At 45.7% G+C, this 144,179-nt stretch overlaps 2 protein-coding genes across 2 annotated transcripts; both read left to right on the forward strand.

The window, feature by feature from the left end:
* The first annotated feature begins 18,862 nt into the window (after window positions 1-18,862).
* LOC124663297 (zinc finger BED domain-containing protein RICESLEEPER 2-like) lies at window positions 18,863-89,841 on the forward strand. The gene is made up of 3 exons (XM_047201021.1): window positions 18,863-19,264; window positions 19,362-19,504; window positions 89,618-89,841. The coding sequence occupies exons 1-3, from the start codon at window positions 18,864-18,866 to the stop codon at window positions 89,839-89,841; spliced, it is 768 nt and encodes a 255-aa protein (XP_047056977.1). The 5' UTR covers window position 18,863.
* Window positions 89,842-102,097: 12,256 nt separating this feature from the next.
* On the forward strand, window positions 102,098-103,649 carry LOC124663298 (mitogen-activated protein kinase kinase kinase 18-like). The gene has a single exon (XM_047201022.1). The coding sequence runs from the start codon at window positions 102,264-102,266 to the stop codon at window positions 103,647-103,649; it is 1,386 nt and encodes a 461-aa protein (XP_047056978.1). The 5' UTR covers window positions 102,098-102,263.
* The last annotated feature ends 40,530 nt before the right edge of the window (window positions 103,650-144,179 follow it).

Raw genomic sequence — 144,179 nt, forward strand, 5'->3', positions numbered from 1 at the left:
GGCGCTTCGGCATCTCGTTAATAGGTTAGTGCCGGAAAATGCATATAAATGATGTAAAGTGTGTATAAAACATGTGAGTATTGTCATAAAACTAGCATGGAACATAAAAAATTATGGATACGTTTGAGACGTATCATCCACCATGGGGCCCACGACCTAGGAGGGCTAGCATGGGCCAAGGGGATGCCCCTGGCCTAATGGGCCGGGGGCACATGCCCCCCAAGGCCCAGGCCGGCCAACCCCTAGGGTTTCCCTAGGGGGGGATCAACTTGGGGGAGGGGAAATCCCTCTCCCCCCTTTGGCCGCCGCCCCCTAACCCTAGATGGGATGGGGGGGCCACCCCACCGACCTGGCCCCCTATATAAAGAGGGGAGGTGGTGGCCGGCCACCCTACCCATCATTGCCGCTCCTCTGGCCGCCTCTCTCCTCCACCATACGCTGCTCCGGCTTAGGCGAAGCCCTGCAGTTTTTCTTCCTCCACTACCACCACCATGCCGTCGTGCTGCTGGAACTTGGAGGAGATCTACCACACCTCCGCTACCCGCTGGAACGGGAGAGGAAGGAGCTTCATCGACACCGTACGCGCGACCGAGTACGGAAGTGCTACCGGATTGCAGCACTGGGGACGATCGTGTACACCAACAACGAGATTAATCTCGTAGGCTTTGGAATCTCCGAGGGTTAGTCTCATCTCCATCTCGTTGCTTCGATCTTGTAGATTAGATCTTGGGTGTTCCATAGATTAGATCTATTGGTTTTATTCGTCTTGCGGTAGAATTTTTTTTGTTTTCTATGCAACGAACCCCGTCACCTCCCCCATCGACAACATCTGCTCCAGAATGGTCCCTCCACGACGCACCGGCTGGCGCGGCATCGTAGCTACGAAACTAATTCATATATGTACTAATATAAATAAAAAATTCTAACTAATAAAATTTATCTAACAAATATTACTTTATATTCTAACATGTTAATATTTCTAACATATATATTAACTATATTTACTAACATATATAGTAACCACTATTTCTAAAAAATAGAGTTCTAACTAACATAGAGTTCTAACTAACATTATTTCTAACATATATATTAACTATTTTTACTAACATATACATATATTAACCACTATTTCTAAAAAAATAGAGTTCTAACTAGCATTATTTTTATTAATATAGAGTTGTAAACTAACAATTTTTACTAATAATTCTAACTAACAATTTTTACTAACATTATTACAAATATATTATTTCTAACTAACAAATTATTTCTAACTATTTCTAACTAACAATTTCTAACAAATATTTCTAGCTAACTGATACGTCTCAAACGTATCTATAATTTTTTATGTTTCATGCTAGTTTTATGACAATACCAACATGTTTTGTTCACACTTTATGTCATTATTATGCATTTTCCGGAACTAACATATTGACGAGATGCCGAAGTGCCAGTTCCTGTTTTCTGCTGTTTTTGGTTTCAGAAATCCTAGTAAGGAAATATTCTTGGAATTGGACGAAATCAACGCCCAGCATCTTATAATTGCACGAAGCTTACAGAACATCGGAGAGGCACCAGAGGGGAGCCACAGGCCCACCACACAAGGTGGCAGCGCGGCCCAAGGGGGGGCGCGCCCCCCTACTGTGTGGGTCCCTCGTCAGCCCTCCGAATCCGACTCTTCTCCTATAAGAAGCTCCCTGACCTAAATCTTCGAAACGAAAAAGCCACGGTACGAGAAACCTTCCAGAGCCGCCGCCATCGCGAAGCCAAGATTCGGGGGACAGAAGTCTCTGTTCCGGCACGCCGCCGGGACGGGGAAGTGCCCCCGGAAGGCTTCTCCATCGACACCACCGCCATCTTCATCACCGCTGCTGTCTCGCATGAGGAGGGAGTAGTTCTCCATCGAGGCTAAGGGCTGTACCGGTAGCTATGTGGTTAATCTCTCTCCTATGTACTTCAATACAATGATCTCATGAGCTGCCTTATATGATTGAGATTCATATGAGCTTTATATCACTATTCATCTATGTGTTACTCTGGTGATGTTATTAAAGTACTCTATTCCTCCTTCATGATGTAATGGTGACAGTGTGTGCATCATGTAGTACTTGGCGTAGGTTATGATTGTAATCTCTTGTAGATTATGAAGTTAACTATTACTATGATAGTATTGATATGATCTATTCCTCCTTTCATAGTGTGATGGTGACAGTGTGCATGCTATATTAGTACTTGGTATAATTGCAATGATCTATTATGCACTCTAAGGTTATTTAAATATGAACGTCGAATGTTGTGGAGTTTGTTAACTCCGGCATTGAGGTGCTCTTGTAGCCCTACACAATGAATGGTGTTCATCATTCAACAAGAGAGTGTAGAGTGGTTTTATTATGTGATCAATGTTGAGAGTGTCCACTAGTGAAAGTATGATCCCTAGGCCTTGTTTGCAAGCACTGAAACTCCGTTTATTTACTGTTCTGTTGCATGTTTACTCGCTGCCATATTTTATTCAGATTGCTATTACCACTCATATACATCCATACTACTTGTATTTCACTATCTCTTCGCCGAACTAGTGCACCTATACATCTGACAAGTGTATTAGGTGTATTGGGGACACAAGAGACTTCTTGTATCGTGATTGCAGGGTTGCTTGAGAGGGATATGTTTGACCTCTTCCTCCATGAGTTCGATAAACCTTGGGTGATCCACTTAAGGGAAACTTGCTGATGTTCTACAAACCTCTGCTCTTGGAGGCCCAACACTGTCTACAAGAATAGAAGCACACGTAGACATCACTAACTATTTCTAACATATAATTTCACTACTTTTTTACTAACAATTATTTCTAACTAATAAACTTATCTAACAAATATATAGTTTATAATTTCTAACATATAAATATTTCAAACACAAATTTCTTCACTAACACTAACTATTTATCTAACATATAATTTTTTCTAACTACTCTAATTAACTATACTAACAAATATACTAACAAATATACTAACAATATACAAATTTAACAAATATAAATAACAACAATAAAAATGAAAAAAAAGGGAGCGGCCGGGGCTCACGTACCTCGGCGCAGAGGAGGCGGCCGACGCGGGCGGCGGCGGCGGGCGAGGAGGAGGCGGCCGACGCGGGCGGCGGCGGCAGGCGAGGGAAGCGCGCGGCGCGGCGGTGGAGGAGGAGGCGGCGCGGCAGCGGGCGGAGATCGAGGGACGAGCGCGCGCGCGCGGCTGTGCGGCGGCGTCGTCGGGGAGAGTGGGAGGAGAGAGGGGTGGCTGGGGCGCGGTGGGCGGCGACGGCGCGGTGGGAGGCGCGGTGGGCGGCGGTGGGCGACGGCGCGGTGGGCGGCGAATTTGGCAGCCTGACGGCGTCTGTGAGCTCTCTCCGCGCGATTGATCTCCGCGCGGAGACGAAGCGAACAGTTATAACCCCCCCCCCTTTGGTCCCGGTTCGTGGCATGAACCGGGCCTAAAGGCCCCCCTTTGGGCCCGGTGCATGCCACCAACCGGGCCTGAATGCCGATTTTCGCCCCTTTTTTGCTGCGCGCACAAAATAGGCCTTCAGGCCCGGTTGATGGCACAAACCGGGCCCAAAGGCAAAATTTTTAAATTTTTTTCGTTCCCGCCTTATTTCAAATCAAAAAAAGGGCTATGATATATCAAAATGTTCAGAAAAAAGGTCTGTCCAATAAAAGTGTAATTTACATATGAATTTAAATATAAGTTGACATAATTTATGAATTTGAATTTGAAGCCGTGCCACACGTGTCCCTTCCCCGTGCCACGTGTCGCCGCCGCTTCCACGTGCCTCACCCGACGCCGTCGGCGTGCGACGTGTAGACGCTGCTTCCACGTGCCATGCCCCACCGCTTCCCCGCGCCACCTGTCGCCAAACTTGCCGCGTCGCTTCTCGTGCTATAAAGCGCCGCGTGTGCGAGCAACCACACGTCGTTGTCGCCTCCGCTCATTCATCTCCGGGATGCCGCCGCGCCGTCGCGGCTCGTCCGGTTTCCATGGCGTCCGAGCGCGTCCGAACGGTAGGTTCTACGCCGAGTTCCGACATTTGGACCGAGACAACCTCCGACGACGAGTAGATCGACTAGACTAGTTGTTTATCTATTTTGATTGTATTTTCAATAAAGTACAGAGCACCCCTTTTATCCCAGAGCTGGTGGCTTCATTGTGGCTCACGCTGATGATGCAAATTTTATTACGATTGAACTGAAATTAAAGTACAGATCGAGCTCAACTGAAAATTAAGATACATGGTCAGATTCGACTGTTGGAGTCATTCAGTCGTACTCGTGTCTAGCCCTATATTATTCGCCATTGTAGTCGTCGTAGTCACCATCATCATCGTCGCTGGCATCGGGGTCGCGGTAGTCGAACTTCGGTGGGTGAGCACGCGAGCTGGAACTGAGGGTAGCGCAGGCGGGGGCCACGGTAGGCCATGACGCCCTGGAGAGTCCGGCCGCGCCACCACAGCCGACGGCCGGCCTCGTTGAAGTTCGAACGAGGCGGGCCGTCCTCCTCGTGCCTGGCAAGCGCACTCTCACGCCGATTGATGAAGAAGCTTTCCCAAGTCGGGCTGTAGTCGGGATGCCACTGGGGATTCCTCCGCTGCTCTGGCGTGAGCTCGAAGTAGTCGTGGTTTGTGATGGCCATCTCGCGTGCCACACCTAGAGGGACAGGAGGGACCGGTACGCCTCCGACGCTCAGGAACCAGCCGGTCGGGACGCGGTAGCCCGGCGGGCTGAGGTAGTTCGAGGCGCAGAGCGCCTCCGCCTCCTGGGGGGTTAGAGATACGATGGAAGCCATGTGACAGAGTGATGAGGTTTGCAGATATGAGTCTAGATGTGATATATAAATGGAGGCCAAACCTACATATATATAGTGAAAAAATGGCGGGAAGACGGAGGCGGGAAGCAGTGGATAGCGCGAGAAAAAAAATAGGCGGGAACGCCCTACGGCATCGGAAACTTTCATCCCGGGTGGGGGCTCAAACCGGGACAATAGATGGGAGGCTTCTTCTGGAGGAGGCTTATCTGGTTTCTGCATTATCTGGGGAGGATTAGTCAGACAAACATTAGTCCCGGCTGGTGGGTACAACCGGGATTAAAGATCTTTTTTTGTCATCTAATAAAACTGTCGGTGGGATAAGGACGTGTAGGTAACCTTTAGTCCCGGCTGGTGGGTGCAACCGGGACTAAAGATCCTTTTTTTGTCATCTAATAAAACTGTCGGTGGGATAAGGACGTGTAGGTAACCTTTAGTCCCGGCTGGTGGGTGCAACCGGGACTAAAGATGTCGGCAGGATAAGAACGCATGGGTGGACGCACTGCTCGATGAGATAAAGCATGTAGCACACGACTCCCTATCGAAGGAACAAGACAAAGTAGAAGCGGTGCTGTGCCTATAAAAGGAGCATCGATACGGCTTGCCAAGCAGATCAACAAGCCAAGCAGAGTTTCATTCCCATGGATGGGAAAATCTCCCGTGGCGCAGCTTCTCGAAGATGTTGTTGGTGCACACACCCTACGGCATCTTCAGAAGCTGCGCCTCGGAATTTTTTCCCTGCAAGCCCGTGAACGACTACATCTCCTCTAACAGTGTTGGGAAAAGGATTGGGAAATCTCCCGTGGCGCAACTTCTCGAAGATGTCGTTGGTGCACACGCCCTACGACATCTTCGGAAGTTGCTCCTCGGAATTTTTTCCTGCAAGCCCCTGAACGACTATATCTCCTCTAATAGTGTTGGGGAAAGGGTTGGGAAATCTCCCGTGGCGTAGTTTCTCGAAGATGTTGTTGGTGCACACGCCCTACGGCATCTTCGGAAAATGCGCCTCGGAAATTTTTTCCCTGCAAGCCCGCGAACGACTACATCTCCTCTATATATATGGTACAAAAAGCCAACCACATCTCCACTTTTAATATCTTGCATACAGTTACATGATTACACAAAAATAAATGAGAAATTGATTGCCATGATGAGATACTCATTTGTGCCATGAACATTCTTCAATTAACTTGATGATGGAGCATCTTCATCATTTAACCTTCTCCGGTCGTAACCATGGAGCATCTTCATCATTTAACTTGATGCTTGGATCAATGTTCACTCTGAAGGGTGGAATTTCATCAAACTTATTATAATCTTCAGACATGTCTGTCTTGTCCTCCACTCCCACGATGTTTCTTTTTCCGTAAAGAACTATGTGGCGCTTTGGCTCATCGTTTGTTCGTATTCGTTTCCTTATGTTTCCTTTTTCTTGGTTTGCTAGACATATCCTTCACATAGAAAACCTCGGGCCACATCCTTGGCTAGGACGAATGGTTCGTCTCTATACCCAAGATTGTTGAGATCCACCGTTGTCATTCCATACAACTTGTCTACCCGAACCCCGCCTCCTCGTTTTCTTGACCCATTTGCACCTAAACAAAGGGACCTTAAAAGAAGGTCCATAGTCAAGTTCCCATATATCCTCTATGTAACCATAATATGTGTCATTTGGGCCTTCATTGTTTATTGCATCAAATCGGACACCACTGTTTTGGTTGGTGCTCTTTTTATCTTGGGCGATCGTGTAAAATGTATTCCCATTTATCTCGTACCCTTGGAAAGTCACTACAGTCGAAGATGGTGTCTGGGCCAACAAGTACAGCTGATCTTCAACCTCGTTGTTATTCAGAAGATGTTTTTGCAACCAACCACCGAAAGTCGACATGTGTTCACGTCTAATACAATCGTTCGACTGCCCCGGGTTCTGGGAGCGTACAATGTTCTTGTGGTCACCTATATACGGAGCCACCAAGGTGGAACTTTGTAGAACTGCGTAGTGTGCTTGAGTGAAAGAAATCCCGTCCCTACATATCATTAATTTCCTTCCTAGCGTGCCTTTTCCACTTAGTGTCCCCTCATGCCGCGATTCAGGAACACCAATCGGCTTAAGGTCAGGAATAAAGTCAACACAGAACTCAATGACCTCCTCTGTTCCATAGCCCTTAGAGATGCTTCCTTCTGGCCTAGCACGGTTATGAACATATTTCTTTAAGACTCCCATGAACCTCTCGAAGGGGAACATATTGTGTAGAAACACAGGACCGAGAATGGAAATCTCATCGACCAGGTGAACGAGGAGATGTGTCATAATATTGAAGAAGGATGGTGGGAACACCAGCTCAAAACTAACGAGACATTGGACCACATCATTCTGCAACCTCGGTAGAATTTCTGGATCTATTACCTTCTGAGAAATTGCATTGAGGAATGCACATAGCTTCACAATGGGCAGTCGAACATTTTGCGGTAGAAGCCCCCTCAATGCAATCGGAAGCAACTGTGTCATTATCACGTGGCAGTCATGAGACTTCAGGTTCTGGAATGTTTTCTTCTCCATATTTATAATTCCCTTTATATTGGAGGAGAAGCCAGACGGGACCTTGATACTGCTCAGACATTCAAAAAATATTTCCCTCTCTGCTTTTGTAAGAGCGTAGCTGGAGTAATGACGTCCTTTATCTGTCTCATGCAGTTTTTTGGGGTCTTTCCTACGTTGCTGGTCCTCCCGTGCTTCTGGTGTATCTTTTGTCTTCCCGTACACGCCCAGAAAGCCTAGCAGGTTCACGCAAAGATTCTTCGTCACGTGCATCACATCGATTGAAGAGCGGACCTCTAAGACTTTCCAATATTCTAGCTCCCAAAAAATAGATTTCTTCTTCCACATGGGCGCGTGTCCGGCGGCGTCATTCGGAACAGACCGTCCGCCAGGACCCTTTCCAAATATTACATCTAGATCCTTGACCATACCAAATATATCAACACCATCACGATGGGGAGGCTTCCTCCGGTGATCAGCCTCACCGTTGTAATGCTTGCCTTTCTTTCTGACGGGATGGGTAAGCCTAAGAAATCGACGATGCCCCAGGTACACGACCTTCTTACATTTTTCCAAATAATCACCTTCGAGCTCATGTAAAGAGTGTGTGCATGCATTATATCCCTTGTTTGACTGTCCTGAAATGTTACCAAGAGCAGGCCAGTCATTGATGGTTACGAAAAGCAGCGCTCTTAGGTCAAATTCCTCTTGCTTGTGCTCGTTTCACACACGTACACCTGCTAGGGACCACAGCTGTAGAAGTTCTTCGACTAATGACTTCAGGTACACATCAATGTCGTTCCCGGGTTGCTTCGGGCCTTGTATGAGCACTGGCATCATAATGAACTTCCGCTTCATGCACAACCAAGGAGGAAGGTTATATATACAAAGAGTCACGAGCCAGGTGCTATGGCTGCAGCTCGCTCTCCAAAAGGATTCATGCCATCCGTACTTAGACCAAACCTTAAGTTCCTTGCATCATGTGCAAAGTTTGGGAACTCTCTATCGATTTTTCTCCATTGGGATCCATCAGCTAGGGTGCCTCAACATCACGTCTTTCTTACGGTCTTCTTCGTGCCATCGCAACAACCTAGCGTGCTCTTTATTTCCGAACAAGCGTTTCAGCCGTGGTATTATAGGAGCATACCACATAACCTTGGCAGGAACCCTCTTCTCGGGGCGCTCGCCCTCAACATCACCGAGGGTCATCTCGTCCGATCTTATACCGCAATGCGAGTGCACACCGGACATGCATCCAAATTCTCGTACTCACCGCGGTAGAGGATGCGATCATTAATGCATGCATGTATCTTTTGCACATCTAATCCTAGAGGGCAGACAATCTTCTTCGCTTCGTACGTACTAGCGGGCAATTGTTACCCCTTGGAAGCTTCCTCTTAATTATTGTCAGCAACTTTCCAAATCCCGAGTCAGTGACACCGTTCTCTGCCTTCCATTGCAACAATTCCAGTGTGCTGCCTAGCTTTTTATGGCCATCTTCGCAAGTTGGGTATAACAATTTGTTGTGATCTTCTATCATCTTGTCGAAGGCCAACCTTTCCTTTTCAGTTTCACATTCTCTCCTTGCATCTGCAATGGCCCGACCAAGATCATCATCAGCAGGCTCATCTGGTGCCTCTTCATCTTCTGCTTCATTGTCTTCATTGCCTTCTGCGGTATCATCGTATTCAGGGAAATTGGGATAACCATCATCATCCTCTTTCTCTTCTTCATTCTCTTCCATCATAACCCCTCTTTCTTCGTGCTTGGTCCAACAATAGTAACTGGGTATGAAACCGTTCCGCGGAAGGTGGCCGTGAATGGTACTCGAGTGAGCGTAATTTACGATATTCATGCAGTCAACACATGGACAATACATGAAGCCACCATGTTTGTTTGCCTCAGCCACGGCCATAAAATTACTCAGGCCCGAAGTGAACTCGTCAAAGCGTCGGTCAATGTACATCCATTGCCTATTCATATGCATGATATAATTAAGCTTATCAAAAACCATCAGAACATCACGATGTATATATATATACACATATGCATTTTATCAATTACAGATGAAAGGATAAAAGTTGTTAAGAAAAAAGCAAGTTAAGTGTGGCTTGATTTGTGTAAACTCAAGTGGCAAATCCTCTTAAGGATTTCATCGAACACCTCTTGTGCATGTAAAGAAGAGAGCAAAGCAATACACCCCTCTTGTGAAGAAAGTGAAAAAATGGCTAAGTGTGGCAAACACTTGGGCAGGGGCAAGGTTATATAGGCAGATTGAGTGGGCCTTTGGACCCGGTTTGTACTACAAACCGGGACTAAAGGGGTGACACGGCCTGCCGCGCCCTGCCACTGACCCTTTAGGTCCGGTTTGTAGTACAAACCGGGTCCAAAGGCCACTAACGGACAGACGCGCGCGAGTGGGGTCTCCCGCAGCGAAACGAACCGGGACCAATGCTACCTTTTAGTCCCAGTTTGGTTCAGAAAGGGGATATTTGCTCCCAGGGGCTTGGGACCAGAGGCCTCTTCTCCACTAGTGTTAAGCACGCCGTGAAGAGCAGAGGAGGTACGGCGACAGCGTCGTCTCTTGCGTGTGAAACCACGACAGAAGGAAAAGAACCCAGGTAATGACCGTTTCATGGCGCAGAATATTAATAACCAGAGATTGGACGACGATGCGTGTGGTTTATTCCGTTCCAAAGAATTGGAATGCAGGTCGACTCGACACGGATGGCGTCGTCCAGGAAAAAGGCGAGGAGGTGGCCGGGTCGACACGGGCGGCGTCGGCGTCAGCGTGCACGGTGCACCGTCTCGAGCGTACTAAATGAATCGCGCGGCAATATCAATGTGCCTCGGTCCAGAGTGGGAACGCCGGCGACTCCGCGGGCGTACCTACGTCAGCTAGCTCAGTCGAAAGAAAAAGAAGCCGTACGTACGTCCGTCGGGAATATATATGTGCTGTCGCCGCCGGCCCGGGCGAAACCTGTACCGACCAGCGGCGCATCGCCATGCGCGCGTGATGTCATGCGCGGCTGACGTAGGATCATCGGTTCCATCATGCCGCACTATTTCGGCCTCACCATTACGTGTTCCGCCTACACATGCATATGGTGGTCACTACTTCTGCTACGGCTGGCGGCGGGGCTGCCGTCCGTCCTAGCTTCCCTGATTGTCCGGCCGATGCGTACGTGTCGACCAGGACGCCGCATAGGGCCTGGGGCGAACTTCGTCTGAGGGCATCTCCAGCGGCGCGACAGCGTCTGTTTGCGTCCGCTTTGATTGAAAATGCGTCTTGCACCCTCTCCAGCAGCGCGACCGAAAATGTGTCCGCTCGCTTCCCCACCGGTCCCGCCTGGCAGCGAGTCTGCATCGAGGACATCGATTCAGGCGGTCAGCGTTTTCGCGTCTGCGCCGCAGCCTTCGCCATCAATGGCGCGGCTGCCTGTTCTGCACGCGCACTGGCGGGCGGCGGCTGGGCTTCTGCGGCGCCTTCAATGGCATCGTATCCCGCGCGCGGCCGCCCTGAAAAGTCCACCGGCCGCGTCGCTCCTTCGCCCACACCTCCACTCGCACCACCACCGCCGCAACGCCATGGGGAAAAAGAATGACTTCGAGGCCTCCGGCAGCGGCAGCAAGAAGATCCCGCTCCCCGTCTCGGTGGGGAGGCTTATGCACGGCAAATGGATGCCGTGCGACGACGCCTGGTCCGGCGTGCAGCTGCCTGGCGGCTGGCGGCTCAGCTGCCGCCGGGTATCCATCCCTCCAGTACCTGCGCGCGAGCCTGATCGGACCGCGGAGATCCGGCGCAGGAGGCGGTATCTGCCGGCGGACCTCCGCGCCGATCCGGCGTACGCCATCGACTCGGAGCTTTGGCATATGTACCTGACCACGGAGACGGACAGGAGACGAAGGGCTGGCTTCATGGGCGACAGGGATTATCCCTTCGGCCCTGCACCGCCGGCTTGTCGTCAGCAGGCGCTGACACGTCATCAGCAGGCGTCGACGCGACGTCAGCAGACGCAACACAACGAAGCCAACGACCGCGAGGACGACGACGAAGCCTATGCCGCGTTCGACGACGACTACATAGAGGCGCTCGCGTACCATAGCGAGGAGGTGAAGGACGACAGTCGCTGTCGTCTTCCACGAATGGCAGCAGGCCAAGGCGGAGGGCCGGAACTTCGAGTTCCCGGAGAACATGACGGACGACGAGATGGCGAAGGTCGCCGTCCCCGTTTCCGAGTACGACGCGCCTGTACAGCCGCCGCTGCCCCGCTACGCCACCGCCGTCATGCCGCCGGGCCTGTCGGCGGATGAAGCACTTCGACAGGCGCTCCTGGAGTCGGCTGCGCCTCCTCCACCGCCGCCACTGCCGCCACAGTCTTATCCCTGGGCGCCTCCTCCACCGCCGCCACAACCTTATGTCTGGGCGCCTCCACCGCCGCCACAGCCGCAGCCCTGGGCGCCTCAACCGCCGCCACAACCTCCTCAACCTCGAGCACCGGCGGCGCGCCCGGCGTACGCTCCCCCGGATGGCTACTGGCCGTGGCTCATACCGAAGCTCATCGTGCTCGACAGCGACGAGGAGCACCAGCACAGCGACGATGAGCAACAGTAGGCGTTTAGTTTTTTTTATGTTTTAAGTATGTAAATTATGTTTCATGCTAAAAAAAAGTATTCGTCCTAAAAAATGCGTCATGCCGCTGGAGCCACCCCGACGCAAACGGACGCGCGGTCGATTTCGACCAAAAGGGCCGACGCAAATGGACGCGCGCAGACGCTAAAATGCGTCGCGCCGCTGGAGATGTCCTGAATGCGTGGATTGAGAATCATCAGGCCATCTCAAAGAAGGCAACGCAAAATTCGTCTGCATCCAGATCCAATGGCCCAACGCATAGTGATCGGACTATCCGTGGAGACGCAAACTTGACTCAAATATACGCTTCGGATGTGTCTTTGCGGACGCTACGCGGTAGCGCCGAGTGTCTGTTAGCTCTAGTCTTGATTTGTATATGCATTTGTATTTTCCTTTGCATGTAATTTATCTAGCTAGTGAGCTGTCGGCTGGTGGAGCTTTAGCTGAGCGCGCAAATGGCGAGATGCCAAACTGCCGTGCAATGCGGTCGGTAAGGTGTGATGCAGCGAGGTCGTGTGAATCGACTTATGCGCGAAGGTGTCGAGCTGATGGCTGATGTCTACGCACGCTTTTATTCCTGTAGACAGTGTTGGGCCTCCAAGAGCAGAGGTTTGTAGAACAGCAACAAGTTTCCCTTAAGTGAATCACCCAAGGTTTATCGAACTCAGGGAGGTAGAGGTCAAAGATATCCCTCTCAAGCAACCCTGCAATTAAGATACAAGAAGTCTCTTGTGTCCCCAACACACCTAATACACTTGTCGGATGTATAGGTGCACTAGTTCGGCGAAGAGATAGTGAAATACAAGTAATATGGATGATTATAAGTAGTAATTGCAATCTGAAATAAAAATGGCAGCAAGCGAACATGTAGCAGAACTTGTTGGAAACGGTGTTTCAATGCTTAGAAACAAGGCCTAGGGATCATACTTTCACTAGTGGACACTCTCAACAATGATCACATAATTGAATAAATAAATGCTACTCTCAAACACTCTCTTGTTGGATAACAAACACCATTCATTGTGTAGGGCTGCAAAAGCACACCTCAAGCCGGAGTAAACAAGCTCCACAACGTCATAAAGGAATCACACACGATGCGGACACTGTCACCATCACACCGTGGAGAGTGACTCCGGAGTTCATATTAAAGTAACCTCTAGAGTGCATAATAGACAAGAGTAACATCTACATATTCAACTAGATTACAAAGCTCATGATCACATAAAGATCACACCATGGGAGAGAGAGATGAACCACATAGCTACCGGTAGAGCCCTCAGCCTCGGGGGAGAACTACTCCCTCCTCATCATGGGAGACAGCAACGGCGATGAAGATGGCGATGGAGTCGATGGAGATGGCTCAGGGGGCAATTCCCCGTCCCGGCGGCATGCCGGAACAGAGATTCTGTCCCCCGAAACTTGTCGTCGATGGCGGCGGCGCTGCGGAACCCTTGGTGGAATATGACTGGATATTTTAGGGTTTTCGCGACGGGGAGAATATATAGGCGGAGGGGCGGCCTCGGAGGAGCCAGGGGGTGGCCTCCCCATAGGCTGGCGCGCCTGGGGGCCTGGCCGCGCCGCCCTGTGGTGTGGGCCCCCTGCTGGCCGCCTCCGACTCTCCTTCGATGTTCTAGAACCCTCCGTGGAAAATAGGGCCGTGGGCTTTTGTTTCGTCCAATTCCGAGAATGTTTCCTGCGTAAGATTTCTGAAACCAAAAACAGCAAAAAACAGGAACTGGCGCTTCGGCATCTTGTTAATAGGTTAGTCCCGGAAAATGCATCAAAATGATATAAAGTGTATGTAAAACATGTGAGTTGCTGGCGTGCAATTGACACACGTCCGTTGGGAACCCCAAGAGGAAGGTGTGATGCGTACAGCAGCGAGTTTTCCCTCAGTATGAAACCAAGGTTATCGAACCAGTAGGAGTCAAGGAACACGTGAAGGTTGTTGGTGACGGAGTGTAGTGCGGCGCAACACCAGGGATTCCGGCGCCAACGTGGAACCTGCACAACACAATCAAAGTACTTTGCCGCAACGTAACAGTGAGGTTGTCAATCTCACCGGCTTGCTGTAAACAAAGGATTAAACGTATGGTGTGGAAAATGATGTTTGTTCGCGAAGAACAGTAAAGAACATAGTTTGCAGTAGATTGTATTTCAGATGTAAAAGAATGGACCGGGGTCCACAGTTCACTAGTGGTGTCTCTCCCATAAGATAAATAGCATGTTGGGTGAACAAATTACAGTTGGGCAATTGACAAATAGAGAGGGCATAACAATGCACATACATATCACGATGACTACTATGAGATTTAATCGGGGCATTACGACAAAGTACATAGACCGCTATCCAGCATGCATCTATGCCTAAAAAGTCCACCTTCAGGTTAGCATCCGCACCCCTTCCAGTATTAAGTTGCAAACAACAGACAATTGCATTAAGTATGGTGCGTAATGTAATCAACACAAATATCCTTAGACAAAGCATTGATGTTTTATCCCTAGTGGCAACAACACATCCACAAGCTTAGAACTTTCTGTCACTGTCCCAGATTCAATGGAGGCATGAACCCACTATCGAGCATAAATACTCCCTCTTGGAGTTACAAGTATCAACTTGGCCAGAGCCTCTACTAGCAACGGAGAGCATGCAAGAACATAAACAACATATATATGATAGATTGATAATCAACTTGACATAGTATTCCATATTCATCGGATCCCAACAAACACAACATGTAGCATTACAAATAGATGATCTTGATCATGATAGACAGCTCACAAGATCTAACATGATAGCACAATGAGGAGAAGACAACCATCTAGCTACTGCTATGGACCCATAGTCCAGGGGTGAACTACTCACACATCAATCCGGAGGCGATCATGGTGATGAAGAGTCCTCCGGGAGATGATTCCCCTCTCCGGCAGGGTGCCGGAGGCGATCTCCTGAATCCCCCGAGATGGGATTGGCGGCGGCGGCGTCTCTGGAAGGTTTTCCGTATCGTGGCTCGATCTCGGTACAGGGGTTTTCGCGACGAAGGCTATAAGTAGGCGGAAGGGTAGGGTTGGAGGCGGCGCGGGATCCCCACACCATAGGCTGGCGCGGGCCCCATGCTGGCCGCGCCGCCCTATGGGTACGGGCCCTCATGGCCCCACTTCGTATACTCTTCGGTCTTCTGGAAGCTTCGTGGAAAAATAAGACCCTGGGCGTTGATTTCGTCCAATTCCGAGAATATTTCCTTTGTAGGATTTACGAAACCAAAAACAGCAGAAAACAAAGAATCGGCTCTTCGGCATCTCGTCAATAGGTTAGTGCCGAAAAATGCATAATAATGACATAAAGTGTGTATAAAACATGTGAGTATCATCATAAAAGTAGCACGGAACATAAGAAATTGTAGATACGTTTGAGACGTATCAAGCATCCCCAAGCTTAGTTCCTACTCGCCCTCGAGTAGGTAAACGATAACAAGGATAATTTCTGAAGTGACATGCTATCATAATCTTGATCAATACTATTGTAAAGCATATGAGATGAATGTAGTGGTTCGAAGCAATGGTAAAGACAATGATTAAACAACTGAATCATATAGCAAAGACTTTTCATGAATAGTACTTTCAAGACAAGCATCAATAAGACTTGCATAAGAGTTAACTCATAAAGCAATAAATTCTTAATAGAAAGCTTTGAAGCAACACAAAGGAAGATATAAGTTTCAGCGGTTGCTTTCAACTTCAACATGTATATCTCATGGATAATTGTCAACATAAAGCAATATAACAAGTGCAATAGGTAAACATGTAAGAATCAATGCACACAGTTGACACAAGTGTTTGCTTCTAAGATAGAAAGAAGTAGGTAAACTGACTCAACATAAATTAAAAAAATGGCCCTTCGCAGAGGGAAGCATGGATTACTATTTTTGTGCTAGAGCTTTTTATTTTGAAAACATAGAAACAATTTTGTCAACGGTAGTAATAAATCATATGTGTTATGTATAAGACATCCTATAAGTTGCAAGCCTCATGCATAGAATACCAATAGTGCTCGCACCTTGTTCTAATTAGTTTAGGTTAACACGGATTATCATTGCATAACATATGTTTCAACCAAGTGTCACAAAGGGGTACCTCTATGCCGCCTGTACAAAGGTCCAAGGCAAGGATGGCAATGGGTAGGGTATGGGCAGGGTAGAGCAATACCATACCCATACCCATATAGTCCACGGGTAGAAAATTCTACCCATACCCGTACCCGCGGGTATGAAATTTTACCACACCCATACCCGGCGGGTACCCGTACCCATTGGGTACCCGGCGGGTATATTCAAAAACATAATTTTTCCATAACTTTACTAGAGATTTGACAAACAAAAATCAATATCCTAAATCAATAATAGTTAGCTCATGCCACATATCAAATTTGGAAATGACGATGTCATATAAGCCTTAATCTCATAGTAGTAAATCAAAAGTGACATGATAATTTGACAATTGACACAGATGGTTGACACCACGACTTAACATAGTTCAGAGCATAATAGCCAGAAAGTAACAAATAACAATAGAAAGGTAAATTTCATAGTCTCAGCGACTGAAAAGCCAACATCTAGCACTAGCATCAGCCAACGGAAATAGCTACAGTAGCTAGCGGACAACACAACGACAAGTGATTGGTTCTTTGGGCCATCAACACCAGCTACTAGACCAGCACAAACATCAGCTTGCTGGACAGCATCTAGAGAGCACAAACACCAGCCGTCAACCGCCAACCCAACAGAGATAGAAGCAGTGCCGCATCTTCACTCTTGAGTGATGATTGAAGTAGACTCATCCTACAGACGCAACAAATGATAAAAAAAACATTAGTAAACTATGCACATCTAATTTTATATCAACGCATTTTAGTAATTTACCATATCTTCTTCATCATCCTCAAGAACACTCTGAAATGTAGCAAAGAGAGTAGAATCCCATCCACCTGATGAAATAACCAACATTAGTAAATGGCAAGTTATCTGCAAAGTAGAGAAACAAATGCAAGTGCAAAACCATATTACCTAACATATCAGCACGAGACCAAGCTTGCATGCACATGAGAGCTTCAGCCACATTCGGAGTAAGTCTACTACGATGCGCACTTAGTACTCTTCCGCTAGTACTAAATGCACATTCGGAAGCCACGAGATGTTATGGGAATAGGCAATATATCACGAGCAAGTTTTTGCAAGGTAGGAAACCTCGAGCCGCTAACCTTCCACCAAGTGATGATATCCAGTTCTTGTGTTCTAGGAAGACAAGCTTCTTCCAAATACAAGTCCAATTCTGTATGGATTGATGAAGAAGGTACAGTGGAACCAAGGTTGGCAATTTTACCCAAGGGTACGGGTACCCGCGGGTACCCTGCCCGTATGGGGAGGGTATGGGCACATTTTTGTACCCATGGGTGGTACCCATACCCTGCCTGTCAAGTTGTGGGTAGGGCATGGGTATGACTCCGTACCCGCGGGTATACCCATACCCTGCCCGTAATACCTGACATGTGGACCCAAGATCGGTAACCAAACAATTAAGAAGGGCACAGTAGCCAAGCAACCAAATCCAGACCCCGACGCCCAAATTAATTCCTAGTTGCCTCGTCTCCCGAATCGGCCCAATCCCATCGTTCTCGTCAATCGCCGCTGCTCCCCGATGCTCGTCTTAATCGCCGTCGATACCCTCATGGCCTCACTCCCTCCCCGTCCCTCACCAGCTCCCCAATCCCCATCGCTCCGCCATGGACACCATGGAGTCGGCGAGAACTCTAGCCGGAATCAATTTGATCTCCGCTCGGCGGTCCCCAAATTTCCTTCACGCCGGCAATCGCGGCAGGCTGTGGCCCTAGCGAGAATCAATTAATCCGATCTCCGCCCAGCCCTCCCCAAATTTCCTTCAAGCTAGCAATGGCGGCAGTCGTGGTGCGATCAATACCGGATTAGCACGGCAAATCAGCAACGGCCGACCAAGCCCAATGGCTCCAACTCTCCGCTCCAAGTACTAGCAATCCCGGCCGGTAAGACATGTGACTCCTCGTAAATTAGTGATTTCTTTTTCAGTCAGGCCATCTAGAGAATCTTTGAATCACGTAGTCAACTACAGCTTCTCCTCCAACGCTGTAAATGAGCGAAATAAATTTTCAGTCAGGCCATGTATAGAAGCTTTTTTTTTTTTTGCGGGGGATGTATAGAAGCTTTGAATCATCTAAAATATCCTTGTCTAGAGGAAAACGTAAAATAGTCTGATGTGTACTAGTCTTAATATATTGTAGATTCTCCAACGATGTAGGTTGAACCCTTTACCAGATGAATAAGTATTAGCTATCCTTGCACCATATAATATTAACTTTGCCCAAAATTGTGTTATGCTATTTTCGGATAGGACTGTCATATTTTTTTTGCAATTCAGAAACTTATTTGCTAATTGCTCTGTATGATGCATAGATCATTGGATTCTCAAGATGGAGCAGAAGGTTCAGCTGTTGCTGGTTCAGGGAATGGAAACTCTGTCGATCCTTTAGTGTCTCAACATGCTACTCCAACATCGCAAGTTGCTACTCCGATATCTCAAGCTGCTACTCCGACATCTGAAGCTGCTACTCCGACATCTCAGGTTACATCTGGTAGAGCTGGTTCTAAGAGGAAGCTAACATCCGACAGTATGGAATGAGATGGAATCAAAATTAGAAAATGGAGAATGGAAAGTCGAGTGCAATTATTGTCACAAAAAATTTGCTTCGGGACCTAGAGCTGGCACCACTCACTTGCGTTCGCATTTGGATTCTTGTCCCGCTAGGCATGCACCTATGGGCCCAAAGCAACAAAAATTAAGGTTGACAAAAGGTGAAGGTGGCAAAGTGAATGTAGAAAATATCATTTTTGACCAAGAGAAGGCTAGGAAAGATCTTGCATTGATGATATGTGAACATGAGTACCCTTTATCTATTGTAGATCATAGTGGGTTTCACAGATTTTGTTCTTCTTTGCAGCCATTGTTTAAGATGGTGTGCAGAAATACTATTAGGAATGATATTGTGGCTATGCATTCTGCTCAAAGGGAGAAGATGGTGAATTTCTTTGCAACTTTCAAACACCGAGTGGCTATCACTACAGATTTGTGGACATCAGGCTATCAAAAGAGAGGTTACATGGCTGTTACTCCACACTATATAGATGATTCTTGGAACCTCAAGAGCTTTCTTATGAGGTAAAATCTGAACAGAGCACACTAATAACTATTAACAAGTACCAATCCATGTTTATGTTGTACTAATGGTTTGTTTATGTTTTATTGTGTTAAATAGGTTTGCTTATGTGCCATGTCCACATTCAGCTGAAGTTATATGTGAAGCCTTGTATGAATGTCTCGTTGAGTGGCACCTTGAGAGGAAGATCTCCACCATCACTTTGGACAACTGCACATCAAATGACAAGGCTATGGATATATGTCAACACCCGGATTTTTATGTCCGGATGCCTATTATGTCATACATCGCAATCCCAGGAAAATTGTTGTTGCGAGGCATAATAGTTAAGTATCACAGTCATCATTCATTACAAACCATAATGTCTTACAACTTGGAATCACATGATCCATATTACACAAATAGTTGATCTAATGATCAACGAACAAACACCAGTTCATAGCGGAAGCGTAAGATACAAGGACTCTCTAGTCCACGAGCCAACGCTTGACGTTAGAAGCTCCTAGTTGTGGTAGACGTCCTGCTGATCGTCCTCCTCGTACTGCGGCTCGGCTTCATAGTCTGGCCATTTGAATAGCCAGGGACAAAGCCGTGAGTACTTTATGTACTCGCAATCTAGTACTAGTGTAAGTACTAACATTACTATAGAAAGTGTTCTAAGCTCTAAGTTTATTTGCATAAAGCCAAATTTTATTTCATAAACACTTTTGTAAACAACTCCTCAAGTGCTAACTAACTCAAGTGGGAACATTAGTGTCATTCCCACAACTCAGTTGTGATTCAAAGTCAAAGTCACCTTTCAGGTTCAAGTTCAAAAACACCAGTTACATAAATTCTGATGACGGAAACAGAATGGCCTTTCCAATTGTCCATATCCGCGGACGCGGCTATTCGAATAGTTCTACACTCTGCAGAGGTCGCACACTTGTGCCACAACATTTGATTACATCCGTCAGGGGTAAAACCCCGAATAATCGTAACTCGATACGCGGATCATCAACCATTAACCTTTCACTTACACACCCTAGTATAGGCACCTCTCCCCATGAGCTTGGCCTCCCGGTGAAAACCAACTGTTAACCCGGGAACTGCACAGGGCTTGGCCGTACAATTCACCTTCAATTCACATCACTTCTCAACAACGGAGGCAGCCTCAAGCATAACCCCTATGATGTGTGTTCAGAGGGAACCCATACTAAGATACATAAATTTCCAGCTAAGCCCTACCCATAATCAGGTATTGTGGGGGTACTCAAAAATTGGAATGGTATCGCATCCAATCAATCATCAGTTTTTTAGCCCAAGTCACCAAGTCAACTTCAGTGTCATATTCACCTTCAAAATCTTTCAATGGAAATGACTAATCATTCCAAGGTTTTCACCATCATCATTTCATCAACACAATGTTCCCATCTAGAGTAGTCATCTTAAATTTAGCACTAGCCCCTATGTGTGAGGGGTGCTAAGTATTGGCTTTGCTTCTAGGCTAAGTTTGATGCTCTTGTACTAACTCCATACTAAACTAGTAAATCGTAAATCAACAAGTACTTTGATAAAACAAAAGTAAATAAAGCTTGTAAAGTAAAACTGGGAAATAGGGTTATAAGCATAAAGTAAAATGGGGTAATGCCTTGCTCATGGTGAGCTTTGCACTTTGCAAGAGTATTATCTTGCCTTGGTTGGGAAACTGGTCAAAGTGGTCTTCTTCTTCCTGGAAGTAGACCTCCTCCTCCTCCTGGTACTCCTCGGTACTAGCGTCTAAAATACGAATACGGGGTACACAATCATCACACCAAACTAATCTACTAAACTATGCACAAACATGGTTCACACACTTAAACTAGCATCACATATTACTATTAAGTTGGTGGATGGGTTCTTCTTATTAATTAAGAAAAATAATTTCCTCTCACACTAATATTAAAGGTTACTTTGAATTATTCAGAGAAATAATTTCCTCTCATTCTCTTATTAAGATTTAATTTCTCTCATGCATAATATGTGACCTAGGTTGACCCAAGTCAACCTCTTCACACTTATCATTTGGAGAAAAAGATTTAAATGAGGTGAGCACCTCATACCATTTAATTCTAGCATAACCAAGATTTAATATCACCAACAATTCCTATGGGACCTAAATAACCAGAGTCTCCACTTCATTTGGAAATTGTGGTGACAAGATTTAAATGAGGGAAAATCCCACATAAGATTTATTAATAGTTTTGGGACAATATCTTTGACTAGAAAAATAGCCATAAAGGCATTTAAAACAACTAAACCATGATCATTCAAAGTAAGCATAGCATATTCTTGTAGAAACAATTAGTATAAGTGAAAAGTGAATTATTGGAGGTGGAATTAAGCTGAAAAGCATTTATGGTTGATTTTTAAGAATTATTACAAGGCAGAAAAGTCCCTGCTTTGTTTATTTTGCCACTTTAATTCTACACAAGATCTAGGGTTCTATCCAGTGGCAAAGTGTAGATAATTTCATAAGGTTTCCAGAAATATAAAGTTTGTAAAATTTGGCTGAGTAGATTTGTCACAAATGAATTTCAAAGTTTGCTTCAGATTGTGTATTTTATCTAATTTCCAAATTTGAATTCAAATAGGTGGGCTTGCGCGGGAAACGAACTTGGGCCGGCCCAGTACTGCGTCTAGCGCAGCGGGCCGTCTGACCGCGTGGGGGCCACGCGTCAGTGAGTATTACTCACCGAACCGGTACGGGGAAGTGAGGAGCGTTGGATCAGGCGATGATCCAACGGCTGGAGGTTGTCGTCGTCGACGGCGAGAGGCAGTGGCGAGCGCGGCGGCAGCAGGGGGTCGGAGCCGTCGTCGGAGCTCCGACGGTCGTCGGAAGGGTGCGCCGCGTCGTTGTCGATGATGGGGAGGCGCCTGGAAGCAGCGGCGCGTCCCGGGGCGGCTTCCTTCTCCGGCGAGCTTCGGCTACGGGCGGCGGCAACGAGCTAGCAATTGCGGCGGTGTGGTGGCTATCTGGTGAAATTGGGGCGGCGAGGAGAACTCTGGTGAGGTGGGGAAGAGATTGGCGTGCTTAGTTTGGGGCGCGGAGTGCTCCTTTTATAGCGGCGAGAGGAGGTTGTGGCGCCCGGCTAGGTTCGCCATGGTCGCCGTCGGTCCAGGGCCGCGAAGAGCCAAGTGATGGGCGCGGAGTGTTGGCGACGTCCATGCGGTGCTGACGCGCTTGATTGTGGGGAAAACGAGGCACTACAGCGGAGGTGAGCTTGACGGGAGCTCGCGGGCAGTGGCGGATGGACGTCGACGCGTTCGTCACCTGCGGCGTTCCCGCGGGCCAGCGAGCGTGTCCGGGCGTGTCACGGTGAGGTGAGGCGTCGGCCGGCGGTGAGCGTGAGGGCTGAGGTGATGCGAGGACGCGGGGCGTCGTCACGCTCTGAGCGTCCAGGGTGCTCGCCATGCGCGCTCTGGCGCGGCATGGGCGTTGCCTGGGCGTCACTGGGCGCGCTGTTTCCGGCGTGTGCGTGCGTCGTGTTGACCATGGGATGGTACGGGCGTGTCCAGGAGAGTGAGGGGAGGCTAGTGGACACGGTGGTTCAGGCTGGAGATGACCAGGTGAGGAGATGGCATGGTGAGGCCATGCCATGCCACGGCATGGCATGTTTGAGGTGATTTAATCCAAACCTGGCCAGTGCAAGTGGTGAGGTTGATGTGGTGAGGTGAGAGGGAGACTCCAGGGTGCAGAGAGGTCAAAGTTGGACTAAGTCCAAGTTGAAAATGAGGTATGGGCTCAAATTGATACCCTGCCTGCCAAGTGTTTGTGGAAATGCCCGAAAGAAAATTATTTTCGAATTTTGAAATTCTTTTTGGTGGGTTGTATTCATATATTGAAAGGAGCATTTTGGTGGTGGTGGTGGTCAAAAAGGAGTTGAGATACAAAATCACATTTTGCATATGATCTTGTTTATGTGAGAAAGTTCCAACTTTGCTTGCTTCCCATTTGAAAATGGTGAAGAATTTGGGGTGGTGGTTTTGGGCAAAGTTGTAGTGCTTGAGTTTGTCTTGGATGAGATGAAAAGGTTTGACAAAGTTTAGAAGTGGAAAGAAGAGAACCAGGGGCTCAAAGTGGCCATCAGACTAAAAATGGCATAAGTGACCATATTGCATGTGACTTGGAATTTGAGTTTGATTTTGGTTTGAATTGAGTTGGCTTGATTTCAAAGGTGTTAATAAGTGTTTAGTAACCATTTACAAGTAATGGTGCAAACCAAATTGGCCTAGATTAAGTATTTGCAAAAATGGCATAGGCCTTATGTGAGAGTGAAATGGATTTTTGGGATTTCTTTTATATTTCAATTTTAATTGGCTAAGGGTGATCAAGTGATCATTGTTAGGGTTTTAGAGTGAGAGAGAACACATAAGCAAACATCATGGCAATTGCACACTCAAAATAATTAATAAGGTGATCTATATGCATAAACCTATATGAGGAGAAAAAGTTTTTGTTAACCCTGATTTTTGGATTCTTGAATTCTCTCTTGTTCATTTTATTGAAACTTGGGATGTTACAAACCCTTCCCCCTTACAAAAGATCTCGTCCCGAGATCTAGAGAAAACTAGGTACTAAAGAGATTTGGGTATTCCTTCTTCATATCTTCCTCGCGTTCCCAAGTTGCTTCTTCTTCGGTGTGATTACTCCATTGTACTTTCAGGAACTTGATACTTCTGGTGCGGGTGGTCCTGAATGCTTCTTCCAGTATGCGAATAGGCACTTCGCGGTAGGTTAGGTCCTTGTTGATATCAATGGCTCTGTGGTCGATGTTCTTGAATACTTCGGTCTTCTCAGGCACTTCTAGGCACTTCCGAAGCAGTGAGATGTGAAACACATTGTGTACGGCGGACATCTCTTCCGGTAGTTCCAACTGATATGAGACTTCTCCTCGGCGATCTAGAATCTTGAATGGTCCGACATATCTGGGGGCGAGCTTTCCTTTGAGTTGGAATCTCCGCATTCCTTTGAGGGGTGAGACTTTGAGATACACAAAGTCTCCGATCTCGAACGTCATCTCTCGGCGTCTCTTGTCGGCGTAGCTCTTCTGTCTGGACTGAGCGGTCTTGAGGTACTCACGGATCTTGTGCACCTTTTCTTCGGCTTCTCGGAGAACATCGGGGCCGAAAACTTGACTATCTCCGACTTCCGACCAGTTCAGAGGGGTACGGCATTTCCTTCCGTACAGGGCTTCAAAGGGGGCCATCTGTAAGCTGGCTTGATAGCTATTGTTGTAGGAGAATTCTGCATATGGTAAGCAGTCTTCCCATTTGGATCCGTACTCTAGCACACGAGCTCTCAAGCATATCTTCTAGTATCTGGTTGACTCTCTCGATCCGTCCGTCGATCCGTGGGTGGTATGCTGTGCTGAAATTCAGACGGGTTCCTAGTCCTTCATGTACTTTCTGCCAGAATCTTGAGGTGAATTGTGATCCTCTATCTGACACAATTGACTTAGGGGTTCCGTGCAGGCTGACTATTCTGGATATGTATAACTCAGCTAGCTTTGGGCCTTGGTATGTGGTCTTGACAGGGATGAAATGTGCAACCTTGGTCAACCTATCAATGACTACCCAAATGGAGTCATTTCCTCGGCTAGATTTGGGCAATCCTGTGATAAAGTCCATACCGACAGAATCCCATTTCCACTCCGGAATCTGTAAGGGTTGCAACAGTCCTGCGGGTCGTTGATGTTCTGCTTTGACTTGCTGACAGATATCACACTTGGCGATGTAACTTCCTATCTCTCGCTTCATTCCGTGCCACCAGAATTGTTCCTTCAGGTCTTGGTACATCTTGGTACCTCCGGGGTGGATTGAATAAAGGGTGTCATGAGCTTCTTGCAGAATGATTTGTTTTAGTTCAGAGTCCGAGGGTACGCAGAGACGTTCTTTGTACCAAAGAACTCCGGCTTCGTCTATGGTGAATCCTGGTGCCTTTCCTGCAGCTATCTGACTCTTTATTCCGTCAATGCTAGCATTTCCCTTCTGGGCTTCTTTTATCTGGCTCATCAAGGTGGGTTGGAGTTCAATGCTGGCGAGGAATCCTTCGCTCACTAGCTCTAGTCTGAATTGTTCAAACTCTTGGTACAGGCTTGGTTGCTCTATTGCGATCATGGAGTTTAACTGACACGGCAGTCTGCTCAAGGCATCCGCTACCACATTGGCCTTGCCGGGGTGGTAGTGAATTTCCATGTCGTGTTTCAAGCTGATTGGTTGAATCTTACTAGTGCACACAAAATCTTCTGTAACGAACGAATGCGATGCTCCAGAATCAAACAACACTCTTGCAGGTATTGAGTTAACAGAGAACATACCCAGCACCACGTCAGGTGCTTCCTGGGCTTCCTCAGCATTCATGTGGTAGAGGCGACCTCCGCGGTTGTTCGGGTTGTTGGGGGCGAACTTCTTGCCGGTGGAGACACGGCGTTGCTGCTGAGCTGGTGGGGCGGGGTTGCCTGCGAGCTTGGCGAGCCTCTTGGGACACTCATTGGAGTAGTGCCCCACTACACCACACTCATAGCAAGTGATGGTGGTCTTGTCTTGCTTGTTCGCGACGGGGATTGCATTGCTCCCGGTCCTTGGTGCGGTGTTGGTGTTGCTGTGGCTGTTGTTGTTGTTGGGGGCTCTTGGCGGAGCGCGGTTGAAGTTGTTGTTGGTGTTGTAGTTGCTGTTGTTGTGGTGGCCTCCTGGCCTGGGGTTTCCTCCACTCCGGTTCTGATAAACCGGACGTGACATCTGTGCATTGGGCTTGTTGGTTCTGAAACCTCCGCCTGAGTTGGGGCGGTACCTTGGGGCATTGCTAGGCCCACTCTGATTCATCATGCGGCGCTTGCGGTTCTCGCTGGCTTGGTGCAGTTTGCCTTCCATCTGGATGGCGGAGTCAACAAGGGCTTCGAGGTCGGCAAAGGGGATGTTGATCAACACAGTCTGCATCTCATCATGCAGTCCGTTCAGGAACCTTTCCTTCCTCTTCTCAGTAGTGTCGGTCTCATCCGGGGCGTACCTTGACAGTGTGAGAAACTTGTCGCGGTATTCCACCACGGACATCCGGCCTTGCTTCAGTTCACGGAATTCATCTCTCATCTTCTTTATCAGACCCGGGGGCACATGGTACTTGCTGAACTTGAGCTTGAAATCAGTCCAAGTGATAAACTGTCCCGCGTTCATGGCACGGGTGCTTGTCCACCAAGCTCTTGCTGGTCCTGCTAAGTAGTGCGTTGCAAACAGCACTTTCTCATTCTCTTCTACTCCAGCTACTTCTAGATTGTTCTCCATAGTTTGGAGCCAATCATCTGCATCAAGTGGTTCCTCAGTCTTGCTGAAAACTGGCGGGTTGGTATTCTGGAAGTTCTTGAGCTTGGATCCTGGGTGATCATGGTGACCTTGATTGTTGTTGACAAGCTGTTGAAGTGCTGCAATGTTGGCTTGCCTTTCAGCTCTTTCTGCTTCTCTATCTTCCAGCATAACTTGCAACATCTGCATCATAGCGTCTTGGTTCGTGTTGCGAGTTGGAGGGGCCATCTGAGTATTGAGATTGATTATGAGAGAAGAGGGAAATTTCTATGGCTTGTTTTGTGGTTGAGTTCAGAAGTTTAAAACTTGAAGTCTTTTCATGATGACACAAACCTACATTCATTCATAGCAAACAACACACATTACAAGCTAACACACTAAGGGTTTTAAGAACCCTTCTTTTCCAAGCTACGATACATGGGGCGGGATACAACTCACACCTACGATAGTGCATAAGTGAACTACTCCTCCTCATCAACATCGATGGGGGTGTGGTCATCATCCTCGTCGTCCAGGAAGTCGTAGTCTTCCCCCTCGGTGTTCTCATCCTCCTCGAAGTCGTTGTCGTCACTCAGGTAGTTGCTTCCTCCCTGAATGTCTTCTCCATCTTCCTCCATCTTCTTCATCTGCTCTTCTTGGGCCTTGACAGTGGCCTCAAGTGCTGCGATCTTCGCGCGGAGGCGGTCGATAGTGGCATCCTTCTTTGCGCGCTGCTGGCGGAGAGTCCTGCGGTCCTTGGCGAGCATCTTGATGCAGTCGCCCTGCTCGATGATGCGGGCGTGAGTCTGGTTGGCGTACTCACGGGAGTGGTCGAGATCCTGCTGAGTGTGGTACAACATGAAGTCGAGATGCTCCACGTGGTGCTTCAGCTGCGGGTGCGATGACATGTCCATGGGTTCTCCAGCAGAGTTACGCCTCGCGAGGTGAGAAAAGCGAGGGTGCTGGAGTGCCTCCCCGCTCATCCCGCACAAGCGTGCGAGTCCCTCCTGAAGTCCGCGAGCGAGTCCGTCCAGCCAGTTGCTCTCCATGAAGGAGAAGAGGATCCTCTCAGAAGTGGGAGGCTCCATCTTGCCCCTCAAGTCAGCGGTGATGATCCACTGCAGCTCGCCTCTCGGCTGGTTCGCGATCTGCGATCCGTGGAACTCGGGTGCGGGCGACCAAGGTGGTCGGACAGGGCGTTGAGGTCGTGCTCGAAGATCAAGCTTCCCCCATTCCCAAGCTGGTAAAACTTCGTGTTCACGGGCTCCATCTGAAAGTGAAGTAAAGGATTAAGTTAGAGAAGTGAACAAGTGTGGCAAAATTTTAGTTATATTTCTAAGGAAGAGCATGACTTCTTGTTTTTCCAAAGAGCTCAAGGAGAAGACAAAGATTAAAATTTTCAGAAATACTTCATTTCTTTTTGAAACTCAATTTTTCAGAACGTCCATTTCTAACTAGGGTCTCCTAAGGTCAAACAATGGCTCTGATACCAACTTGTCAACACCCGGATTTTTATGTCCGGATGCCTATTATGTCATACATCGCAATCCCAGGAAAATTGTTGTTGCGAGGCATAATAGTTAAGTATCACAGTCATCATTCATTACAAACCATAATGTCTTACAACTTGGAATCACATGATCCATATTACACAAATAGTTGATCTAATGATCAACGAACAAACACCAGTTCATAGCGGAAGCGTAAGATACAAGGACTCTCTAGTCCACAGGCCAACGCTTGACGTTAGAAGCTCCTAGTTGTGGTAGACGTCCTGCTGATCGTCCTCCTCGTACTGCGGCTCGGCTTCATAGTCTGGCCATTTGAATAGCCAGGGACAAAGCCGTGAGTACTTTATGTACTCGCAATCTAGTACTAGTGTAAGTACTAACATTACTATAGAAAGTGTTCTAAGCTCTAAGTTTATTTGCATAAAGCCAAATTTTATTTCATAAACACTTTTGTAAACAACTCCTCAAGTGCTAACTAACTCAAGTGGGAACATTAGTGTCATTCCCACAACTCAGTTGTGATTCAAAGTCAAAGTCACCTTTCAGGTTCAAGTTCAAAAACACCAGTTACATAAATTCTGATGACGGACAGAATGGCCTTTCCAATTGTCCATATCCGCGGACGCGGCTATTCGAATAGTTCTACACTCTGCAGAGGTCGCACACTTGTGCCACAACATTTGATTACATCCGTCAGGGGTAAAACCCTGAATAATCGTAACTCAGTACGCGGATCATCAACCATTAACCTTTCACTTACACACCCTAGTATAGGCACCTCTCCCCATGAGCTTGGCCTCCCGGTGAAAACCAAGCTGCTAACCCGGGAACCGCACGAGGCTTGGCCGTACAATTCACCTTCAATTCACATCACTTCTCAACAACGGAGGCAGCCTCAAGCATAACCCCTATGATGTGTGTTCAGAGGGAACCCATACTAAGATACATAAATTTCCAGCTAAGCCCTACCCATAATCAGGTATTGTGGGGGTACTCAAAAATTGGAATGGTATCGCATCCAATCAATCATCAGTTTTTTTAGCCAAAGTCACCAAGTCAACTTCAGTGTCATATTCACCTTCAAAATCTTTCAATGGAAATGACTAATCATTCCAAGGTTTTCACCATCATCATTTCATCAACACAATGTTCCCATCTAGAGTAGTCATCTTAAATTTAGCACTAGCCCCTATGTGTGAGGGGTGCTAAGTATTGGCTTTGCTTCTAGGCTAAGTTTGATGCTCTTGTACTAACTCCATACTAAACTAGTAAATCGTAAATCAACAAGTACTTTGATAAAACAAAAGTAAATAAAGCTTGTAAAGTAAAACTGGGAAATAGGGCTATAAGCATAAAGTAAAATGGGGTAATGCCTTGCTCATGGTGAGCTTTGCACTTTGCAAGAGTATTATCTTGCCTTGGTTGGGAAACTGGTCAAAGTGGTCTTCTTCTTCCTGGAAGTAGACCTCCTCCTCCTCCGGGTACTCCTCGGTACTAGCGTCTAAAATACGAATACGGGGTACACAATCATCACACCAAACTAATCTACTAAACTATGCACAAACATGGTTCACACACTTAAACTAGCATCACATATTACTATTAAGTTGGTGGATGGGTTCTTCTTATTAATTAAGAAAAATAATTTCCTCTCACACTAATATTAAAGGTTACTTTGAATTATTCAGAGAAATAATTTCCTCTCATTCTCTTATTAAGATTTAATTTCTCTCATGCATAATATGTGACCTAGGTTGACCCAAGTCAACCTCTTCACACTTATCATTTGGAGAAAAAGATTTAAATGAGGTGAGCACCTCATACCATTTAATTCTAGCATAACCAAGATTTAATATCACCAACAATTCCTATGGGACCTAAATAACCAGAGTCTCCACTTCATTTGGAAATTGTGGTGACAAGATTTAAATGAGGGAAAATCCCACATAAGATTTATTAATAGTTTTGGGACAATATCTTTGACTAGAAAAATAGCCATAAAGGCATTTAAAACAACTAAACCATGATCATTCAAAGTAAGCATAGCATATTCTTGTAGAAACAATTAGTATAAGTGAAAAGTGAATTATTGGAGGTGGAATTAACTGAAAAGCATTTATGGTTGATTTTTAAGAATTATTACAAGGCAGAAAAGTCCCTGCTTTGTTTATTTTGCCACTTTAATTCTACACAAGATCTAGGGTTCTATCCAGTGGCAAAGTGTAGATAATTTCATAAGGTTTCCAGAAATATAAAGTTTGTAAAATTTGGCTGAGTAGATTTGTCACAAATGAATTTCAAAGTTTGCTTCAGATTGTGTATTTTATCTAATTTCCAAATTTGAATTCAAATAGGTGGGCTTGCGCGGGAAACGAACTTGGGCCGGCCCAGTACTGCGTCTAGCGCAGCGGGCCGTCCGACCGCGTGGGGCCACGCGTCAGTGAGTATTACTCACCGAACCGGTACGGGGAAGTGAGGAGCGTTGGATCGGGCGATGATCCAACGGCTGGAGGTTGTCGTCGTCGACGGCGAGAGGCAGTGGCGAGCGCGGCGGCAGCAGGGGGTCGGAGCCGTCGTCGGAGCTCCGACGGTCGTCGGAAGGGTGCGCCGCGTCGTTGTCGATGATGGGGAGGCGCCTGGAAGCAGCGGCGCGTCCTGGGGCGGCTTCCTTCTCCGGCGAGCTTCGGCTACGGGCGGCGGCAACGAGCTAGCAATTGCAGCGGTGTGGTGGCTATCTGGTGAAATTGAGGCGGCGAAGAGAACTCTGGTGAGGTGGGGAAGAGATTGGCGTGCTCAGTTTGGGGCGCGGAGTGCTCCTTTTATAGCGGCTGGAGGTGGCCGCGGCGCCCGGCTAGGTTCGCCATGGCCGCCGTCGGTCCAGGGCCGCGAAGAGCCAAGTGATGGGCGCGGAGTGTTGGCGACGTCCATGCGGTGCTGACGCGCTTGATTTTGGGGAAAACGAGGCACTACAGCGGAGGTGAGCTTGACGGGAGCTCGCGGGCAGTGGCGGATGGGCGTCGACGCGTTCGTCACCTGCGGCGTTCCCGCGGGCCAGCGAGCGTGTCCAGGCGTGTCACGGTGAGGTGAGGCGTCGACTGGCGGTGAGCGTGAGGGCTGAGGTGATGCGAGGACGCGGGGCGTCGTCACGCTCTGAGCGTCCAGGGTGCTCGCCATGCGCGCTCTGGCGCGGCATGGGCGTTGCCTGGGCGTCACTGGGCGCGCTGTTTCCGGCGTGTGCGTGCGTCGTGTTGACCATGGGATGGTACGGGCGTGTCCAGGAGAGTGAGGGGAGGCTAGTGGACACGGTGGTTCAGGCTGGAGATGACCAGGTGAGGAGATGGCATGGTGAGGCCATGCCATGCCACGGCATGGCATGTTTGAGGTGATTTAATCCAAACCTGGCCAGTGCAAGTGGTGAGGTTGATGTGGTGAGGTGAGAGGGAGACTCCGAGGGTGCAGAGAGGTCAAAGTTGGACCAAGTCCAAGTTGAAAATGAGGTATGGGCTCAAATTGATACCCTGCCTGCCAAGTGTTTGTGGAAATGCCCGAAAGAAAATTATTTTCGAATTTTGAAATTCTTTTTGGTGGGTTGTATTCATATATTGAAAGGAGCATTTTGGTGGTGGTGGTGGTCAAAAAGGAGTTGAGATACAAAATCACATTTTGCATATGATCTTGTTTATGTGAGAAAGTTCCAACTTTGCTTGCTTCCCATTTGAAAATGGTGAAGAATTTGGGGTGGTGGTTTTGGGCAAAGTTGTAGTGCTTGAGTTTGTCTTGGATGAGATGAAAAGGTTTGACAAAGTTTAGAAGTGGAAAGAAGAGAACCAGGGGCTCAAAGTGGCCATCAGACTAAAAATGGCATAAGTGACCATATTGCATGTGACTTGGAATTTGAGTTTGATTTTGGTTTGAATTGAGTTGGCTTGATTTCAAAGGTGTTAATAAGTGTTTAGTAACCATTTACAAGTAATGGTGCAAACCAAATTGGCCTAGATTAAGTATTTGCAAAAATGGCATAGGCCTTATGTGAGAGTGAAATGGATTTTTGGGATTTCTTTTATATTTCAATTTTAATTGGCTAAGGGTGATCAAGTGATCATTGTTAGGGTTTTAGAGTGAGAGAGAACACATAAGCAAACATCATGGCAATTGCACACTCAAAATAATTAATAAGGTGATCTATATGCATAAACCTATATGAGGAGAAAAAGTTTTTGTTAACCCTGATTTTTGGATTCTTGAATTCTCTCTTGTTCATTTTATTGAAACTTGGGATGTTACAATATATTACCAGATAAGTTGGACACAAGCTCTCTCATGAAGAATGGTCAACTAATGCATATGCGTTGTGCCGCTCACATATTAAACTTAATTGTGAAAGATGGAATGAGTGTCTTAGAGCATGGTATTGAAAGGGTTCGTGATAGTGTTGCATTTTGGTCGGCCACACCTAAAAGGCATGAGAAGTTCGAAAAGATGGCAAAAACTTTGAACATAGAGTATAACAAAAGGATAACTCTTGATTGTAAGACTAGATGGAATTCAACTTATACCATGATTAGCATTGCAGTACAGGACATAGAGATATTTGAAAATTAAAGGCACGTGAAAAGAAATTTAAGTGTTGCCCAACCAAAGATGATTGGAAGTTTGCAAAAGAAATATGTGATAGGTTGAAGCTCTTTTTTGATATAACTGAGTTATTCTCGGGCACCAAGTATGTCACGGCAAATCTTTTTTTCCTAAAGTGATTACCATTCGCTTAGCCATAAGGAAATGGGGTAACAGTGACAATGAGCTTATACAAAAAATGTCCGAGGAAATGAAGGATAAGTTTGAGAAGTACTGGAAAGATATCCATGGTCTTATGTCCGTTGCAACGAGTTCTTGATCCAAGGTATAAACTCAATATTCTTAATGCTCTTTATGGTCCCCTCTATGGACGAGAGCATGCAACCACAGAAATAGAGAAGGTGAGGAAGTTACTGATTGGATTAGTGAAGCAATATAAAGACGAAGTTGAAGGTGAGGATACATGGGATGCTTATGTTGCTGAGCCAGTTGGAGAAGAAGATGAAGCCATGAAACTCTATGATCTGTATATGTCTAGTCGTCCCACTGTACCTTCTTCATCAATCCATACAGAATTGGACTTGTATTTGGAAGAAGCTTGTCTTCCTAGAACACAAGAACTGGATATCATCACTTGGTGGAAGGTTAGCGGCTCGAGGTTTCCTACCTTGCAAAAACTTGCTCGTGATATATTGCCTATTCCCATAACATCTGTGGCTTCCGAATGTGCATTTAGTACTAGCGGAAGAGTACTAAGTGCGCATCGTAGTAGACTTACTCCGAATGTGGCTGAAGCTCTCATGTGCATGCAAGCTTGGTCTCGTGCTGATATGTTAGGTAATATGGTTTTGCACTTGCATTTGTTTCTCTACTTTTCAGATAACTTGCCATTTACTAATGTTGGTTATTTCATCAGGTGGATGGGATTCTACTCTCTTTGCTACATTTCAGAGTGTTCTTGAGGATGATGAAGAAGATATGGTAAATTACTAAAATGCGTTGATATAAAATTAGATGTGCATAGTTTACTAATGTTTTTTTTATCATTTGTTGCGTCTGTAGGATGAGTCTACTTCAATCATCACTCAAGAGAGAAGATGCGGCACTGCTTCTATCTCTGTTGGGTTGGCGGTTGACGGCTGGTGTTTGTGCTCTCTAGATGCTGTCCAGCAAGCTGATGTTTGTGCTGGTCTAGTAGCTGGTGTTGATGGCCCAAAGAACCAATCACTTGTCGTTGTGTTGTCCGCTAGCTACTGTAGCTATTTCCGTTGGCTGATGCTGGTGCTAGATGTTGGCTTTTCGGTCGCTCAGACTATGAAATTTACCTTTCTGTTGTTATTTGTTACTTGCTGGCTATTATGCTCTGAACTATGTTAAGTCGTGGTGTCAACCATCTGTGTCAGTTGTCAAATTATCATGTCACTTTTGATTTACTACTATGAGATTAAGGCTTATATGACATCGTCATTTCCAAATTTGATATGTGGCATGAGCTAACTATTATTGATTTAGGATATTGATTTTTGTTTGTCAAATCTCTAGTAAAGTTATGGAAAAATTATGTTTTTGAATATACCCGTCGGGTACCCAATGGGTACGGGTACCCGCCGGGTATGGGTGTGGTAAAATTTCATACCCGCGGGTACGAGTATGGGTAGAATTTTCTACCCGTGGACTATATGGGTATGGGTATGGTATTGCTCTACCCTGCCCATACCCTGCCCATTGCCATCCTTGAGTGGGACGACTAGACATATACAGATCATAGAGTTTCATGGCTTCATCTTCTTCTCCAACTGGCTCAGCAACATAAGCATCCAATGTATCCTCACCTTCAACTTCGTCTTTATATTGCTTCACTAATCCAATCAGTAACTTCCTCACCTTCTCTATTTCCGTGGTTGCATGCTCTCGTCCATAGAGGGGACCATAAAGAGCATTAAGAATATTGAGTTTATACCTTGGATCAAGAACTGTTGCAACGGACATAAGACCATGGATATCTTTCCAGTACTTCTCAAACTTATCCTTCATTTCCTCGGACATTTTTTGTATAAGCTCATTGTCACTGTTACCCCATTTCCTTATGGCTAAGCGAATGGTAATCACTTTAGGAAAAAAAAGATTTGCCGCGACATACTTGGTGCCCGAGAATAACTCAGTTATATCAAAAAAGAGCTTCAACCTATCACATATTTCTTTTGCAAACTTCCAATCATCTTTGGTTGGGCAACACTTAAATTTCTTTTCACGTGCCTTTAATTTTTCAAATATCTCTATGTACTGTACTGCAATGCTAATCATGGTATAAGTTGAATTCCATCTAGTCTTACAATCAAGAGTTATCCTTTTGTTATACTCTATGTTCAAAGTTTTTGCCATCTTTTCGAACTTCTCATGCCTTTTAGGTGTGGCCGACCAAAATGCAACACTATCACGAACCCTTTCAATACCATGCTCTAAGACACTCATTCCATCTTTCACAATTAAGTTTAATATGTGAGCGGCACAACGCATATGCATTAGTTGACCATTCATCATGAGAGAGCTTGTGTCCAACTTATCTGGTAATATATCCATAGCCTTGTCATTTGATGTGCGAGTTGTCCAAAGTGATGGTGGAGATCTTCCTCTCAAGGTGCCACTCAACGAGACATTCATACAAGGCTTCACATATAACTTCAGCTGAATGTGGACATGGCACATAAGCAAACCTATTTAACACAATAAAACATAAACAAACCATTAGTACAACATAAACATGGATTGGTACTTGTTAATAGTTATTAGTGTGCTCTGTTCAGATTTTACCTCATAAGAAAGCTCTTGAGGTTCCAAGAATCATCTATATAGTGTGCAGTAACAGCCATGTAACCTCTCTTTTGATAGCCTGATGTCCACAAATCTGTAGTGATAGCCACTCGGTGTTTGAAAGTTGCAAAGAAATTCACCATCTTCTCCCTTTGAGCAGAATGCATAGCCACAATATCATTCCTAATAGTATTTCTGCACACCATCTAAAACAATGGCTGCAAAGAAGAACAAAATCTGCGAAACCCACTATGATCTACAATAGATAAAGGGTACTCATGTTCACATATCATCAATGCAAGTTCTTTCCTAGCCTTCTCTTGGTCAAAAATGATATTTTCTACATTCACTTTGCCACCTTCACCTTTTGTCAACCTTAATTTTTGTTGCTTTGGGCCCATAGATGCATGCCTAGCGGGACAAGAATCCAAATGCGAACGCAAGTGAGTGGTGCCAGCTCTAGGTCCCGAAGCAAATTTTTTGTGACAATAATTGCACTCAGCTTTCCATTCTCCATTTTCTAATTTTGATTCCATCTCATTCCATACTGCAGATGTTAGCTTCCTCTTAGAACCAGCTCTACCAGATGTAACCTGATATGTCGGAGTAGCAGCTTCAGATGTCGGAGTAGCAGCTTGAGATATCGGAGTAGCAACTTGCGATGTTGGAGTAGCATGTTGAGACACTAAAGGATCGACAGAGTTTCCATTCCCTGAACCAGCAACAGCTGAACCTTCTGCTCCATCTTGAGAAGCCAATGATCTATGCATCATACAGAGCAATTAGCAAATAAAGGGTTCAACCTATAGCGTTGGAGAATCTACAATATATTAAGACTAGTACACATCAGACTATTTTACGTTTTCCTCTAGACAAGGATATTTTAGATGATTCAAAGCTTCTATACATCCCCCGCAAAAAAAAAGCTTCTATACATGGCCTGACTGAAAATTTATTTCGCTCATTTACAGCGTTGGAGGAGAAGCTGTAGTTGACTACGTGATTCAAAGATTCTCTAGATGGCCTGACTGAAAAAGAAATCACTAATTTACAGGGAGTCACATGTCTTACCGGCCTGGATTGCTTGTACTGGAGCGGAGAGTTGGAGCCATTGGGCTTGGTCGCTGTTGCCGATTTGCCGTGCTAATCCAGTATTGACTGCACCACAGCCTGCCGCGATTGCTAGCTTGAAGGAAATTTGGGGAGGGCTGGGCGGAGATCAGATTAATTGATTCTGGCTAGGCCACAGCCTGCCGTGATTGCCAGCGTGAAGAAAATTTGGGGACCGCCGAGCGGAGATCAAATTGATTCCGGCTAGGTTCTCGCCAGCTCCATGGTGTCTCGTGGCGGAGCGATGGGGATTGGGGAGCTGGTGAGGGACGGGGAGGGAGTGAGGCCATGAGGGTATCGACGGCGATTAAGACGAGCGTCGGGGAGCAGCGGCGATTGACGAGAACGATGGGATTGGGCCGATTCGGGAGACGAGGCAACTAGGAATTAATTTGGGCGTCGGGGTCTGGATTTGGCTGCTTGTCTACTGTGCCCTTCTTAATTGTTTGGTTACTGATGCGTGCAATTAACACACGTCCGTTGGGAACCCCAAGAGGAAGGTGTGATGCAGACAATAGCAAGTTTTCCCTCAGAAAGAAACCAAGGTTTATCGAACCAGGAGGAGCCAAGAAGCACGTTGAAGGTTGATGGCGGCGGGATGTAGTGCGGCGCAACACCGAGGATTCCGGCGCCAACGTGGAACCCGCACAACACAACCAAAGTACTTTGCCCCAACGAAACGAGTAAGGTTGTCAATCTCACCGGCTTGTCTGTAACAAAGGATTAGATGTATAGTGTGGATGATGATTGTTTGCAGAAAATAGTAAAGAACAAATATTGCAGTAGATTGTATTCGATGTAAAGAATAGGACCGGGGTCCACAGTTCACTAGAGGTGTCTCTCCCATAAGATAAATAGCATGTTGGGTGAACAAATTACAGTCGGGCAATTGACAAATAGAGAGGGCATGACAATGCCCATACATGATATGATAAGTATAGTGAAATTTAAGTTGGGCATTACGACAAAGTACATAGACCGCTATCCAGCATGCATCTATGCCTAAAAAGTCCACCTTCAGGTTATCATCCGAACCCCTTCCAGTATTAAGTTGCAAACAACAGACAATTGCATTAAGTATGGTGCGTAATGTAATCAATAACTACATCCTCGGACATAGCATCAATGTTTTATCCCTAGTGGCAACAGCACATCCACAACCTTAGAACTTTCCGTCACTCGTCCCGCATTTAATGGAGGCATGAACCCACTATCGAGCATAAATACTCCCTCTTGGAGTTAAGAGTAAAAACTTGGCCAGAGCCTCTACTAATAACGGAGAGCATGCAAGATCATAAACAACACATAGGTAATAGATTGATAATCAACATAACATAGTATTCTCTATCCATCGGATCCCGACAAACACAACATATAGCATTACAGATAGATGATCTTGATCATGTTAGGCAGCTCACAAGATCCAACAATGAAGCACATAAGGAGAAGACGACCATCTAGCTGCTGCTATGGACCCATAGTCCAGGGGTGAACTACTCACTCATCACTCCGGAGGCGACCATGGCGGTGAAGAGTCCTCCGGGAGATGATTCCCCTCTCCGGCAGGGTGCCGGAGGCGATCTCCTGAATCCCCGAGATGGGATTGGCGGCGGCGGCGTCTCGCAAGGTTTTCCGTATCGTGGCTCTCGGTACCGGGGGTTTCGCGACGGAGGCTTTAAGTAGGCGGAAGGGCAGGTCAAGGGCGTCACGGGGGCCCCACACGCAGGGCCGCGCGGCCGGGGCCCGGGCCGCGCCGCCTCGGCGTGTCGTCGCCCCGTGGCCCCACTTCGTCTTCTCTTCGGTCTTCCGGAAGCTTCGTGGCAAAATAGGACCCCGGGCGTTGATTTCGTCCAATTCCGAGAATATTTCCTTTGTAGGATTTCCGAAACCAAAAACAGCGAGAAAACAACAGCCGGCTCTTCGGCATCTCGTTAATAGGTTAGTGCCGGAAAATGCATAAATATGACATAAAGTATGCATAAAACATGTAGATATCATCAATAATGTGGCATGGAACATAAGAAATTATCCATACGTCGGAGACGTATCAGTTACCGATCTTGGGTCCACATGTCAGGTATTACGGGCAGGGTATGGGTATACCCGCGGGTACGGAGTCATGCCCATGCCCTACCCACAACTTGACGGGCAGGGTATGGGTACCACCCATGGGTACAAAAATGTGCCCATACCCTCCCCATACGGGCAGGGTACCCGCGGGTACCCGTACCCATGGGTAAAATTGCCAACCTTGGTCCAAGGAGATAGATCGCATTTGATTTCTTGTTTTTGATAGATCTCAACAAGGACATCCATACCAGGACAACATAGAAAACAGATAATGGACTCCTCTTTAATGCATAAGCATTTCAACAACATATAATATTCTCAAAAGAGATTGAGGATTAGTGTCCAAACTGAAACTTCCACCATGATTCATGGCTTTAGTTAGCGGCCCAATGTTCTTCTCTAACAATATGCATACTCAAACCATTTGATCATGAAAATCGCCCTTACTTCAGACAAGACGAACATGCATAGCAACTCACATGATATCCAACAAAGGTGTAATAGTTGATGGCGTCCCCAGAAACATGGTTATCGCTCAACAAGCAACTTATAAGAAATAAGATACATAAGCTACATATTCTTTACCACAATAGTTTTTAAGGCTATTTTCCCATGAGCTATATATTGCAAAGACAAGGAATAAAATTTTAAAGGTAGCACTCAAGTAATGTACTTTGGAATGGCAGAGAAATACCATGTAGTAGGTAGGTATTGTGGACACAAATGGCATAGTTTTTGGCTCAAGGATTTGGATGCACGAGAAGTAATCCCTCTCAATACAAGGCTTAGGCTAGCAAGGTTGTTTGAAGCAAACTCAAGTATAAACCGGTACAGCAAAACTTACATAACACATATTGCAAGCATTATAAGACTCTACACTGTCTTCCTTGTTGTTCAAACACCTTAACCAGAAAATATCTAGACTCAGAGAGACCAATCATGCAAACCAAATTTTAACAAGCTCTATGTAGTTCTTCATTAATAGGTGCAAAGTACATGATGCAAGAGCTTAAACATGATCTATATGAGCACAACAATTGCCAAGTATCAAATTATTCAAGACATTATACCAATTACCACATGAAGTATTTTCTGTTTCCAACCATATAACAATGAACGAAGCAGTTTTAACCTTCGCCATGAACGTTAAAAGTAAAGGTAAGAACATATGTGTTCATATGCAACAACGGAGCGTGTCTTTCTCCCATACAAAGAATGCTAGGATCCGATTTTATTCAAACAAAAACAAAAATAAAAGCAAACAGATGCTCCAAGTAAAGCACATAAGATGTGACTGAATAAAAATATAGTTTCACTAGAGGTGACCTGATAAGTTGTCGATTAAGAAGGGGATGCCTTGGGCATCCCCAAGCTTAGATGCTTGAGTCTTCTTGAAATATGCAGGGATGAACCACGGGGGCATCCCCAAGCTTAGACTTTTCACTCTTCTTGATCATATTGTATCATCCTCCTCTCTTGACCCTTGAAAACTTCCTCCACACCAAACTCGAAACAAACTCATTAGAGGGTTAGTGCATAATTGAAAACTCATATATTCAGAGGTGACATAATCATTCTTAACACTTCTGGACATTGCACAAAGCTACTAAAAGTTAATGGAACAAAAAATCCATCAAACATAGCAAAACAGGCAATGCGAAATAAAAGGCAGAATCTGTCAAAACAGAACAGTCTGTAAAGACGAATTTTTCTGGGGAACTTAATTTGCTCAGATGAAAAAGCTCAAATTGAATGAAAGTTGCGTACATATCTGAGGATCACGCACGTAAATTCGCAGAATTTTCTGAGTTACCTACAGACGGGGCTGCTCAATTTCGTGACAGTAAGAAATCTGTTTCTGCGCAGTAATCCAAATCTAGTATCAACATTACTATCAAAGACTTTACTTGGCACAACAATGCAATAAAATAAATATAATGAGAGGTTGCTACAGTAGTAACAACTTCAAAGACTCAAATATAAAACAAAAGTGCTGTAGTAAAATAATGGGTTGTCTCGCATAAGCGCTTTTCTTTAACGCCTTTCAGCTAGGCGCAGAAAGTGTGAATCAAGTAACATCAAGAGATGAAGCATCAACAGAGGGGTTTGGAGTTTTCTCAACTATTCATTGTATCTTATCTATGTAAGTAACTCCTCTTTCGTTGCTCCTAGGCTTACTATCCTCATCAAACAAATTTTCGGGAACAAGCCAAGCATAGTTATTTTCTAGAGCTTCATGCATTCCTAGGAGCTTACTAGGTATCGGTACTTTAATCTCCCCACCATCATTAACATTATTAGTGTACTTTATTCTATCCATGTCCATCTTTTCAAGTGTTTTTTTGCAAAATCGGTATAAAAGCCAAGCCTCTTATGCTTAATAAAAACTTTTCTAGCTTTTTTAGCTAGATCACCAAATTCTCTAAGAAGGACATCTAAAACAAAATCTCTCTTTTCTCCCCTTTCCATATCAGAGAGTGTAAGAAACATATGTTGGATTATAGGATTAAGATTAACGAATCTAGTTTCCAACATGCGTACTAAAGAGGCGATAGCACTTTCATAAGTAGGAACAACTTTTACCAAGGATCTATCTTCAAAATCTTCATCCATACTAACATGGGTGAAAAATGCTTCTATATTATCTCTTCCAATGATAGACCCTCGCCCTACCGGTATGTCTTTCAAAGTGAACTTAGGAGGAAACATGATGAAATAAACAAAAGGTAAATAAAGTAAATGCAAGTAACTAATTTTTTTTGAGTTTTTAATATAGTGAACGCAAACAAGACAGTAAATAAAGTAAAACTAGTAACTAATTTTTTTGTATTTTTGATATAGAGAACAAACAAAGCAGTAAATAAAATAAAGTAAAGCAAGACAAAAACAAAGTAAAGAGATTGGATGTGGGAGACTCCCCTTGCAGCGTGTCTTGATCTCCCCGGCAACGACGCCAGAAAAATCCTTGCTGGCGTGCAATTGACACACGTCCTTTGGGAACCCCAAGAGGAAGGTGTGATGCGTACAGCAGCGAGTTTTCCCTCAGTATGAAACCAAGGTTATCGAACCAGTAGAAGTCAAGGAACACGTGAAGGTTGTTGGTGACGGAGTGTAGTGCAGCGCAACACCAGGGATTCCGGCGCTAACGTGGAACCTGCACAACACAATCAAAGTACTTTGCCCCAACGTAACAGTGAGATTGTCAATCTCACCGGCTTGTTGTAAACAAAGGATTAAACGTATGGTGTGGAAAATGATGTTTGTTTGCGAAGAACAGTAAAGAACAAAGTTTGCAGTAGATTGTATTTCAGATGTAAAAGAATGGACCGGGGTCCACAGTTCACTAGTGGTGTCTCTCCCATAAGATAAATAGCATGTTGGGTGAACAAATTACGAGTTGGGCAATTGACAAATAGAGAGGGCATAACAATGCACATACATATCACGATGACTACTATGAGATTTAATCGGGGCATTACGACAAAGTACATAGACCGCTATCCGGCATGCATCTATGCCTAAAAGTCCACCTTCAGAGTTAGCATCCGCACCCCTTCCGGTATTAAGTTGCAAACAACGAGACAATTGCATTAAGTATGGTGCGTAATGTAATCAACACAAATATCCTTAGACAAAGCATTGATGTTTTATCCCTAGTGGCAACAACACATCCACAAGCTTAGAACTTTCGTCACATCGTCCCGGATTCAATGGAGGCATGAACCCACTATCGAGCATAAATACTCCCTCTTGGAGTTACAAGTATCAACTTGGCCAGAGCCTCTACTAGCAACGGAGAGCATGCAAGAACATAAACAACACATATATGATAGATTGATAATCAACTTGACATAGTATTCCATATTCATCGGATCCCAACAAACACAACATGTAGCATTACAAATAGATGATCTTGATCATGATAGGCAGCTCACAAGATCTAACATGATAGCACAATGAGGAGAAGACAACCATCTAGCTACCGCTATGGACCCATAGTCCAGGGGTGAACTACTCACACATCAATGCGGAGGCGATCATGGTGATGAAGAGTCCTCCGGGAGATGATTCCCCTCTCCCGCGAGGGTGCCGGAGGCGATCTCCTGAATCCCCCGAGAAGGGATTGGCGGCGGCGTCTCTGGAAGGTTTTCCGTATCGTGGCTCTCGGTACAGGGGTTTTCGCGACGAAGGCTATAAGTAGGCGGAAGGGTAGGGTTGGAGGCGGCGTGGGGGCCCCACACCATAGGCCGGCGCGGGCCCCATGCTGGCCGCGCCGCCCTATGGGTACGGGCCCTCGTGGCCCCACTTCGTATACTCTTCGGTCTTCTGGAAGCTTCGTGAAAAAATAAGACCCTGGGCGTTGATTTCGTCCAATTCCGAGAATATTTCCTTTGTAGGATTTCTGAAACCAAAAACATCAGAAAACAGCAACTGGCTCTTCGGCATCTCGTCAATAGGTTAGTGCCGGAAAATGCATAATAATGACATAAAGTGTGTATAAAACATGTGAGTATCATCATAAAAGTAGCATGGAACATAAGAAATTATAGATACGTTTGAGACGTATCATGAGTATTGTCATAAAACTAGCATGAAACATAAGAAATTATAGATACGTTTGAGACGTATCAAGCATCCCCAAGCTTAGTTCCTACTCGCCCTCGAATAGGTAAACGATAACAAGGATAATTTATGAAGTGACATGCTACTATCATAATCTTGATCAATACTATTGTAAAGCATATGAGATGAATGAAGTGATTCAAAGCAATGGTAAAGATAATGACTAAACAACTGAATCATATAGCAAAGACTTTTCATGAATAGTACTTTCAAGACAAGCATCAATAAGTCTTGCATAAGAGTTAACTCATAAAGCAATAGATTCAAAATAAAAGGCATTGAAGCAACACAAAGGATGATTAAGTTTCAGCAATTGCTTTCAACTTTTAACATGTATATCTCATGGATAGTTGTCAACATAAAGTAATATAACAAGTGCAATAAGTAAACATGTAAGAATCAATGCACACAGTTGATACAAGTGTTTGCTTCTAAGATAGAAAGAAGTAGGTAAACTGACTCAACATAGAGTAAAAGAAAGGCCCTTCGCGAGAGGAAGCGGGGATTACTCATGTGCTAGAGCTTTTTATTTTGAAAACATGGAAACAATTGTGTCAACGGTAGTAATAATTCATATGTGTTATGCATAAAACCTCCTATAAGTTGCAAGCCTCATGCATCGAATACCAATAGTGCCCGCACCTTGTCCTAATTAGCTCGGACTTCCATGGATTATTATTGCATTACATATGTTTCAACCAAGTGTCACAAAGGGGCACCTCTGTGCCACCTGTACAAAGATCCAAGGAGATAGATCGCATTTGATTTCTCAATTTTGATAGATCTCAACTTGAGGACATCCATACCGGGACAACATAGAAAACAGATAATGGACTCCTCTTTTATGCTTTAAGCATTCAACAACAGATAATATTCTCATAAGAGATTTGAGGATTAATGTCCAAGCTGAAACTTCCACCATGATACATGGATTTGGTTGGCGGCCCAATGTTCTTCTCTAACAATATGCATACTCAAACCATTTAATCATGAGAAATATCCCTTACTTCAGACAAGACAAACATGCATAGCAACTCACATGATATTCAACAAAGGTGTAACAGGTTGATGGCGTCCCCAGAAACATGGTTACCGCTCAACAAGCAACTTATAAGAACTAAGATACATAAGCGACATATTCATTACCACAATAGTTTTTAGGCTACTTTCCCATGAGCTATGTATTGCAAAGACAAGGAATGAAATTTTTAAAGGTAGCACGCAAGCAATTTACTTTGGAATGGCGAGAGAAATACCACATAGTAGGTAGTTATGGTGGACACAAATGGCATAAGTTTTGGCTCAAGGTTTTGGATGCACGAGAAGCATTCCCTCTCGGTACAAGGCTTGGGCTAGCAAGGTTGTTTGAAGCAAACACAAGTATGAACCAGTACAGCAAAACTTACATAAGAACATATTGCAAGCATTATAAGACTCTACACTGTCTTCCTTGTTGTTCAAACACTTTTACCAGAAAATATCTAGACTTTAGAGAGATCAATAATGCAAACCAAATTTCAACAAGCTCTACGGTAGTTCTCCACTAATAGATTTAAACTACATGATGCAAGAGCTTAAACATGATCTACTTGAGAGCTCAAAACAATTTCCAAGTATCAAATTATTCAAGACAATATACCAATTACCACATGAAGCATTTTCTGTTTCCAACAAAATAACAATAAGTGATGCGGCTTTCAGCTTTCGCCATGAACATGAAAAACGAAGAACACGAGTGTTCATATGAAAAAGCGGAGCGTGTCTCTCTCCCACACAAGGATGTTTAGGATCCGATTTATTCAGAGAATGAAAATAACAAAACGAAATTAAAAGCACACAGACGCTCCAAGTAAAGCACATAAGATGTGACGGAATTAAAATATAGTTTCACTAGAGGTGACCTGATAAGTTGTTGATGAAGTAGGGGATGCCTTGGGCATCCCCAAGCTTAGATGCTTGAGTCTTCTTGAAATATGCAGGGATGAACCACGGGGGCATCCCCAAGCTTAAACTTTTCACTCTTCTTGATCATATTATATCATCCTCCTCTCTTGATCCTTGAAAACTTCCTTCACACCAAACTCAAAGCAATCTCATTAGAGAGTTAGTGCATAATCAAAAATTCACATGTTCAGCAAGGACACAATCATTCCCAACACTTCTGGACATTACCCAAGACTACTGAAATTTAATGGAGCAAAGAAATCCACTCAAACACAGTAAAAGAGGCAATGCAAAATAAAAGGCAGAATCTATCAAAACAGAACAGTTCTTAAAGACGAATTTTTTCGAGGAACTTAACATGCTCAGATGGAAAAGCTCCAGTTGAACTAAAGTTGCGTACATATCTGAGGATTACTCATGAATTTTTTCAGGATTTTACGATTCTTCTACAGAGAGAAAAACTCAAATTCGTGACAGCTAAAAAATCTGTTTCTGCGCAGAAATCCAAATCTAGTATCAACTTTCTATCAAAGACTTTACTTGGCACAACAATGCAAGAAAATAAAGATACAAAGGTATTGCTACAGTATTAACAAGCACCTTGACTCAAAACAAAAATAACAGAAAATAAAAACGATGGGTTGTCTCCCATAAACGCTTTTCTTTAACGCCTTTTAGCTAGGCATAGTGATTTTTATGATGCTCACATAAAGATGAGAGTTGAAAAGAGAGCATCAAGAAGCATATATAAAACATGTTGAAATCTAACACTCTTCCTATGCATAGGAGCCTTGTAAGAAAACAAGTCAATGAAGAACAAAGTGAGTAGCATAGGAAGACAAAACAAGTGTAACTTCAAAATTTTCAACACAAGGAGAGGAGACTTAATATTATTGTGATATATGAAATCGTGTCTCCCTCTCTCATAAGGACTAGTAGGTCTTAAAGTACCCATCAAATAAAATAAAATCGAGAGAAAGCTCAAAACATTCATCATAAAGAGAAGAAATTTAGTAACATGAAGATTTCTATACCCATACTTTCCTCTCTCAAAATAATTTTCAGTGGCATCATGAATAAACTCAACAATATAGCTATCACATAAAGCATTCTTATCATGATCCACATGCATAAAAGTATCATTACTCTCCACATAATCATAATCAATTTTATTAGTAATAATGGGAGTAAAACTATCACATCCATCATTGTAATCATCATAAATTGGAGGCATAGAATAATCATAATGAACTTTATCCTCCATAGTAGGTGGCACCAAAATACCACTATCATTATAATTATCATAAATGGGAGGCAAAGTATCATCAAAGAAAATTTTCTCCTCAAAACTTGGGGGACTAAAAATATCACAACCAGCTTCCCCAAGCTTAGACTTTTCCATAGCATTAAAAATAATAGTGTTCAAAGAATTCATGCTAAAAACATTACTACAACTATTTTGCAAACAAAGTTCCATGGGTTTTTTAATTCTCTCTTCAAACACATCATGTCCTAATTCAAGATAAAGTTCATAAAGATCTCTAATTTTTTTGTTGTTTTCCATTAAGCCTAACTAGTGAAATAAAAACAAGAAACAAAAAGATATAATTGCAGAATCTAAAAGAAATAGCTTCGAGCACTCACACACCGGCAACAGTGCTAGGAAATAGCTTAGTAGTCGGAGGATGTGAATACCTTTTACCTTACCTCCCCGGCAACGACGCCAGAAAATAGCTTGATGTCTACGCACGCTTCTATTCCTGTAGACAATGTTGGGCCTCCAAGAGCAGAGGTTTGTAGAACAGCAGCAAGTTTCCCTTAAGTGAATCACCCAAGGTTTATCGAACTCGGGGAGGTAGAGGTCAAAGATATCCCTCTCAAGCAACCCTGCAATTAAGATACACGAAGTCTATTGTGTCCCCAACACACCTAATACACTTGTCAGATGTATAGGTGCACTAGTTCGGCGAAGATATAGTGAAATACAAGTAATATGGATGATTATAAGTAGTAATTGCAATCTGAAATAAAAATGGCAACAAGCGAACATGTAGCAGAACTTGTTGGAAACGGTGTTTCAATGCTTAGAAACAAGGCCTAGGGATCATACTTTCACTAGTGGACACTCTCAACAATGATCACATAATTAAATAAATAAATGCTAATCTCAAACACTCTCTTGTTAGATAACAAACACCATTCATTGTGTAGGGCTGCAAAAGCACACCTCAAGCCGGAGTAAACAAGCTCCACAACGTCATAAAGGAATCACACACGATGCGCACACTGTCACCATCACACCGTGGAGAGTGACTCCGGAGTTCATATTAAAGTAACCTCTAGAGTGCATAATAGACAAGAGTAACATCTACATATTCAACTAGATTATTGATACGTCTCAAACGTATATATAATTTCTTATGTTCCATGCTACTTTTATGATGATACTCACATATTTTATGCACACTTTATGTCATTATTATGCATTTTCCGGCACTAACCTATTGACGAGATGCCGAAGAGCCAGTTGCTGTTTTCTGCTGTTTTTGGTTTCAGAAATCCTACAAAGGAAAAATTCTCGGAATTGGACGAAATCAACGCCCAGGGTCTTATTTTTCCACGAAGCTTCCAGAAGACCGAAGGGATACGAAGTGGGGCCACGAGGTGGCCAGACCATAGGTCGGCGCGGCCAGGGAGGGGCCCGCGCCGCCCTATGGTGTGGGCCCCTCGTCAGCCCTCCGACTCTACCCTTCCGCCTACTTAAAACCTTCGTCACGAAAACCCCAGTACCGAGAGCCACGATACGGAAAACCTTCCAGAGACGCCGCCGCCGCCAATACCATCTCGGGGGATTCAGGTGATCGCCTCCGGCACCCTGCCGAAGAGGGGAATCATCTCCCGGAGGACTCTTCATCACCATGATCGCCTCCGGATTGATGTGTGAGTAGTTCACCCCTGGACTATGGGTCCATAGCAGTAGCTAGATGGTTGTCTTCTCCTCATTGTGCTATCATGTTAGATCTTGTGAGCTGCCTATCATGATCAAGATCATCTATTTGTAATGCTACATGTTGTGTTTGTTGGGATCCGATGAATATGGAATACTATGTCAAGTTGATTATCAATCTATCATATATGTGTTGTTTATGTTCTTGCATGCTCTCCATTAATAGTAGAGGCTCTGGCCAAGTTGATACTTGTAACTCCAAGAGGGAGTATTTATGCTCGATAGTGGGTTCATGCCTCCATTTAATCTGGGACATTGACAGAAAGTTCTAAGGTTGTGGATGTGCTGTTGCCACTAGGGATAAAACATCAATGCTTTGTCTAAGATATTTGTGTTGATTACATTACGCACCATACTTAATGCAATTGTCTGTTATTTGCAACTTAATACTGGAAGGGGTGCGGATGCTAACCCGAAGGTGGACTTTTTAGGCATAGATGCATGCTGGATAGCGTTCTATATACTTTGTCGTAATGCCCTGATTAAATCTCATAGTAGTCATCGTGATATGTATGTGCATTGTTGTGCCCTCTCTATTTGTCAATTTCCCAACTGTAATTTGTTCACCCAACATGCTATTTATCTTATGGGAGAGACACCACTAGTGAACTGTGGACCCCGGTCCATTTTTTTACATCTGAAATACAATCTACTGCAATACTTGTTCTTTACTGTTCTTCGCAAACAAACATCATCTTCCACACTATACATTTAATCCTTTGTTTACAGCAAGCCGGTGAGATTGACAACCTCACTGTTAAGTTGGGGAAAAGTATTGTGATTGTGTTGTGCAGGTTCCACGTTGGCGCCAGAATTCCTAGTATTGCGCCGCACTAAACTCCGTCACCAACAACCTTCACGTGTTCCTTGACTCCTACTGGTTCGATAACCTTGGTTTCTTACTGAGGGAAAACTTGTTGCTGTACGCATCACACCTTCCTCTTGGGGTTCCCAACAGACGTGTGTCAATCACGCGCCATCAAGACTGTTTTTTGGAGCCGTTACCGGGGAGATTGATACGTCTCCAACGTATCTATAATTTCTTATGTTCCATGCTACTTTTATGATGATACACATATGTTTTATACACACTTTACATCGTTTTTATGCGTTTTTCGGAACTAACCTATTGACGAGATGCCGAAGTGCCAGTTCCTGTTTTCTGCTGTTTTTGGTTTCAGAAATCTTACACAGGAAATATTCTCGGAATTGGACGAAATCAAGGCCCACGATCTTATATTTCCACGAAGCTTCCAGAACATCGGAGAGGCACCAGAGGGGAGGCCCAGGGCCACCACACATGGTGGCGGCGCGGCCCAAGGGGGGGGGGCGCGCCCCCTAGTGTCTGGCTGCCCCAGACCCCCTCCGAGGCTGCCCTTCCGCCTACTTAAGGACTCCGCGCGAAAACCCTAAGAGAATAAGCCACGGGACGAGAAAAGTTACGCAGCCGCCGCCATCGCGAAGCCAAGATTCGGGGGACAGGAGTCTCAGTTCCGGCATGCCGCCGGGACGGGGAAGTGCCCCCGGAAGGCATCTCCATCGACACCACCGCCATCTTCATCACCGCTGCCGTCTCCCATGATGAGGAGGGAGTAGTTCTCCCTCGAGGCTAAGGGCTGTACCGGTAGCTATGTGGTTCATCTCTCTCTCCCATGTGATCTTTATGTGATCATGAGCTTTGTGATCTAGTTGAATATCATCTATGTGCTACTCTAGTGATGTTATTAAAGTACTCTATTCCTCCTTTGACGTGGGCATAACCCTTCGGGTACTCGACATTGCCTTACCCGGTGCAAACTATGAAGATGGACCGCAAGGAATATCAACTTGGACTCGACGAGCTGGACCTGCAAGGAATATCAACTTGGACTACAAGGAAAGAAGACTCCAACACGAATCCTACTAGGACTCTTGTAAACCCTAGTTTGGCTGATATATAAAGCCAGACAGGGGCACCCCTTAGGGACAAGCATAATCAGAAACATAATTATAGAGGCGACACGCCTAGAAACCGCAACCCGCGGATTAGAACTAGACTAGATCCAACAACTCCGCCTATGGCGGCCCCCTGTACCCATATATTCATATAGTGGATTGCTAGCAGGACGTAGCGATCCTCCACCGCGGGGACGTGAACCTGGGTACGTCGTGTACCGCCTCGCTCCCGGAACTTCCATCGTCGCCTTTCTCTAAAACCCAAGCCCCTCATGGTGGGCATTGCCGAGGAACCGCCTCGTCAATTGGCGCCATCTGTGGGAAGTGTGCCGACTGGTTTTTGTCATCCGAGCGAGATTGCAAATCATCATCAAACAACGTTTGAGACGCAGCCGGGCCAGCTTCGTCAAAAATCCGTTCTTCATCACCAACTCGTCGTGTTGCGCGGACAAGAAATCTCATGAGATCCGATCTACTACAACGCGAAATCTTGGGAGCGAGAATCAGACTGGAAGGCCTTTGCGTAGGCTGGAATAGAACCACTGATCGACTGCTTCATTGAGCCAAGGAGCTACCGATCGAAAAAGAAAAGAAGGAAAATTCAGTACGGATGTGGGTTTTGAAACTGAAATAAAGGAAAGCAAAGGACTGTCGACTGCGAAACCACGCCCTTGCCTGACGGCCGACAGCAGCCGATGAATGGATCTCTAGAGCCTGGATTGAACTTGGAACCTACACGGGACTACATCATGGCTAGGTTTGTGGGGCTACGAATCAGATCAAGGCAACGTTGAAATTAATCTATGCAGCTAATGCATGCTCGCGTAAAAGAAAAGAGAGCTGCCGTGCACGTGTTTGTATGGAGAGATCAAGCCTCAAGACAAATTCATCGGGCGCAAAAAATCATTGGGTGAAGAAGCAAATCGAGTTCGATCGGTCGCCCATATTAGTCAGATACACAAACAACCCGACGAATACTTCGCCTTCATGTCGACTGCGCCGCACCTCCCTTTAGCTAAAGCGCCACGTCATATCTCAGTGTTCGGGCTCATCTTTGGCGGAAGTCGCCCGTCGCGAACTTGTCATCTGACGCAAGGATCATCAGATTGAAACAAAGCTTCGACTGCTCTGCTCGGTTGATCGCGTCCGCCATCATGCGCTCGGAGCTCGCTTCTTGTGGACCCAACATTACGGACTCGATATACTCGGGTGTTCACCAGTCGTGGATCCGTCGTATCAACTACGTCTTCTTCATCGGCCACGTCAGCTAGGCGCCGCATGGACTACCTTGGATGGCGCAATTATTTCGGCTGCGCCCGCCGCATAAATTATCTTGGATGGCGTAATTATTTCGGCTGCGCTCGCTGCATGGATGGCGCAATTATTTCGGCTGCGCCCGCCGCATGGATGGCGCAAATATTTTGGCTGCGCCCGCCGCATGAATTACCTTGGATGGCGCAATTACTTCGGCTGCGCCCGCCGCATGAACTATCTTGGATGGCACAATTACTTGGCTGCGCCCGCCGTAGCGCCGGTTCGCTTGAACCCAAGAAGATTTGAAGACTATTACTCACATCGGGAGCGCCGGTTCGCTTGAACCCAAGAAGATTTGAAGACTATTACTCCCATCGGGAGCGCCGGTTCGCTTGAACCCAAGAAGATTTGAAGACTATTACTCCCATCGGGAGCGCCGGTTCGCTGGAACCCGAGAAGACATGAAGACTATTACTCCCATCGGGAGCGCCGGTTCGCTGGAACCCAAGAAGACATGAAGACTATTACTCCCATCGGGAGCGCCGGTTCGCTGGAACCCGAGAAGATATGAAGACTATTACTCCCATCGGGAGCGCCGGTTCGCTGGAACCCGAGAAGTTATGAAGACTCAAGTTTTGAAGAATTGCAGTAATTCGGGACACCCGAGCTGCATCGTCAGAAACCTTGTTCGTATATTACAACGAACCTCGGGGCTCACAGTCCCTTGAAGATTCGACTGGGCTCACGGTCCCCGAAGATTATTTCGGGGACCTTGCTCTTTTCCTTTGCTATAGATGCCTCAAAGAGTGCCGCAAATAGCAAGGATCATGAAGCAACGAAGACCTTGCTATTTTCCTTTGCTATAGATGCCTCAAAGAGTGCCGCAAATAGCAAGGATCATGAAGCAATGAAGACCTTGCTATTTTCCTTTGCTATAGATACCTCAAAGAGTGCCGCAAATAGCAAGGATCATGAAGCAACGAAGACCTTGCTATTTTCCTTTGCTATAGATGCCTCACGAGTGCCGAAGATAGCAAGGATCATGAAACACGTACGAAAACGACCCACGTTCGGTACTTTACTTATGGAAGTATCAAAGAGCGACGGAGTCATCGGCAAAGCTAGTGCTACCGATATATTCGGGAGCTGCTTGTCAAGACATACATCGGTTGAAAGCAAAGTTGCACATACAACGGGTTCGAGCAAGACCTGCAACACAAGCTGATCACTCAAACAATTTGCTGACCAACGAATACACATACGCTTGAACGGGCAATTAAGATTTGCTCCTTCAAAATTTTCCAACGGCATTGACACGGTAAAAGTGCATATATATGTACCTACCAAAAACTTACAAACAATGGCATCAACGATGCTCAAAGTGCATTAAGGATTGCCCCTTGAAATATACAACAATGTGTCAACGGCACTCGAAGAAAACTATAAACATCGAGTTGCTCGACTTGAGTGTACTCACGGTTGCAAGCACCGAGTGCCCGGACTCGGGGCTACTTCCATCGGGAGCGCTGGACGCGCACCCGATAAAATCATCGACTCCTTCGGGCCATCACCCGAATCATCGGCTCTTATGGGCCATCATCCAAATCATCGGCTCCTCTGGGCCATCACCCGAATCATCGGCTCCTCTAGGCCATCATCCGAATCATCGGCTCTTATGGGCCATCATCCAAATCATCGGCTCCTCTGGGCCATCACCCGAATCATCGGCTCCTATGGGCCGTCATCCAAATCATCGGCTCCTCTGGGCCATCACCCGAATCATCGGCTCCTCTAGGCCATCATCCGAATCATCGGCTCTTATGGGCCATCATCCAAATCATCGGCTCCTCTAGGCCATCACCCGAATCATCGGCTCCTATGGGCCGTCATCCGAATCATCGGCTCCTCCGGGATATCATCCAAATCGTCAACTCCTCTATCAGTGAAATCATCAGAGTTATCGGCATCATGTTCTCGGAACGCGAGGACATGTACGGTATTTGACTTAGCATTTTTTACACCCTATACATAATTATTTCGTATTTATTTACAGGCTCGGGGGCTACTCCCATCGGGAGCGCTGGTCGCGCACCCGAGAAAAATATGGCAACCTCGCCAACAAAGAAGAATAAAGTTGAAGACGTTGGCATCAACAATCAAGATCTTCGAGTAGTACAACTTGAGTCTATGCGTGGCTGCAAGCACCCGCCCATAGACTCGGGGGCTACTCCCATCGGGAGCGCTTCGCGCACCCGACAGGAAGCAACTTCGACTCTACATCAAGCACAAGATTCAACAGATGATCAAGACATTCGGCGAAGACAACTTTAGTCCCTGCCCGAAGCTTCACTTCGGCCAAACACTCGGGGCTACTGACGTGGGCATAACCCTTCGGGTACTCGACATTGCCATACCCGGTGCAAACTATGAAGATGGACCCGCAAGGAATATCAACTTGGACTCGACGAGCTGGACCTGCAAGGAATATCAACTTGGACTACAAGGAAAGAAGACTCCAACACGAATCCTACTAGGACTCTTGTAAACCCTAGTTTGGCTGATATATAAAGCCAGACAGGGGCACCCCTTAGGGACAAGCATAATCAGAAACATAATTATAGAGGCGACACGCCTAGAAACCGCAACCCGTGGATTAGAACTAGACTAGATCCAACAACTCCGCCTATGGCGGCCCCCTGTACCCATATATTCATATAGTGGATTGCTAGCAGGACGTAGCGATCCTCCACCGCGGGGACGTGAACCTGGGTACGTCGTGTACCGCCTCGCTCCCGGAACTTCCATCGTCGCCTTTCTCTAAAACCCAAGCCCCTCATGGTGGGCATTGCCGAGGAACCGCCTCGTCAATTGGCGCCGTCTGTGGGAAGTGTGCCGACTGGTTTTTGTCATCCGAGCGAGATTGCAAATCATCATCAAACAATGTTTGAGACGCAGCCGGGCCAGCTTCGTCAAAAATCCGTTCTTCATCACCAACTCGTCGTGTTGCGTGGACAAGAAATCTCATGAGATCCGATCTACTACAACGCGAAATCTTGGGAGCGAGAATCAGACTGGAAGGCCTTTGCGTAGGCTGGAATAGAACCATTGATCGACTACTTCATTGAGCCAAGGAGCTACCGATCGAAAAAGAAAAGAAGGAAAATTCAGTACGGATGTGGGTTTTGAAACTGAAATAAAGGAAAGCAAAGGACTGTCGACTGCGAAACCACGCCCTTGCTCGACGGCCGACGACGAGCCGATGAATGGATCTCTAGAGCCCGGATTGAACTTGGAACCTACACGGGACTACATCATGGCTAGGTTTGTGGGGCTACGAATCAGATCAAGGCAACGTTGAAATTAATCTATGCAGCTAATGCATGCTCGCGTAAAAGAAAAGAGAGCTGCCGTGCACGTGTTTGTATGGAGAGATCAAGCCTCAAGACAAATTCATCGGGCGCAAAAAATCATTGGGTGAAGAAGCAAATCGAGTTCGATCGGTCGCCCATATTAGTCGGATACACAAACAACCCGACGAATACTTCGCCTTCATGTCGATCGCGCCGCACCTCCCTTTAGCTAAAGCGCCACGTCATATCTCGGTGTTCGGGCTCATCTTTGGCGGAAGTCGCCCGTCGCGAACTTGTCATCCGACGCAAGGATCATCGATTGAAACAAAGCTTCGATCGCTCCGCTCGGTTGATCGCGTCCGCCATCATGCGCTCGGAGCTCGCTTCTTGTGGACCCAACATTACGGACTCGATATACTCGGGTGTTCACCAGTCGTGGATCCGTCGTATCAACTACGTCTTCTTCATCGGCCACGTCAGCTAGGCGCCGCATGGACTACCTTGGATGGCGCAATTATTTCGGCTGCGCCCGCCGCATAAATTATCTTGGATGGCGTAATTATTTCGGCTGCGCTCGCTGCATGGATGGCGCAATTATTTCGGCTGCGCCCGCCGCATGGATGGCGCAAATATTTTGGCTGCGCCCGCCGCATGAATTACCTTGGATGGCGCAATTACTTCGGCTGCGCCCGCCGCATGAACTATCTTGGATGGCACAATTACTTCGGCTGCGCCCGCCGTAGCGCCGGTTCGCTTGAACCCAAGAAGATTTGAAGACTATTACTCACATCGGGAGCGCCGGTTCGCTTGAACCCAAGAAGATTTGAAGACTATTACTCCCATCGGGAGCGCCGGTTCGCTTGAACCCAAGAAGATTTGAAGACTATTACTCCCATCGGGAGCGCCGGTTCGCTGGAACCCGAGAAGACATGAAGACTATTACTCCCATCGGGAGCGCCGGTTCGCTGGAACCCAAGAAGACATGAAGACTATTACTCCCATCGGGAGCGCCGGTTCGCTGGAACCCGAGAAGATATGAAGACTATTACTCCCATCGGGAGCGCCGGTTCGCTGGAACCCGAGAAGTTATGAAGACTCAAGTTTTGAAGAATTGCAGTAATTCGGGACACCCGAACTGCATCGTCAGAAACCTTGTTCGTATATTACAACGAACCTCGGGGCTCACAGTCCCTTGAAGATTCGACTGGGCTCACGGTCCCCTGAAGATTATTTCGGGGACCTTGCTCTTTTCCTTTGCTATAGATGCCTCAAAGAGTGCCGCAAATAGCAAGGATCATGAAGCAACGAAGACCTTGCTATTTTCCTTTGCTATAGATGCCTCAAAGAGTGCCGCAAATAGCAAGGATCATGAAGCAATGAAGACCTTGCTATTTTCCTTTGCTATAGATACCTCAAAGAGTGCCGCAAATAGCAAGGATCATGAAGCAACGAAGACCTTGCTATTTTCCTTTGCTATAGATGCCTCACAGAGTGCCGAAGATAGCAAGGATCATGAAACACGTACGAAAACGACCCACGTTCGGTACTTTACTTATGGAAGTATCAAAGAGCGACGGAGTCATCGGCAAAGCTAGTGCTACCGATATATTCGGGAGCTGCTGTCAAGACATACATCGGTTGAAAGCAAAGTTGCACATACAACGGGTTCAGCAAGACCTGCAACACAAGCTGATCACTCAAACAATTTGCTGACCAACGAATACACATACGCTTGAACGGGCAATTAAGATTTGCTCCTTCAAAATTTTCCAACGGCATTGACACGGTAAAAGTGCATATATATGTACCTACCAAAAACTTACAAACAATGGCATCAACGATGCTCAAAGTGCATTAAGGATTGCCCCTTGAAATATACAACAATGTGTCAACGGCACCTGAAGAAAACTATAAACATCGAGTTGCTCGACTTGAGTGTACTCACGGTTGCAAGCACCAGTGCCCAGACTCGGGGGCTACTTCCATCGGGAGCGCTGGACGCGCACCCGATAAAATCATCAGCTCCTCTGGGCCATCACCCGAATCATCGGCTCTTATGGGCCATCATCCAAATCATCGGCTCCTCTGGGCCATCACCCGAATCATCGGCTCCTCTAGGCCATCATCCGAATCATCGGCTCTTATGGGCCATCATCCAAATCATCGGCTCCTTCCGGGCCATCACCCGAATCATCGGCTCCTATGGGCCGTCATCCAAATCATCGGCTCCTCTGGGCCATCACCCGAATCATCGGCTCCTCTAGGCCATCATCCGAATCATCGGCTCTTATGGGCCATCATCCAAATCATCGGCTCCTCTAGGCCATCACCCGAATCATCGGCTCCTATGGGCCGTCATCCGAATCATCGGCTCCTCCGGGATATCATCCAAATCGTCAACTCCTCTATCAGTGAAATCATCAGAGTTATCGGCATCATGTTCTCGGAACGCGAGGACATGTACGGTATTTGACTTAGCATTTTTTACACCCTATACATAATTATTTCGTATTTATTTACGAGGCTCGGGGCTACTCCCATCGGGAGCGCTGGTCGCGCACCCGAGAAAAATATGGCAACCTCGCCAACAAAGAAGAATAAAGTTGAAGACGTTGGCATCAACAATCAAGATCTTCGAGTAGTACAACTTGAGTCTATGCGTGGCTGCAAGCACCCGCCCATAGACTCGGGGCTACTCCCATCGGGAGCGCTTCGCGCACCCGACAGGAAGCAACTTCGACTCTACATCAAGCACAAGATTCAACAGATGATCAAGACATTCGGCGAAGACAACTTTAGTCCCTGCCCGAAGCTTCACTTCGGCCAAACACTCGGGGGCTACTGACGTGGGCATAACCCTTCGGGTACTCGACATTGCCATACCCGGTGCAAACTATGAAGATGGACCCGCAAGGAATATCAACTTGGACTCGACGAGCTGGACCTGCAAGGAATATCAACTTGGACTACAAGGAAAGAAGACTCCAACACGAATCCTACTAGGACTCTTGTAAACCCTAGTTTGGCTGATATATAAAGCCAGGCAAGGGCACCCCTTAGGGACAAGCATAATCAGAAACATAATTATAGAGGCGACACGCCTAGAAAACGCAACCCGCGGATTAGAACTAGACTAGATCCAACAACTCCGCCTATGGCGGCCCCCTGTACCCATATATTCATACAGTGGATTGCTAGCAGGACGTAGCGATCCTCCACCGCGGGGACGTGAACCTGGGTACGTCGTGTACTGCCTCGCTCCCGGAACTTCCATCGTCATCGCCTTTCTCTAAAACCCAAGCCCCTCATGGTGGGCATTGCCGAGGAACCGCCTCGTCATCCTTCATGATGTAATGGTGACAGTGTGTGCATCATGTAGTACTTGGCGTAGGTTATGATTGTAATCTCTTGTAGATTATGGAGTTAACTATTACTATGATAGTATTGATGTGATCTATTCCCCCTTTCATAGTGTAATGGTGACAGTGTGTGCGCTATGTTAGTTCTCGGTCTAAATTACAATGATCTATTATGCACTCTAAGGTTATTTAAATATGAACATCGAATGTTGTGGAGTTTGTTAACTCCGACATTGAGGTGCTCTTGTAGCCCTACACAATGAATGGTGTTTGTCATCCAACAAGAGAGTGTAGAGAAAGTAGTATTTGTTTATTCAGTTATGTGATCAATGTTGAGAGTGTCCACTAGTGAAAGTATGATCCCTAGGCTTTGTTTCCGAATAAGTTACACCACAGAGAATTGCCTCCCACGCCGGCAAGCTATTTTCTCGGCACCGTTTATTTACTCGTTACGCTACATGTTCGTTTACTGCATCTTTACTTCCTGCAATATTACCACCATTCATACCACTTGTATTTCACTATCTCTTCGCCGAACTAGTGCACCTATACATCTGACAAGTGTATTTGGTGTGTTGGGGACACAAGAGACTTCTTGTATCGTGATTGCAGGGTTGCTTGAGAGGGATATCTTTGACCTCTTCCTCCCTGAGTTCGATAAACCTTGGGTGATCCACTTAAGGGAAACTTGTCGCTGTTCTACAAACCTCTCGCTCTTGGAGGCCCAACACCGTCTACGGGAATAGAAGCGTGCGTAGACATCAAGCTATTTTCCGGCGCCGTTGCCGGGAGGAAAGGTAAAGGCACTCATACTCCGGTCCCAGGTAACTAAGTTATTTTCTGGTGCCGTTGTGAGTGCTCGAAGCTATTTCCTTTAGATCCTGCAATTGCATCTTTTTGTTTCTTGTTTTAGACTAGTAAGGCATAATGGAAAACAACTATGAGCTTTTTAATCTATTTCCTGAGTTAAGACATGGATGGTTTGATGCAAAAATTAAAAAAACCTATGGAATCTTATTTGCATGCTAGTAACAATGATATTAGTATGAACGCTTTGAACACCATTGTTGCTAATGATATGGAAAATTCTAAGCTTGGGGAAGCTGGTTTTGATGAGCATGATATCTTTAGTCCCCCAAGCATCAAGGAGAAAATTTTCTTTGATGACACTTTGCCTCCTATTTATGATGATTATAATGATAGTGGTCTTTTGGTGCCGCCTACTATGGAGAGTAAATTTTATTATGATTATACTATGCCTCCTACACTTGATGAGAATAATAATGATAGCTACATTGTTGAATTTGCTCCCACTACAACTAATAAAATTGATTATGCTTATGTGGAGAGTAATGATACTTTTATGCATGTGAATAAGAATGCTTTATGTGATACTTATATTGTTGAGTTTGTTCATGATGCCACTGAAAGTTATTATGAGAGAGGGAAACATGGTTATATGCATCTTAATAATATTAAGTTTCCCCTCTTTACATTGAGAATCTTGAAGTTACTCTTGTTTTATCTTCCTATGCTTGTCACTTTGTTCTTCATGAATTTATTTGAGTACAAGATTCCTTTTCATAGGAAGTGGGTTAGACTTAAAAGTGTTTCTAATTTGCTTCTTGATGCTCTCTTTTGCTTCAACTGTTATTTCTTGCGCGAGCATCATTAAAATTGCTGAGCCCATCTTAATGGCTATAAAGAAAGAACTTCTTGGGAGATAACCCATGTTTTATTTTGCTACTGTTTTGTTGTGTCTTGGAAGTTGTTACTACTGTAGCAACCTCTCCTTATCTTTATTTTATTGCAATGTTGTGCCAAGTAAAGTCTTTGATAGTAAGGTTGATACTAGATTTGGATTATCGCTAGCAAATAGATTTCTTTCTCGTCACGAATTTGGGCAGGGTTCTCTCGTAGGTAACTCAGAAATATTCTGCCAATTTACGTGCGTGATCCTCGGATATGTACGCAACTTTCATTCAATTTGAGCATTTTCATCCGAGCAAGCCCGAGTGCCTCTAAAAATTCGTCTTTACTGGACTGTTCTGTTTTGACAGATTCTGCCTTTTATTTCGCATTGCCTCTTTTGCTGTGTTGGATGGATTTCTTTGTTCCATTGACTTCCAGTAACTTTGGGCAATGTCCAGAAGTGTTAAGAATGATTGTGTCACCTCTGAACACGTGAAATTTTGATTATGCACTAACACTCTAATGAGTTGTTTCGAGTTTGGTGTGGATGAAGTTTTCAAGGGTCAAGAGAGGAGGATGATATACTATGATCAAGAAGAGTGAAAAGTCTAAGCTTGGGGATGCCCCCGTGGTTCATCCCTGCATATTTCAAGAAGAGTCAAGCATCTAAGCTTGGGGATGCCCAAGGCATCCCCTTCTTCATCGACAACTTACCAGGTCACCTCTAGTGAAACTATATTTTTATTCCATCACATCTTATGTACTTTACTTGGAGCGTCTGTTTGTTTTTGTTTTGTTTGAATAAATTCATGCTTGTGTGGGAGAGAGACACGCTCCGCTGTTGCGTATGAACACTTGTGTTCTTCGCTTTTACTTTTAATGTTCAATGGCGAAAGTTGATCGCTTCGTTAATTGCTATTTGGTTGGAAACAGAAAATGCTGCATGTGGTAATTGGTATAATGTCTTGAATAATTTGATACTTGGCAATTGTTGTGCTCATATAGATCATGTTTAAGCTCTTGCATTATGTACTTTGCACCTATTAATGAAGAACTACATAGAGCTTGTTAAAATTTGGTTTGCATGATTGGTCTCTCTAAGTCTAGATATTTTCTCGGTTAAGGTGTTTGAACAACAAGGAGACGATGTAAAGTCTTATAATGCTTACAATATGTTCATATGTGAGTCTTGCTGCACCGTTTTATACTTGAGTTTGCTTCAAACAACCTTGCTAGCCTAGCCTTGTATTGAGAGGGAATTCTTCTCGTGCATCCAAATCCTTGAGCCAAAACCTATGCCATTTGTGTCCACCATACCTACCTACTACATGGTATTTCTCTGCCATTCCAAAGTAAATTACTTGAGTGCTACCTTTAAAATTCTATCCTTTGTCTTTGCAATATATAGCTCATGGGAAAATAGCCTTAAAAACTATTGTGGTATTGAATATGTTGCTATGTGTCTTATTTCTTATAAGTTGCTTGTTGAGCGGTAACCATGTTTCTGGGGACGCCATCAACTTTTACACCTTTGTTGAATATCATGTGAGTTGCTATGCATGTTCGTCTTGTCTGGAAGTAAGGGCGATTTTCATGATCAAATGGTTTGAGTATGCATACTGTTAGAGAAGAACATTGGGCCGCTAACTAAAGCCATGAATCATGGTGGAAGTTTCAGTTTGGACACAAATCCTCAATCTCTTATGAGAATTTTATATGTTGTTAAATGCTTATGCATTAAAGAGGAGTCCATTATCTGTTGTCTATGTTGTCCCGGTATGGATGTCTAAGTTGAGAAAAATCAAAAGCGAGAAATCCAATGCGAACTTTCTCCTTAGACCTCTGTACAGGCGGCATAGAGGTACCCCTTTGTGACACTTGGTTGAAACATATGTTATGCAACGATAATCCATGTTAATCCAAGCTAATTAGGACAAGGTGCGAGCACTATTGGTAATCTATGCATGAGGCTTGCAACTTATAGGATATCTTATACATAACACATATGTTTTATTACTACCGTTGACAAAATTGTTTCTATGTTTTCAAAATGAAAAGCTCTAGCACAAAAATAGTAATCCATGCTTCCCTCTGCGAAGGGCCATTCTTCTACTTTATTGTTGAGTCAGTTTACCTACTTCTTTCTATCTTAGAAGCAAACACTTGTGTAAACTGTGTGCATTGATTCTTACATGTTTACCTATTGCACTTGTTATATTGCTTTATGTTGACAACTATCCATGAGATATATATGTTGAAGTTGAAAGCAACCGCTGAAACTTATATCTTCCTTTGTGTTGCTTCAAAGCTTTCTACTAAGAATTTATTTCTTTATGAGTAACTCTTATGCAAAGTCTTATTGATGCTTGTCTTGAAAGTATTATTCATGAAAAGTCTTTGCTATATGATTCAGTTGTTTAGTCATTATCTTTACCATTGCTTTGAATCACTTCATTCATCTCATATGCTTTACAATAGTATTGATCAAGATTATGATAGCATGTCACTTCAGAAATTATCTTTGTTATCGTTTACCTACTCGAGGGCGAGTAGGAACTAAGCTTGGGGATGCTGATACGTCTCCAACGTATCTATAATTTCTTATGTTCCATGCTACTTTTATGATGATACACATATGTTTTATACACACTTTACATCATTTTTATGCGTTTTCCGGAACTAACCTATTGGCGAGATGCCGAAGTGCCGCTCTCGTTTTCTCGCTGTTTTTGGTTTCAGAAATCTTACACAGGAAATATTCTCGGAATTGGACGAAATCAAGGCCCACGATCTTATATTTCCACGAATCTTCCAGAACACCGGAGAGGCACCAGAGGGGAGGCCCAGGGCCACCACACATGGTGGTGGCGCGGCCCAAGTGGGGCGCCCCCTAGTGTCTGGCTGCCCCAGACCCCCTCCGAGGCTGCCCTTCCGCCTACTTAAGGACTCCGTCGCGAAAACCCTAAGAGAATAAGCCACAGGATGAGAAAAGTTACGCAGCCGCCGCCATCGCGAAGCCAAGATTCGGGGGACAGGACTCTCTGTTCCGGCACGCCGCCGGGACGGGGAAGTGCCCCCGGAAGGCATCTCCATCGACACCACCGCCATCTTCATCACCGCTGCTGTCTCCCATGATGAGGAGGGAGTAGTTCTCCCTCGAGGCTAAGGGCTGTACCGGTAGCTATGTGGTTCATCTCTCTCTCCCATGTGATCTTTATGTGATCATGAGCTTTGTGATCTAGTTGAATATCATCTATGTGCTACTCTAGTGATGTTATTAAAGTACTCTATTCCTCCTTCATGATGTAATGGTGACAGTGGTGTGCATCATGTAGTACTTGGCGTAGGTTATGATTGTAATCTCTTGTAGATTATGGAGTTAACTATTACTATGATAGTATTGATGTGATCTATTCCCCCTTTCATAGTGTAATGGTGACAAGTGTGTGCGCTATGTTAGTTCTCGGTCTAAATTGCAATGATCTATTATGCACTCTAAGGTTATTTAAATATGAACATCGAATCTTGTGGAGCTTGTTAACTCCGGCATTGAGGTGCTCTTGTAGCCCTATACAATGAATGGTGTTTGTCATCCAACAAGAGAGTGTAGAGAAAGTAGTATTTGTTTATTCAGTTATGTGATCAATGTTGAGAGTGTCCACTAGTGAAAGTATGATCCCTAGGCTTTGTTTCCGAATAAGTTACACCACAGAGAATTGCCTCCCACGCCAGCAAGCTATTTTCTGGCACCGTTTATTTACTGTTCTGCTACATGTTCGTTTACTGCATCTTTACTTCCTGCAATATTACCACCATTCATACCACTTGTATTTCACTATCTCTTCGCCGAACTAGTGCACCTATACATCTGACAAGTGTATTGGGTGTGTTGGGGACACAAGAGACTTCTTGTATCGTGATTGCAGGGTTGCTTGAGAGGGATATCTTTGACCTCTTCCTCCCTGAGTTCGATAAACCTAGTGGTGTCATGTGAACATCGACTACATGATACTTCACCATTTATGGGCCTAGGGGGATACATCTTGTATTCGTTTGCTAATTGCGGGGTTGCCGGAGTGACAGAAACCTAAACCCCCGTTGGTATATCGATGCAGGAGGGATAGCAGGATCTCGGAGTTTAAGGCCGTGGTTAGATTTATCTTAATTACTTTCTTGTATTTGCGGATGCTTGCAAGGGGTATAATCACAAGTATGTATTAGTCCTAGGAAGGGCGGTACATTAGCATAGGTTCACCCACACAACACTTATCAAAACAATGAAGATTAATCAGCTGTCTGAAGCGAAAGCACTAGACTAAAATCCTGTGTGTCCTCAAGAACGTTTGGTCATTATAAGTAAACAAACCGGCTTGTCCTTTGAGCTAAAAAGGATTGGGCCACTCGCTACAATTATTACTCTCGCACTTTACTTACTCGTACTTTATTCATCTGTTACATCAAAACCCCCTGAATACTTGTCTCGTGAGCATTTACAAGTGAATCCTTCATCGAAACCGCTTGTCAACACCTTCTCGCTCCTCGTTGGGATCGACATTCTTACTTATCGAAGATACTACGATACACCCCCTATACTTGTGGGTCATCAAGACTATTTTCCGGCGCCGTTGCCGGGGAGTGAAGCGCTATTGGTAAGTGGAATTGGTAAGGGAAATTTCTACCGTTTGTGCTGATTTTATTTCTGCCTCGCTGCTATAATTCATTATGGAGAGATCTTCTCTTGAGTGTTTATTTGGGAAATCTACTACTACTGCAAAGGTAGTGGATGAGGCGCCAGGTAAGGAAGAAATACCATACAAAATACCTATGAAAATTATTGAACGTGTAGTGGGTAACCGTTATACAGGGGATGGAACTGTCCACCCTGGAGATCATTTACTATTCTTACATGAATTATGCGGTTTATTCAAGTGTGCAGGTATTGCTATGGATGAAGTGAGGAAGAAACTATTCTCTATATCGTTGTCTGGTAAAGCGGCGCATTGGTATAAATTACTCGGATAATGGGGATTCTCTTGAATGGAATGATATTGTGCCCCGGTTTTATTCTAAGTTCTATCCTCCAAGTGAGATTCACAAAGATCGGAATCGCATATATAATTTTTGGCCTCATGAAGGAGAGAGTATTGCCCAAGCATGGGGGAGATTGAAGTCTTTAATGCTCAAATGCCCCATTCATGAGCTTCCGGTAATATTATTATTGATAATTTCTATGCAAGACTTTCTTTTCAAGACAAGACCTTGCTGGATACTTCTTGTTCTCGGATCATTTACACGCAACAAGGAAGAGTTTAAAAGGGACCTTCTTAATCGGATCCAAGAAAATACTCGAAGGATGGGAGAACGACAAGGATAGAGAATCGGTATAAATTATGATTATAAATGCATTGAAGCTTTTATGGATACTGATAAATTTTGTAATATGAGTGCTACTTATGGTCTTGATTCTCAAGTTGCTGCAAATCTTTATAAAGCTTTTGCCTCTCATTATGAATTGCCAAAGAAGAACTTTGATAAGTATCATGAACCGTATAAAGATAAAATTGATTCATCTATAAATAAATGTGTTGTAGTTGAAACTGTTGATCATGTTATTCCCGAAGCTTATATTGAAAAAACTCCTTTCCCTGCTAAAATGAAGGAGTACTCTGTTATAAATAGTGCGGTTCATAAAAGTGAAAAGAAACCTATAGAACCCGAAGAACAAATAAAAGTTGAACTCGTCGTTGCAATAATTAAAGATCTTGTGACTGAAAATGTGGAGGATGGTCATATTATTTTCTGTGAAGATGCCTCTAATATTGTTTCGCATCCTAATAAGTCTAGGAAAGCTAGTGTTCCTATGCTATCTGTTAGAATTGGTGATCATTGTTATTATGGTTTATATGATATTGGTGCAAGTATTAGTGCTATTCCTTATGAGCTTTACACGGAGATTATGCACGAAATTGGTTCTTGTGAACTTGAAGATATTGATGTTGTTATTCGGCTGGCTAATAGAGAAACTATCTCTCCAATTGGTATTGTTCGAGATGTGGAAGTTCTATGTGGTACGATTAAATATCCCGCCGACTTTTTGGTACTTGGTTCTCGTCGCTAGTAAATATTGTCCTATTATTTTTGGTAGACCTTTTCTAAAAACTTGTGGAGCTATTATAGATTGCAAGAAAGAGAAAATTTTGACTAAATTTGCTGGTGAATTCTATGAGTTTAACTTCTCTAAATTTACCAAAACTCCTTATAAAATTGATTCGCCTAATAGTGATTTTAAAGTTGAACAAGTGTGCATCTATTGCTCTTGCTCCTAGTAATCCTTTGCAGAGAACATTTGGAGAATAGTGAGAGTGAAGTTTTTAGGGAAGAAAGAGATGAGCTTGATGAAATTTTCCTTCGTCAACCTATTCTTAAGCATGATTTACCGGTGGAAGATCCGGGTACAACACCACCACCAAAGGAAGATCCTGTCTTTGATTTAAAACCATTGCCCGATAATCTTAAATATGCTCATATTGATGATAAGAAAATATATCCTGTTATTATTAGTTCTAAGCTTTCGAGTTTGAAGAAGAAAGGTTATTGGAAATACCGAAGAAACACCGAGGTGCTATTGGCTACACTCTTGATGACTTGAAGGGGATTTCTCCCTCTATTTGCCAACACGCCATTAATATGGAAGATGATGCGAAGCCCGTTGTTGAACCTCGCCGTCGTCTAATTCCTAAGATGAAGGATGTGGTAAGAAATGAGGTATTAAGACTCCTTGAAGCTGGTATTATATATCCTATTGCTGATAGTAGATGGGTTAGTCCTCGTGCATTGTGTTCCTAAGAAAGGAGGAATGACTCGTTGTGCCTAATAATAATGATGAGCTCATACCTCAAAGAGTAGTTGTAGGGTATAGAATGTGCATTGATTATCGAAAAGTTAATAAGGTTACTAAGAAAGATCATTACCCTTTGCCTTTTATTGATCAAATGTTAGAAAGGTTATCTAAAAATACTCATTTTTGCTTTCTTGATGGTTATTCTGGGTTTTCACAAATTGCCGTTAAAACTAAAGATCAAGAGAAAACCACTTTCACTTGTCCCTATGGAACTTATGCTTATAGGCGTATGCCTTTTGGTTTATGTAATGCTCCTGCTACTTTTCAAAGATGCATGTCTGCTATTTTTCATGGCTTTTGTGAGAGTATTGTAGAGGTATTCATGGACGATTTTTCCGTCTATGGAAATTCTTTTGATAATTGCTTGCGGAACCTTGATTAAGTTTTGCAGAGGTGTGAAGAAACTAACCTTGTTCTTAATTGGGAGAAATGCCAGTTTATGGTTAATGAAGGAATTGTATTGGGACATAAAATTTTCGAGAGAGGTATTGAAGTTGATAGAGCTAAAGTTGAAGCCATTGAGAAGATGCCCTATCCTAGGGATGTTAAAGGTATTCGTAGTGTTCTTGGTCATGATGGGTTTTATAGGAGGTTTATTAAAGACTTCTCTAAGATTTCGAAGCCTCTTACTAATCTTCTTCAAAAAGATGTGCCTTTTGTTTTTGATGATGATTGTAAGGAAGCTTTTGAAACTCTAAAGAAAGCCTTAACAACTACCCCTATAGTTGAACCTCCTGACTGGAACTTACCATTTGAAATTATGTGTGATGCTAGTGATTTTGCTGTAGGCGCTGTTCTTGGACAGCGAGTAGATAAAAAACTGAATGTTATTCATTATGCTAGTAAAACTCTTGATGCTGCTCAAAGAAATTATGCTACTACTGAAAAGGAATTGTTAGGTGTAGTCTTTGCTTGTGATAAGTTTAGATCTTATATCGTTGATTCAAAAGTTACTATTCATACTAATCATGCTGCAATTAGATACCTTATGACAAAGAAAGATGCTAAGCCAAGGCTTATTAGATGGGTACTTCTTTTGCAAGAATTTGATCTGCATATTGTAGATAGGAAAGGTGCTGATAATCCTGTTGCTGATAATTTGTCTAGATTGGAAAATATTGCTTATGATCCTATTCCTGTTAATGATAGTTTTCCAAATGAACAATTGGCTGTAATAAAGATGAGTTCGCGAGACAGTCCTTGGTATGCTGATTATGCTAACTTTATTGTTTCCAAGTACTTGCCTCCAACCTTTTCACCTCAACAGAAGGAGGAAATTCTTTTATGACTTGAGGCATTATTTTTGGGATGACCCACACTTATATAAAGAAGGAGTGGATGGTATTCTGCGAAGATGTGTTCCCGAATATGAGCAACAAGAGATATTGAGTAAATGTCATGGGAGTGCTTATGGAGGACATCACGCCGGAGATAGAACCGCGCAAAAGTTCTACAATCAGGTTTTTATTGGCCAACTCTCTTCAAAGATGCAAGGAAGTTTATTTTATCTTGTGATGAATGTCAAAGGGTTGGTAATATCTCCAGACACAATGAAATGCCTATGAATTATACTCTTGTTATTGAACCATTCGATTGTTGGGGATTTGACTTCATGGGACCTTTTCCCTCTTCGTAAGGTAACACTCATATACTTGTTGCCGTTGATTATGTTACTAAATGGGTGGAAGCCATACCTACAAAAAGTGCTGATGGTGAGACCTCTTTAAGAATGCTTTTAGACATTATTTTTCCTAGATTTGGAGTTCCTAGATATATTATGACAGATGGAGGTTCTCATTTTATTCATGGTGGTTTTATAAAAACTCTTGCTAAATATGGTATTAATCATAGAATTGCTTTCGCTTATCATCCTCAAACTAGTGGGCAAGTAGAATTATCAAATAGAGAAATTAAATCTATCTTGCAAAAGACTGTTAATAAAACTAGAAAGAATTGGGCTAGTAAATTGAAGGAAGCACTATGGGCTTATAGAACTGCTTATAAAAACCCCATGGGAATGTCACCTTATAAAACGGTTTATGGAAAAGCTTGTCATTTACCTTTAGAACTAGAGCACAAAGCTTATTGGGCTGTTAGAGAACTAAACAAAGATCCTAAACTAGCCGGTGATAAGAGGTTGTTGCAATTAAGTTCTCTAGATGAATGGAGAAGTGAAGCTTACGAAAATGCTAAACTCTTTAAAGAGAAAGTTAAGAAATGGCTTGATAGAAGGATTATCAAAAGAGAGTTTAATATTGGGGATAAAGTCCTATTGTATCGGTCTCGTCTCAGATTCTTTGCAGGGAAATTACTCTCGAAATGGGAAGGACCATATGTTGTTGAGGAGGTGTATCGTTCGAGAGCAATTAAAATCAGCTCCCTCCAAGGCAATGCCACGCAAGTGGTGAATGGACAAAGACTCAAGCATTATATCTCAGGTGATTCTTATAATGTAGATGTTGATGTTATTCGAGTGGAAACACCAGAGGCTTTCATCAAAGGTCAAATTGATAGTCCGCCAGAACTCGACTTTGAATAGGTAACAGTACAGGTAATAAAAAGTTCGCGATTTGCTTCCCGAACAATGTTTTTGCTGTTTTTGGAAAATATGAAAAATTACGAGATCGAAACGGAGTGGAAGAGACGCACGAGGGCGTGCCCCCATAGGCCGGCGCGGCCAGGCCTTGGCCCGCGCCGCCCTATGAGCTGGCCGCCTCGTCGCCCCTTTCCGACTCCGGTTCGACCCGGTACTTTCCGTTTGTCATAAAAATTCCTGCTATATAATCCCCGGACCCCCGGAGGTCCGTATATCGTTTTCTCGACGTGTTTTGTTTCGAGTTGTTTCGTCAGGATCTATTTTCAATCTAGGAGCACCATGGCCTCCGACAACAAGGGCAAAGGGCCTTCGAAGGAAGAAGTGAAAAGGGTGTCGTCAAAACAAGAGCAACAAGCTCGTTGGGAGTAAGCAAATCTTGGTGGGATCCGTTGACACTCGACGTTCTTTCTCTCATAACTTGCAGGGACCCTTACCACCTGCTCTTGGCCTCGACTTTTTCCCTGTGTCTGGAAGAAGCTCTACGGACTACCGATGAGTTTTGTGGTCAATATCGGGCTCTAAGAAGAGAAGTGGAGATACTCCAGGAGGAGAATTACCGACTCCGTAGAATGCCTGGAATATTACTCGATACCCATCACAAGGTCGCCACCGCCAACTTCGGATAACAATGAATCTCTTCGAGTCTTAGTGTAGAATTGCCAAGCCGAGAAACCGAAGTCGAAGGAGATCTGTAAGAAGCGCGGGAGGAATTCATCACCACCATCGCCGAAGGAGTAATTTATCATCGGTATTGGCATCCCCTTGGTTTGTTCCAAGCTTGGGGGAGTGCCGCGGTATCACATCATCACTACCCTTTTACTTTTTACTATCAAGTAGTGTCATATCATGAGTAGGGAAGTTATCATATAAGATGGGTTGCAGTGTGGAAGTATCTCTCCTTTAGTTGGTTGTCTATGTATCCCTTGGTGTGAGTTATCGTTATGAAATATTAATGAAAAGTCTTATCATTTACATATTGCACACCTTATTTTAGTTTGCAATTTCTATTATATGATTGATCTTGATTTTAGTATTGGTACCACTTTGGGAGCATTGAGTAAATCTATTTGGTTTTGGCAAACTTAGCATTGGTCAATAGCAACAACACCTTGAGGTTTAAGTAGAAAAGAGAAATATATATAGTTGTTTCATTGTCTTCCTTTCTTGTTAGCTCATAGCTTATTATTCCGAAGTTAAAATTGTTTGTGCTTACAAGAAAGATGCATGATTGTTTCTATCACATGTATATTCGTTTGTTTCCCTCAACTTTTGTGCTTGCTAATTAACCTTGCTAGCCAAAGACCTGTACTGAGAGGGAATGCTTCTCGTGCATCCAAACCTCAACCCAAACCTATGCCATTTGTGTCCACCATATCTACCTACTACATGGTATTTCTCTGCCATTCCAAAGTAAATTGCTTGAGTGCTACCTTTAAAATTTCTATCCTTTACCTCTACAATATATAGCTCATGGGACAAATAGCTTAAAAACTATCGTGGTGAAGAATATGTACTTATGTGTCTTATTTCTTAGTAAGTTGCTTGTTGAGCGGTAACCATGTTTTTTGGGGACGCCATCAACTCTTTTACCTTTGTTGAATATCATGTGAGTTGCTATGCATGTTCGTCTTGTCTGAAGTAAGGGCGGTTTTCACAATCAAATGGTTTGAGTATGCATACTCGTTAGAGAAGAACATTGGGCCGCTAACTAAAGCCATGATTCATGGTGGAAGTTTCAGTATGGACAGCTAATCCTCAATCTCTTATGAGAATAATAATTGTTGTTGAATGCTTATGCATTAAAGAGGAGTCCATTATCTTTTGTCTATGTTGTCCCGGTATGGATGTCTAAGTTGAGAATAATCAAAAGCGAGAAATCCAATGCGAGCTTTCTCCTTAGACCTTTGTACAGAGCGGCATAGAGGTACCCCTTTGTGACACTTGGTTGAAACATATGCTATGCAATGATAATCTGTGTTAATCCAAGCTAATTAGGACAAGGTGCGAGCACTATTAGTATACTATGCATGAGGCTTGGAACTTATAAGATGTCTTATACATAACACATATGCTTTATTACTACCGTTGGCAAAATTGTTTCTTGTTTTCAAAATGAAAAGCTCTAGCACAAAAATAGTAATCCATGCTTCCCTCTGCGAAGGGTCTGTCTCTTACTTTATGTTGAGTCAGTAAACCTATTCCCCTCCATCTTAAGCAAGCATTTGAGTTGTTGTGATCAAACCATTATATTGTGATTTAGTTCATCATGTCTTTTATTCTTCCTTGTTTAGTACAAGTTTTATCTGATGAATATAACTTTGAAAATTATCAATGATTATGAGGAGATTATTATGATTGAGTATGCAAGTTGTGCTATATAAGTTTTAAATATAAGAGCTCCGCTCGATAGATAAATATAATCTGTTAACTGTTCTTTGACCAAGAACGAAGTTTGCCATCACCAACTATGATTTCTTATGCACCTTTATTTGTGATTACCTTATACTTGTTTCAAGTTGAGTTATATGAGGAAGTTGTTCACTAGAATGTCTTGTGTGAATGAATATGATGCTTCTTGTCCGTATTTGATTTATCGACTCTTCACTCCATAAACATGTGGTCCCGTTTTACCGAGTTCAGTTTCGCTTGGGGACAAGCGAAGTCTAAGCTTGGGGGAGTTGATACGTCCAATTTGCATCACTATTTTATATCATAATTTGCTCGTTATTCATTGATATATTTCATATTTGGAAATGATACTTATGTTATTTCATCTATTTTGCATGTTTCATGATTATTGGAGGATCGCGCACCGGAGTCAGGATTCTGCTGGAAAAAGCACCGTCAGAATGCAATATTTCGAAAGATCAACAGTTGATGGAAATTATACGAAAAATCCTATTTTTCCAGATGACGAAGGGAGCCGGAAGGGGAGCCGAGGGGACCCGAGGTGGGCCCACCTCATAGGCCGGCGCGGCCCAAGGCCTCGGCCGCGCCGCCCCTGTGAGGAGGGGGCCCACAGCCCTCTCTCGCCTCCTTTTCTTCGCGTACGCCTTCGTCCCGAAAACCTAAGCTCCGGAGGGTACATCGCGAAGAGCCACAGCTCGCCTCTCGCGGGGCGGAAAACACCAGAGAGAAAAGAGCTCTCCGGCGGGCAGGAATCCACCGGGGAAATTCCCTCCCGGAGGGGGAAATCGACGCCATCGTCACCGTCATCGAGCTGGACATCATCTCCATCACCATCGTCATCATCTCCATCATCATCACCGCCATCTCCACCGCTGCACCTCGTCACCGCTCGTAACAATTTGGGTTTGATCTTGATTGTTTGATAGGGGAAACTCTCCCGGTGTTGATTTCTACTTGTTATTGATGTCTGTTGAGTGAAACCATTGAACCAAGGTTTATGTTCAGATTGTTATTCATCATCATATCACCTCTCGATCATGTTCCATATGATGTCTCGTGAGTAGTTAGTTTAGTTCTTGAGGACATGGGTGAAGTCTAAATGTTAGTAGTGAATTATGGTTGAGTAGTATTCAATGTTATGATATTTAAGTTGTGGTGTTATTCTTCTAGTGGTGTCGTGCGAACGTCGACTACACGACACTTCACCTTTATGGGCCTAGGGGAATGCATCTTGTACTCGTTTGCCAATTGCGGGGTTGCCGGAGTGACATAAACCTGAGCCCCCGTTGGTATATCGATGCAGGAGGGATAGCAGGATCTCGGAGTTTAAGGCTGTGGTTAGATTTATCTTAATTACTTTCTTGTAGTTGCGGATGCTTGCAAGGGGTATAATCACAAGTATGTATTAGTCCCGTGGAAGGGCGGTACATTAGCATAGGTTCACCCACACAACACTTATCAAAACAATGAAGATTAATCAGTCGTTCGAAGCGAAAGCACTAGACTAAAATCCCGTGTGTCCTCAAGAACGTTTGGTCATTATAAGTAAACAAACCGGCTTGTCCTTTGAGCTAAAAAGGATTGGGCCACTCGCAGCAATTATTACTCTCGCACTTTACTTACTCGTACTTTATTCATCTGTTACATCAAAACCCCCCGAATACTTGTCTGTGAGCATTTACAGTGAATCCTTCATCGAAACTGCTTGTCAACACCTTCTGCTCCTCGTTGGGATCGACATTCTTACTTATCGAAGATACTACGATACACCCCCTATACTTGTGGGTCATCAGTATGGTTGAAGATTTTGAAGATAGATCCTTGGTAAAAGCTGTTCCTACTTATGAAAGTGCTACTGCCTCTTTAGTACGCATGTTGGAAACTAGATTCGTTAATCTTAATCCCATAATTCAACATATGTTTCTTACACTCTCTGATATGGAAAAGGGGGAAAAGAGAGATTTTGTTTTAGAGGTCCTTCTTAGAGAATTTGATGATATAGCTAAAGAAGCTAGAAAAGTTTTTATTAAGCATAAGAGGCTTGGCTTTTATACCGATTTTGCAAAAACACTTGAAAAGATGAACATGGATAGAATAAATTACACTAATAATGTTGATGATGGTGGGGAGATTAAGGTACCGATACCTAGTAAGCTCCTAGGAATGCATGAAGCTCTAGAAAATAACTATGCTTGGCTTCTTCCTGAAAATTTGTTTGATGAAGATAGTAAGCCTAGGAGCAACGAAAGAGGAGTTACTTATATATACAAGATACAATGCATTGTTGAGAAAACTCCCAACCCCCCTGGTAAGAATGCTAATGCTTCATCTCTTGATGTTACTTGATCACACTTTCTGCGCCTAGCTGAAAGGCGTTAAAGAAAAGCGCTTATGGGAGACAATCCATTATTTTACTTATGCACTTTTGTTTTATATTTGAGTCTTGGAAGTTGTTACTACTGTAGCAACCTCTTCCTATCTTTATTTTGTTGCATTGTTGTGCCAAGTAAAGTCTTTGATAGTAGGGTTGATACTAGATTTGGATTACTGCGCAGAAACAGATTTCTTACTGTCACGAAATTGAGCAGCCCCGTCTGTAGGTAACTCAGAAAATTCTGCCAATTTACGTGCGTGATCCTCAGATATGTACGCAACTTTCATTCAATTTGAGCTTTTTCATCTGAGCAAATTAAGTGCCCCAGAAAAATTCGTCTTTACGGACTGTTCTGTTTTGACAGATTCTGCCTTTTATTTCGCATTGCCTGTTTTGCTATGTTTGATAGATTTCTTTATTCCATTAACTTTCAGTAGCTTTGTGCAATGTCCATAAGTGTTAAGAATGATTATGTCACCTCTGAATATGTGAATTTTTGATTATGCACTAACCCTCTAATGAGTTTGTTTTGAGTTTGGTGTGGAGGAAGTTTTCAGGGGTCAAGAGAGGAGGATGATACAATATGATCAAGAAGAGTGAAAAGTCTAAGCTTGGGGATGCCCCCGTGGTTCATCCCTGCATATTTTAAGAAGACTCAAGCATCTAAGCTTGGGGATGCCCAAGGCATCCCTTCTTCATCGACAGCTTATCAGGTCACCTCTAGTGAAACTATATTTTTATTCCGTCACATCTTATGTGCTTTACTTGGAGCGTCTATTTGCTTTTGTTTTTTTTTGTTGTTTTTGTTTGAATAAAATCGGATCCTAGCATTCTTTGTATGGGAGAGAGACATGCTCCGCTGTTGCATATGAACACATGTGTTCTTAGTGTTACTTTTAATGTTCGTGGCGAAGGTTGAAACTGCTTCGTTCATTGTTATATGGTTGGAAACAGAAAATGCCTCATGTGGTAATTGGTGTAATGTCTTGAATAATTTGATACTTGGCAATTGTTGTGCTCATATAGATCATGTTTAAGCTCTTGCATCATGTACTTTGCACCTATTAATGAAAAACTACATAGAGCTTGTTAAAATTTGGTTTGCATGATTGGTCTCTCTGAGTCTAGATATTTTCTGGTTAAGGTGTTTGAACAACAAGGAAGACAGTGTAGAGTCTTATAATGCTTGCAATATGTTCTTATGTAAGTTTTGCTGTACCGGTTTATACTTGAGTTTGCTTCAAACAACCTTGCTAGCCTAAGCCTTGTACTGAGAGGGAATACTTCTCGTGCATAAAAAAACTTGAGCCAAAAAACTATGCCATTTGTGTCCACCATACCTACCTACTACATGGTATTTCTCTGCCATTCCAAAGTACATTACTTGAATGCTACCTTTAAAATTTCATTCCTTGTCTTTGCAATATATAGCTCATGGGAAAATAGCCTTAAAAACTATTGTGGTATTGAATATGTAGCTTATGTATCTTATTTCTTATAAGTTGCTTGTTGAGCGGTAACCATGTTTCTGGGGACGCCATCAACTTTTACACCCTTGTTGAATATCATGTGAGTTGCTATGCATGTTCGTCTTGTCTGAAGTAAGGGCAATTTTCATGATGAAATGGTTTGAGTATGCATATTGTTAGAGAAGAACATTGGGCCGCTAACTAAAACCATGAATCATGGTGGAAGTTTCAGTTTGGACACTAATCCTCAATCTCTTATGAGAATATTATCTGTTGTTGAATGCTTAAGCATTAAAAGAGGAGTCCATTATCTGTTTTCTATGTTGTCCCGGTATGGATGTCTAAGTTGAGAATAATCAAAAGCGAGAAATCCAATGCGAACTTTCTCCTTAGTCCTTTGTACAGGCGGCATAGCGGTACCCATTTGTGACACTCGGTTGAAACATATGTTATGCAATGATAATCCGTGTTAATCCAAGCTAATTAGGACAAGGTGCGAGCACTATTGGTATTCTATGCATGAGGCTTGCAACTTATAGGATGTCTTATACATAACACATATGAATTATTACTACCGTTGACAAAATTGTTTCTATGTTTTCAAAATGAAAAGCTCTAGCACAAAAATAGTAATCCATGCTTCCCTCTGCGAAGGGCCACTCTTCTACTTTATGTTGAGTCAGTTTACCTACTTGTTTCTATCTTAGAAGCGAACACTTGTGTCAACTGTGTGCATTGATTCTTACATGTTTTACCTATTGCACTTGTTATATTGCTTTATGTTGACAATTATCCATGAGATATACATGTTGAAGTTGAAAGCAACCGCTGAAACTTATATCTTCCTTTGTGTTGCTTCAAAGCTTTCTACTAAGAATCTATTGCTTTATGAGTTAACTCTTATGCAAGTCTTATTGATGCTTGTCTTGAAAGTACTATTCATGAAAAGTCTTTGCTACATGATTCAGTTGTTTAATCATTGTCTTTACCATTGCTTCGAATCACTGCATTCATCTGATATGCTTTACAATAGTATTGATCAAGATTATGATAGCATGTCACTTCAGAAATTATCATTGTTATCGTTTACCTAATCGAGGGCGAGTAGGAACTAAGCTTGGGGATGCTTGATACGTCTCAAATGTATCTATAATTTCTTATGTTCCATGCTACTTTTATGATGATACTCACATGTTTTATACACACTTTATGTCATTATTATGCATTTTACGGCACTAACCTATTGACGAGATGCCGAAGAGCCCGTTGCTGTTTTCTGCTGTTTTTGGTTTCAGAAATCCTACAAAGGAAATATTCTCGGAATTGGACGAAATCAACGCCCAGGGTCTTATTTTTCCACGAAGCTTCTAGAAGACCGAAGGGGATACGAAGTGGGGCCACGAGGTGGCCAAACCATAGGTCGGCGCGGCCAGGGAGGGGCCCGCGCTGCCCTATGGTGTGGGCCCCTCGTCAGCCCTCCGACTCTGCCCTTCCGCCTACTTAAAGCCTTCGTCGCGAAAACCCCAGTACCGAGAGCCACGATACGAAAAACCTTCCAGAGACGCCGCCGCCGCCAATCCCATCTCGGGGGATTCAGGAGATCGCCTCCGGCACCCTGCCGGAGAGGGGAATCATCTCCCGGAGGACTCTTCATCACCATGATCGCCTCCGGATTGATGTGTGAGTAGTTCACCCCTGGACTATGGGTCCATAGCAGTAGCTAGATGGTTGTCTTCTCCTCATTGTGCTATCATGTTAGATCTTGTGAGCTGCCTATCATGAGCAAGATCATCTATTTGTAATGCTACATGTTGTGTTTGTTGGGATCCGATGAATATGGAATACTATGTCAAGTTGATTATCAATCTATCATATATGTGTTGTTTATGTTCTTGCATGCTCTCCGTTGCTAGTAGAGGCTCTGGCCAAGTTGATACATGTAACTCCAAGAGAGAGTATTTATGCTCGATAGTGGGTTCATGCCTCCATTGAATCTAGGACAGTGACAGAAAGTTCTAAGGTTGTGGATGTGTTGTTGCCACTAGGGATAAAACATCAATGCTTTGTCTAAGGATATTTGTGTTGATTACATTACGCACCATACTTAATGCAATTGTCCGTTGTTTGCAACTTAATACCTGGAAGGGGTGCGGATGCTAACCCGAAGGTGGACTTTTTAGGCATAGATGCATGGCTGGATAGCGGTCTATGTACTTTGTCGTAATGCCCTGATTAAATCTCATAGTAGTCATCGTGATATGTATGTGCATTGTTATGCCCTCTCTATTTGTCAATTGCCCAACTGTAATTTATTCACCCAACATGCTATTTATCTTATGGGAGAGACACCACTAGTGAACTGTGGACCCCGGTCCATTCTTTTACATCTGAAATACAATCTCATCGCAATACTTGTTCTTTCATTGTTCTTCGCAAACAAACATCATCTTCCACACTATACATTTAATCCTTTGTTTACGGCAAGCCGGCGAGATTGACAACCTCACCTTGTTAAGTTGGGGCAAAGTATTGTGATTGTGTTGTGCAGGTTCCACGTTGGCGCCGGAATCCCCGGTGTTGCGCCGCACTACACTCCGTCACCAACAACCTTCACGTGTTCCTTGACTCCTACTGGTTCGATAACCTTGGTTTCTTACTGAGGAAAAACTTGCTGCTGTACGCATCACACCTTCCTCTTGGGGTTCCCAACAGACGTGTGTCAATCACGCGCCATCAATTACAAAGCTCATGATCACATAAAGATCACACCATGGGAGAGAGAGATGAACCACATAGCTACCGGTAGAGCCTTCAGCCTCGGGGGAGAACTACTCCCTCCTCATCATGGGAGACAGCAACGGCGATGAAGATGGCGATGGAGTCGATGGAGATGGCTCCGGGGGCAATTCCCCATCCCGGCGGCGTGCCGGAATAGAGATTCTGTCCCCCGAAACTTGTCGTCGATGGCGGCGGCGCTGCGGAACCCTTGGTGGAATATGACTGGATATTTTAGGGTTTACGCGACGGGGAGAATATATAGGCGGAGGGGCAGCCTCGGAGGAGCCAGGTGACATGGGTATACCCTTCGGGTACCCATTATTAGTATACCTGGCTCGGCCCAATATGGAGAAGACCCAATATGGAGAAGGCCCAACAAGGCAACCCGAAGAAGTAGTCGACTAGGACTCTTGTAAAACCCTAGACTGGTTGCATATATAAAGCTAGTCAGGGCACCCGAAATAAGGGGGAGAAGAGATAGACAGCATAGCTCCGCCTACGGCGGCACCCTGTAAAACATACATATGATCATATAGTAGATTGCTAGCAGCACGTAGGGATCTGCCACCGAGGGGACCCGAAGCTGGGTACGTCGTGTGCCTAATCTCGCTCCCGGAATCTCCATCGTCGCTCTCTCCCGAAACCCTAGTCTACAATACGTAAGCATTGCCGAGGCGCTCCCTCGTCAATTGGCGCCGACCGTGGGGATCGCGGCGACTGGATTTCGTTATCCGGGCGGGATCCATCATCTAGTTCACCATCAACTACTTCGTCTGGCGGCCCGCCGGATTTGCTCGCGAACAGGAATCGCGGATGTGTGCGCAGAATTACCTTTGATGCAATGCAGCCATGAAATCCTCGTTCGTAAGATTCGATCTACTTCGGCTCGTACAATCCATCAAAGTACCAGCTGTGGTACTACTCGCGGGCAAAAGAAAAAAGATGAAGAGTCAAGTTCTGGGAAGAAAACAATCCGGCAGAAATCAAGCAAACAACGAGTCTAGCCGACTAAAATCCAGAAACATCAACCAAGCAGCATCGTCAGTGCATCAAGTCCAAGGAAATCTGGTCTGCCCAAAAAAGAAGAACGTCTACATCCATCAATTCTAGGAAGCCATCACGTGGTTTTGTCTTCTCGCAGCTGCGATCATAATGGCAAGATTGGGTAGAAAAAGAAGAGAAACAGGAGGACGGTCGTGTAAAAAAAAAAGAAGAAAAAAAAGAGATATCGATCAACGTCCCAGTCGACGAATCAGGATGGCGTAGGGAAAAATCGAGACCTGCCTCGTGTGCGCGGGAGGCACCATGTTCCTGGTAATCAACGAGCATATGCAAGGATCGTGCCTCTCGTCGTCTTCACTAATTCCGAGATGACATCAAAGCTAAATCCGGACCGTGCACTCGCCGTCGTACACCCGCCATATTCGAAAACCCACCAGAGTATTTTCGCCACAAGTCGCAGCTCCAATTTCATCCGATACAAGGACCAAGCGCCGCGCGACTATATCAACCATGCCGGTGAGGCGCTGCGCAAATATATCGACTACTCCTAGCCAGACGCCGCATGCCTACATCGACTGTGTCCGTTTCACGACCTGTTTCAGCGACGACTCCGTCGAACCCAATAAAAAAGCTAAGTATTCCTCTTCCGAGAGTCAATTATCATTTAAATTCGCCACACCCGAATACTCGAATACTCGAATACTCGGGTGTTGCACTATTACATTATTACAGCAAATTCATCCAATACTGGAGATGTGCCATTACTTCGTTACCACAAAGATACTCGGTTATTTGGTGAATTTCTTTTCTTCGGCTCTGGATATATGTTCTCCGGCTCAGTGAAATTATTTTTTTCGGCTCAGTCGAATTATGTTATTCGGCTTAGTGTATTTCTTCGGCTCAGTGGATTTATTTTCTGCGGCTTACTGGATTGGTTTTCTTCGGGTTATCATTAGTTTCCTCTAATATAATATTACCGGGTGGATTTTCGGGACAGTGGATTTATAATCGATGACTATTACTGGATTTATTTCTTCAGCGGATTCATCTTCTATGATTATTACTGGATTCTTCGGGCCAATGGATTCATCCTCTATGATATCAACGGATTTATTTTCAATATATGCTCTATATTTAATGGCGTAATCTTGAATATGGATTCATCTCAAATACTTCATCTGGATTTCATCTTCGTATATTATTGTCTATGGCTTCATCCTAAATGGCTTCACCAAATATGATGCCGCGACTCCATCAACTTATGTCGACGTCACGTTTAACGCTCGGGGGCTCGACAACGATTTCGCCTCGGGCTACGACTGCGACACAACAATCATGACATCACCTCAGCAATGCTCGGGGGCTCGGCTATTTCTTCATCAACAATTTGGTGGTATCCACTTTCGCTAGTTTGGTGGTTTTTACTTCGGCTCGACTTTTTCGCTGCATTCGAAGACCTCATCGCGCATCAACTCCGTCGTATCTAATAAGCTAAGTGTTTCCTTTTAATTTACATAAAGTTGATTATCATTTACTTTTGCCGCACACGACACTCCGGGGCTGTGCGGCATAAATTCACTTTACATATCATCGAATCCGAGCATCTGACACCGCATGAGAAAAAGAGAGTCAAGGAAAAGATAGAAAAAGTTTGTTTATTTGTGCAGGAGAAAGCAAATTTCAAAGTATATAAGAGAGAACCCGACAAATTGTCTATAGGGAGAACTCGATGAAATTGTCTTCAAGAAAGAACAGGACCCGACGAAATTTTCCTGAAGGAGGAACCCGAAGAATTGTCCTTAGGGAGGACCCGAATAATTATCCTCAAGGAGGATCCGAAGAATTGTCCTCAGGGAGGACCCGAAGAATTATCTTCAAGGAGGTCCCGAAGAATTATCTTCAAAGAGGACCCGAAGAATTATCCTCAAAGAGGACCCGAAGAAATTTTCCTGAAGGAGGAACTCGAAGAAATTTTCCTGAAGGAGGAACTCGAAGAAATTTTCAGCAAGGAGGAACCCCCCCAAAAAAAGAAGCAAAATGGGTCCATTAACTCGGTCATATTGTTCCGAGCAAGAGCATCGGTGATGTACCCGACAATATAGAAGAACCAATTTATTCGGCTGTCTCATCAAGCTCGAGAGAAAAATAGAAGAACCCGCAAAATGGGTCATCGCATCAGCCGAACAATGCACTTGACAAAATATTCTCAGAGCGCCAAAGTCGCGAATAATCTCTGAATGCCGCAAAACTCTGCGAAGGTAACACCCCGGGTCCGTCCTGTGTGGCGTGGCATCGCCAAAGACTGCGCTCTGCTACTTTTTTCCGCATTTACAGATGTGAAGAAATATCCCAGCGGACGCGCTGTGGACCCGATAAAACATGACTGGGGCTCGACAGATGGTAAGACCTTAAGCGGCACCTGTCGAGTTAGCACCGATATCCCGAGATCATGTCCAGGGACGTGATCTTGAAGTAGGTTTTTGCGGATTGCCACTAGAGCAGTTAACTAGTACCTGATCCGTCAGATGAACTAGCCCCAATTACCATTATCCCTGTACAATATAGATATGGATATCAAATAAAAATAGCAACGGTGACGTGGGCATAACCCTTCGGGTACTCGACATTGCCATACCCGGTGCAAACTATGAAGCTGGACCAGCACAAGGACTCGACAAGCTGGACCTGCACGCGCCTCAACTTGGACTACAAGGAAAGAAGACTCCAATACGAATCCTACTGGGACTCTTGTAAACCCTAGCTTGGCTGATATATAAAGCCAGGCAGGGGCTCCCCTTAGGGACACGCATAATCAGAAACATAATTTTAGAGGCAACACGCCTAGACACCGCAACTCGCGGATTAGAACTAGACTAGATCCAACAACTCCGCCTATGGCGGCCCCTGTATACATATATTCATATAGTGGATTGCTAGCAGGACGTAGCGACCCTCCACCGCGGGGGCGTGAACCTGGGTACGTCGTGTACCGCCTCGCTCCCAGAACTTCCATCGTCGCCTTTCTCTAAAACCCAAGCCCCTCATGGTGGGCATTGCCGAGGAACCACCTCATCAATTGGCGCCGTCTGTGGGAAGCGCGACGCTGGATTTCGTCATCCGGGCGAGATCCCTCACGGTCAACAATAGCCAAGATCATCCGCGGAGTGTTAAACTTCATCAACAGGAGAATTCCATCATCATCAACAGTGGTGGCTGCTCCATTGCCGCACCAGATCAAAGGATACGGGCGAGACCTCTTCGCCGACAACTTATTCGCCTGCCTCACCCAGGCCAGTCTCCTTCAGCATAAACGGTCATGAAGCATGAATTGATCAACGACCGTCTCCCTTCGTTTTCGACAACACGTCGGCTAGCGGCAGCTGCCTCAATGCAATCCAGGAATTCATTAGTATTGGAGCAAGATGTCTCAGGCGCCTGGGCGTATCGATTCGTCCGCGAAACTGACCCGTCAAGTTACAGGAAGGTGTTGCAGCCATAGCCCACGTGATTTGGTCTCAGCGAAAAGAAACAAACAGTTAAGCTGATACTTCACGCAAGCAAAGGACAGAGAAAAATAAATTTGTTCAGGGGGACAAAGCCCCACGTGAAGTTCAGGATGATGCTCTCCGAGAAAATTCGTACAGCTTATTATCCGCGGTGAAGGCAAAAGGATGAAAATTATCTGAAGAACAAGACGCCGGTCACGGGCTACTGCGCCGGTGTTCATCGCAGTTTCATACACTCACCGACTAGTCGTCCGACAAAAAGTGCATCAACGACGACCATCCGATAAAAATAATCAGTTTTTGCGTCGCAATATACCTGCAGATTGAAAAGAAAGCTTCGATTACCCTGCTCGGCTGACCGCGCCCGCCATCGCGCACTTTTCTTACTCGGGGACTCGCCCGCCGTGGACCCGACATTACGGACCCGATATATTCGGATGCTCGCCCGCAGCGGATCGGCTATGTCAACCGCGTCCCCTTCATCGGCCACGCCAGCTAGGCGCCGCATGAATTATCTTGGATGGTACAATTATTTCGGCTGCGCCCGCCACATCAAGAAGATATGAAGACTATTACTCCCATCGGGAGCGCCGGATCGCTGGGCGCTGGTTCGCTGGAATCCACGCCGGAATTATAGAAGATATGAAGACTATTACTCCCATCGGGAGCGCCGGTTCGCTGGGCGCTGGTTCGCTGGAATCATATGTCACACGTGTGAATTGATTTTGAAGAACAAAATAGGAAGACGGCAAGGGATGGTCGTGGCCTTATACAATGTCAAATAGCCGCATCTCGTCAGCGTATGCAAGGATCAGATTGGAACAAAGCTTCGACTACCCTGTGCGATCGGCCGCACCTGCCATCGCGCACTTGGGGCTCGCCTGCCATGGACCCGACATCGCGGACCCGATATATTCGGGTGCTCCCGTCAACTGCTCTGCTCGACTGACCGCGCCCACCGTCACGCACTCGTTATAATGGGGCTCGCCTACCGCGGACCCAACATTACGGACCCGATATATTCGGATGCTCACCTGTCGCGGATTGGCCACATCAATTGCGTCCTCCTCATCGGCCACGTCAGCCAAGGCGCCGCACCGACTATCTTGGATGGCGCAATTACTTCAGATGCGCCCGCCACACCGACTATCTTGGATGGCGCAATTACTTCAGCTACGCCCGTCGCATGGACTATCTTTGGCCCATCGGGAGTGCCGGTTCGCTGGAACCCAAGAAGACATGAAGACTATTACTCCCATCGGGAGCGCCGGTTTGCTGGAACCCAAGAAGATATGAAGACTATTACTCCCATCGGGAGCGCCGGTTTGCTGGAACCCGAGAAGATATGAAGACTCAAGTTTTGAAGAATTGCAGTAATTCGGGACACCCGAACTGCATCGTCAGGAACCTTGTTCATATATTACAACGAACCTCGGGGCTCACGGTCCCTTGAGGATTCGACTGGGCTCACGGTCCCTTGAAGATTTGACTGGGCTCACGGTCCCTTGAAGATTTGACTGTGCTCACAGTCCCTTGAAGATTCGACTGGGCTCACGGTCCCTTGAAGATTCGACTAGGCTCACGGTCCCTTGAAGATTTGACTGTGCTCACAGTCCCTTGAAGATTTGACTGTGCTCACAGTCCCTTGAAGATTCGACTGGGCTCATGGTCCCCTGAAGATTATTTCGGGGATCTTGCTCTTTTCCTTTGCTATAGATGCCTCAAAGAGTGCCGCAAATAGCAAGGATCATGAAGCAACGGGGACATTGCTCTTTTCCTTTGCTATAGATGTCTCAAAGAGTGCCGCAAATAGCAAGGATCATGAAACAACGAAGACCTTGCTCTTTTCCTTTGCTATAGATGCCTCAAAGAGTGCCGCAAATAGCAAGGATCATGAAGCAACGGGGACATTGCTCTTTTCCTTTGCTATAGATGCATCAAAGAGTGCCGCAAATAGCAAGGATCATGAAACAAACAAGGACGTTGACCTTTCCCTCTGCTACAGATGCCTCTATGAGCGCCGTAAATAGCAAGAGTCTGGAAATACACATAAAACAACCCACGTTCGATATTTTACTTATGGAAATATCAAAGAACAACGGGCTCATCGGCAGAGTTAGTGCTTCCGATACACGGGAGCTGCTGTCAGAACATACATCGGTTGAAAGCAAAGTTGCACATACAACGGGTTTAGTAAGACCTGCAACACGAGCTGATCACTCAAACAATTTGCTGACCAACGAATGCACATACGCTTAAACGGGCAATTAAGATTTGCTCCTTCAAAATTTGCCAACGGCATTGACACGGTAAAAGTGCATATACATGTACCTACCAAAAAAACTTACAAACAATGGCATCAACGATGCTCAAGGTGCGTTTTGCCCCTTGAAATAAACAACAATGTGTCAACGGCACCTGAAGAAAACTGCAAACATCGGGTTGCTCGACTTGAGTCTACTCACGGTTGCAAGCATCGTTGCCCAAACTCGGGGCTACTTCCATCGGGAGCGCTGGATCCGCACCCGATAAAATTATCGGCTCCTCCAGGATATCATCCAAATCATCGGCTCCTTTGGGCCATCATCCGAATCATCGGCTCCTGTGGGCCATCATCCGAATCATCGGCTCCTGTGGGCCATCATCCGAATCATCGGCTCCTCTGGGCCATCATCTCAATCATCGTCTCCTCAGGGCCATCATCTCAATCATCGGCTCCTCTGGGATATCATCTCAATCATCGGCTCCTCTGGGATATCATCTGAATCATCAACTCCTCTATCTATGGCATTATCAGAGTCATCGGCATCAAGTTCTCGGAACTTGAAAAAGTCTACGATGTTTGACTTAGTATTTTTTACACCCTATACATAACTATTTCATATTTATCTACAGGCTCGGGGGCTACTCCCATCGGGAGCGCTAGTCGCGCACCCGATAAAAAATATGGCAACCTCGCCAACAAAGAAGAATAAAGTTGAAGACATCGGCATCAACAATCAAGATCTTCGAGTAGTACAACTTGAGTCTATGCGTGGCTGCAAGCACCCGCCCATAGACTCGGGGGCTACTCCCATCGGGAGCGCTTCGCGCACCCGACCAAAAGCAACTTCGACTCTACATCAAGCACAAGATTCAACAGATGATCAAGACATTCGGCAATGACAACTTTAGTCTCTGCCCGAAGCTTCACTTCGGCCAGACACTCGGGGGCTACTGACATGGGCATAACCCTTCGGGTACTCAACATTGCCATACCCGGTGCAAACTATGAAGCTGGACCAGCACAAGGACTCGACAAGCTGGACCTGCACGCGCCTCAACTTGGACTACAAGGAAAGAAGACTCCAATACGAATCCTACCGGGACTCTTGTAAACCCTAGCTTGGCTGATATATAAAGCCAGCAGTGGGCACCCCTTAGGGACACGCATAATCGAAACATAATTTTAGAGGCAACACGCCTAAACACCGCAACTCGCGGATTAGAACTACACTAGATCCAACAACTCCGCCTATGGCGGCCCCCCGTATACATATATTCATATAGTGGATTGCTAGCAGGACGTAGCGACCCTCCACCGCGGGGGCGTGAACCTGGGTACGTCGTGTACCGCCTCGCTCCCGGAACTTCCGTCGTCGCCTTTCTCTAAAACCCAAGCCCCTCATGGTGGGCATTGCCGAGGAACCGCCTCGTCAAACGGCCTGGAGTCGATAAAAAGAGGGGTTGCGCCAAGTTCTTTATCGAGTAGTACAACTCGAGCCTATGCCTAGGTGCAAGCACCTGCCCATATGCTCGGGGGCTACTCTTATCGAGAATATTGTTCACCTTCCCGATAAGATACAAGAAAAAGGAAAAATTGTGATATCGATTAAAAGCAAGTTGAGCCTACACCCAAGTGCAAACACTTGGCTGTAGCCTCGGGGGCTACTCCCATCGGGAGCGCTGGCCGCGCACCCGATAGAAAAATAACTTCGACATCATTTATGACAATCAAGGTTTGTAGACTCAACTCGATTCTATGACTCGAGTGGAGCCTACTCCCATCGGGAGCACATGGATTTCATCAAGTCATCCAGAAATATAGTTAAGTTCTTCATCGAGTAGTACAACTTGAGTCTATGCCTAAGTGCAAGCACTTACCCATAGACTCGGGGGCTACTCCCATCGGGAGCGCTGTCGCGCACCCGATAGAAAATAACTTCGAGAATCCTCGACATCATTTATGCTACACATGATCTACGACATGGACCTCGCCTTTGGAGATGATTATGCTTGGAGTCTCTACGCAAGTCTTTGACTTCCCTAGACACTCGGGGGCTACTGACATGGGTATACCCTTTGGGTACCCATTATTAGTATACCTGGCTCGGCCCAATATGGAGAAGACCCAATATGGAGAAGGTCCAACAAGGCAACCCGAAGAAGTAGTCGACTAGGACTCTTGTAAAACCCTAGGCTGGTTGCATATATAAAGCTAGCCGTAGGCACCCGAAATAAGGGGGAGAAGAGATAGATAGCATAGCTCCGCCTACGGCGGCACCCTGTAAAACATACATATGATCATATCGTAGATTGCTAGCAGCACGTAGGGATCCTCCACCGAGGGGACCCGAAGCTGGGTACATCGTGTGCCTAATCTCGCTCCCGGAATCTCCATCGTCGCTCTCTCCCGAAACCCTAGTCTACAATATGTAGGCATTGCCGAGGCGCTCCCTCGTCACCAGGGGTGGCCTCCCCATAGGCTAGCACGCCTGGGGGCCTGGCCGCGCCGTCCTATGGTGTGGGCCCCTGCTGGCCGCCTCCGACTCTCCTTCGATGTTCTGGAACCCTCCGTGGAAAATAAGGCCGTGGGCTTTTGTTTCGTCCAATTCCGAGAATATTTCCTGTGTAAGATTTCTGAAACCAAAAACATGCAGTAAAACGAGAACTGGCGCTTCGACATCTTGTTAATAGGTTAGTCCCGGAAAATGCATCAAAATGATATAAAGTGTATGTAAAACATGTGAGTATTGTCATAAAACTAGCATGGAACATAAGAAATTATAGATACGTTTGAGACGTATCAATGGCATGAATGATTGTGTGGTTATCTTGGAGTGATTCTAGGAGAAAGACATGGTCATAGTTAGTTAGCTAGCTTGGTGTGTGTGTGCATGTTTTTTTCTTTTTTTCGAAATGGGGAAATATCGTCCCTGCTTCTGCATCCAAAGGATGCACACGACTTTTATTATTAGATTATTCACAAAACCATACAAGAACAATAGAAAAGATCAATCTCGAAACAACCTTACTATACCTACAGTGAGATGAAGAGGGTGACAATACACCAACTCACAACATCCAAAAACTAAATGTCTTCCCAAACCGCCAATAGCAGGTGAGAAGCACATCCAGTCAAGCAGACTCGCAGCGCACGCCAACGCACAAGCCACAGAAGTTGCTCCCGCCGTCTTCCTCGACTCCATCTTCAAGAGAGATCATCGCATTAACCTTGCAAGACCTGCTGTCGATGCCACCATGACGTCAGACGGCTCCACCATCCTGCACGTATACATCATCCCGCATATGTCGTCGATACCCTGCAGCACCATGCCACTGAGACTCAGCGCCAACAATGTGGTAGATGAACACCACTCCACCAAAATCCGCCAACATCCAGTAGCTGCTCCAAAAATGATGCCCCAAGAGGTAGAACGATGCAGGGCACGCCGCCATCATCCGATCCGAGAGACCCGGACCTAGGGTTTCCCCCGGAGCAGCACGAGTGAGAGACCGCAGACTGCGACGTCGATGCCTTCAAGAAGGTAGCGGCGCGACACGTCGCCATCGTCCGCCAACCGAGGTCGGAGCACGGTTTTCACCGGCAACCATGCATCCCCAACTCGCCGAGTGTAGTGCCAAGACGGGCAAAGATGACGCCTTCGACAAGGTAACGATGTCGACCGACGCCACCCTCATCCGCCAAGACCGAGGTCGAGGCTCAGTTTTCATCGGCCGCCATGACACCCCGGACTAGATCTCGCCGCCACCCTGCCGCCCACACGGCCAGGGCCACAGGCCACCGCTCGCCGCGAAGAAGACGGCGCCACTGCCACCATCCGGAGCCGCCGCTCCGGCGTCTAGGGCCCCCGCCGAGACCACCACCAGCGGCACCTCCAGCACCGAAGGCCGCCGCCAGATCCCGAGAGCCACCCGCCGCCACAGACGGAGGAGCGGCTGCCGGAGTCACCGACCAAGGGGGAGACGCGTCGGGGGGTGGAAAGCGTCGCCGGGCAGCGGCCTCTGCCCCGGCAAGCCCAGCCCGACCACCTTCCTTCCATGCGGCTGTGCTAGGTGCCGGGGGCCGCAGCCGAGGGCCAAATCCCCGCTGCCCCCCGGCTAGAGAAGTGACAACCGAGAGGTAGAAGAAGAAGGGGAGCTGCCTGTGGCAGCTCCAACGGTCTCCTCGTATTCTAAACCGGTTCCGCAGGTTAGGGACATCGAAATCGACCGGACGGAATTGCTTCCTATTCTCCTTCTTTGCTTCCCTAGTGTGACGCCGCCACCCTAACCCCACCCCATCGGACCTCCATAGTACAGGCCGTCTGTTCGGGCCTCGTCGCGCTGGAGAATAGGATCGGAATCTCGGTAGGTTCTTGGCCCCATCTATCGCGTCTTTGGGGGCCAAACATTTTCTGGTCGCGCCGGCCGGCCTTGCCGCCCAGGACATATTCGATCAATTGCGCCGGTAGGTCTCTAATTCGTTTTTGGGCGCTATTCTGGGCGATCATTGATCCGTAGTTCAACCCACGCATATGGACATGTGGAAGTTGCTCGGAAAGTTCCGCACTGAGGTCATTGACTCCTCTTCCGACGATGAGTTCGAGCAGACGATGCAAAACAAGGCTTCTGTTGCGGCCTCCATCCTCCACGAGCACAATGGCAGCCAGACACCCGTGCATCGGGGCTCTGTGAAGGGCCGCTCAAAAAACCTGTCACGCCGCAGAGTGGAAGGCCACCTTTGACTCCACAAGGACTACTTCGATCGCACCGCTCTGGTGTTCCCAAATAAAATGTTCCGGCGACTGTACATGATGTCAAGGGACTTATTCATGGTCATTCTACGGGGCGTTAGAGACTATGACCCGTACTTCCAATGTAGGCTCGATGCAACAGGTGCGCTAGGCTTCACCTCCTAACAAAAATGTTCCGCAGCTATTTGCATGCTATCGTATGGACTGACTGTTGATATATTCGATCAGTACCTTTGAATGGGTGAGAACACATGCCTTGAGGCCATGTAATGGTTTTGCCGAGCCGTGATTGCAGTGTTCGGAGAATATTACTTGAGGGAGCCAACAGTTGAGGACACAATGTGGCTGCTGTCTATCAACAAGTCTAGAGGGTTCTCAGGCATGATTGGCAGCATAGATTGCATGCACTAGGAGTAGAAGAACTATCCATTTGGATGACAGGTAAAACGGCCATCCGGAGGGATGCACTCTCATTCTTGAAGTACTGATATCAAAAGATTTATGGATTTGGCATTCATTTGTTGGCATGGTCGGTTCCAACAATGACATCAATGTGTTGCACCACTCTCCGTTTCAATAGGCTTATGCAAGGCAAAACTCCTCAGGTGAGCTACGAGATCAATGAAAATGAGTATGACAAGTTGATGGCATCTATCTTAACTAGACCACACTGGTGAAGACTGTCTGTAATCCAAACACTAAAAACGAAGAGGTTTGCCAAGGTACAAGAGGTTTGCAGGAAAGATGTGAAGCGGGGATTTGGTGTGCTCAACCTCGGTGGGCAATTGTCCGTCACCCGACAAAAACATGGTCTCTCAAGACCATGCATGAGGTGATGACTTGTTGCGTGATCATGCATAACATGATCGTTGAGCACCTATGGGATTTTCTGGTGAGCTAGTTGCGCCAATCCATGGGGCATCATCCTGGCAGCAATATCTACATATGAATGTTGAAGTCACTAACGAGAACATGTCCAGATGCCTACATAAGGATCCGATTGAGCACCAGTGAGCATTGGCTAGCTATGAAGACATTGCGTAGTCGTTAATAACCTCATTTTCATGCAGACTTTCAAATACTTAGATGTAAAAACTGAGTACTTTGAACCAACTGTTTATTTTATTGTTTGAACATCCAAATTCATGTTCGCGGGCCAAATGCGTCGGTCCACTGGGGGCACCCCATGCGCAAACGGACACGCGGTAGAAAAACGACCATTTTCGTGTCAGCGGGACGACGCAAACGGACGCACACGACCACTTTTGGCGTCCGATATGCGTCCCGCGGTTGGAGAGGCCCTCACAGAACCACCCCAATGTTCCAACAAGACCCTCGAGAGGAACGATCACGAAGCATCGTCTTGCTGCCAGCCCACCTCCACGGCAGCCATCAGCCTATAGTCAACGTATGCCACGCGAAACCGCACCTACGTGAGGGTGACGGTGGCACATGCATTTTGAGAGGTTGGCACACCGATTTCGTGGCCAGATGGAAATCTTCCCCATGACTGGTACCTAAGCCTAGAACGGGTTTCGATGCCGCCCGTGCCTGCTTCTGCCCACTTCCGAGGAGCCGAGCATAGCCGAGCGATTCTCCCGCCAAACCTCCACGAAAAAAAGGCATACATAAAGTGGTCCCGACATTGGGGCCTCTAGTTCATCAGCGAGCACGACAACCGCCGTCGCACGTACTTCGCGTCGCGAGTGCCGGCTAGCTCCGTCGGTCACCAGCACCATCATTGTCATGGAGGAGGAAGTGGGCGAGATGGCGTGAGCCGGCGCCACCCGCCACTGGAGGAGGAAAGCCGACCACCGAGCCGCAATCGAGGTCTTTAAGGTCTTGCTTTTGCGAATCTCGCCCGTTATAGGACATTATCTATAATATAACACCAATAAGCTAGTTTGAATTATCTTTAAGATTTTATGAAATAAAATCCTTTTTTCATAAACATGGTTTCCGTGTTAGGTGTTGTGTGAGACCTAAAATGGCATGCGGACGTCAGTTAATCCGTCTTCATCCGCGGCGCCACACGGACAGGCGTAATCGAACACAAAAGATGTTCGATTTGGGTGGGCGCATGGAAAATGACGTGAGCAGCCCCGCGCCGGCCTGTCAGCAGGCACCGTCCACGAATAGATGTCGATCTTTGGGGGAGCGCGATGTTGGCATCTGATTGGGCCACATCGGATAAGGACCAGGAAGGAAGACACGAGAGTACGAGACCATCCTGTGGATTCCACGTGGGAATGACATTTGTCTTTGGGATTTCCAATAGCTGCCGAGTCGTACGTGCAGCTGAAGAGCCTAGTAGTAGCACTCACTTTGCCTCTCTCAGAGCAGGTCTAACAGGCCCCTTATAACCCGCCTACCCCGTAAAATTCCGGCGGGAAACGGAGCAGGCGTGGTTTGGGCTGTCTAGCAGGCTCCGTATTCGAGCCGGCCCGTTTCAGCGGAATATGGGTCTAGGAAATCGGCCCCGCCGCCCCCTACTTATACCGGGCGCAGGTGCGAGTGAGGGGTTAACCCCTCACTCGCAACCCTAGCTCCGCCGTGCGCCGCCGCCTCCTCCATCCTGCTCCGGCGAGCAATCCCTCACTACCTAGCTCCACATTTCACCCCAGCTTCGGCATGGACGCACGCCGCCACAGTACCACCTCGCCGGCGAGCGGATCGAAGCGATCCCGCTCGCCGGACAACGTGGAGGATGCGTGGCGTCTCCAATGCAAGAGATCCGCCGCCGGGAGCCGCCGTGCTTGCTCGCAGGTACGCCGGCGGCGCGTACGTCCCGCCGAATCTCGTTGACTTCGCGGCGGGCGGGCGCTGGTACAACCAGGATCCGCCGATGAAGCCGATGAGCAGCCCCAAGTTCGACGAGTGGCGCGCCGAGTGGGAGCGCCAACGCCGGGCGAAGGCGGCTTGGAACGCGAGCATCTGGAGCACCAGCGGCGGAGGAGCTCCGCTCGGCGGCGAGGAGGAGGAGGAGGACCCCGACTTCTTGAAGGCGATACAAGAGTCCCTCAAGGGCGATGCCGAGAGGAAGAGGGCGGAGGAGGAAGAGGAGGCGGCGGCCATCGCTGCCGTGAAGGAGTCGCAGTTGCGGGAGGCGGCGGCGGAGGCGGACGCGTACATCGTCGACCTCTCCGACTAGAAGTCGCGATCCATTTAGGATCGCGCATTTTGTATGTATATACGTTGATCCGTATGTATGATCGACGAACTATGAATATGAACAAGTTTCCCGGGGTTTTAAATTTATGAATTTACGGGTTGAAATACGGGGTCTGCTAGACGGAACGGTGTATCAACGATCACTTTTTTTATACGGGACGAAATAATTACGATATACGGAGCAGAAAAGTAAGGAGTTTGTTAGACATACTCTCAATCTCAGGTCCCGCTCCCACTCCATGGCTCCATGCGCTCTCCAACTCCAAGTCTCCGTAGCTTTCACGTCGATTTGGGGAGGGGAATAGGACGGGTTCTAGAGAGGTCTTGAACGTTTTTGCCACACTTCCTAGATAGTTCTCGGGACGACGGCCCAGAACATTTTAGCTTCTGTAGATATGGATTACGTGACACGAAGAATGTTCTAGTGGCAGCAGAGTTATAGTGATGGACTGATGTTTGCCAAGTGGCATGTTATTATTATTGTTGAATATAAATACACTGTCTAGTCTCTTTCCATCAGTTAGGACTTTTGGTTCAATTGGCTAGTACAACAATCTTTCATGATATCAGAGCCAAGAGGTCTCAAGTTAATATAAATACACTGTCTAGTTTTTTTCCATCAGTTCGGACTTTTGGTTCAATTAGCTAGTGCAGTAATCTTTCATGGTATCAGAGCCAAGAGGTCTCAAGTTCAAGACCCTGCAGCACGCAGTTTTAAAACACAAATGAAAAAAAGATTCTACGCCCCATATCGAACCCACGCTAAGGACTAAAATAGCCTAGACTGAGGGGAAGTGTTGAATATAAATACACTGCCTAATCTCTTTCCATCAGTTCAGACTTTTGGTTCAATCGAGTGCAGCAATCTTTCAATTATCTTTACTATTAAATTGCAATAGGTGACTGTCCGGTGTCACAAACGGGCCTTGTGATATATGGACCAACTATATTATTATTATTCAACCTCACGTCCAACCGGCCCATACGAAATCTTGTCGAGCCAGAGTTCGATCAATGGCTTCTCATCGGAAAATAACTGAACCACGTCCCTTGTGATATATGGACCAACTATATTATTATTATTCAACCTCACGTCCAACCGGCCCATACGAAATCTTGTCGAGCCAGAGTTCGATCAATGGCTTCTCATCGGAAAATAACTGAACCACGTCCAAAAGAGTAGCGCCTCGCTTGAGCCAACGAGGAAAAAACAAATCCACCGAGCTGAGTCCTAATCGATCACAGCATGTTGCTTCAGTGTCCTCATCCTGTCTCGGTAATTAATCTATCTACCCAGCTCCGTGTCCGTCATCCTGGATCTAGACTCCGTTCGTAGGTTATCTGGAGATTGCACAAGGCCCGGCTCCCCGGCCTAGCAAGTGATGGCTAGACGTAACAATAATGCTTCGTCAAAATTTCTAAGTCACGGCCGGAAGCCCACAACAGTTGCTTTGAGGAGAACCTGTGCGTCCAGGCCAGCATGAATCAAGAGCTGGTATAGGTACAATGTTTAGTTCCACCTTCATTCTTTATAGTTTGTCTCACCGGTTTTTATACGTTGCAAATAACCTGGAGTAGCAAGCCAGCCGACTTGGGAATCATCAAGCAGCCCCACTTTGACTCAGCTCGAGCGCCGCCCGCCAGTCCTCATTGCCAGAGATCGCGGCAGCGCCGGGACCTTTCTGCGTGGGCTTCTCCAGCGTCGCCCGCGAGGTCGAGGTGTCCGCGCTCGCTGCCCACGGGTCCGCCGTTGCTGCAAGCTACGGACGTGAGGCTCGTCTTCAGACAACGGCATCTTCCCTGGCAACGGTCGTGACTCACTTGAGTACAGAGATGCCGAGCTGCTGCTGGCGAGGGCAGCGGTGCTACCGGCGCCGCGCGGGGTGGATGGAGTCACGAGAGGACGGCGCTGCTAGATCTTTCCTGGATTGTTTTTTCTCTTTTGGTTGGGCCGGAGCGTTGACCCGAGATACACGACTTTGATCGGTGTCATTCGACAGGTAGCGACCCGGGGATCAGAGGATTTGATCTCCCGGGACGCTCATCGTGCCCCTTCCTAATTACAGTACTCAATGTTGAGGGTGAGCTAATTAAGCATGAATTGTGAGGTTGGCTATGTGCGGCCGCACGGATACATGATCAAAAGGAAATTAACGGGATCGACGCTAAGAAAAAGAATTGGTATAGCTACCATCATGACTAGCGCAATGTTTAAAGAAGGCCGGTTAGCCATCGTAAAGCTGCTGGCCATTGCTGCTTGTTGTGACAAGCCAACAAGTGTAATAAGTACCTACACGAAACAATACCTCGGGTTTTTTTCAATACACTGGCAAGTTTATAGTAATTCATTGCGATCTCTTGATTTATAATTCAACATCATGCAACTGAACTTGGATATAGGTCTAAAAACTTAGCGTTTTCTAGAAGTTCGGCACAAAATGCATCATTTTGGATGGACATGTTCACACAATAGAACCTACAAGTACAAAATCAACAACGTTGCTCCTTCGCAGCAACGCGCGGGCATTGTGCTAGTCTCCATATATCTCTCTATCTAAGAAAAATTAGGTGGACTCGAACTGCCTCCCGGGTCGCCTCGCTCGGGCGACTCCGGAGGCCCCCAAACCCTAGCCAAAACAGCTCCCCCACCAGCGCTCCGACCGGCCGCCGCCGACGCCGGCGGTGGTGGCGGCGCCCGGCCGTCAAAGGCGGAGGGCGTTGGGGCACACACCGGCGGCGCGTCTGCGAGCGGAGAGGCGTCGTCGGGCGGCCGTGCGCGAAGGTGGTGGCCGCGGAGCTAGCGCGGCGGCGGTGGCCGTCGAGCTGGCGGGACGGCGGTGCTGTGCGGCGGGTTGCTGCGGGGCCGAAGCGCGGGCACCTCGCGCTGCGGTGCGGCGGCGGCCGGCCCGCACGGGCCCGATCTGGGCCGACGCGGGCTCGATCTGGGCTGTGCCTCCTGGCGTGCGGTCGCGCCCTGGGCGCTGCCCTGTGGTATGCAGGTCTTCGTGGTGGCCGTCCTCAAGTGCCGGTGGTGGACGGAGCTATTGCTCCGGTTGCGGCAGTGTGCTTCTTGTCCCGATCTGACCATCTCGGTCTCGATCCGGAGAGCGGCGGCTGCGGCGGTGTCTTTTGGTGCGTTTCGTCTTCTCCGTCGACCTCTAGTTGCCTCCTGCTGCGGTGGTTCAGGCCGGAATTTGGCGCATCTCCATCTTGTCGTTGGGCGGTCTTGACCCGGGTGAAAACCCTGCTCGGTTCTTCCGTTGCGGACCGCGGTGACACCTGTGGGTGCCATCTCCCTCCTTGGAGGTGTGGTTTTGGGTCCTAACCGTTTCTACCCTCGACGCCAGGGGAAACCCTAGGTCTCGCTTGCCGGATCGGGCAGCGGCGGCGCAGCAGCGTCGTCCCCTTCATGAAGGCGCTGTTTTGGCTGCGAGGGATGGCTCTCGGTGATGGTAGCCTCGCCGGTGTGCGCTGCTCGCTCAAGGTGTGAGTCTCTGGAGCGCAATGTACGCCATCGCCAACACGCTTGTCGACCCATTCCCAAGTTTTGGCCACACCCTGCCAATCGCGCGCTTCATCTTCTAGGCGTATGATGTGGTACGTTGGTCTGGGCAGCTTGGGAAGTTGGTCGTGTTGTTGGAGTTGGTTGTGACGCGGTTTGGAGACTCTGTGCCCCGCCGCCTCGCCGTTCTTGGGTTGAGGTTGGGCAAGGTGTGCTTGGCGTCGGTGTTGTAGGAGTGTGTTGTAACCCAAAAGGCATGTGTGGTGTTGTAGCCATTCTTGGCGTTTCTTGTCAGCTTAATGCAATGACGCGCACGCTATTGCGGGTTCTCGAAAAGAAAAATTAGGTGAACATGAGATCGAGGAACACTCTGTACCGTATCGCTGTGGCCAGCTTGATCTGCCTCCCAGCATACTTTGGCGGCACCGAACACGAACAGGTGGCACGGCCAGCGATTTGGCCCCGCTGCCTCCAAACGTCTGGATAGTCCACCGATCGAGCTACTCCTGAGCTTGCTTACCAAACTCCTACCCCACAAACTCAACCGAGCTGGCGAGCCCAAGGTCAACTCGTCAATCGTCTAGCCTATATGTTCTACAGTATTACCCGTCATTTTCAAGCGGAGCTCCATGATCTATCCTAGTCCAAAAGCATCAGTTGCTTACTTGCTTGTGGGTGTACTGTGTTTCTTTTAACGGGTAAGGCCACGAAAGGCCTGGAATCTGCATTAAACCGGCGTGGGGTGTACATTTACAGAAGGAACCCTCAAGAAATAAAAAAGAATACAATAGAGTTCCTAAAATTTGCAGTAAACACCCTAAAGAAGATCGCAGAAACACGATCGAGTCCAGCGTCGCCGTCATCGAACTTTGACATCCAAACACGGGCACCTGCGCTTCCACCGGGAACGAAACCACTTGGGGAAGCACCGGCGTTCACCGCCGCGTGAGATCGGAGAAGATCCTCCAGCAAAGGAGGAAGAACATACCCAAGAAACTAATCTCGAGCACAGCGGGCCATCGTTTTGGCCGAGGATAGCGGCGGCAACACCTCTCCGCCGCTTGGGAACCGATGCAGGCACCGCAGATTTCGAAGGCACCCAGGCATACCTCGCCGCCGCTGACATCGTAGAAGCTCTAATGTCCTCTCCCTCGCCACCATGGCCAGCCGAGAGGACATGCAGAGCCGAGAGACCCAGCGACAACGAGGGTCGCGCTTATTGAACTGAGGGCTCGCCTATAGAATCTTCTCCATGAAGCCTTGCATCAGCGACCGCTCGCCACCGCGCCGATGCAACTGAGCGGAGGAATACCCCTAGCCACCTCCCCCACCACCAGGAACTCCGCCACTGCAACTCCTCCCCTCGCCGTCATGGCTGACTGGAGGAAGAAGACATGACAGAGAATCGCCATAGAGGAGAGAGAAAGGTAGCAGATCTTGACCTTATTTGCGGAGAACCCTGAGATTCGGGCACTCGTCGCCGCCTCCAACCACCGGAGCATAGCAAGAAGCAGCGGAGTCCAGATGTACCGGATCTGGTCAAAAAAAATCCGGCACCCTACTCCAAACTATCAGGATATAGCCAAAAATTCTAAACCTACAACTACAACCTACACCCTGCGCCCTCTCCTCCGCCATCTCCAGCCAGCAACGCTGCCGGAGAGGGCCCGGGATCGGCCCGGTAACACCCTCGAGAGACTCTCAAAGAGAGGAAGGTACTGTAGCAGCTTGAGAGCGAGAGGAGGGGAAAGTGTATTTTTTTTTGTACTGTGTTCTCTACCACTGCTTTCTCTGAAAGGGCACTATAAAATCTTAATTATATGAGGCAGCGCAAACATAACGTCATCTACTAAAACGCCACGACGTGTCGAGATCCAACACCAGGAACAAAACGCCAGCAACTCCCCGGTTTCCACACGGGAGAAAATACTCCATGCATGGAAGAAGAGAAAACGCTGTGCTCCTGACACTTGTCGAGGAGCCAGGAGCCAGGTAATGTGGGATTCGCATTCGGGGGTGGAGCGCCTACCAACAATGCCAACTCACCACCGCAACTGAGAACTCATACTGCATGTATGTATCTCGAAAATGAGTGCGTACGGAACTAGTACTATCTGCTATCTGTCGGGAACTAATGAGCTCAGCCAAGAATGATTAGATCGATGCGAGGGGGGTCGTCACTTCCAGTGGTGATGTGATGTTTATCAGTGACCAAGGCGTGATTACAGGCTTACTGCAGTTTTCATCCTCTGATTGTGCCATATCCACAGCATGCATGTGGTGTGGTTGATCTCTTCACAAGAGGCAATTCAGATATCGTCTCTATTCCATGGCACCTCAGACTCGGAGGTTTTTCAAATCGACAGACAATGCAGTGCCAACGATAAGAACATGGATCGGCTAAAGTACACACGTCTCAGCTGTTAACTTGATCCAGACACATTTCACGGGCAAACAACTCAAGTCTTTTCAAGCACTGATTGTCCAGGAAAGCAATGGCTATCCTTTCTGACCACCGTTCGACGCTGGGCCGGCTACGTGCACCGCCGCTCCTTGTTCTCTCGCGCCACGCGTGCCGCTGCATGAACCACGTCTACGCGTCTGGCGCGCACGCGGCTGCTGTAGCACGGGCAATAAACAACTTTGGACTGGCACCGCAGCTTCGGTGGCTGACTTCATTTTTTCTTTGACGGCCGCGAGGGTACGTCCGGTACGTCGAAAATCATCGCTTTCCAGCTTATTTTCCGGCCGGTGAGATTACTGAAGAAATAAGCACCACATGTCATGCTCCATATCACATACCTAATGGCTCCGTGGGAATTAGGACGGATGATGAAAATAGTGGCTTTTTTCCTAACAAGCAGGGGAGTTAGACAGGGGGATTCCATCTTTCCCATTTTCTTTGACTTTATGGCCGATGTTTTTACCAAAATATTGATGAAAGCTGCTTCTACTGGCTTGTTGCAAAAGTATGAATAATACTGGAGTAACTAGCATGCAATAGCTGATAACACTCTTCTCTTCGAGGGGAATGATTTAAATACTGATATTAACCTGAAACCGATATTATCTTGTTTTGAGTAAATGTATGGATTGCATATCAATTATCAATTATCAAACATGTGATCTTGTTCTATAAATTTTGAGGCAACCGACGATGCTGCGAAACTCCGTGGCATCTCTTGGCTCAGCTACTCATCTTGCTTAGCTTGAGCCTCGTTTCTAGGGGAACTTGGAAGGAGATGCACATATATTTGCACAAACTTTCAGCTGCAGGTTAGGACAATTCTCTCTAATATACTTAGGGGTGCCCTTACATCATAGTAAGTTGAGAAAAATAAGATATGCACCTATTATTGATAATATTTTGAAAAAAAACTTCTGGATGGAGAAGCACACTTTAACCATGCTGCCAAATTAGAGCTGACTAGGAGTGTCTTGTCTAGTACTACCTCCATCCCAAAGTTTAAGGCTTATATTATTTTAGAAAATCAAACTATATCAAGTTTGACTAAGTTTTTACCAATAATCATTAACATGCAAAATACAAAACTAATACCATTAAATAGATAATGAAGCATATTTTCGTATGGTATCTATAAAATATTATATTTGTTGATAGATTGTTCTAAAAGTTTAGTCAAACTTTACTTGGTTTGACTTTTCAAAAAAAAATTAAGCTTTGGGATGGAGGTAGTATTCCTTTATATTTGTTAGGTGTCATTAAGTTTCCCAAGTGAACTCTCTTTAATTAATTTTCAAATGGCTCATTGCCTTTGAAACAATTATGAGGGTCACTTTAAGTATCATCTAGCTAACTGGGGTTTGGTGTCCTAGAAATAAGAATTTTGGGGGCTTGGTATACCAGATTTAGCTGAGATAAATCTTTGTCTTCTTGCTTCTTGGGTGAATAGGTATAGCCTTGATGATAATTAGCTTTCGAAGTAGATTATTGAGCATAAGTACAGGGTTGGAAATCCTAATATTTATTCATGTTCTAACGTTGGTGTTTCCATTTTTTTGGAAAGGTGTCGTATGGGCTGCTAATTAAGCTGACAAAATGAGTTATCAATGGCGACTAGGTAATGATAGGAGAATTAAGTTCTGGAGAGATCACTCATTTGGGACATGCAGTCTACCCACCCATCACATACTGAAGTCTATTCTCTTGATAATGAGCAAAGTTGCACTATTTCTTATGTTTAGGATGGTGAACAACTTACTTTTAGGAGGTATTTTGATCATAGGACTATTCTCCAATGGTATGAAATTACCCAGATTGCTGAAACTCTTCAAAATAATGAAGAGAATGATGCGCTCATCTGGATGTGGAAACCCAGTGGATATATAGTGTGAAATCCATGTATGATGTTATCAACTTCAGACGGATTTTTCCTATTAATGTCGAATCTATTTGGAGTTTGAAAGCTCTCCCCCAAAAGATACATTTTTTTGTTCCTTTGGTTATCGTCACACAACAGGGTCCTCACCAGAGATAACCTGGTTAAAGGACCGTCGGTGAATGATTTGACCTATGTGTTTTGTAGAACCCTAATGTTGCAATCACTTGCTATTTGACATTGTTGTTGCATGTTTTGCTTGGTTAGAAATTAGGGAGAACTTGACCATTAGTTCTAATTCTTCAAATTTCATTAGCATTTCTAACTTATGGGAAAATGATAAAAAGAATATGGTTCCTAAATGATAAGTGCTACAATTTCATCAGCATTTGTATGTTTTTTAAGCAACCGGCAGGCTGTCTTTTCTTAGAAAGAGGGAAACACAACCAAACTGTATGGAGAGGACATATTTATGTTAAGGTGGGAATATGCCAGAAACCACCGTAAGCTAACCAAAAAAGAGAGAAGTCTAATTTGGCTCAGCCGGGATGGCCGGCCCGAAGCCGTTGAAAGCACGATCACGCTGAAACATGTCTTCCCTTGCAATGTCCGCCACTTCTAGGTAAGTAAGACGGCATCTGGTGAAAATACGGTGGTTACGTTCGTTCCATGCATTTCAGAGAACACATTGGAATCGTCCACCTATACATTTTTGGCTCTGTTTGGACTTGTCAGCGATCATGGCATCCCACCACGCAGAGATGGAGAGATAGGCAAGTCGAACGTTGGGGGAGTCATCTAAAAAGACTAAGTTTGTATGTTTTCATAAATGGAACCGGGGCCTAAACCCTTTTCCATCTAATAAGATTTTGGTTGTATTGTGACAAACATATGTCGATTAAGTTCGCAGGTCCATTTCTGAGCTTCAATCCAACATTCCCCGGAATTGCAAAATTCATCGAGCCCAACACGAGCATGAGAGAAGCGATGACGTGGCTTGCGAACCTTCTTCCACGAGCATGAGAGCACACGAGCCGCCCTGCCCATTTCGGCGTCGTTTTCATCTCCTTTCCCCGCTCTGGCTCTCCCAAACCCAAACCCAGAAAAATCCCCACGTGCTCCGCCATGAGGCCACGTTGTCGACGCCTCCGAGCCGCGCGGCCCACATGTCAGTGTCCCGTCAACGCGCCTCCTCCTGTTTCCTGGCCGTCGTCGCATGCTTTTCACACCACCTGTCCGCATATCTTCTCCGGCCCCGGCCCGCCATATATATAACCTCCACGCCGCCGAGCTCCACTCCATTCGAATCGCAGAAACCAATCCGGCCAACTCCGAGCGACCACCAAATTCGAAACGCTCTCCTGCCTCCTGCAGCAATCTCCGAGAGAGAAACAATAAAAATGGATGCTACAGCGGTCAGCGGCAGGTGGACACGCGTCCGCACGCTGGGCCGCGGGGCGTCCGGCGCCGTGGTGTCGCTCGCCGCCGACGACCGCTCCGGCGCGCTCTTCGCCGTCAAGTCGGCGCGCGCGGCGGACGACCAGCTCCGCCGCGAGGGCGCCATCCTCTCCGCCCTCTGCTCGCCGCACGTCCTCCCCTGCCTCGGCTTCCGCGCCTCCGATGCCGGCGAGTGCCAGCTGTTCCTCGAGTTCGCACCCGGCGGCACGCTCGCCGACGTGGCCGAGCGGCAGGGCGGCCGGCTCGAGGAGTGTCTGATCCGGGCGTACGCCGCGGACGTGGCCCGAGGGCTGGCGTACCTCCACGGCCGGTCGGTCGTGCACGGGGACATCAAGTCGAGGAACGTCGTGGTCGGCGCCGACGGGCGGGCCAAGATCGCCGACTTCGGGTGCGCGAGGAGCGTGGGCTCCGGCCGGCCTGTCGCGGGCACGCCGGCGTTCATGGCCCCCGAGGTGGCGCGCGGGGAGGAGCAGGGCCCCGCCGCCGACGTCTGGGCGCTCGGCTGCACGGTCCTCGAGATGGCAACCGGCCGCGCCCCGTGGAGCGACATGGCGGACGTCCTCGCGGCGTTGCACCGGATCGGGTACACGGACGCCGTGCCGGAGGTGCCCGCGTGGCTGTCGGCCGACGCGAAGAGTTTCCTGGCCGCGTGCTTCGCGAGGGACCCCCGCGACCGGTGCACGGCCGCGCAGCTGCTGGAGCACCCGTTCCTGGCGTCGGCCGGCTGCGGCGAGAAGCCCGAGGAGGCGGCGGCGGCGGTGGGCAAATGGGTGTCCCCCAAGAGCACGCTGGATGCCGAGCTCTGGGAAGAGTCCGACACCGAGGAAGACGAGGAGGACATTTCAGAGAGCCCCGCCGAGAGGATCAAGGCATTGGCGTCCTCCTCCTGCTCGGGCCTCCCGGACTGGGACTCGAACGAAGGCTGGATCGACGTGCTCAATGAGAGCCCTGAATCCATCGACGCCGCCGCGGACAAGGCCGCCGGCGAGGACGAGTATGTTCCGGCTGAAGAATGCCTCGAAACAGAGGTCGATTTCCCCGATGCATACGTGGAGGATGCTGACCGTGTGCCTACAGTAGGATCAGCAGCTGCTCGGTTAGTTGAGCAGCACAAGGAGCTCTGCTCGGGTCTCGTACCTGTATTTCCTGTCAGTACCTTTTGTGATGAAAGTGAAATAACAGAATCTCTATTGCGTCAGATTATTATCCTCGATTCGATTCAATTCCTTGCTGTCGCGTTTAGTTTATTTCTTCCGAATCGGTGTGGCGTGACGCCTCCAGACACGCCACTCATATGGAGATATGCACGAACCACTGATCATCACTGAGCATATCTTCTCCTTCTCCCCTCATGGTCATGGGGCCATTACCAGATCATGCTAGAGAACGCCACATTCGACACACTTGGATCCCTCAGCCTTTCTTGGCTTGTGCATTTCCGATTAGGGATGCTGATCCGCAACCTGATGTCACAACCAAAATATTACAAAACAAGACGATTGCGTACAGATTCATCAGAGTAAACCAGATAAGACCAGTGCTCTTCTAGTCTAGTGACGAAACAGTGATCTGGTCAACGGAGGGTCTTGCAACACTGGCTAAGCCAAAACCAAAAATATTCTCAGACATGCCGCCAGGCGGCCTCATCCGGAAGCGATGTCCAAGTGGCATCGTGCTCAGAAACACCCAGGTGTTCTTCTCAGACAGTGTAGACAAAGTTGCCGTACACGTTTGATGCTTTGTTCACCACACGTGGAAGGAGTTCCCATGAGAGCTTGTTCAAATGCTCAAGGCTTGCTTACCGTGACACGCGTCCGAACCTCTCGGAAAGCTCTTCCGTGAAACCTCGGTGCACGTTTCTAGATTTCCCAGCTCTCCCAGCTTTGGCTATACAAGTGGCGGAGGAGTAATAATAGGCTAGTTCATCGCTTGCGTGCTAGCTTACCAAACGCAAACGGGTGCCTCATAAATTCGATTCTGTAACCGGATTTAATTTGAAACTAGTACTTCCTCGGTCTATAAAAAAAAGTTTATCTAAATTTAGACGTATCTAGACACGTTTTAGTATATAGATGAATTCAAATTTAGTCAAACTTTTTACATCATCCTTTTATGGGTAGAGATAATATTTTTCTTCTGCAGAAAAGGCCTAAGGCCATATATTATCTGAAACTTGCGAGTACAAGAACATCATCACAAATAGAAATTGTGGGTTCCTAAAAACTTTAGCACTATTTTTCTTGTGTGCGCACTATGAGCAAAGCTCGATGCCGCCTCTGAACCTCTGGCGTAGCGAACCTCGTCTCGCATGCGCTTGTAGAAGTAGCGGCCGGGAAGTCATCGACAAATATTAGAAGATGACGACTACCACATTGGGTGATCGTCGTCCCGAGGAAGCAAGTGCCAAGGTGGGCTTGGAGATAATCACAACGCCGACCAAACGAAGATGAGGGACACAAAATTAACGAGTTCTTCGACAAAGCCATACCTGCCTGAGCTTCATCATCAGGCGGAGGTGAAACTCGAGGACACCTGTACGCTGCGACATCGTCCACTCCATAGGCCGCCGCAGTTATAGACCGACACTTTTCACCCCAGTCTTAATGTTCGGCGATCAACTCCAAACTCTAGCACATTGACACTCGTCTCAAGATAAACATCAATCTAGGACAGGCTGAAGGACCCTATCCATCGCCATCGATGCCACTACATCGGAGACGAAAAACTCAGCAAACCTTACATGGCCGGATATCCGGTCCGAGCTTCGTCCACCCTCCAACCGCCACAACGGCTGGCAAAGGGCGGGGAACCAGCACCGGCGGTGCGTCGGCCGAGGGGAGAAGAGTGTTTCCTAATCGCTTTCGTTGGAACCCTAGGGAGAGAGAAAAAAAAAACGCTTCTTGAAACTAGCATTCCGGACCGTAGATTTTGCATTCGTTTTCTGCACACTATTTTCGCAATTTGTTGTCATGTTTAAGGCTTTAAGCAGATCGAATTCGTCTTGCTGTAACAGGATTTGGTCGCCAATACAACATCTGAAAAAAGGCCAACAACCTTGTTGTGAGCCAACTACCTGACATTTGTGCACACTAGTTTTGGTGATTCTCCAGCTGCAAGGCCAGCGCGTACGTGTGGTGGACTAGTTTAGCTGGCCACCTCTAGTCTACTAGAATCCTAAACTGGTGTATCATAGGAAGGCAGTGCGAGTGTGCCACCCAACTCAACCGTGTTAGGTGGCGTCCAGAGTCAACATTCCACAGCCAAAACGATCTTTCTGCTTAACGGTCTGAATACCCAAAATATCAAGCAGTTAATCGACAAGAATCCCGTGCATACATAAGTCGTGCGGTCGCCACATCTCACTGATGACCTCACCTTCTTTAGATATATCTTGTCAGGTGGGGTTCCAAACCAGGTTTGTTACTACTGCATCCGTTTAAATGGATAAAGCTTATAAATTATTCAATATTAAACCAGATCTGGGTCGAGCGGGGTCCTCGGGCTTGCGGCGGTGCACCTCGGCGGGCGTCGGTCCGGCAGGGCAGCGTGAAACCTGCGCGTCGGGTGGGAGGAGGGGCGGTGGCGCGGCCGTTGGCGGCGGAGCAGTGCAGGCGGCGCCATGGCAGGGCCCGCTCGACCCAGATCTGGGCCCAGGCGGGGCCCGGAGGGGTTCGGCGGGTGCTCTGCGCTTGGCACGCCGGCGACGCTCCCTGGAGGAAGAGAAGGCAGGGCCGCGGTGGGTGGGCGGCGGCGGCACTCCGGTCAGCCAGCTGCAGCGTTGCAGCGGGGCTTTACGGGCCCTCTTGGGTCCGACCGGGCCAGTTCGGGCCTGGTTTGCCTCGTAGCCTCGTCCGGTCGGCTACCGCGAAGGCGGTGGAGGCAGTTCCCTCCCGCGTGGCTGCGGTGTTGCTACCCCCGTCCCCGATGGATCCCTTTTCTTCATCTAGGCCCTACTCCGGTGACCACAGTTAGGCGGCGAGGATGGCTTCAAGACCGTGGTGGCGTGTGCTGGTGGGCGGCATGTTAGGTGGAGCACGTCGGAGCGTCTGGGGTGGTCGGGGTGGAGGTCGGGAGAAATCCCTGTCGGCATGCTCGACACCGACGCGGTGACGCCTGCGGGTGTCACCCGGCCTTCTTGAAGGGCGTCGGGTGTACCTCCTCCTCAAATCCCCTCCGCATACCGGGGGAAACCCTAGGACTAGTCCGGGCAGCAGCGGCGTCATCGTCGTCTCCTTGGTGAAGGTGCTGCTTGGTATGCGGCGCCTCGGCGTGCTAGGAGCGTGGTGGTACTTCTCCGGAGGGCGCAGCGGTTGCGGGTCGTCATCGTGTTCGTCGATCTGCCGGTGTCGGCATTAGTTCTTCTTTCCTTTCCTTTCCTTTTCTTTTGGGCTTGGTTGTGCTGCGGCCCCAGCGCGTTCGTTGTATCGGGTCGTTTGCTATATTAATATAGCGGGGCGAAAGCCTATTTCGAGAGAGAGAGAATTATTCAATATTGAAATTTTACTAAGCTTGACTGTCGAGGGTACTCCTCGCCAATGCCCTCCGATAGGGGCTTAGGGTTAACGGAATCCTGTAGGCTAACACGAGACATCGGTTCACAGACAAGCGGGGAGAGCGATTTACCCAGGTTCGGGGCCCTCGATGAGGTAAAACCCTTACGTCCTGCCCGTCGCGTTCTTTGATTATGAAAACAATGGGTTACAATGGGGTGCCGAATAGATCGGCTGAGATCTAGGCGTGATTGCTGTTGCTAGGGTTACCTAGCTCTAAGCTTTTTCTGGCTAAGATTGCTAAAGTTGCTCGTGTCCTTCGGCAGCCCCTCTCCCGGCCTTTATATAGGAGGCCAGGTCTCAAGAGGTCTAACCGAATACGACTAGATTTACAGTAGTTTAGATCCAATCTTTCCTTGTTTGTTCGCTTCCTTGTCTTGCCCGTCAAGAGATCTTCTGGCGCGCCGACCTAGTGGCCCATCTAGCCTTCGGGTGTCTTCATGGGCCTCCAGTTGGTCAATACAGGATAGGGTAACATCGGTTACTCGAAGGGTAATGCCCACGTCAGTAGCCCCCGAGTGTCTTAGCCGAAGATAATTCGGGTAGAGACTAATGCATGTCCTCTCATGATATTCTTCTCCTTCATTATCCTTATTCATCTTGATTATGCTTCATCTTCCTTTTATCGGGTGCGCGTCAGCGCTCCCGATGGGAGTAGCCCCCGAGTCTAGGTACGGATGTTTGCAATCCGTGCGTAGACTCAAGTTGCACTACTCGAATGCTTTCCTCTGCCGAATTTTTCGCTAGGCTTCATAGGTCATCCGATATATTTTCTTTACGCAAAGGATAATGAGCAACGTGCCCAACTTTTGTTGGTTAACTGCCGATGGCAAAACAACGTTACTCTACACAGAATCAAGTCCCCGGGCATGATCCTGGAGTGCAAAAAACTTTTACATGATGTACATCATGCGCTCCCGATGGGAGTGTCTGGGCGAAATTGTTTGAGTGCAGACTCAGTCCTTCTTCCTTCGACTGCTCATTCCGTCGAGTCTTCTTTTTATCGGGTGCGCGTCAGCGCTCCCGATGGGAGTAGCCCCCGAGTCCAGGTTCGGATGCTTGCAATCCGTGCGTGGACTTAAAGCCTCCATCCGATGACTTTTAATATTTCCTTCGAATGCTTCCAAGTTATGACGTCATTGCTGACGTGTTACTGCTGCAGGCTAATCTGTCAGGTCCATCATGACGAGCTAGCCCTAGCCCTGTTCAATCTTAGGGCTTGACCACTGTATGCGTAACAACCGAGGTGGCTCCTCGATTTTTGCGCAATCGTGGGCGTAGTGGGCCGTCAGTTCCTTCCCTTCCTCAAGCGCCACGTGCTTACTTATCCCTTAACTTCTCCTTAAAATTTCCAAAGGCAAAAAAAATTCTCAATTTTCTCCACGGTTCCCGCAGCATCTCCTCGTTCTCTCTCTTCTCCCTTTTTTCGCCATTGCCGCGCCGCCGCCACAGTTTCAATCTTCCTCAGATCTCGCGATGGTGAAGAAGAAGAACACCGCCGCCGCCGCTAGCTCCACCAGTGGAGGTGCTGCTGCCAAGTCCTCCTCTTCTCTTCCGAAGGGGAGCGCCCCGAGCGCCCCTCCCCCAGCTCCGGCGCCGCCAGCGCCGTTGGGCTCGACGGCCAAGCCTGGGGACTGGGTAGCTTCAACCGTCACCAAGCGTGACGAGAAGAGGTCCCGAAGCTTAGGATTGATACCCTCCGACACGGGTGATGTAATCCTTCCAGGTGCGATTTCTCGGCCTGATCCTCCCGCGGGATTTTCTGTGATGTTCTTATCTTTTCTTCATCGAGGCCTTTCACTCCCTTCTCATGGATTCCTCCTCCATCTCTTGCGGACGTATGAGATCCAACTATGGCAACTCACCCCCAACTCAATCCTCCATGTTGCCGTGTTTATCACCCTTTGCGAGGCATTCTTGGGTATTGAACCTCATTTCGGACTGTGGAAAAAGATCTTCTACATGAAGAGATATAGCAGTAGTAATGGATACTTTGTCACCGGAGGGGTAGGTTTCGTTGCCCGTTCAGAAGTTAATTACTTCAATTTCCCAATGAGAGAGTCTGTGCAAGGATGGAGGCTGAAATGGTTTTACGTCAAAGATTCCTCGTCACCCGAATGTCGACTCCCCTGCTATGCCGACGTTTCTGAAGCCAAGCCTAAGGACTCTTGGAAGAACATCCTCTCAGCCGATGAAAGGGCTTCAGCCGAAGAATTGTTTGCCAAATTCCTTCGAATCAAAGAGGCTAATGGCCAAACTATGATTGGTACAGAGGTGGCAGCAGTTTTCTTAAGGCGTCGAATCCAGCCAGTCATGGCCAGAGTTCACCCGATGTGGTTGTATTCAGGTCCAAAGGATGAAACCAGGATTAATGCTGCCGATCTATTAGAAAAGGAGTTGCTTGATGAAGTTCATCGTCTTACTTCCTTCAACCAGGAAGATTCGATCCCGCTAATCTCTTCTTATGCTCCCCTTGACGTTGATCATCCACCACCAGGGGTATTTTCCTTTCTTCACATTTTTATTATAGCTTCTTGTTCAGCCAACATGATTACCTTTGTTCTTACTTTTTCACTTTTCTTCGCCAGATCCCTATGGCTTCTGAAAATACACGTGATTCGCCGGATGACACTTCCGAGGGGAGAGGCTCCTCAATCCCCATAGATTTTCACACCACCGATGAAACGGGTCTAGAGGATGAATATAACAGTCCGATGAACCTTGAAGTTGCCCACGCTGATCTTCGCCCCTCAGCCGATAACACTTGTATCGCAAATGGATCAGTGCGTAACGTCGACACTGATCATGATACTTTTGTTGATGTAGCTGCTGATGGGGCCAGAGCTTCTCCCGCGAAGAGATCAACCGGCGGCTTTGCCGATGAAGATGATCTCTTCGATATGTAAGTAGTTCTTCTCTGAAAGTTATACTTGTGCCTTTTTACCTTTCATACTCTGTTATAATCACGATCCGACTGTTTTCTTTTACGGTGATGAGGTCTTCATAGAACCTCCTCCTAAAAAGGCCAAGTCCGATGCCGTTTCGCCGGTCGTGGTGGCTTCCGAAGCTTCGGCTCCTAAGGCTGCCCCCGTGGCTCAAGCATCGACTGTGTCTTCCCTTTCCAAAGGGAAAGATATTTCTCCAACTGCTGCTACTGCGGCTCCTTTTTCTGTAAGTTCTCTTCTGATCTTTAGTACAGATGTCTTGGAGCGTGCCTTGTTTAATTGTTTTTCTTTTTCTCTTAAGGACCTGCGCGGCGTTATCTCCTCTCTGGAGGTTTTTGCCTCCCGATTCACTTCTCTAGAGGCTGACAAAGTTCGGCTGCAAGAGGAAGTCGAATCTTCTTCCTCAAAACTGGATGGCGCAGTCAAGATAGCTGCCGCGGCTCGCCAAGAGATTGATTCTCTGAAGGATGAGCTGGCCAGACTGAAAGGGAAGCTGAAGGAGGAAGAAGCATCCAGGCTGGTGGCTGAGGCTCGAGCAGCCGAAAAGGATGAAGTCCTTCACCGATCTTCTTTGGTCTTGCTTGGTAATTTCTAACGTACTTCTGTCGAGTGACATGCTTATGGATTTAAACTTTTTGTCAATGACTGAATTTTCTCCTTCCTTTTTATTACAGAGGCAGCAAACATTCCTGTCGATGCCCTGGAAAGAGTTCCAAATAACTCCCCAGCGAATGCTGTGTCAACGATTCTCGCTTCTCACCAGCTTACACAAGAGCTTCTTGTGAAGGGGAAGGAGTGCTCGGCGCGGATGCACTCGATGATCTTTCCCAAGATCAAGCAGAGAAGACCACGGGACAGCTGATCGATACCTTCGCGGTTGATACCAAAGAGGTCATCGAGGTATTCAAGCGTACATCGCGCACTTTTGGTGCTGTCCTTGCCTTCCAACTTATGATGGGTTACGGCTTTAAGGGTGACATCGAAGAAATGACTAAGGGGCTTCCAAAAGAGCAAGACGGGCAGCCTGTTGATTTGAGCACCTTTAAGGCTTCTGCTATTACTTGCGCCCGTCAGCTTCTTGAGCTGGTTTCATCAAGGAAATCGTCGACTGGCCCTAGTTCATCGACTCAAACCCAGCTCCCTTGATTCTTGTAACAAACTTGTGCCTTGAGTTGATGCAAAACATTGTTCCGCCGCACAACTCATGATTTGTAATAAACTCCGTGCTAGCATTGTTGTTAGCACACTTTTGCTTATGATATCACTTTCTTGCACTTCTCCCGATGGGAGTTATTTTGGATGTTTGGCTGTACCATATCCATCACTTCTTTATGACCAGTATTTTTTGCAGGTCTTCCCAGTACCCTCGCTTGCAGACGACTCGTCGGGTGCTCTTCCTGAAAGCGATCGGATCCAGCGCATGAAAGACCGGATCACGCAGATGGAAAAGGACTTACGCAGCACTTATGCTTTAGCTGCCATCATCAACAAAAAGAGCGAGATTGCAGCCGACGTGGAGCGGTATACTCTTGGCGAACTGCGTAAGGCTACCGAAAGTCTAAACTGTAAGTTTCCTGATCCCTTTGCCTCTTTGCTAGCAACTTCTTGTCTGAGTCTTGACTAACTGTTTTGGCAGTCATAGCGCTGAACCATGCGGAAGAGAACAAACGGATACACGAGCGGGTGCATGCTTTGACTCAGCTGTCCTCATCCGAAGAAATTTTCTAGCGGGAACACTCGAAGGCCTCAGCTATCGACAAATTTCAAGATCGAGTACACCAGGTCCACCAGTTCTTCGACAAGTGCTACAAGGCTATGAGGGTAGTTTGGAAAACAATGTTTCCTCTGAATGCAGTTCCTCCTACCCTCTTGACTTTGATGTCTGAATTTGGGAGCGCCAAGAAGGTTCGGGAGCTGGTAAGATCTCAAGTCTTTGCAGGGACCAAGTGCACGCTTGCCCTTGTGCTTGCTTGTTATCCTTCGGCTTGCTTGTTGTCTATCGCCAATGCAACTGGCGATCTCGAAGAATTGTACCCGAAGGTTTTGGCACCTGCCCATATAATTGTCGACGAGCTTGAGGAGATGTCAAAGGTACCTGAGGAAAAGGAAACTCCGCAAGTGTGATGTAAAGGTGTAAAATTACTTTTGTAAATTGTTTTGGCTAGTTCTTCCGAGTGTTCGGATTTTTGAGCCGCAACTTGTTTGTCTTGGTTAATACATGAATATGTACTTTTACCATGCCGTTGGCAAATACTGAAAGGGGCGAAGCTTAATTGCCCGTTGGATGTATGCGTACTAGTTGGTTAGCAAATCATTATGAGTGATCAGCTCGTGTTGCAGGTTTTGCTAAACCTGTTATATGCGCAACTTTGCTTTCAACCGTTTATAAATTTCGACAGTCATTCCCGAATTTTTCGGGTGTAATGATCCTGCCGATGAACCCGTTGTTCTCTGATATTTTCATAAGTGAAATATCAAGCGTGGGTTGTGTGTAAATTTTCCAAACTCTTGCTTTGTACGGCACTCGTAGAGGCATCTGAAGCAGAGGAGCGGATTGATGTCCTTATTCTTCTTTGCAGTGCCCGTAAAGGTTTTTGTCCTGTGCGCTATCTTCTGCCGCACGTTAAATTATGCCGCTTCTTGGCGGCAGCACGGTCATAGATGCTTTAGATTACTGCAATACTTTAACAAGAATTGGAACTTAAGTACTGATTGATAGGGTTAAATATGAAACTGGAGGGCGAAAACAAGAGGCCCTGTGTAAAGTAAAAGGGGAAAATTTAAGAACTAGGGGAGTGTTTTATCAAGAAAGGGGTTCTTCTCTTCTTCGGAAGGATCTTCTGATTTCTTCGTCATGCTGGGGGTCGCGACAGTGCTGTTGATTTCGCCAGATGCTTGAGCAGCAATTGTTAGTATCTTGCCGCCTCCTGCATCTTCTGCCGAAACTTTTTCTGCCGATGCTATTGCTGCTGGGCCTTCAGGAGTTGGCTTCTTCTTAATTTCCCTGTCGAGTTTTTCCTCCTTGATTTCTTGTATCGTCAACTTGGGCGGGTGGTCGACAGTATCTCGCCGTGGCCCAAATTTAGCAGCAATCCTTTGAAAGTCACGGTCACAATTGTCCGAGCGTGAAAAGCTCCCATAGACTGTGATGTTTGTTCCATTGTTCCCTGGCATCTTCAGCTTGAGGTATGCGTAGTGCGGCACGGCCATGAACTTGGCGTAAGCTGGTCTCCCGAGTATGGCGTGGTACTGCGATTCCCAGTTCACGACTTCAAACTCGATCTTCTCCTTTCTGAAGTTGTCGGGTTTACCGAAAACGACATTCAAGTAAGCTTTGCCAAGGGAATGCGCAGGTGAAGTAGGGAGTATCCCATGGAAACGAGTATCTGAGTCCTCCAGCATTCTCATGGTGATCCCCATACTTTGAATTGTGTCAAGGAATATCAAGTTGAGTCCACTTCCTCCATCCATGAAGACTTTGCTCATCTTGAATCCTCCTATCTGTGCTTCGACCACTAGGGCGGCATGCCCTGGCTTCGGTATGGTCATCGGGTGATCCATTCGACTGAACGTGATTTCCTGAGACGACCATTCAACATATTCGGGAATGTTCGCCATGACGCTTTCTGCCAGGTTGATCTCTCGGGTGAGCTTCTTCATCTCTCTCCTTGAAACACCTGTCCTGTGAATCATGTTCATTTGCCCACGTGGTGGTGGAAATGCCTCGTTGGGTTGATGAGGCTGAGCTTGCTGGACTTGATGCTGTGGTGGGGGTGGCGGTGGTGGTGGCGGTAGCTGTTTCTGGCCTGGCTGCTGGATGAGCTCGTGCATATCGAGGAACTGCCGACAATCCCTGAGCAGGTGGCTAGATTTTACTTTTCCATCCTTGGAATCGGTATAAGAATGCAGGTAGCAAGGGGCGTTGATCTGTTCAGCGTAAGGTAATTTGGGAGTTCTCTGAGGTCGCGGTTTATAGTTGCCACGGTTCCCAGAGTCGTTCTGATTGCCGTCCTGCCGATCGTCTCGCCTGTTGTCATACCGATCATCCTGTCGATCAGAATAACCTGCGGCCACCAGGTTGTTGTCATCATAACTGCGGTTCTTCCTTCTCTTACTCCGGTCCCTTCGACCACCCGAATCATTCTTCGGCTGGTCATCCTCTTCGTCGTCGCTGCGCTGTCGTGGTTTTCGGACATTGTCTTCACCATCGGCCCAGCTGTTGGCGATTTCCATTAGCTTGGTTATGGTCTTCGGCTTTTTGCGTCCAAGCTCTTCTATATAGCTTTCACGTCGGATGCCATCGCTAAAAGCGTCAATTGCCCTATCCACAGATACGTCTTCCGCAGCATTTAGGAGTTTGGTGAACCTCCCGATGTACGCACGCATCGACTCCTTCTGCTTCTGTTGGCAGTGTCGCAACTCCTCGATCCCGACGGGCCTCTTGTAGGTTGCTTGAAAGTTAGCAACAAAAGCTTCTACTAAGTCATCCCATGACTTGATGGAACCCTTCGGCAGCCCTCTGAGCCAGGCTCGTGCTGAGTCCTTTAGGTAAAGCTGCAGACATTGCATTGCTGCTATCTGATTCCCTTTTTGCAGAATTACTGTCTGCAGATAGTCCTCTATCCAGGATCTTGGCTCCTGCTGCCCATCGTATTTGGCAGCGTCGGTAGGTGTAGGTTTGAACTTTTTGGGTGGCATTGCCTCCCAAATTTTGTAGCTCAGACAGTCGGCTCCTCTAAGTTCGCCGTCGTTCTCCTGGGTCTCGTCCGAAGAATCGCTGTCAAGTTCTTCTCTCATGGCGCGTCGTCGCCTTGCTTTGTCAATCCTGCTCTGTGTGATTTCGTCCCGAGCGTCTCTTGCGCGATGTTTTGATCCGCTGGCCTGCAGGGTCTTCTCTTTCGGCGGAACTAGATTATGTCCTAGTATCGCAAGACTCTCCAAAGCACCGCGGTGGGCCTGAGCCATGGATCCTTCAGGACGCTGGTTAATGAGGTACGCTGCAAGGTTGGCCGTTACTCCTGCGACGGTTTTTGGCCGTGGCATGCCTGCGGTGTCCGTGGTCATAAAGGACTTGGTCAAGTTTGATGTTATCTCCCTTGCATCATCTTCCGAGAGCCTGGACATCCTCGATTGATGTTTGCCTCCTCCGTGGGTACTTCGGGAGGCGCTCCCCTGCGAGGCCCTTCATCGCTCGCTGGACCGGTCTACCGCAGATAGTCGTTTCTCGAGGGTGGCTTGCTCCTTAGACAGGCGCTCCCGATTTTTCTCCAATATGGAGCGGTAGGCGTTGAGCGTACCAACCGTGGTTCCCGCCGAAAGCGGTGTGTTGTTGAGCACGGCTGCCTTGGCTGCTGCCCACTCTTCTTCTGTGATGGTGTGGTCGCTGTTGTCATTGCTGGCGCTATCTCCGAAACTAGCCCGCCTGCTGGAACGGGGGGTGCGTTCCCCATCTCCCCTGTTAGCGACGTAGACTTGCAGGGGCGCCACTCTTCGGGTGTCTCCTCGGACGACGCTACCAAGGCTGTCCTCTCCCGACGAATAATAGGCGTTGCAGATGAATGGCGTGTCGCTTGACCCTAGCCCATGCCTGGTGTCGCAGTTTATGCAGTAGTACGAGGTCATCTCCGAGGGCATGGGGTCATCAGATCCAACTGACATGGAAGATGCCGAGCGAGGAGTCGATGGCGCGGACGGACTCGACGGGTTTTCTTGGCCATCCGAAAGGTCGGGTGTCGATGACGCACTTGGGCTTGTTGATCTGGGGATAGGAGATTCCAGTAGCCGGAGAATTCCTTCTGAGTTGACGTTGTAGTGGACGCTCCCGAACGCCATGTCCATGTTGCCTTGCAGACCAGAGAAGGTGGAGCGAGACGATTCGCTGTGCGGGGTAAATTCGTAGGAGCCAAGACGGATCGGGCTTCCCAGATGAGACGATGATGGTGCTGATGAAGCTGCTGATGACATGACGGGTTCAGCCGATGTCCGATCTTGTGCCGACAGGGTTCCCACAGACGGCGCCAATTGTCGAGGGTACTCCTCGCCAATGCCCTCCGATAGGGGCTTAGGGTTGACGGAATCCTGTAGGCTAACACGAGACATCGGTTCACAGACAAGCGGGGAGAGCGATTTACCCAGGTTCGGGGCCCTCGATGAGGTAAAACCCTTACGTCCTGCCTGTCTGTTCTTTAATTATGAAAACAATGGGTTACAATGGGGTGCCGAATAGATCGGCTGAGATCTAGGCGTGATTGCTGTTGCTAGGGTTACCTAGCTCTAAGCTTTTTCTGGCTAAGATTGCTAAAGTTGCTCGTGTCATTCGGCAGCCCCTCTCCTGGCCTTTATATAGGAGGCCAGATCTCAAGAGGTCTAACCGAATACGACTAGATTTACAGTAGTTTAGATCCAATCTTTCCTTGTTTGTTCGCTTCCTTGTCTTGCCCGTCAAGAGATCTTCTGGCGCGCCGACCTAGTGGCCCATCTAGCCTTCGGGTGTCATCATGGGCCTCCAGTTGGTCAATACAGGATAGGGTAACATCGGTTACTCGAAGGGTAATACCCACGTCATTGACCAAAAATATTAAAGACAAAATATTCAAATCTACAATATGAAATAAATATATTAGGAAAATATAGTTTATGGAGAATCTGTTGATATCGACTTGGTATAGTAAATGTTCACATTTTATAAACATTAATCAAACGTCAGTGTTGTTGACCTTTGACCAAATTTATTGTGACGCCCCAAAATCGGTACTATGAGGATTTCAGCGTTCCCGCCAAAATACATCCGAGTATGGATAAGAATACAAATGAAACTAAGAGTCCTGAGATAATCAAGTGTTGTCCGTAACTCTGCCTAGGCCAAGCCGAAAGGGTAACTTCGCTATCGTTATTCTTCATCATACTGATCTTCATACCTGCCCGGTTATGTCCCAAAGTAGCAATAAGTACGGATTCGTACTTAACAATACTTCAAGACGTGAAAGCATTCGTCAACCAGTCGTCGTTTGTACTTAAGGCACGCAAGGGATTTAGAGAATGCAAGAGGAACGTCATATGCAATATGGTGGGGTTAAGCGGCAGCGCGCAAGCACTAAAAACCTATAGAGACACTCTTCACTTACATGTGCTAGAATAGATAAGAGAGCATTTCCCTCCACCGTCATGGACGCCGGGGTGATTAATGCCTCCGTCAACTTCCCGCGTGGCCACACGGTTGCCACGCGCACCCTTGCAATTCCCGCGCGTAGCCTTTATTTCATACCCTAGCCGTGGCTATATGAAGGCTGGCACCGCGAGGGTGGGAGGGCAAAATCTAGTGGACCACATAGCTACCTGGGCCAGGATCAGCAAGATGGCACGCGAAAGCTTCCCTGACGACTCCAACGCGACGGTGATCGCCATTAAGAGACGTTCTAGGCCGAGGAAACTGTTGTCCATTTTCTTGGTTTGTGCATTTCCCGTTACGAATGCTGATCAGCAGCCTGATATCAGAACCAAAAAGGAACATATAAAACATAAGATGATTGAGTACAAATTCATCAGAGTGAACCAGATAAGACCAGTGTTCTTTTAGTGACAAACCAGTGATCTGGCCAACGGAGGGTCTCGTGACACTGGCTAAGCTAAACCAGAAAAAGGCTCAGACATGCCGCCAGGCGGCCTCATCGATCCGCAAACGATGTCCAAGTGGAAGGAGGTCCGTGAGAGTTTGTTCAAATCCTCAAGGGTGGCTTACCGCGACACGCGTGCGCAGCTCTCGGAAAGCTCATCGCTTGCGTGGTTGCTTACCAAACGCGTGCCTGAATAATTCTTTTAATCCATATTCTGAACTGTGCAAATTGCATTCGTTTCTGCAAGCTAGCTTTGCAAGTGGGCGCCTTCTTTAAACAGGGTGAATTCGTCATGCTGTAACAGAATTTGGTCGCCAATACAGCATCTGTTGAAAATATTGTCAACAACCTTGCTGTGAGCCAACTACCTTCATATTTCTGCAGACAAGTTTATTGCTGCTGGTTCTTTCATTTCTTTCCCTTTTTCTCAAGTGGTTGTGGTGACTCTCCAGGTGCAAGGCCAGCGAATAATGTGTAGTGGACTAGTTTAGCTGGCTACCTCTAGAACCCTAAACTGGTGTATCTTTGGAAGGCAGTGCGAGTGTGCCAGTCTGCCACCCAACTCAACCGTGTTAGGTGGCGTCCAGAGTCAACATTCCATAATCAAAACAATCTTTCTGCTTAACGGTCTGAACACTCAAGATATCAAGCAGTTGAGCAGCAACAATCCCGAGCATATGTAAGCCGTGCGATCGCCACATTTTGCTCACTCATGACCTCACCTGTAGATATATCGTGTCACGTGGGGATCCAAACCAATGTGGTTACTTGCAATACCTATCTCGCATTTCCACACGACATTTGGTACTAGTAAGAAGCCGGGATTTTATGGTAACCGGTTACTGAAGATAACCGTGTTGAACATAAATATAGTATCTAGCATCTTTCCATCAGATCGGTCTTTTCGAAAGCTTGGCTAGTGTACGTATCAGAGCAACTTCAAGACCATGCTCACGCAGTATTAAAAACAAAACAAAAAAGATTATGCGTCATATGCACTGAGCCCACGCTAAGTACTAAAATAGTCTAGACGTAAGGAGCAGTGTTTAATATAAACCCCAGTGGCATGGAGAGAATATAGATATGACACCATCGGCATTTGTTTCTAGCTTCATCCCTGCTATAAACTGTTCGATAAGTATTCAGATACCAGACAAGATTCTCAAACCATAATTAAATTTCAAACTCAATATTATCCAAACATTTTAAATATAATGTTTAGACGAGAAGGAGTCGGAAATCTCGGACATATAAGTAGGGGCATATCATCCAACAACACAACTACAACGATGAAATGCGGCTCATGAATGAAGTTGAGTCATATTATCATATTTACTTGAAAATTGAAAAGAGTGTATGGAATATATGGAATTTATCACCGTCGATGACAAGTCCTCTATACAAAGACTCCAAAACATTTACATGACATGCAGGGCACACAGGATCAGACTGACTGCCCGGACCCACATGTCAAAGACGATCTAAATCTTTAAGAGGCCAGGGCAAAAAGGCAGAACATTCACAAAATGGGGCAATTTGGATGAAAATTTACTAAATTTGGGTAATTAGTGTCACAAATGATAAATGAGGGGGTAAAAACTGGAATTAACTCAATAAAAATAAGTTGGGGCATATAGTTATACCTTAGGGAAAATACATATGGTTTACATTGAACTAACCAATTAGGCCAGTTCAAACAAATTCGATGGATCGAGATTGTTTGCTCGATAGATTCATTTACCGGAGGGGCTGGAAATTCCGATTATCATTCAGCTAGTTCATAAAACGGGTTTGGATACGTGTGAACTGTGAACCTGCGACATTTCGTTTTGAAACGATGAACGTGCCACTTATTTTCAAGAAGCCGAGCATAGTGTGTTTCTGATGATTGGCTTATTGCAGTAGTGTGATTTTTTTTTCTTGGAGACAAGAATTAGTGTGTTTCTCATGTAATCACTGTCTTATAGATAGTTGGATGGCGCTAATAATGTGCAGTAGTTAAACATGGCTGTAGGACATGGTGGTTCTTGACGCCCGCTGTGACGCACGCACGCCCTCCGGCCCGCCGCCATACATCATACAAGTCTTGGTTTCGGCTCGCCTTGCTCAGCATCAGATCAGAGAGAACCTTCCTTTCTGGACACTCCCAGTCCCAGAGAGGAGATGCGCATCCGAGCAGCATACACCAATGCCAAATGCCAGCACAGGTGCATGCACTTGAGGATAAACCTGACTAGTGGGTCCAGGATGAGTAAACAAAAATCTTGGCCAGAGACAAACACCCGGGCTTGTTTTTGCCTGGTTGTCATGGTCAGTCTGCCGTGTCGAACTGCTGCTTCGGTCGCTCTACACGCTACGCTGCGTTAGTGCTTACGCATCCAGTAAAAAAGGCCACGAAATCATACCAAACCTTTAAACAAAAAAGAAATGGAAGATACTAGATCCGTCCTGCTTCACTGATCGGATGACCGTAACTTTTAGAGTTGGACTATTCGACGGCGACGTGCCCCGCAAGCGCAGCAAACAGGATCCGCAGGCAGTTTCCTAATTGAGCTCGTGCCTTTTTACACATCGTGGACCGACGGCAGCTTGCTCGATCGAGTCTTCTTCTTTGTGCATGCATGCTGCTCTTGTTCTGTCCTTGGTGTTTCAGTCAATTGAGGTATGAAAAGCAAGGACCAACTAAAAATAGTCTCTAAATTTAACCACCAGGTGTTCCTCTCTTGTCTCATGTCTTCTTACTGAATTCACCAAATCGGATGTCGTCTGCTCTGGGTGGTAATTGCATATACCAGCAACTCTTCGTAGCAAAGTTGCGTAAACCAGTGACTACGTTTTGTTTTTGCACAAACCAGTGACCCTACATGTTATCTAGTGCATGGAACTCTAATGATCAGCTTACACGGTTTAATACAAATCTTACAAAGGAGGTCAACCTTAGAGGTCACATGGCCGAAGGAAAAAAAAAGGTCGGTTATATTACCCGAGCAATTGTATATCACATATCTTTTTTAGTTTTTCAGTTTTTATATCACCTCAATTTTCCCCAAAACTTCAAATAAAACTTCAAATGAAATTCAAACTTTGACACATATTAAACATCGACAACTCAACACGAATAGTTTATTCATAGAAAGTTCGACACATAGACGCTACACTCTACAGTAGATTAAACCACACCGCACCGCTTAGCAGTTTCCCCCAAAAAAATGCCTCTCCGCCGCCGAGATGCCACCACAACATCGTGTCCGGAGCAACGACGGTTTCTAGGCGATGCGTCGCGAGCAGTAGCGACAAGTTCGATGCCTATACATGTGCATGTTCATCCGGCGGGCCGATGAGGCGTCCATGGCGCGCCGCTCACCCAGAGAACATGGCGAGTGAGCTCAAATACTACGCCCAACTTGCCGCCGAGCAAGCTGTTGCAGCAGTTGCGGCAACAGGTGCTTCGTCTTGTGTCGCCGGTCCATCCACCGTCGCTCACGACATCTCCTCGGATACAGAGATGGACAACGACTCATCGGAGTCACTTATCCGCGAATGTGACGAGGAGGAATCGGAGGACATCGAATTTTGGGACTAGATTGTAGGTTGAAGATGAAGTGTCGTGTGTCGAGAGTCTAGTAGAATCACTACAGGAATGGCGTGCTACGCCAACGTCCCCTAGCCCTCGGCATAGCTTTAAAAGGCCCTCGGCGTAGGCTAAGCTGAGGGCAGCCATCGGCGTAGCTCCTCGGGCAAGGTCTGCCTCGGGTTAGCCACGTGTGCCGTCGGCATAGACACGGCCTCTGGCGTAGCTGTGATACACCGACGGTGGCCATCGACGTAGGCCACGCCGTCCCGTCCGTTAACCTCAAAAAATTTGATTTTTTTTTTTTTTGATTTTTTGAAATATTATATATTTTTCCGACTTCGTATGCAACCAGAAATACCGTTTTACCGATACATGACGCAATTTTGCAAAAAATATCGAGATTCATTTTTGTTAAATTCTCTTGCAACTAGATGAAATAACACATGGACAACTCGAAAGATTTTATTTTTAGAATTTTCATCATTTTCTGCCATTCAGTTAAAAGTTAAAAAGGCGATCCACAAGGGGTGCTTGGAGGGAAAACTTTCAACCTCTACGTCGAGGATGGCCGTCAGCGTAGTTAAAAAAAGAGGAGAATGCTATGCCAAGGGTGACCGTCGGCGTAGCCTTGACGCCATGACAGCGCCATCATGGCCTAAGTTTGGTTGGCTGTATGCGCAGGCCTACGCCGGCGGCCAGCGATCTGCCGAGGGTAGCCGTTGGCGTAGCGTTTCCTAAGCCGAGGGCATCGCTACGCCGACGACCCTTTTGGCGGTCTGACCTGGAGGCCCGTACACCGACGGCCGCGACTTTTGGCCGTCGGCGTATGAGGGTGACCATCGGCGCAGTGAATCAATTGTTGAGTGTAGCGGCTATGTAACAACTATCCGTGTCGAGTTGTCAAAGTTTGAATTTCATTTGAAGTTTTGGAAAAAAATCAGGTGATATAAAAACTGAAAAATTAAAAAATATGTGATATATAATTGCTCGGGTGATATATATTATTCATCTGTTGAGGATGCTCATACGGTAGAAGAAGTTGGTTCGGCTGCTCTAGCCCGACCGACCCCATTTTTTCTTCGGCCATGTAACCTTAAAGGTGAACCTGCTTTATCAAATTTGTTATTAAACTTTGTAATCTGATCATTAGAGCTCCATGTAATCGATAACATGTAAAGTTACTGGTCTGTGCAAAAACCAAATCGTAGTCACTGGTTTGCGCAACTTTTGCACGAAGAGTTGCTTGTATATGAAATTACCTCCTGCTCTGGCGATTCCGACCGAGCGTCCTGTTTATGGCGGGACCTTCTCGATCCCCTCCCATGGCGGGCCATGGCCGCTAGCGTGGAAGCCACACACGTCGCGCGGAGGGAGCTCTCGACACCCACCTCCTCCCCTGTACTCCGCAGCTCCACTCGCATCCCCCGCACAAGCCTTCTCTAGTAAGCTTCTCCCACTTAGATCTGCGGCGAGTCGGCAGCTAACTCTAGCGACGGTGCCGTCGGATGGCGGAGAGGCGGCGCAAGGGGAAGGGATGTTCGCGGAGGCTGGAGTTGGAGAGGGGCCAGGTGGCGGCAGAGCATCCAGAGCAGCCGGAGTTTGTAGCGGCTGGCGTTGGAGATTGGGGAAGGTTTGGGCTGCGGTCGCCGAGATGTCCGCCCCAGCTCCATCTCCAGCTCCGACAGCAAGCAAGTTTCGCGTCGGTTCCATCGTCATCAACACCCCGCGCTTCGGCGGGCACCAAAGCTGTGGTAGAGCCTCTTGCAGAGGCGCAGGTGATGAAGCCTGGTCCGAGGAAGTTTGTCAAGTTGTCCAAGCTGATGGCGTTGTTGAGCTCATCGGAGGAGGATCCTCTGTGGGAGGATTCGCAATCTGAATCGGATCAAAGCTGCCGTACGCTGAAGCCGAAGATGGGGAGGCCCAGGAAGGTGCGAACCCCGTTCGAGCTTGCTCAGGAAGCGGCTCATTACAGAGTGCTCGAGGCTTGAACTTCAACAAGATTCAGTCGGTCAATGGCCTGATTAAGTTCAGCTATCACACTAGGTACTTGGAGGAGATCGTACACCAGCTGAGGAAGTTCCCGCCAGGGAACTAACTGAATGTTCCCATCTAGTTCATGTAGATAAGCTCCTGCAAGTACAGATGCCTCCAATGGCTGGAACTACTCAAACTTCTAGAAGGATGGGGCAGAGGAAGCTCAAAACATCGAGATTAGCGCTGTGGAGGGGTCCAAAGATCAGTGAGGTGCACCATGCATGTGTGTGGTGGAGATTGCACACATGAGGTCGAATGCTTTTTCCAACAGCTTTGGCATATTCCATGGCATCCTACTTGCCCTCCTCCTTGCAAGCCCAGTATAAAAAAGCAAGCCCTGCTCCTTTAGGGTTCCTCTTTTGGCCTCTTGGGTGGCGGCGGAGGAGAATTCAGGGGAGAGCTGCCTAGGAGTAGAATTTTGTCCTGTAGATATCCAAGAAACCATGGCTGGTCATGGTGGTTACAAGGGTAGAGGTAGAGGAGGAGGTGAAAATAATCAGGAGCAGTGGCAGCAGTCTAGGCAGATGCAACCACAATTCCAGCAGCAACCACAGATGCATATGGATTTTGGTCAGCCTGGTGCTTTTGGTTTTCCAAACAACAGTTTGGTTTATTCTAGGTCCTATGCCTCCACCCTGGGCCTTCAATTGAGCTTACCCACAGTTTCCTCCCAACCCTACTTATGGTTTGCAATCAAATCAATGACTTGCTTCTCAGCAGCCTGGGTTCCAGCAGCAACCTCAACAACAACAGGGGCAGCAGCAACAACAACAACAGCAGCAACCGCAGACAAACATGGGAGGAGATATGGCTGGCTGGCCAAATAATTCAACCAAGGGGAAGAAGAAACTGGTGACAGCCCAGCAGAATCAATCTCCCTCTGCTGTCTCCTCAACTGCTGCTAAGATGAGTTACACTAGCTCTATCTACATGTGTTGTGGGGAGCCTGGACATCATCAAGCCTCCTGTGCCAAAACCCCAATGTGTTTCATCTACAAGGCCACTAATCACTTGGTGGGTGATTGTCCTATCAGGAAGAGGCCTCACCAGATGGCTAAATATGTTATAGTGGTGCACCAGGCCTAGGATTCTACCATATTGAGATGCCTAAAACTGTGATCAACCCAGTTGGATCTACAAAGAATTGTGGGATTATGATCATAGAAGGAGGTGAAGTTACTAGAGAGGAACTATGCTCTGAATTTTCCTAGATCTACAAGACCAACTAGTCCTGGCAGATTAGGGAACTGGGGCAATCAGATGTCTACCTGGTCAAGTTCCCTCCTCAACTCAAGGTAGAGGAAGTTATTGGCTATCCAAGGTTTGGTCTTAAGAAGAAAGGAATCTGGGTGAAAGTTGAAGCTTGGAATGATGACCTGAACCTGTAGAAGTTCTCAAAGAAGCTTGGATAAAAGTTACTGGCCTGTAAACCAAGTGGTGTGAATGGAACAGTCTTGATCAAGCTGTCTATGTTTGTGATTTGCTTTTGGAGGTAGATTGGCTTAGTGTGTTTAGGAACAATGCTCAGGAAGTCAGGGTGAAGGTTAGTTGCAAAAATCCATCCAAATTGCCTCCTGGAAGATTGTTTGGCTTCCATGGAAACCTGTTTCACCTAGGTTTCACTCTGGAGAGTGTTGTGCCCACTGGTGATGACAATGATGGCCTACTAGGAGAGGAACTAGAAGATCAAAGTAAGAAAGATGTTGAGGGGAGTAACCAAGGTGGCCAAGACAATGGAGGGACTTCTGGACCTCCTACCAGACCACAATCTCTCTTGGTAACATCAATCAAGCTTCTGTAAATGACCAATATAATCAGAAGGATCAGGGTATGGAGGTTCCTCCTGGTGATGTTTGTTCTCCTGAGGGTGCAAGAGCCTTTGCTGTTTAACAGTTGCTTCTACATAAAGGACTGGTAGAAACAAAATGGTGCATTTGTTTGGGATAAGACCCCAGCTTCTGTTGTTGTGAATGAGGAGGTGAAGATATCCTGGTATAGTGAGAAAATGCACAAGAAAAATATAAACCAAATGATTGAGGAGTCTGCTGAACAAGAGGTGGAGCTGCCAGATGATACCATGCCAGATATTGAAATTCCCTCCAGGATTCCTATGCAAGAGACAAATGTACCTGCAAAAAAGAAATCCAAATGGGGCCCTGTGCAACCTGTCAGACAAAGCAGCAGAATTGACAGAATCAAGAATATTATGGAGAAACCTCAGGAGATGAACAAAATCAACAATCTGGAGATTTCAAGGATGAAAGGTATAATGTCTATTAATCCCTTTAATGTTTTACAATTTGACGAAGTAGATAATGTTGCCAAAATAGTTGGTGTTAATATAGATGATGATAGTGATAGTATGCGCTCTGCTTGTTCTTCCCGTAGAACTGGTTCCTTGTTGGATAAGGATCAGCATGAAGAGCTAGCCGAGGGATGGATAGATGTGATTACGTAATCTCGGGGCAAGCACCCCAAGAAATTTTATCCATGATTTGTGGTTTCTGGAATAGCAGGAGTATTTTTGCTACTGGTAGGAAAATTTTCATAGATGATAATCTAGTGCCTTTGAATTTAGATTACATTAGCTTCCAAGAAACTAAAAAGGAAGAATTACAAATTCTTTCTTGAAGAATTTATTAGGCAATATAAATTTTGTTTGGAATCACTTGCCAGCCATAGGTACTGCTGGAGTTATTCTAGTAGGAATCAATGCTGATCTCCTGGAGGTCTTATCCTGGGAGATTAAAAAAAATCTGTTTGTGTTGTAGTTAAGAATAGGAGAAATGATTTAATTTGTAGCATTACTAATGTCTATGGTTCTTCCTATGAGGAGAAAAAACAAGAGTTCATTTTTGAACTTCATGAGCTTTTCCTTAACTGGGAGGAACCTGCTCTTATTGGTGGTGACTTTAATTTAGTTAGATTTATTGAAGATAAAAGTAATGGTAATGTATACTTTAAATTTGCAGATAAATTCAATGCCTGGATAGAATTATGGGGTCTTATAGAAATTGGAGTCTCTGGTAGAAACTACACCTGGGGGAATAATCAAGAGAACCTTGTTATGTGTAAGTTAGATAGAATTTTCTGTACTACATCATTTGATGAAAAATTTTCTTTAGCTAATGCTAGGGTTCTATCAAGATCAAGTACTAGTAATCACACCCTACTAATATGGGAATCTTGTGATACTAGAATCCCCAAAAAGGAGGTTTTAAATTCGAAAAATGGTGGTTGGCTATTCCTGAGTTTACAGAGCTCGTTATTAAAGCCTGGGCTCTAGAGGTTAATAGAAATAATGTAGTGGATATCTGGCAGGAAAAGCTTAGGATGTTTAGAAGACTGTCAGGAGGATGGAGTAGTAACTTTGAAGCTGCCGCTAGAAAACGAAAAAAAGAGCTGATGCTAGAATATGATGCTCTTGATATTAAATCTGAAACATGTGTCCTCTCCACTCTAGAGAGAGAGAGAGATGGGATTTTATTCTTAGAGAACCAAATACGTTTTGGATTCTTTAGGAAACTAAGGCTAGACAAATATCTAGGGATAGAAATATTCTAGAAGGTGACAGAAATACTGCCTACTTCCATGATGTTGCTAACCAGAGAAGAAGGAAGAAGTTAATACATGTGTTAGATGGACCTTATGGTCCTGTTACTAATAATAAAGATATGCTTAAGGTGACCATAGATTATTATAAAGATCTGTTTAAGGATGAAGCAAGACCAGACATTAGATTACAGGATAACTTTTTCTTAGAGAATGAGAAAGTATCTATAGAGGAGAATATTATGCTAGGGAGTGCTTTTACTGGGAAAGAAGTTAAGGTAGCTGTTTTTGGACCATATGCTGATGGAACACCTGGTCCAGATGGTTTGTCCTTTATGTTTTACGAAATTCTGGGATATAATTGAAAAGGACTTGATAGATATGTTCAATGCTTGGTTTAGGGATGACTTAGACCTGTATAGATTAAACCTTTCCATGATAACCCTCATTCAAAAAGAAAATGAGGCTAGATCTATGAAAAAGTTTAGGCCTATTAGTTTATTAAACTGTTCCTTTAAGATTTTTACTAAAGTCTGAACTAATAGATTAGCTAAAATCATTGATAGACTTATTTCTTACCACCAATCTGCCTATATATATTAGAGGGAGGTTTATATTAGAAAGTGTGGTCACTGCTCATGAGGTGATTCATGAGGTCCATAGGAATAAGGATAAAAGGTCTAGTGCTGAAACTTGATTATGAAACGGCTTATGATAAGGTTAACCTTGAATTCCTCTATGAAGTCCTAGAACTTAGGGGATTCAACCCCATTTTCATCCGATTTATTAAACAGATTACCTAAGTGGGATCTGTAGGGGTAAAAGTAAATTACATAGAAGGTGATTTCTTCCTAACAGGAAAAGGATTGAGACAGGGGACCCCATTGCCCCTCTCTTATTCAATCGCATTGTTGATGTTTTACTATAGAATGCTAGTGAAAGGAACTGAAGGAAATTTAATTTGTGGTCTTTGCCCCAATTTTCTTCCTGGAGGTGTTGTCAGCCTTCAATATTCTGATGATACTTTACTGTTTCTTAAAAATGATCGCAGAGTTGCTCTAAATTTGAGGTGGATTCTCACCTGTTTTGAACAAATCTCTAGCATGAGAATAAACTTTCATAAAAGTGAACTTATTCCCATTAATTTGGATGCTGTAGAAACACAACCTTTCCTTGACATATTCCAATGTGTCATGGGGAAATTCCCTGTTAAATATAGGTATTCCTTTGCATTATGATAGACTTAGGAGGGAAGATTTTATAGCCTCTTATAGAAAATATCCTTAAAAGAATCACTGGGTGGAGAGAGAAACTTCTATCCTCTGTTGCCAAAAGAATTCTTATACAAGCATGCCTAGCTAGTATTCCCATTTATTTGCTTTCTTTTTTAAAATTCCCAAAGTGGGCTTTACATTTAATAGATACACAGATGGCTAACTTCATGTGGAATGATGAAGAGGGCAATCGTAAGATTCACTTAGCTAATTGGCCTTCCATCTGCATGAAAAAAGATTTTGAAGGATTGGGAATTCCAAACTTGCAAGATTTAAATATCTGTTTGATTGGTTCTTGGATTAAAAGATACATCCAGAGTGAAGGAGCACTATGGAGGAAAGTTCTAGATGCTAAATATAATACAAAAAAATCTGAACATACTGTCATGCCATGACCTCCACCCTTCCACTTTTTGGAAAGGGGTTGTTGTGGATATACTTCATAGGTATACCATCGACATGGTCCGATTCCGGCAAGCCCGGGTGGCCCACAGATGGTGGTGATGGCATATGGCCCACCGGGCGGCCCAGTTGTTGTTGATCAAGATGGAAGATGTCCAACCCAGGAACAAGGAGCTGGATCCCAACCGACCTATGAGGTAGCCGGATCCGAACCGCCCTACGAAGGTAGCCGGATCCGAACCGCCCTACGAAGGTAGCCGGATCCGAACCGACCTACAGAGGTACCCGGATCCGAACCGACCTACAGAAGTACCCGGATCCGAAGAGGTCTATGCCAGGAGTCAGATCCGTGAAGGCCCATGAAGGAAGCCGGATCCATGATGACAAGTTAGAAATAGGTGGATCCTTGACGTTCACGGCAATGTAATATTCCGTAGTTAGGCAACTTGTATTCCGGGTAGGACTCTCCGTAGAAACCCTAGATCCAGGCGCCTATATAAGCCGGATCCTGGGAGCTCTAGAGGCAGATCTCGAGCTAGAAGCGAAACAACCACAACTCATTGTAACAACGCGAAAGCGCCCAGATAATTCCAGACAAGCAGCAGTAGGCCCTGTCATCGAGCAGGTGTTCCGAAGCTGGGTAAATCGCGTACCACCGTCCCGAGGACTCTCCGCCCGATGGCCCCTACTTCTTCTCCCCTCCATGAGGATCCCTCCTCCGGAGTACCGTCGAATAGGCAACGACAGGGGTTATGTGGGCATGAAAGGCAGTAAAATTCGGATATAAATGGAAAGTTGGTAATGGTAGATCCATAAAATTTTGGGAAGATATCTGATTTGGAAATTCTCCTTTAGCTACTCAATTCTGGGATTTGTATTTTGTTTCTAATCAACAAAATAAAACCATTTCAGAGATTTCGGATGGCCATGAGATTAGGATTAATTTAGAAGGACTTTTACTGATGATGTGATGATTCAATGGTATGAACTACTAGAGATTGCTAGATCCATTTCTTTCTCCCTGGAAGAGGATCAACTTATTTGGCAATACGTAAAACTCTTCTGGTATTTATTCCTCTAGTTCTCTATATGCTATAATCAATTTTAGAGGGATTATCCCTATATATCTACTTGTTGTGTGGAAGCTCAAAATCCTCCCCCCCCTCCCCAGGATTGAAGTTTTCCTCTGGCTCTTCTCCCAGAATAAAATCATGACTAGAGATAATCTGAGAGCTAGAGGTATGCCAAAACCTATGGAATGTGAGATGTGTACTGAATTTGAGACAATACATCATCTTATGTTAGACTGTATTTTTGCTAGAGCCCTTTGGGATCTTTTTTAAGAGGTTTTTGATGTGCAACTAAATGGCTTTGTAACAAGAAATTCATGCATTTCAATGTAGTTCCCTCTGCTGTCCTGTCGGGTTTATGGCCGAATAGAAAGAACTTTATGTTTAATAAGACAACATGGATTAATGTGAAACAGGTGTGGCGACTGGTTTTCTTCCTCCTTTGAGATTGGAAGAAACCTTTCAAGGATCTAGAAAGTGGAAAAAGCGCTCAATTCATGGACCTGCTGCTGGCCAATTTGAATGCTCCACTATGCCTCCCCGTGGGGTAAGATGCCCCTCCTTCGACTGGATCTCCACCTCGGACTCGAGCTTTGAAGGGCGGGTGACAATGACGTATTTCCGGGACAATCCTGGTGAATCTCACAAGATCCATGTGGTGATGTGATCAAAAACCAGTGGAATGCATCCAAGGTGTGGTCGAGTGTGGGAGCAAATTCAAATTGGCACATGGGGTCCTTCTCTGAGCTGTAGCCAAGATAGTTGAACTATCCTTTATGTGTTTGTTGTTGTAATGTTGTGGCGTTCTTTTTTGTTTTGCTGGTATTTTGGGAGTAGTTGGGATGAAAGTTGCTCCCCCAGCAAAATGAAAATTAAGTCAAAAAAAAAAACAAACTTAGGTTGCATTTCCTTCCCAGTTTTTAGTAGTGAACTTTCTTTTACTTTCCTTAAATGGAGCCGGAAAGAGATCCATGTTGATCTAAAAAAAATTAACCACCAGGTCGCACTTGGACCTTCGAGCGCAGAACGAGATATGCATGCCCGACTTTCACTGCATGGTGTTCTACAAACATATGTAAGAGGTGAGTTTTTTTTATTGGTCGCTGACGACTGACGAGCAATGTCAAGGACACCTAGAGCTCATAACTGGCAGATCTGAGAGTTGGGTTAGGGAGACCCAGCGGGCTGACGTACTTTTTTCTCCTCCGTCATAGATGTCGTGGTGATTAATGCTTGCGTCAGCTTCCCACACGACCGTCGGTTCCCATGCATGCTCCGTCAATTCTCGCGTGTAGCCTTTGTTTCCCGTCATGGCTGTGGCTATATAAGGGCTGCTACCGGGGAGAGAGGGGAAACCCTAGAAGATCGCAACGATACCTAGGTCAGGATCTACCGTGACCCAATATATCACTACATGTTGTAGTAGGCAAGTCATTGACATAACATCAATGAAACACCGTGTCACTAGTATTATATTTCTTAAAGTGGTACAACAGAAACATTGCGGGTCCAAGGTATGTCTTTACAACTCCTATTCTTCCTCAAAGATCAACACAGCCTCCTAGTTATAATAAGGTAAATCTACAAATAAGACTTCAGAAGATCAACTCGTAGACTAGACATATCACTAGCTCTATCTATAGAGGTACTAAGCTTGCTAACGAAAGATGTTCTAGGATAAGGGAATTGGTTCCCTCGTATTTCTAGTGTATGTTTGCACCGTGATATATATATATATAAGTTGACTTTGTTGACTGAAAATCCTGAAAGCCCAAACTTCCAGCACATTTGAGCACATTCATATTTTCCCATAAATGCCAATACATCCTTCGTTTATCTCCATATTCAATTTGGAGCGAAACCCTTAGTGAGTTTGAATTTAACTCATAGAATTAGTTGGTAGAGACCCAATCACACATTTTAACAAAGGTTCCTTCCCTCCAAAGGAAACCAAATTTTCACACCAGCCTTTAACTCGTGATCTAGCTCTTTCAATGATGATCAAAGTTCTGGTCTATGAGGAGGCCAGAAGTACTAGGCAACCCCAAGTACATTTTAACAGAGCTTCACGATCAATACTATATCATTAGACAAACGAGAAGAAGACAACTAGGACTAAAAAAATATAGAGCTTTTTTCTATTTGTTCATACATTGTCCAGAGCCATTAGCATCGATAGCTAAAAAAATCCAAAACAAAATCACTTCTAATGTCCACTTAAAGAACAATAGACTATCATCATCCAATAATAAATGAAATATCCATGGATAGTTGTAGCTGATTCTTGTTCCTTCGTAGCATTTAGGCTATCTTCAAATTGTGTGTCTCCGAAGGGTGGGCCAACGTGGTGGGTAATCGGTTTGGTTCCACATAAAAACCGTTGGTTGAGGCTTTTTTATGCAGTGTCTAAAGTAACCAACTAAGAACGAAACCAGCGATGGCACCTAAACCCTTCCAAAAAAGAGGGGGGCAGTGCCCCCACCCCCGTCCTGCTGCAAATGAGTGAAACACATACAAAGTAGATGGTTAAGACCCTCCGAGGCCGACGGCTACTTCGTGGGGCATTAGTGGCCACCATGTAAAAACACCCATCACAGATTTACAAGTATAGCTATCAATGTGAATGTGACTGCCGCAAGAAGAAGTTAGTGTTGGAGATACGCTCAAGAGGCAATAATAAAGTGGTTCCTATTATATCTTTGTGTTTATGATAAATGTTTATATCTTATGATATAATTGTATTAACTGGAAACATTGATACACATGTGTTTTGTAAATAAACTGGACTCCCTAGTAAGCCTCTCGTTTAACTAGCTTATTTATTAGTTGATGATCAAGGTTTCTTGGTCATGAACATTGGATGTTATTAATAACACGATCATGTCATTAGGAGAATGATATGATGGACACACACTCATAGTAAGCATAGCAATAAGATCAAGTTATTGAGTTGGTTTTTCTATAGCTCGTAAATGCATAATTACTTAATGCTTAGACCATGAGATTGTGTTAATCACTAACATCGGAGGAAAACTTTGATGACATCAAATGTCACACCGTAGCAGTGTGTTGGAGATATGCCCAAGAGGCAATAATAAAAGTGGTTATTATATATCTTTATGTTTATGATAAATGTTTATATACCATGCTATAATTGTATTAACCGAAACATTGATACATGTGTGATATGTAAACAACAAAGAGTCCCTAGTATGCCTCTTAACTAGCTTGTTGATTAATAGATGATTAGTTTCATAATCATGAACATTGGATGTTATTAATAATAGGGTTATATCATTATATGAATGATGTAATGGACACACCCAATTAAGCGTAGCATAAGATCTCGTCATTAAGTTATTTGCTATAAGCTTTCGATACATAGTTACCTAGTCCTTATGACCATGAGATCATATAAATCACTTATACCGGAAAGGTACTTTGATTACATCAAACGCCACTGCGTAAATGGGTGGTTATAAAGGTGGGATTAAGTATCCGGAAAGTATGAGTTGAGGCATATGGATCAACAGTGGGATTTGTCCATCCCGATGACGGATAGATATACTCTGGGCCCTCTCGGTGGAATGTCGTCTAATGTCTTGCAAGCATATGAATAAGTTCATAAGAGACCACATACCACGGTACGAGTAAAGAGTACTTGTCGTGAGACGAGGTTGAACAAGGTATAGAGTGATACCGATGATCAAACCTCGGACAAGTAAAATATCGCGTGACAAAGGGAATTGGTATCGTATGTGAATGGTTCATTCGATCACTAAAGTCATCGTTGAATATGTGGGAGCCATTATGGATCTCCAGATCCCGCTATTGGTTATTGGTCGGAGTGAGTACTCAACCATGTCCGCATAGTTCGCGAACCGTAGGGTGACACACTTAAAGTTGGATGTTGAAATGGTAGAACTTGAATATGGAATGGAGTTCGAATATTTGTTCGGAGTCCGGGATAAGATCCCGGACATCACGAGGAGTTCCGGAATGGTCCGGAGAATAAGATTCATATATAGGATGTCATTTTATGTGAATTAAAATGATGCGGAAGGTTCTATGGAAGGTTCTAGAAGGTTCTAGAAAAGTCCGGAAGAAACCACCAAGGAAGGTGGAGTCCACATGGGACTCCACCTCCATGGCCGGCCAACCCTAGTGGGGAGGAGTCCCAAGTGGACTCCCGCCTAGGGGCCGGCCACCCCCCCATATGGGAGGTGGAACTCCCACCTCTAGTGGGAGTCCTAGCTTGGCTAGGTTTCCCCACCATATGGAAGGTTTTTGGTTCGGGTCTTATTCGAAGACTTGGAGACCAACACTTGGGCTTCCACCTATATAATGAGGGGCCAAGGGGAGGGGGCCGGCCACCCCAAGACCACAAGCTGGCCGCCCCATTGAAGTGGCCGGTGATGTCTACGGGAGCTTCTATTCTTGTAGACAGTGTTGGGCCTCCAAGAGCAGAGGTTTGTAGAACAGCAGCAAGTTTTCCCTTAAGTGGATCACCCAAGGTTTATCGAACTCAGGGAGGAAGAGGTCAAAGATATCCCTCTCATGCAACCACTGCAACCACAAAGCAAGAAGTCTCTTGTGTCCCCAACACACCTAATAGGTGCACTAGTTCGACGAAGAGATAGTGAAATACAGGTGGTATGAATAAATAGTAGCAGTAGCAACGACACCGAGAAAAGTGCTTTGCCCGGGACGGTAAACAAGCGGTAGTAACGCAGCGGTAGTAACGCGATAAAACGGTAAACAAGCAGCGATAGCGATATTTAGGAACAAGGCCTAGGGATTAGACTTTCACTAGTGGACACTCTCAACATTGATCACATAACAGAATAGATAAATGCATACTCTACACTCTTGTTGGATGATGAACACATTGCGTAGGATTACACGAATCCTCAATGCCGGAGTTAACAAGCTCCACAATTCAATGTTCATATTTAAATAACCTTAGAGTGCATGAAAGATCAATTCGACTAAACCAAGTACTAACATAGCATGCACACTTGTCACCTTCATGCTAAGAAAGGAGGAATAGATCATATCAATACTATCATAGCAATAGTTAACTTCATAATCTACAAGAGATCATAATCATAGCATACGCCAAGTACTAACACGGATGCACACCTTTGTCACCATTACACCGTGCGGGAGGAATAAAACTACTTTAATAACATCACTAGAGTAGCACATAGATAAATTGTGATACAAACACATTGCAATCATAAAGAGATATAAATAAGCACTTCACTATGCCATTCATAACGAGTGAATAAGTATTACGTGAAATATAGCCTAAGAGACCCACACGGTGCACACCTTGTCACCTTTACACACGTGGGACAAGGAGTCTCCGGAGATCACATAAGTAAAATTCACTTGACTAGCATAACGACATCTAGATTACAATCATCATCATATGGATCTCAATCATGTAAGGCAGCTCATGAGACCATTGTATAGAAGTACATAGAGAGAGAGATGAACCACATAGCTACCGGTACAGCCCCGAGCCTCGATGGAGAACTACTCCCTCCTCATGGGAGACAGCAGCGTTGATGGAGATGGCGGTGATGTCGATGGAGGAGCCTTCCGGGGGCACTTCCCTGCTCCGGCAGCATGCCGGAACAGAGACTCCTATCCCCCAGATCTTGGCTTCGCGATGGCGGCGGCTACAGAAGGTTTCTGTGGGTTTCGTTGAACGTATCAGGGTTTTCGCGACGGAGGCTTTAAATAGGCGGAAGGGAGGCGTCAGAGGGCTTGTGGGGCCACCACACCATAGGGTGGTGCGGCCAGGACCTGGGCCGCGCCACCTGCATGTGTGGGGCCCACAAGGCCCTCCTCTGGCAGCTCTCGGGTGTTCTGGAAGCTCCCGGGGATTCTAAGATGCTGGGCGTTGATTTCGTCCAATTCCGAGAATATTTCCTTACTAGGATTTCTGAAACCAAAAACAGCAGAAAACAGGAACTGGCACTGCGGCATCTCGTCAATAGGTTAGTTCAAGAAAATGCATAAATATGACATAAAGTATGCATAAAACATGTAGGTATCATCAATAAAGTAGCATGGAACATAAGAAATTATCGATACGTCGGAGACGTATCAGCATCCCCAAGCTTAGTTCCTGCTCGTCCCGAGCAGGTAAACGATAACAAAGATAATTTCTGAAGTGACATGCCATCATAACCTTGATCATAATATTGTAAGCATATGTAATGAATGCAGCGATCAAAACAATGGTAATGACATGAGTAAACAACTGAATCATAAAACAAAGACTTTTCATGAATAGTACTTAAAGACAAGCATCAATAAGTCTTGCATAAGAGTTAACTCATAAAGCAATAATTCAAAGTAAAGGTATTGAAGCAACACAAAGGAAGATAAAGTTTCAGCGGTTGCTTTCAACTTGTAACATGTATATCTCATGGATATTGTCAACATAGAGTAATATAACAAGTGCAATATGCAAGTATGTAAGAATCAATGCACGAGTTCACACAAGTGTTTGCTTCTTGAGGTGGAGAGAGATAGGTGAACTGACTCAACATAAAAGTAAAAGAAAGGTCCTTCAAAGAGGAAAGCATCGATTGCTATATTTGTGCTAGAGCTTTGATTTTGAAAACAAGAAACAATTTTGTCAACGGTAGTAATAAAGCATATGAGTTATGTAAGTTATATCCTACAAGTTGCAAGCCTCATGCATAGTATACTAATAGTGCCCGCACCTTGTCCTAATTAGCTTGGATTTACATGGATTATCATAGCATAGCACATGTTTCAACCAAGTGTCACAAAGGGGTACCTCTATGCCGCCTGTACAAAGGTCTAAGGAGAATGCTCGCATTGGATTTCTCGCTTTTGATTATTCTCAACTTAGACATCCATACCGGGACAACATAGACAACGAGATAATGGACTCCTCTTTTAATGCATAAGCATTCAACAACAGATAATATTCTCATAAGAGATTGAGGCTTGTTGTCCAGACTGAAACTTCCACCATGGATCATGGCTTTAGTTAGCGGCCCAATGTTCTTCTCTAACAATATGCATACTCAAACCATTTGATCATGATAAATCACTCTTACTTCAGACAAGACGAACATGCATAGCAACTCACATGATATTCAACAAAGAAATAGTTGATGGCGTCCCCAGGAACATGGTTATCGCACAACAAGCAACTTAATAAGAGATAAAGTGCATAAGTACATATTCAATACCACTATAGTTTTTAAGCTATTTGTCCCATGAGCTATATATTGTAAAGGTGAAGAATGGAATTTTAAAGGTAGCACTCAAGCAACTTACTTTGGAATGGCGGAAAAATACCATGTAGTAGGTAGGTATGGTGGACACAAATGGCATAGTGGTTGGCTCAAGGATTTTGGATGCATGAGAAGTATTCCCTCTCGATACAAGGTTTAGGCTAGCAAGGTTATTTGAAACAAACACAAGGATGAACCGGTGCAGCAAAACTTACATAAAAGACATATTGTAAACATTATAAGACTTTACACCGTCTTCCTTGTTGTTCAAACTCAATACTAGAAATTATCTAGACCTTAGAGAGATCAATTATGCAAACCAAATTTTAGCATGCTCTATGTATTTCTTCATTAATAGGTGCAAAGTATATGATGCAAGAGTTTAAACATGAGCACAACAATTGCCAAGTATCATATTATCCAAGACATTTTACCAATTACTACATGTAGCATTTTCCGATTCCAACCATATAATGATGAACGAAGCAATCAACCTTCGCCATGAACACTAAAAGCTAAGAACACATGTGTTCATATGCAACAGCGGAGCGTGTCTCTCTCCCACACAAGCATGATGTAATCCAATTTATTCAAACACAAACAAAAATAAAAGCACACAGACGCTCCAAGTAAAGCACATAAGATGTGACCGAATAAAAATATAGTTTCAAGAGAAGGAACCTGATAATTTGTCGATGAAGAAGGGGATGCCTTGGGCATCACCAAGCTTAGATGCTTGAGTCTTCTTGAAATATGCAGGGATGAACCACCGGGGCATCCCCAAGCTTAGACTTTTCACCCTTCTTGATCGTAGTATATCATCCTCCTCTCTTGACCCTTGAAAACTTCCTTCACACCAAACTTCTCATAAACTTCATTAGAGGGGTTAGTACATAATCAAAAACTCACATGTTCAGAGGTGACACAATCATTCTTAACACTTCTGGACATTGCACAAAGCTACTGGATGGTAATGGAACAAAGAAATCTATCAAGCATGACAAAACAGGCAATGCAAAATAAAAGGCAGAATCTGTCAAAAACAGAACAGTTCGTAAAGACGAATTTTTACGAGGCACCAGACTTGCTCAGATGAGAAAACTCAAGACTAATGAAAGTTGCATACATATCTGAGGAACACGCACGTAAATTGGCATATTTTTCTGAGTTACCTACAGAGAAAACAGCCCAGATTCGTTACAGATAGAAATCTGTTTCTGCGCAGAAATCCAAATCTAGTATCAACCTTCGATTAGAGGCTTCACTTGGCACAACAAATCACAAAACTAAGATAAGGAGAGGTTGCTACAGTAGTAAACAACTTCCAAGACACAAATATAAAATAAAGTACTGTAGCAAAATAACACATGGGTTATCTCCCAAGAAGTTCTTTCTTTATAGCCATTAAGATGGGCTCAGCAGTTTTAATGATGCACTCATAAGAAATAGTATTTGAAGCAAAAGAGAGCATCAAGAGGCAAATTCAAAACAAATTTAAGCCTAACATGCTTCCTATGAAAAGGAATCTTGTAAGTAAACAAATCCATGAAGCATAATGCAACAAGCATAGAAAGATAAAACAAGTGCAGCTTCAAGATTTTCAGCAAAAAGAGAGGTGTTTTAGTAACCTGAAAATTTCTACAACCATATTTTCCTCTCTCATAATAACTTTCAGTAATATCATGAGCAAACTCAACAATATAACTATCAAATGAAACATTCTTATCATGAGTCTCATGCATAAAATTATTACTCTCCACATAAGCATAATCAATTTTATTAGTAATAGTGGGAGCAAATTCAACAAAGTAGCTATCATTATTATTCTCATTATCAAATATAGGAGGCATATTGTATTCATAATCAAATTTATCCTCCATAACAGGTGGTAACAAAAGACTACTATCATTATAATCATCATAAATAGGAGGCAAAGTATCATCAAAGAAAATTTTCTCCTCAATGCTTGGGGGACTAAAAATATCATGCTCATCAAAACCAGCTTCCCCAAGCTTAGAACTTTCCATATCATTAGCAACAATAGTGTTCAAAGTGTTCATGCTAATATGTTCCATGGGTTTTTTAATTTCCGGATCAAACCATCCATGTCTTAAATCAGGAAATAGAACAAGAAGCTCATTGTTGTCCATTATGCCAAACTAGTGTAAACAAGAAACAAAAAGATGCAATTGCAGGATCTAAAGGAAATAGCTTCGAGCACTTACAACGGCGCCGGAAAATAGCTTAGTAGCCGAGATCCGGAGTGTGAGTGCCTTTTACCTTTCCTCCCCGGCAACGGCGCCAGAAAATAGCTTGATGTCTACGGGAGCTTCTATTCTTGTAGACAGTGTTGGGCCTCCAAGAGCGAGAGGTTTGTAGAACAGCAGCAAGTTTTCCCTTAAGTGGATCACCCAAGGTTTATCGAACTCGGGGAGGAAGAGGTCAAAGATATCCCTCTCATGCAACCCTGCAACCACAAAGCAAGAAGTCTCTTGTGTCCCCAACACACCTAATAGGTGCACTAGTTCGGCGAAGAGATAGTGAAATACGGGTGGTATGAATAAATAGTAAGCGATAGCAACGACACCGAGAAAAGTGCTTTGCCCGGGACGATAAACAAGCGAGTAGTAACGCGAGCAGTAGTAACGCGATAAAACGAGTAAACAAGCAGCGATAGCGATATTTAGGAACAAGGCCTAGGGATTAGACTTTCACTAGTGGACACTCTCAACATTGATCACATAACGAGAATAGATAAATGCATACTCTACACTCTTGTTGGATGATGAACACATTGCGTAGGATTACACGAATCCTCAATGCCGGAGTTAACAAGCTCCACAATTCAATGTTCATATTTAAATAACCTTAGAGTGCATGAAAGATCAATTCGACTAAACCAAGTACTAACATAGCATGCACACTGTCACCTTCATGCTAAGAAAGGAGGAATAGATCATATCAATACTATCATAGCAATAGTTAACTTCATAATCTACAAGAGATCATAATCATAGCATACGCCAAGTACTAACACGGATGCACACACTGTCACCATTACACCGTGCAGGAGGAATAGAACTACTTTAATAACATCACTAGAGTAGCACATAGATAAATTGTGATACAAACACATTGCAATCATAAAGAGATATAAATAAGCACTTCACTATGCCATTCATAACGGTGAATAAGTATTCGTGAAATATAGCCTAAGAGACCCACACGGTGCACACACTCGTCACCTTTACACACGTGGGACAAGGAGTCTCCGGAGATCACATAAGTAAAATTCACTTGACTAGCATAACGACATCTAGATTACAATCATCATCATATGGATCTCAATCATGTAAGGCAGCTCATGAGATCATTGTATTGAAGTACATAGAGAGAGAGAGATGAACCACATAGCTACCGGTACAGCCCCGAGCCTCGATGGAGAACTACTCCCTCCTCATGGGAGACAGTAGCGTTGATGGAGATGGCGGTGATGTCGATGGAGGAGCCTTTCGGGGGCACTTCCCTGCTCCGGCAGCGTGCCGGAACAGAGACTCCTGTCCCCCAGATCTTGGCTTCGCGATGGCGGCGGCTACAGAAGGTTTCTGTGGGTTTCGTCGAACGTATCAGGGTTTTCGCGACGGAGGCTTTAAATAGGCGGAAGGGAGGCGTCAGAGGGCTTGTGGGGCCACCACACCATAGGGTGGCGCGGCTAGGGCCTGGGCCGCGCCACCTGCATGTGTAGGGCCCACAAGGCCCTCCTCTGGCAGCTCTCGGGTGTTCTGGAAGCTCCCGGGGATTCTAAGATGCTGGGCGTTGATTTCGTCCAATTCCGAGAATATTTCCTTACTAGGATTTACGAAACCAAAAACAGCGAGAAAACGAGGAACTGGCACTGCGGCATCTCGTCAATAGGTTAGTTCAAGAAAATGCATAAATATGACATAAAGTATGCATAAAACATGTAGGTATCATCAATAAAGTAGCATGGAACATAAGAAATTATCGATACGTCGGAGACGTATCAGCCGGCCACCCCCTCCCAAACCCTAGCCGCCCCCCTCTCCTCCATATCTTCCGCGTAGCTTTAGCGAAGCTCCGCCGGATTTCTCCACCACCACCGACACCACGCCATCGTGCTGTCGGATTCAAGAGGAGCTACTACTTCCGCTGCCCACTGGAACGGGAGGTGGACGTCGTCTTCATCAACAACCGAACGTGTGACCGAGTACGGAGGTGCTGCCCGTTTGTGGCGCCGTGATCAAGATCTTCTACGCGCTTTTGCAAGCGGCAAGTGAACGTCTACCGCAGCAACAAGAGCCTCATCTTGTAGGCTTTGGAATCTCTTCAAGGGTGAGACTCGATAATCCCCTCGTTGCTACCGTCTTCTAGATTGCATCTTGGCTTGGATTTCGTGTTCGCGGTAGGAAATTTTTGTTTTCTATGCAACGTTATCCTACGAGTGGTATCGAGCCGTGTCTATGCATAGATGGTTGCACGAGTAGAACACAATGGTTTTGTGGGCGTTGATGCTCTTGTTATCTTTAGTTTGAGTACTTTGCATCTTTGTGGCATAGTGGGATGAAGCGGCTCGGGCTAACTTTACATGACCGCGTTCATGAGATTTGCTCCACGCTCGACATGCAACTTGTATTGCATAAGTGGCTTTGCGGGTGTCTGTCTCTCCTACTATAGTGAAGATTCAATTTACTCTTCTATTGACAACACTAGTATCACCGTTGTGGTTCATGTTCGTAGGTAGATTAGATCTCTATCGAAAACCCTAAACCACGTAAAATATGCAAACCAAATTAGAGACGTCTAACTTGTTTTTGCGGGGTTTGGTGATGTGATATGGCCATAATGTGATGATGAATATGTATGAGATGATCATTATTGTATTGTGGCAACCGGCAGGAGCCTTATGGTTGTCTTTAAATTTCATGTTGAGTAGTATTTCAAAGTGGTTGTAATAGTTGCTACATGGAGGACAATCTTGAAGACGGCGCCATTGACCTTGACGCTACGCCGACGATGATGGAGATCATGCCCGAGGATGATGGAGATCATGTCCGTGCTTTGGAGATGAAGATCAAAGGCGCAAAGACAAAAGGGCCATATCATATCACATATGAACTGCATGTGATGTTAATCCTTTTATGCATCTTATTTTGCTTAGATCGCGACGGTAGCATTATAAGATGATCCCTCACTAAAATCTCAAGATAATAAAGTGTTCATCCTTAGTAGCACCGTTGCCAAGACTTGTCGTTTCGAAGCATCTCGTGATGATCGGGTGTGATAGAATCAACAAGTGCATACAACGGGTGCAAGACAGTTTTGCACATGCGGATACTAAGGTGGCCTTGACGAGCCTAGCATGTACAGACATGGTCTCGGAACACGTGATACCGAAAGGTAGAGCATGAATCATATGATTGATATGATGAACACTTTGAATGTTCGCCATTGAAATCACACCTTGTCTCGTGATGATCGGACTTAGGTGTGGTGGATTTGGTTCGTGTGATCACTAAGACAATGAGAGGGATATTGTTTTGAGTGGGAGTTCACCTAGATTTTTAATTATGTTGAATTAAAATTTGAACTCAATTTGTCATAAACTTAGTCTAAACTATTGCAAATATATGTTGTAGATATGGCGTCCCCAATCAATTTTAACCAGTTCCTAGAGAAAGAAAAGCTTAAGAGCAACGGTAGCAACTTCACCGACTGGTTCCGTCATGTGAGGATTTTCCTCGCCGGCGGAAATCCGCAATATGTGCTTGATGCACCGCTAGGTGACCCTCCCGCGAAACGAAACCGATGAAGTAAAGAATGTTTACGCAACTCGGAAAACTCGGTACTCTCAAGTACAGTCTGCCATCCTATGCAGTCTAGAAGCTGATCTTCAAAAACGTTTTGAGCACCACGATCCACATGAGTTGATAAAAGAGTTGAAGACTATTTTTGAAACTCATGCGGCCGTGGAATGCTATGAAGCATCGAAACACTTCTTCAGTTGCATGATGGAAGAGGGTAGCTCCGTTAGTGAGCACATGCTCGTTATGACCGGGCATGCGAAGAAACTCAGTGACTTGGAAATAGTTATTCCTAACAGACTGGGGATTAATCGTATCCTTCAATCACTGCCACCTAGTTACAAGAACTTTGTGATGAACTAAAATATGCAGAACATGAACAAAGAGTTACCTGAACTCTTCGCCATGCTTAAAGCTGCTGAGATTGAGATCAAGAAAAAGCACCAAGTGTTGATGGTCAACAAGACCACCAGTTTCAAGAAACAGGGCAAGTCTAAGGGAAAATTCAAAAAGGGTGGCAAGAAAGCTGCCACACCTCCTATGAAACCTAAGAACGGCCCTAAGCCTGATGCTGAGTGCTATTACTGCAAGGAGAAGGGACACTGGAAGCGTAATTGCTCCAAGTATTTGGCGGATCTGAAGAGCGGCCTTGTCAAGAAGAAGAAAGAAGGTATATCTGATATACATGTTATAGATGTTTATCTCACTGGTTCTCGTACTAGTACCTGGGTATTTGATACTGGTTCGGTTGCTCATATTTGTAACTCGAAACAGGAACTAAAGAATAAACGAAGACTACTGGAAGATGAAGTGACGATGCGCGTTGGAAATGGATCCAAAGTCGATGTGATCGCTGTCGGCACACTTCCTCTACATCTACCTTCGGGATTAGTTTTAAGCCTAAATAATTGTTATTTTGTACCCGCGTTGAGCATGAACATTATATCAGGATCTTGTTTAATGCAAGACGGTTATTCATTCAAGTCTGAGAATAATGGTTGTTCTATTTTTATGAATAATATCTTTTATGGTCGAGCACCCGAAAAGAATGGCTTATTTCCGTTAGATCTCGATAGTAGTGATACACATATACATAACATTGATGCTAAGCGAATTAAATTGAATGATAATTCTACTTATATGTGGCAATCGTCGTCTTGGTCATATTGGAGTGAAACGCATGAAGAAACTCCATACTCGATGGATTACTTGAATCACTTGACTTTGAGTCACTTGATAGATGCGAAGCATGTCTAATGGGAAAAATGACTAAGACTCCATTTTCTGGTATGATGGAGTGAGCTACAGACTTATTGGAAATCATACATACCGATGTGTGCGGACCAATGAGTGTAGCATTGCGCGGTGGTTATCGTTATGTTCTAACCTTCACGAGATGATCCGAGTAGATATGGGTATATCTATTTCATGAAACATAAATCCGAAACTTTCGAGAAGTTTAAGGAATTCCAAAGTGAAGTAGAAAATCAACGTAACAAGAAGATCAAATTTCTACGATCCGATCGCGGAGGTGAATATCTGAGTTATGAGTTTGGCATGCATTTAAAGAAATGCGGAATACTTTCACAATTGACTCCGCCGGGAACACCTCAACGAAACGGTGTGTCCGAACGTCGTAATCGAACTCTCTTAGATATGGTTCGTTCTATGATGTCTCTTACCGATTTGCCGTTATCATTTTGGAGTTATGCATTAGAGACAGCCGCATTCACTTT

Source organism: Lolium rigidum, chromosome 6 (assembly GCF_022539505.1).
Source record: "Lolium rigidum isolate FL_2022 chromosome 6, APGP_CSIRO_Lrig_0.1, whole genome shotgun sequence".
In the NCBI taxonomy this organism is placed as follows: domain Eukaryota; kingdom Viridiplantae; phylum Streptophyta; class Magnoliopsida; order Poales; family Poaceae; genus Lolium; species Lolium rigidum.

What these genes read in the sequence shown, in the direction of transcription:
- LOC124663297 (XM_047201021.1), top strand. Translation starts at nt 18,864, where the DNA reads ATGGGCCCAAAGCAACAAAAATTAAGGTTGACAAAAGGTGAAGGTGGC. An exon ending in CTCAAGAGCTTTCTTATGAG is followed by an intron (nt 19,265 to 19,361) that starts GTAAAATCTGAA and finishes TGTGTTAAATAG; the next exon opens with GTTTGCTTATGTGCCATGTC. An exon ending in TGACAAGGCTATGGATATAT is followed by an intron (nt 19,505 to 89,617) that starts GTCAACACCCGG and finishes ATTGATCCGTAG; the next exon opens with TTCAACCCACGCATATGGAC.
- LOC124663298 (XM_047201022.1), top strand. Translation starts at nt 102,264, where the DNA reads ATGGATGCTACAGCGGTCAGCGGCAGGTGGACACGCGTCCGCACGCTG.